This window comes from Nomascus leucogenys, chromosome 21, assembly GCF_006542625.1.
Source record: "Nomascus leucogenys isolate Asia chromosome 21, Asia_NLE_v1, whole genome shotgun sequence".
NCBI lineage: Eukaryota > Metazoa > Chordata > Mammalia > Primates > Hylobatidae > Nomascus > Nomascus leucogenys.
The window spans coordinates 8113214-8257392 of record NC_044401.1 but is presented as its reverse complement, the minus strand read 5'-3'; the positions used below and the strand labels follow the sequence as shown (position 1 = coordinate 8257392).

At 44.1% G+C, this 144179-nt stretch overlaps 1 protein-coding gene across 2 annotated transcripts; it reads left to right on the top strand.

Annotated features, from left to right (window-relative positions):
* The first annotated feature begins 68867 nt into the window (after positions 1-68867).
* On the top strand, positions 68868-143843 carry BOC (BOC cell adhesion associated, oncogene regulated). Of its 2 annotated transcripts, none has more exons than XM_003261820.4 (20): positions 68868-69098; positions 73300-73391; positions 106803-106980; positions 107641-107919; positions 125254-125400; positions 127760-127903; positions 129345-129638; positions 130017-130289; positions 131318-131625; positions 135066-135225; positions 135637-135747; positions 136220-136426; positions 136796-136977; positions 137522-137627; positions 137993-138115; positions 140366-140587; positions 141276-141511; positions 141726-141802; positions 142315-142508; positions 143604-143843. In XM_003261820.4, the coding sequence occupies exons 3-20, from the start codon at positions 106884-106886 to the stop codon at positions 143789-143791; spliced, it is 3348 nt and encodes a 1115-aa protein (XP_003261868.2). In that variant the 5' UTR covers positions 68868-69098; positions 73300-73391; positions 106803-106883; the 3' UTR covers positions 143792-143843. The 2 variants fall into 2 exon arrangements, with proteins under 2 accessions (XP_003261868.2, XP_030657596.1); XM_030801736.1 differs by lacking the exon at positions 68868-69098 and adding an exon at positions 69174-69592 and having other exon boundaries at positions 135063-135225.
* Positions 143844-144179: the final 336 nt, after the last annotated feature.

Sequence of the window (144179 nt, the reverse complement as noted above, 5' to 3'; positions counted from 1 at the left end):
ACTCTGTTCCAGGATCACCTGTGCTTTCCAGTAGTCTCTGTGCCAATTCCCAGTTGTTCCCACAAGGATGACTCTTTAGCTGGTTGCAAGAGGGAGGCACAAAGAAGTCTGGGAGAAAGGAAGCCATGTGCCAAGTCACAAAATCTGTTATCTGGTATTTTATCCAAAATGTAGCTTGTGGGGAGAGGAGAGCAGCTGATAGAGATAGACAAAGCCCTTAGCCCCCCAACATCTCCCTTACTAAATTACATCAGTTTAATGGAGCTTTTAGTCTAGAATACCTAGTAGAAAGATAAAGCCCATTTGATTACCTACGTCTTATTGGTTTTAAGAGATCAGTACCTGGTGGGAAGAGGAAAAGCTAACTTTATGATAGTCTTTATGAAGATCAAGCCCACTTAGACACCAAATAAGGAATGCCCAAAGTTGGCAGTGTGAGGGCTGGAGGTATCTGGGGTGCTGGGGAACTGAAGGAGTGGGAGGAACAGAGGTGAAGAGTTTTGCCTACTCTGCAGTTTAGCCTGAGGCCTTGGTGCATCTCTGAGAACTATCTCTGGGCTGAAGACATTGTTTGCCAACACCCAAACTGGGATGTCAGGACTTGTTTATAAACTGCAAACAGCTCACCACAGCTTAGCCCAGTCTTCCCAGTCTAGGCCAGTCTGGTCTCCTCAGGTTCAAGCCCAGGTCTCCTTATCCCTCTCTCTGGGAGAAAGAAGCTGAGAAGGAAAAGAAGGATGCTCTCTGTGCTAAATATCTTCCCATGAAGAAAGAGTGTATCAGCTGTCTATTCTCATGTGAGTCCAGTCACCGCCTCCACCCAACCCCAACAATTTATTCCTTCTGTGTTCAAGATGATTCCAATATGACCCTACAATTTCTTTTTCAGGGACTTGGAATCCATCTGCAAGGAAGGCCAGCTGGTGGCTCTTAAATACCTAGAAACCTAACAAAGAGTACTGGACAATGTGGAAACTTAAGAAGTGGGACAAGATAGGCACTACCAGCTATCGGGGTGTGAGAGAGGGGAGTTATGGGTGAATTGCATTCAGTGAAGGCTTCACATAGGAAGAGAAGGTGAACCTGAGTCTTAAGATTTAGTTATACAAAGAGAAAGCAAGGGAATTTCAGGTTGGAAGGACTATGCAGGGAAAAGGGAATATAAAAGAGTCTGTTGGGAGCCAATGTGTGAGAGTCTGACTGGATGAATTTATTGGAGAAATTGAATACTCTGTACAATAACCTCTCACCACCTGTAGCCTCCAAGTGCCATGCCAGCTCCATCCATGGTTGTTTATGAGTCTCTAGACAGCGATGACCATTCCATGGTTGAATCTGGTAGATTAGAGAATGCACACATAATGTTTACCTGCAAAGAATATGGCAGAACCTCTCATGAAGTTTTAAGATCAAATGGAGAAAAGTTGCCTGCAGAAAAGCATGATTAAATAAATTTAGGTTCAATCACTTGACCAAATTTGTACTCATCTCTTGCCCCCAGCTCTACCACTGTTCATGTTTTCCCCGTCTCTGTGATGGGTTATTCATCCAATGGAAATCAATGGTAGTGGGTTCTTAAAAATAAGTCATCATACACAGCTTAGATTGTCCCTAGAGATTCCCAGGATATGTATTGTCTCATGAGGTACTTAAAGGATTTTTTAGGTCCTTTCTCCAGGACCTAAATGTAGGTCATTTAAAAGCCATGGTTCTAAATATTTCACATAGTACTTGGGACCTTTATATTTTCCAGTTCTAGAGTAGTGACACATTCTATTCAGATTGACATAAGGGTATCCATCATTTAAATAATGAATGTTTCCATTTAAACCAACTCATGAGGTAAGAATAAGAAATTCAGGCTGGGCACAGTGGCTCACGCATGTAATCCCAACACTTCAGGAGGCTGAGCAGGGAGGACTGCTTAAGCCCAGAAATTTGAGACCAGCCTGGGCAACCATAGTGAGACTTTGTCTCTACAAATAAATTTTTAAAAATTATTCAGGTGTGGTCGTGCCCAACTGTAATCCCAGTTACCCTGGAGGACAAGGCAGGAGGATCACTCAAGCCCAGGAGTTTGAGGCTGCAGTGAGCAAAACTCCGTCTCAAGAAATAATAATAATAATAAGTTCAAATGCCAATGTCACACATAGTGTTTCTGCCATTGAAAAATATGACTTATGCTGTATTTTACCCACCAACACACTCTGACTCACACAATTAAAGTGGTTGACCTACATCTGCAAGTCCATGTAAAATATATGCAAGTGAGAAGACAACAGTGAAAAGAGAGAAAGGAGACAATTGATCATAGAACGGAAGGAAGGGTGAGAAGTGTCTTTTATAATTCATCAAGACACAAATAGAGATATCTCATTTGTTTTTTTTAAGGCACCGGATCTACTGAGAAATAAATAAAAATTAAAAATATATATATAATCTAAAGGACAGCCTGGATATGTGGAACATCACGACTCAAAAAGCACCAAACCAGCAGAGTCCAGCAAACAAATTGTAAAATGCCAAAGCATCCTTTCTTTGGCGTCACTTTGAAAGGTTGAGAATAGCTTTCCTCGCAGGTCCTGAAGAATAAGGACCCAGCAGCAGTCTGACCTGGAACTCACAGTAGGAAGATGTAAGAACTCTTGAAATCCCTTCTCTCCCCAGCATCATGAGAGTTCTGACTGAGTTTATGAGATCCATTTTTACAAATCACAGGAGCATATGAACTGTAGATGATCAAGGAGAGTCTTCATTTCTGAAAGACAGATGCTTCTGTGGGCAAGATGAGGCTGCCCCAGAGCTGCAACAGTTTGAGCAGAAATTTCTTCCAAAGGGGAAAACATTTCCACTTTTTGTTTCAAAGTTTCACTTTTTTTTCCTGAAGTTCTTAAAACAGTAGTAATTATTGTTTTTCTAAGGGAGTGTTGCTATTTTTGTCAGCATGGACTTTGAACCACTTTGACTTTTTCTCTAATCTTGCTGGCACAGAAAAGTTGTTGCTGAGTTAATGAAAAGGGCGAACATTTTGAATAAGATAGAAAAGCACAAAAGAAGACCTCCTTGAGAGGCTTGTCTTTGTTAGTCAGATGTTGACAGTGCTCAGGAGCCACTCTAGCACTTAGGGTGGTGTCATATGGTAGCAAGACAGGTACTTGTTTCCAGTCGAAAGATAGGAGTGAGAGCATGTGACCAGATAAGAGGAAGGGACTCAGTTGAAAGGAGAGGGCTTCCATCACACTGGTTATTGCTGCCCTCTCTTGGAGCTTTGCCTGAGTTCAGGGGGTCTGTGGACTTTCTCAATTTATTATGTACCAGTAGACTGGGTAATCAGGAGAAAGCTGTCCATTAATCCAACCATAAGTCCAAATGCAGTCAACATTTTCACACGTTCTCCAGCCTCAATGGACAATGAAGTCTACAGGCAGCACTTAACATTTAAAAAGGGATGTTAAAAAGCACTTAACATTTGATCAGATTAAATGATTAAAATGGCTTGAAAATCCCCTAAATTGTCCTTAAAGAACATTATTATAGCATTGTGTGAGACCAAAATATGCCACCCCAAAATATGAAGGATTGTTGAGCTGACGGTAATTAAGAAGAAATAGATGCAGAAAAGCTCTCTGGCCTTCCTCTATTTGCCTAAAAGCAGGACATAGATTTACAAAGACAATAGGTATCCTGCACCCCATCACCCCACTTCTACCAGAGAGAACAAAGGTTAACCACTAAAGACAGCTTGGAACTCTTATAAACCTGGAGATGGTTCCAGAGCAATCTACACAAACAAGCTTTACTAACCAGCCTTTAATTTGCCTTCCCCCAAGTTGCCATCCCTAGAGACTTAAAGTCTTTTTCCTTTGTCTTGCCACTTTAAAAATTGACTGTTCTTTGAGAACTACTCCCTGGGTATCTCCCATGTATATATAAAATAATGCCTATTAATAAACTTCTGTTTGTTTTTCTCTTGTTAATCTGTCTTATGTTACAGGGGTCTAGATAGGGTTCCCATCTAAGAACTTCTGAAAGTTGAAGAAAAAATTACTTTTCTTTCCCTACACCATTTTTCAACAAAAGCAACGTAACTTGTTGTGTGTTTTCCTTCAGTTGGGTAGGAGATAAAGTAGTGAACTTTTATTTACAGGACTTTTTATTTAAAAAAGTTCTTGTTTCCTTAAACATAAATTCACCGATATTATGAGATCTATCTGAGAACCAAGACCAAAGAAACCAAGGGAAGAGTAGATTCACATGTCTCAGTTCAGCTCACCTAACATTCTTGCTCATTCTGTTAAAAGATGGGCAAATCATCCCTACTCTTTAAATGGTGTTCTCTCACTCTCTCTTGCTCTCTCTTGCTTTATTTGGCCTAACATATCATTGAATTCCTATCAATTAAACACAGAACTTTACTTCACAATTCATGAACATATCCTCTCCAACTCACCAAGAGCCTAAGAGAAAGCTAGAAATACAAAGACCCAGAGCTTAAACCTCAGGACAAATTGGCCTCTGGAAAGTGCCTTTGCTTTTGGCTGCTGTCTTTCTAAATGTGTGTCCCAGATTCCAGCCCTAAATTATCACGCTTTTCCCATTTATGATACCTCCTCCACCTTTAAGTGTTCTTTACACAATTCTTGGATGAAGCTTTTGGTCCAAAGACCTTGAGAAAGAAGGAAATACAAATTTATGGGAAAGGGACCTGGAAAATCTCAAACAGACACATCTTTATTGCAACCGTCTGAGTCTGTGGGAGAGAGAACAGGGCCCAGAAGGATCAGCTCTGAATTTGCTCCAACTCTAGACTTCACTCCCTTCTTTCCAAGCTCCCCACTCGGGCAAACATTTTAATCTTTCAATCTCTCTACCTCCCTCATCATCCCCTGTTTATTCACCTTTTCCATTCCCTTGTCTCATTTTCCCATTCTTTCTGATTGCCCCACTCTCTCGCACTCATATCCCCTCGCGTATCATCTTTCTGTTGGAGCCTGCACTCATGGCCTCCTTCCAAGAGCAGCAGGTTTGAATCAGCTCCAGTTGAAAATGAAGGCAGGAGGTGGGGGTGGAGTGAAGCCAGGAGGGGAATAGCCACTTTCTGATGGCCAATGTACAGTAAGCACAGCCCTCCACCCTGCCTCCAGGCTGGTCCCTGCTGTCGCTCTCTCTCTGCCCGGACCCCCCTCCGCACACAGGTATGTACAAGAGAAGACCTAATAATCCCCTGCAGGGAAGAGGCCCCAATCCCCAATAAGGCAGCTGGTTTCCATTAGATGTTCCAAGCCCTATAAATATTCTCTTTTCTCACTTATCTCTTATTATTTTTCCTTTCCCTTTCTCATGTTCCCGCCTCTGGATTCCCTCCTGGGAGGAGGCCTAAATTAAGACAGGAAGGCTTGCCAAGCTTTGCATTAACCATCCCGTTATGCCCCAGGCCCCTGGCTGAGCACAGCCCAGAAAATAGCTTCTTGTTTGTCCAGTTTGCTGCTCCCCACACTAAAGGCTGACATGCTCCCAGGAGGGAGGAAGGGTTGAGCTGAGCCTGAGCTGGAGGGTGTGGCCAGGGCCATCTCACCTGCGTGCTCTGGGTTGTGTTCCTGGCTAAGCCTGTTGAGTCCTCTGTCAAGGTTGTCTTGTCCATAGCAGTGGATACTGTACAGTGTCTTGGGCACAGCTCTGGAGGGCAACATTCTGGGGTTCAGATCCCAGGTCCTTTGTTCACAGGGAATCTGACCTCAGGCAAGTTACACCACCTTTCTCATTTGTACAATTGTGCTGATAACACCGACCTCAAAGGATGGTTAAGAAGATGAAAATGAGGTAACTAATGGGAAAACATTTAGCTCAAGGACTGCAGGTAGCAGATGTTGGTGCTCTTCTCTTGCCCCTCCCTGTAGGATTTACTGTTGGAAAACCTGCCCTCCTCCTTCACCAGCCACCCACACCTTGCAAACAGTTAACTGAGCAATTACAGAATTTAATTAACTGAGCAATTACAGACTCCGAATACCCAAGGGCCTGACTTGGGGAGCATACAAATGTTTACTTTTTGTTTTCTGTCCTCCAGCCTATTTTAAGATGAAGAAAGAGGCAGAGAAAGAGTGAATATAAAATCCCTAAATTAGAACAATGTTTACAATTGTTAGTGCTTGTATAAACTAGGCAGCAAAAAGCTATGTCATTGTTGAGCCAGTGACCCCAGGGCAAAAGTTCCTCCAGGGGTGGCGGAGAGGGAGGAACTTAAGCACCTCATCCTAAACTGAAGTAATTAAGAATACAGCCACTGGGGTCAGACTCTCTCTGGACCTGGACTCAAGCTCTAACTCTTCCTAGCTGCTGGGCTCAAACAAGTTACTGACCTCACTGTGCTTCTTTTCCTCATCGTAAATGAGGCTAACAAGAGTACTGTCAGAGGCATTTGAACCAGAGAAACTCCATCTTGAAGAGGAGCTGGGTAAAATGAGGCTGAGACCTACTGGGCTGCATTCCCAGACAGTTAAGGCATTCCGTGTCGCAGGATGACATAGGAGGTCGGCACAAGATACAGGTCATAAAGATCTTGCTGATAAAACAGCTTGCAGTAAAGAAGCCTGCCGAAACCCACCAAAACCAAGATGGCGATGAGAGTGACCTCTGGTCATCCTCACTGCTACGCTCCCACCAGAGCCATGACAGTTTACAAATGCCAAGGCATCGTCAGGAAGTTATGGGGAGGTATGAATAATCCATCCCTTGTTTAGTATATAATCAAAAAATAACTGTAAAAATGGGCAACCAGCAGCCTTCAGGTCTGCTCTGTCTATGGAATAGCCATTCTTTTATTCCTTTACTTTCCTAATAAACTTGCTTTCACTTTACTGTATGTATTCGCCCCGAATTCTTTCTTGAGCGAGATCCAAGTACCCTCTTTTGGGGTCTGGATAGGGACCCCTTTCTGGTAACAGTACTACTGACTTTATAGGGTTGCCACAAAGACTGAATGAGCTAATATAGTTCACCAACCTTTGAATAGTGCCTGGCAGAGTAAGTATGCAGCACGTGTTAGTCATCCTTCCCATTCGGTCAATCTGTCCTAGTTTAGTATAGCCTTGCTCCTTCATCATGGCCATTCCCAAACTGACCCATATGCATGGACAATAATATAGCTGGGATTTGCTCCTCCCACCTCTCTCCTCGGAAGAATTCTAGCCACTTTGGTGGCTCTGCAGAAATTCCAATCCTCACCGTGGAAGAAACTCTGGAACCTCCTTAACTAACTAGCCTTCCCATGAGGGATGAACCTTTGGGAGGCCATGCACTGTGCATAGGAGGGATGTCTTTCTTGTGCCCCAGACACCCATAACCCATCATCCTCATGGCCTTCCTGAAACCAGAGCCTTCGTCTGGGAGTGCAGCCCATGACAAGCAACAGACATGACCAGCACAAACAGAGCCAAAAATCTTCAGACTGTTTCAGAGAAACCGCAGTGCTTGTCTGCCCTCTCTGCCTGTCTGTTGGGCTGAGGATGAATGGAGGGTACTGCCCTCCCAACACAGAGGCAGGTATAGCACAGAATCCCAAGACCTTAAGTCCACAGAATTGAATCCCCTGTCCTCTGCACATGAGCCAATCTAGACTAATGGCACTTCATAAAATGACTATTTTCTGTATTTCTTGTTAATTTCTTTGCCGTGTAAGTCAGCCTTGTCATACATTGTGGAGTCCAGCTAGACCTGGTTCTGTCACTTCCTCAGTGATTGACATTGGTCAAGTTTTTTTAACCTCCCTGAACCTCCATTCATTAACCTATAAAATGGGGCTAACAAGCTTACAGCTTTAAAGATATATCTCATCTTCCTCAATAGACTTTAGCCATGGATATTCACTTTTATGACTACTTATTCTGCCATTTTACTACAATTTGATTCCACTTCCTTTTATTCTATCCTTAGTGCAGTCAGAAAACAGCTGGTCACCATCATTCCTATATGTAACTACCTTCCAGAGACCTGGAAACAGTTAATAAATCATTCTTCAGCCTCTGAACTTTAGGCTAAATAATGTCAATTTCTTTAATCTTCCTCTCAAGATCCTATCTGAAAATCTTGAGTAATTTTGTTTTTGTCTTCTGGTCACTCTAAAAATTAACACATCAGATTTTAGTGCCTAAATATTAATGTATTATTGTAACAAGGGCCTGATAAAAATTTGGACTGTTTAATTCATCTGATTCATCCTCAGCTTCGGGTGCCCACTAGTATCCTCCCTATCTTTTATTTTTGCATATCAATGTTGGATCACTCAAACATGAAATAGAGAAGAAAGGCCAGTGTTTATTCCTTTAAGAAGGCAGCCTTGCAACTTGTTAAACTTTATCCCATTTGCTGGGGTAAGGGAAAAAAAAAAAGAGACAGCTACCAAAAGGGACTCTGAAGGAAATCGTTAGAGTAAGGAGAAAAGCTCTTAAGAGACGTTTTTTGCCCTCTGAACTTTTCTTGCTCAATTCTGTTCTCCCATGGTGACAGTGCAGCTAATATAAGTCTGCGCTGCACTGGGCCCCTGCTGAGCCAGGCTGGGGTAGGACAGGAAATCACCACTCAGAAAATAAATGACCTGTCCCAGAGTCTTTTGTTAATGAGTCCAGGGCATAATAAATCAAGGTGACCCAGTCTCAAGAAACACAAGCCTGTTTAAAAACAAAAAAACCAAACCCCGAAGCCCCAGAGGTGAAGAGGAGGAGAAGGGAGAGAGAGGACTGCAGGGAGTCCTTATAAATCACACCCAAACGAAACTAGTGCAGATGTTTTCCAGTTTCAGGTCCACTCAAGAGGCAGAGAATAGACGCATGTGGACGTGAATGGAAAGAGCTATCTGTTTTGAGGGAAGACAGAAGACGGCCAGCTCAGTGGACGGGGCCCCTCCTCTCACTCAGTGTCTTAGGCATTTAGTGGCACCGTCTGCAAGCTCCAGGCTGTCACGGTCCACTCTGCTTTTTCACCTCTCCGGGGTCTCCCTGTCATCAGCATGGAGGAGTGTCTGAAGAAGGGTGAATGCCTAAATCCTCTTGGTGGAGAGAACCAAGAACCTCTTGTCAAATGTGGGTCCCAGCTTTCTATAGTAGCAGGCCCCTGTAAAAAGAGAGGGGTGGGCAGGTAAATCATGGGAGGGTCTTCACTTATCAAGTAAATTGGAAGCTCTCTGAGGGTGATATCTAACAAGAGAATAGAAAACAAAAATGTCAGGCTGGAAAAAAATATTCCATTACATGGTAGAGAAATAAGGGGCTGTAGATCTAGGGTGAGGTATAATATGAGACTCGGTTACTTGCAGAGGGCTTCATGGGGAACCAAAATATCCTAGTGAAATGGGTGTCACTGGCTCTGTTTTACAAATGAAGAAACTGAGGCAAAAAGACGGAATAACAATATAGGCATTTCTAATGCACTTTACAGTTTGTAAAGGGTTTTCACAAACATTATTTCATTTGGACACTGCCCGGAGAGTAGGCTATTCTTCTTTTGCTATAGATGAGGAAATCTGGGATAAGAAAGGCTTTTAAAACTTACAGAACGAGACTCTGTCAAAAAACAAACAAACAAACAAAAAACTTCTCCAGGTTACACAGCCAACGTGTGCAGGAACTCGGGCCCACACCCAACTCTTAATTCTAAAACTGTTGTTTTTTGTGTTCAACCACAGCTATTTAATATTTGCCAAGGTTCTATGATGGGCTATAGGCTGATAGAAAACGACGCTGAAAAGGAGGATAAACTTTAGCAAAGGTCTATTATTGCCTAGTTTTTTGTTGTTGTGGTGGTGATGGTGATTTGTTTGTTTGTTTGTTTGTTTTTTAGTCCTCTTTACCATACTTTAATGTTTAATGTTCAGTAGCAGCTGGTAGGTAGATGAGTGGACAAGAGGAAACTGTAGCCAAAGATTTTTTTAGCATTGTTCCATGATGTAAAAACCTATCATTCAGTTATTTCCTTCCTTCCTTATAAGCACGGCCTCCTCTGCTCATTCTCTTTTATTAGCCATCATTTTTAAAGAAGTAGCAACACAACACAGCTTTTTAAAAAATTATTTCCTATGCTGAATTCAACCCCATCATATACCACCACAAGTTAATACAACATATTATATTTTTCAAAATTCTTTCATGTCTGTTACCTTCTCTGAACCTCTTAATCAGGATTGTAATTTACCTTGAAGAAACTGAGACCAGGGTGACTTGCCCATGATCTCTCCACAAGTTAGAAAGTAGATCCGTCCTCCTTGCCTGGAATGCTTCCAAAACAACACAAGGAGGGAGACACGGTTTTCCACGTTGGTTTTCTTCATATTACCCTAGTTCTGCAGTAAAACAGACATCACCTTCTCCCACCAGGACTCTCCATGAACTACTTATGTCAGCTCTTCTTCCTTTTGAAATAAAATAATGAGCATTAGTCTCGAATCCAAATAGGAGTCCAAGCATTTGCCCATCCACACAATGTCCTCAACCACAATAGGAAGATGCCACAGCAGGCTGCCTAAAATAAACCAGAGTAAACCCATAGCTTTTAATTGCCCAGAACCTAGATCTGTACAACGGCAGACACACCCATGAAAATTACGACTGTTCCAAGTATTTTAAGTCAAATAGTAGCCTTCTACCAAGCCAGACCGTGGCTTTAGGTTTCCCTTCCTTGTTTTTTGTTTGTTTTTTGGTTTTCGGTTTTGGTTTTTACTTTGTTTTCTGTTTTGGTTCTGCTCTGTGAGTCCAAATCTTTCACATTCAGTTGTTGACTCTCAGCTGCGTGCCCAGAAGCAAGACTCCCAGTATGTGAGCATTCCAGTGAGTTCTGCCATGTCAGTCTTCTATTATGAAAGTCAGTCATTCATTCCACAAATATTCTCAAATTCCTGCTATGTACCGGTGACTGTGTTAAATACTGAAGAAGATTGAAACTTATGTTTTATACTATCCTTGCCATTAACTAGCAGAGAGACCTTAGGCAAGACCTTCCCCCTTTATGGACATCAATTCCTGCCTCTGTAAAATGAAAGTATGGCTTGTTTGGTCTCCGGGTCCTTTCTAACCCTGCTGCTCTACAGCTCATGGGAATCTGTGTTGATGAAGTAGGCTTGGGTACAGCACCTAAAAAGAAGAATGTTCTTTTAATATACTAGTGCAAATAACTGGCAAAGGAGGAGGTAGAAATGGAGATTATATTTTCCAAGGAAGTCAGATTGCAGATTGCAAGGTGTGGCTACTGAGTTTTTAAATTCCATTTTATAGGTCACCAAAAAATTCTCAAATACAAGTATGTATGTCAGTTCATGCATAATATTTTTCATTCTTTTGTTTTAACTAACATTGTTTTGTATATACATTCTGTGTATCAAAAAGTGCAGTCTCCTCTTTTTTTTTTTCCTTCTATTTTTTTGAGACAGAGTCTCACAGTATCACCCAGACTGGAGTGCTGTGGTACAATCACTGCTCACTGCAGTGTCAACCTCCTGGGCTCAAGGGATCCTCCCATCTCACCCTCCTGTTTAGCTGAGACTACAGGTACATGCCACCACATTCGAGTAATTTTTTTTTTTTTTTTTTTTTTTTGGAGACACAGAGTCTCACTATGTGGCCCAGGCCAGACTTGAACTCCTGGGCTCAAGCCATCCTCCCACCTCAGCCTCCCAAAGTGCTGAGATTACAGGCATGAGCCACAGCACCCAGCCTTTTATTTATTTGTTTATTTTTGATAACTTAATAATAAAATAATTTTTTCACTAACTTCTGTAAGGTTGTTTATATTTTCATTTCTTTCATTATTATTCGGCTGATCTGTTTTCTATGTGTTGAGTAATTTTCTATATTTCCCCTGTTTGAAGAGTTTATTCGTGTCTTTTGACCTCTTGTTTAGTAATGTTTGAAAAACATGTTAAGGTTTATGTAGACCAAATTCTTAAGCATTGCTGATATTAGGGATCCCCAAATATGAATACATTCATCATGAGGGTGGTGGGGAGTTTTGTCTTTGTTCATTGAAGTATTCGAAGCACTTAAAAAATGGCAGGTACACAGTAAAGGAGGTGCTCAATACATAATTATTAATATGTTACTACATTATCATTAATATTTATGAGATATCCACAACATGTTGGGACAAATGTGAGCACTTCAAATTTGCATTGGATAATGAGAAGAAAATAAGGTCAAAACAGAAGTTGTTTCTCACTTTAGAATTTTAAAAAATCTACACAAGGTGAAGAAGGCAAGGTAAGAAGCTGCTAAGGAGTCCCTTGAAGTAATGGCTGGACACTGCCAAAACAAGACACAGGTATTGGACTGTGCTGTGCATATGAATATGTCAGACTAACTGCAATATTATCACAAGGCGAATTTAATTCAAGAAACAAACATTTTCTGCCAGGCGCAGTGCTCACACCTGTAATCCCAGCACTTTGGGAGGCCGAGACGGGCAGATCACGAGGTCAGAAGATCGAGACCATCCTGGCTAACATGGTGAAACCCCGTCTCTACTAAAAATACAAAAAAAATTAGCCGGGCGTGGTGGCGGGGGCCTGTAGTCCCAGCTACTCGAAGTTGAGGCAGAAGAATCGCGGGAACCTGGGAGGCGGAGCTTACTATTATATGCAGGGACTGAGCTAGTCACAATATACATATTAGTGTATACAACACACTCCCCACCCTGGGCAACATGGCAAAACCCCAACTCCACAAAAAAATACAAAAATAAGCCAGGAGTGGTGGGTGTCGCATGCCTGTGGTCCCAGCTACCTATGGTCTGAGGCCGAGGGATCGCTTGAGCCCGGAAGTCCAGGATGCAGTCAGCTAAGATCACACCACTGCACTCCAGCCTGGGTAACAAAGTGAGACGCTGTTTCAAAACAAAAAGCAAGCAAACAAACAAAAAACAGTCCCTATGTATCCGTACGATGGAAAAGCATTCATCAAGAAAAAAGACTGAACTACTGATACACACGACAACACGGATAAACCTCAAAAACCTCATGCTAAGTGAAAAGTGAGATAGCAAAAAAATACATAGTGTGTGATTCCACTTATATGAAATGTCCAGACAAATCTTTAGAGAAGAATCTACAGACTTATATGAGATGTTCAGACAAATTTATAGTAGATCAGTGGTTGCCCAGGGCTGGGAGTGGGAATGGGGTGACTGCAAATGAGTGTGAGGGATCTCTTTTGGCTGATGAATTATTTTAACACTAGATTGTGGTAATGGTTGCACAGCTCTGTAAATTTACTGCAACACCATTGAACTGTACACTTAAAATGAGTGGATTTTATGGTATATAAATTATACCTCAATAAAACTGTTTAATTAAAAGAAAAAAAGAGTGACAAACATGATCTGTGCACTCTCAAAGCAAAGCAAAACACAGTCCCCAGAGCAGATGGACAAATAGAATACTCTCTGTTAAGGGCTGCCGTTGGGATGAGCCCAGGGGCCAACAGGAGCACTGGGACACCTAACTCAATCTAGGGGCTTAGGGGAAGTTTCCCAAACAAGATGGTATTCCAGGCAGAATAAATGGGAAGTGAGAGAGCAGGAAAGGCACCACAGTAAGTCAGTGACAATAGTATTCACGTCCTGGGAGGTGATGCTGAAGCCAATGGCCACCTTGATTTGAGTTTACCAGGTTTCAGAAGAAGTTAAAGACTGGAAAATACTTTGTATATTAATTATAACTACCATTTATGAAGCACATTGCCATGAGTCAAGAACTTTACGTTCAGTAACAACAATCCTGCAAGACAGGATTACAAATGAAGAAATTAAGGCAAAGAGAGTCTAGGTATGAAATACATACTTAATATGAAATAACAGAGCTGGCATTCAGACACAGGCCTGAATCTGAAACTTATGCTTTTCCCATCCCATTGTCTGCTTTTACCACCACACAGACACATAACTATTATGGGATATGAAATTAATTAATTAATGGCCTCTGCTGAGAAGAATGTAGGCTTTGCTGATGTACTCTAAAGAATTTGTAGAATCCATCTGCAAAGAGTTTTGCAAATGCAGTTTGACAGGGTCTCAGAACTATGGCCTTTGTAATTTATCTCTGTCCCTAGCACACTGCTCTATATACAGCAAGCAGGCATTTGAAATGTGCCATCCTTAGCTTAGGATGTGAGAGTAAAATTCAGTATTCTTGATTTGAGATAAATTAAAGGACATTTAACTTCTAACTCTTCTTCCTGAAGAGTTAGCAAATTCTGGAAGGACACAGAAATCCAGTCTAGTGCAAAGGTCTAATAAAAAAATCCTTGTTAAATGCCTTTCAATAATCATTTTAAATGATCACACAAAGTGCTTAAGATGATATGACCAAAACAGAAACATTATTTCTTTAAAACTGTGTTGTTTCTCTTTGAGATTTTTTGAGAATTGCTCCTTCCCCTCATCCTTGGCCCAAGTGGCCCAAGTCTATCTACCCTTTATGGGAAAATTGTGAGTCTGCTTGGGTGAGGCAAAGACACACATTCCTCTCTTGAAAGAACAGACTTGCATTCCTGTGAGTAAAATAAATTAGGCCCAGTTTCTCTGTCCATTAATTATGTGGAATAAACAACCTTCTCCTGTTCAGAGAGAAGCACAGGAGACCAGCGCAAATTTCCTCCACAGGCTCAGGGGAAAGATCACTTGATCATTCAGGAGAATGCCTGTGGTCTGGGAGGACTCAGAGAATTGGAACAGGCCCGGCTCTGCTGCCAGATGTTTCTAAGTAATCCACTAATGAAGACAATTCCATGATATGATCCACAGAGGATTGCTGCTTTGCAGGGAGAGGGGGCTAGAATTGCAGAAGAGCAACAGAGTGAGAAGGAATTTGCATCCAACTCTGACCCTGGGGAATATCCCAATCTTCAACCCTGAAGACAGCATACGGAGTCTAGGAAGTGTATGGGACCAGGTACTTACATTACTTTAGAGTCTTTGAATATGCCAGGAACTTCAGGGGCTCAGGGGAGAGGATGCGGGGGCAGTAGGAATAAAGTAATCCATGGCCTCTGATGGTCTATAGCTAAATTAAATCTGCTGGGATTTGCAAGAGAATAGAATATAATCATCAAGAATCTAAAAGCCAACAGGAAAAATACGGCAAATGAGAGAGACAGTTGAAAATGTGTTTGTGGTTTTTGCCTTTACACACTTGCAACTGATACTGCTATTCATTATTTCATTATCCCCATCTCCTAAGACATCCTCAATTTTATTATGGGCTGCAGCAATACACCCAGTTAAAACATCCGCTTCCCAAATGCCTTTGCACAGTAGAGAGGTCACATGATCCACTTCTGGCCAATGAGAGGTAAGCAAAATTCGCTAGGACAGGATTTATTATAGAAAACCGACAGGGCTTTGGCCTTTGCTCTTTGCCCTTAATTTCTCTTTCTGATTGGAGTGTGGCCAGAATAGCCACCATCTTTGGAGCATGAGAAGGGACATCGAATGCTAGTCTGTCAAGCCAAAATATGAAAGCAGTCTAGATCCTTGATGGATCCCAGCAAACATTGCACACCTCTGAACTGGTATCTCTACTTTTTATTACATGGTACATATCTTGTTTAAGCTACTGTTGCTTGGTCTTTGTTGCATGTAGTTAAGCATAACCCTCTGATAGCAATCTGAATTCAGTTAAATTTAACAATAATTACCTATACTGTGCCAGGCACTGTGCTAGATTTGAGAATGCAAAGATGAAGAAAATATATCCCACTACCCTCAAAAAGTTTACAATCAACTGAATGCAAGAAGATAAGCAACCCATTATAGTGTGGTCTTTGTTTAAAGTGTTATGGAAACAAAATAATTATGAATATTAACAAGGAAGCAAAATACACTGGGGTAAATTCTATGGAATTTATCTCAGTACATCCTCACACCTTATGACACGTGCATATGTGGGCAAATCCCATTAACCCACTGAATATTCACAATTCATATTACCGATATAATCCGCCAAATCCTAGAGCCACAGTTATTTTACTCTCCTGTAAGTACCACTTTACGCTTGTTTATTTTCGCTGGTGGGGTCAGAGGACCTCCATGTTTCCTAAGTAAATTTCTCAAACCCTTGTCAATTCCTTATACACAGAGAAACCCCAAGAAATCCGTGGAAAAATAAACTCAATCTCCAAGGGCAGTAGTAACAAGGGACAGTCTGGTCTGAAGCACACCCTGAGTTGAATGCCAGAGTGCAGTAGCAGCATTTTAACCCAACAGTAGCATCTACTTCAGCAACTCTTATCTCTGCCTGTCTCCCTTGTTCTCTGTTACTCTCTCCCTCTGTGTCTGTCCCACTTGCCCTGTTTATCTTCTTCCCCATCATCCCTCTCTAGTATCCTGGATGGTATATAATGCTCTCATTTTCTCACACTCCGTCTCTCTCTCCCTTATTCAACCATGAATTGAGAATTCAAAATTTGTTAAAGCTTATTTGCTGCATTTGTTGAGATCTTTATCCAAGATTTTTGTTTTTGAGGTTGATGATTAGATTGATACTTCTCAAAGACAAAAATAAGTTGCCTGTTTTTTCTGAAGTAGTACATTGACCTATTTAAAACTTAGAAAGTTTGAAAGGAAATAGGTAAAAATACCTCCTTCACATCTGTCTTTCAGCCACTCTTTTGCTCAAGACAACCAACATTGCTAGTTTTTTGTGTATCCTTGCAGAGCTATTTTATATATACAAGTAAATGCATACCACTATTTCCCCACTTTGTCCTGCAAAAGATGGCATACTCTATGCACTATTTTGTACTTCGCTTTTTTTCACTTAATATATTTTTAAAATCTTTCTGTCAGTACATAAAAAGAATTCTCATTTTGTCTTAAGCTGAAAAATGTTTTCTTGTATAAACGTATCATAATTTAACTAATCACCTATTGATGGACACTTAAGTTGTTGCCAGTCTTTTATTATTTAAAATAACACTGCAGTGAATTTCATCATTCATGCATCATTTAATAGATGAGAGTGTATTTTAAGATAAATCCCTAAAAGAGCCAAATACTTCGTTCATCTGTAATTATAATAAATTTTGCTATATTTTCTTTCTCAACATATACTATTTTACAGTCTCACTTACAGTGTATGGGGGTGCCTATTTCCCTAAGCCTTCACCCACACAGTTTATCAAGCTTTTTTGACTTTGCCAATTTAATCGGTGAAAAACGGTTTGTCAGTATATTTTTAATTAATTAATTTTTTTGTGAATGAGGCTGTTCATCTTTCACACATTTCATAGCTATTAGTATATTCTTTTCTGTTAAATCTTTATTAATATTTATTCTTTCTTCTATTGGGTTGGTAGGGCTCTTTAAATTGATATTTTCCAGTTTTTTATTTATTAGGAAAATTCATCGTTTGTCTGTGATACAAGATGCCATGATGCACATTTTTTTCCCTAGTGTATCAGTGTATCATGTGGCTTTTACTCTGGATTTTTTTCTTTTTTTTTTTAGAAACAAGGTCTTCTGTCATCCAGGCTGGAGTGCAGTGGCATAATCATAGCTCACTGCAGCCTCAAACTCCTGGGCTCAAGCAATTCTCCTGCCTCAGCCTCCCAGTAACTGGGACTACAGGCACATGACACCACATCTAGCTATTCTTTTTTCTTCTTTTTTTCTTTCTTTCTTATTTATTTATTTTTTTTTAGAGATAGTATCTTCCTATGTTGCCCAGGCTAGTCTTGAACTTCTGGGCTCAAGCTATCCTCCTGCCTCAACCTCACAAACTGCTGAGATTACAGGCCACCAAAGATTTTTACCTTGCAGAGATGTTTCTTTTATATTTAGTCAAATTTATTCATCTTTTCATTTCTGATTTCTAGGTTTTGTTTTATACTTAGAAAGACCTTTTGATAGGAGAGATGTTCTTTGATATCTTCTAATTGTACATTATATTGAATGTCAATCAACATTTGTTTTTCTTATATGATTGCAAGTTAGCGAATGATCAGGTATCAATGCTGATGTTGTGGGGAGAGGGAGGTGTGTGGCAGTAAGAATCTGGATTCAAATCCTTTTCCCTCCCAGTTGTGTCACCAGACAAGAGCACTTGGCCTTACTCTGCTATACACCCCAGCTATTTGTCTGCAGTAGGCAAATGAACATGTCCAAAGTGCCACAGGTCAGGTATATGTGAAACGAGAATGCTAAAATGCTTTAATGACATGTGTGCATGAATATTTTAATTTTTTCACCTCTGAATATCATAGCATCGTGTCTTCTGCTAGACAGCTAGGTGCTGCCTGTCTCCATCATGTCATTGTTATTGTTTGCCCTCATAGGTACTAATTCTGACATGGGAGATATAGCAAAATTCATTATAGCTTTTAAAAAATCTCCAGTGTATTGCAGTGAGAAAGGGGAGGGAGAGTCACTTAGTCAACATGTATACTCCTTGACTGAGCAGCGCTTGAGTGGGCGCCAAGCTTAGACGTGTGTAGGGAGGCAATTATAACTAGTTACAGCCATCCTGCCCCTTCTGTCCCCCTCTCTTCCCCAGCCTTAGCCCCCCAGCCTCATGGGGCCCAGAGTCCTCCTTCAGATGAGGCCAGTGTCCCAGCCAACCACCTGACATGGGAAAAGCTGCTGTCCTAGAGATCAGAAAGAACCCACCAGTCAGGAAGAGCAATTCTGATGATGTCAGCTTCTAAGTTTTTGGAAGCGACAGCCTCCGGTGTTCTTACAACATCAGAAGAGCAGAAAAGCTGGCCACTTATGAACCCAAACATTGTTACAGAGCATCTCGGCTTTCTTCCAAGGAGCACTACTCAGACTTTAAAGATTTGTCCTTCGATTTTACTTTTTAGGGCATCTTGAGACAATGTTCTGCCTACACAAAATTCTAAACTGAGAAGAGTGGCCGAGAAGCTCTACTAACATGGAATCATATGTGATAGGCCACTCTAGGGATATTATCCTCAATCATTAGATCTCTCTGGGCTTAGGTTCTAGGCAGGTGGATGGTGGAGATATGGGAATATGTGGTAAGTCACTCTAAGGATATTATCCTCAATCATTAGATCTCTCAGGGCTTAGGATATAGGCAGGTGGATGGTGGAGATACAGGAGGTCCAGAAGAATAGACTGAGGGGTAGCCACAGAGATCAGAATAAATTTGAGTGCCAGGAGGACAGATCACCTCAAGTCATGGACTGTATCACGGACATAGAATCTTGATGTAGAGTTAGAAATGGGGGTTGAAGGATAGAGGAAGGTTTTTTAACTTGAGAGACTCAGGAAAGCTGAGCAGGAGGCTGTGCCTGAATGGATAACTTATATCTAGGGGAATTGTACAGATAGATCCCTGTGATGTCTCTGAGTTAAGATTCAGACGGTTTGAAGACAGTTTCTACCTGAAACCATGGTGGCAACTTGAGGCTTGAGCACAAGAAGAGACCAAGAGCCATACGAGAAATGGCTTATTTGCTCTCACTTCATCTGGCCACCTTTCTTTAGCAGGCCATCCCTACTCTAAGTTTTAGACTGAAAGGTAAAGTTAATCAGCCAGCAGGAAAGGAAAGAATGGTCATTCATTCATTTAGCCACTGTTCACTGAACCTTATGTGCCAGATACTGTTAAGGTGCCAGGGTTATAGCAGTGAACAAGACAAAGTCCTTGCTCTCAGAGTATCCATATTCTAGTGTGAGAGACAGACGATAAACAAGATGTATTACATTTATAATAAGATGATAAACAAGATATACATGTATAACGGTGGCAATCATTGCTAATCAAGCCAGGGAAGAGGCTAGGTAGATAATTAAATGATGGAGGGAGGATGCTATTTTAGATAGGGTGGTCTAAGAATGACTTGGTGGTAATGATGTGACATTTGAGCAGAACTGGAATGAAGTGAGGGAATGAGTTGTGCAAACATTGAGGGGAAGCGCTTCCAAGGCTAAGATAACAATAATGCCAGAGGCAGGAGTGTGCTGGGTGTGTGAGGTGCCACAAGGAGACCCCTGTGGCTGGAAATAGTGAGTGAGGTGGCATCATAGGAGATAAGGTCACAGAGGTTGGGGCAAGCAGATGCACGATGTAGGTCACACAGGGTCTTGCAGAACGTAGTAAGGATTTAGGAATTTATTCTGAAATGAGAGGCCACTGGAAGATCACATGCTCATCAGATTATTAGAGGGCCTGGAAACCACTATAATGCCTTGTGTGATTTTCCAGTGCTGGACTGACCTCCTACCTTGTGAACAGATTGTGCCTCCAGTGCTCCCAATTACAGGGAAAACAGTTGTGCCCTTTCAACCAGCAACTGCGCAGTTCTGGGCAAAAGACATAAACAAATGCTGCAAATCTCAGGCCACTTGAGCAAAGCCTTCCTCATCTCTATGCTGGCGGCCACAGTTATGACCTTGTAGGTAGGGGCTGTGTTGGCCCCTACTTGAGTTGTACCATGTGTACCAGTAAGTGGCTGCTGATCAAACATTCAGGAAACTGCTTCTATTTCCTCATCTCTGAATTCTTCCTCTCAACATCTCATAGACCAGGCCTCTGCTTAACAGAACTTGAAAAGAGACCCCCTAGGCCCATTTTCTTCCACCTGGGACAAACTACTGGCAGGTCTTCCCAAGTTTCTTCCTCACATAGGAAGTGAGACATCCCCCCAACTCGCCATATGGTTAAAGAACAAGATTTGTCTAAAGCATTCATAGGTTCAGTCTGGAAAACTTCTCATAAGATTCAAATGCACTAGCAGACATGCCCACACAAGGAATCCAGACCCCAGAAGCTGATTTATTTCACAGAAATCACCTTGAAGCCTTAAAAAATACAGGCAGTTTTGTTGTTTGCATGTTTTGTTTTTATCATAAATTTCTTAAACACACACACACCAAAGTCATAGTATTGTTAAAGACTATTTAATAACCAGAAAGTTGTTCAAATGAAACAGCCTGGGCGAGGCTGTGGAGAAACAAGAATACTTTTACACTGTTGGTGGAAGTGTAAATTACTTCAACCATTGTGGAAGACAGTTTGGTGATTCCTCAAGGTTCTAGAACCAGAAATACCATTTGACCCAGTAACCCCATTACTGGGTATATACCCAAAGGATTATAAATCGTTCTGCTATAAAGACACAAGCACACGTATGTTTACTGCAGCACTATTTACAATAGCAAAGACTTGGAGCCAACCCAAATGCCCATCAATGATAGACTGGATAAAGAAAATGTGGCACATATACACCATGGAATACTATGCGGCCATAAAAAAATGAGATCATGTCCTTCACAGGGACATGGATGAAGCTGGAAGCCATCATTCTCAGCAAACTAACACAGGGACAGAAAACCAAACACCACATGTTCTCACTCATAAGTGGGAGTTGAACAATGAGAACACATGGACACAAGGAGGGGAACATCACACAGCTGGGCCTGTTGAGGGGTGGGGGGCAAGGGGAGGAAGAGCATTAGGACAAATACCTAATGCATGCAGAGCTTAAAACCTAGATGATGGGTTGTTAGGTGCAGCAAACTACCAAGGCACATGTATACCTATGTAACAAACCTGCACATTCTGCTCATGTATCCCAGAACTTAAAGTAAAAAAAAAAAAAGAAACAGCATGTTCATATGATCATGTGTGTGTGCGTGTGTGTGCGTGCTTGTGCGTGTGTTCTAAGCATAGGCAAATATGCATAGACTCATGAAAGTGATAAGAATATGAGTGATTTTAATTTTCATCTTTTTAATGTATATTTTCAAATTTAAAACATTTTTTAAAATTCTTACATTCCAAACAACTGCATATAATGTCAGAAAGTTACAGTCTCAACCTCAGTCTTCCCATCACCACTCTACAGGGAAGGACTAGTATGTGATTTCAAAAAATCCCCTTTGAATTAGAGCACATATATGTAGTAAACATTCATGCATTGATCTCCTGAACCACTGACTGACACCCCGCTTTTTTCCGGCACCTGCACATGGCTTAGAATCATTTACACGCTGAAACACAGAATTGGAAAAGATTTCAGAAATGATCTTGCCCAACTGCCAGCTCAATGCACAGCTCTTTCCACTGCATCCCTGACTGGGGCTCTTCTGTCCTCTGCTTAATCACTTCCTAGGCTGGAGACAACAGGGCAGTGAGACCCGTTACTGGTGGAGAATAGCCCCCATCTTGCAGAGAGGAAATATCTTACTCCCACCCACAGATCCTAGCTCCAGATCTATGGCATTTCATAGCTTTAAGAACTCATCTCACAGGAAATAAAAGAAGAATTGGAGGGTTTTTTTGTTTTGTTTTGTTTGTCTTTTTTTGTCATTTTGTTTTGAAGATCTCTTTTAGTTTATCCTAGTTTCCTTTCCATGCTGTTTGGCCCACTCAGAGACTTGCCTTATTCTCTTTCTTTGTGTCTGAAGTTTCTTTCTCCCCTAGGCAAAGCACCATAAGCTAATTTGCTCCCACTTCATCTGGCCACCTTTCTTTAGCAGGCCATCCCTATTCTGATTTCCTACCCTATAGATAGCTGACTTTCTTTGTCTTTTCCCCTACTATTTCCATCGCTTTTTTTCCTTTCTTATGTAGAACTTCTTATTCTCCTTCCCCTTCAGGGTCATATTAAAAGAGTTGGAGACATTACAATATTATAACGACTCTCTGAATATGAATAAAAATAGAAGCAGTGTTTAATTATAAATCAAGTTTAGGACAGACCACATTTTCTTCAGATATTCACAATAATGATTATTTCAATCCTTTTTTAAAAATGTTTTTATTGTGGTAAAATACACAGAGCGTGAAATTTACCATGTTAAACTGTAAAACTCAGGGGCATTGAGTACATTCACAATGTGACACAACCATCACTATCTAGTTCCAGAACTTTTTCATTGCTCCAAAGGGAAACCCCATGCACATTAAGCAATCACTCGCCATTCCTCCCTCCCCCGACCCACTGGCAACAACTGAGCTGTGTACTGTCACTATGGGGATTTGCCATTTCTGAATACTTCATATGAATAGAATCATACAATATGTGGCATTTTGTGTTTGGCCTCTTTCACTTAGAATAATGTTCTCAAGATTCATCTCTATCATTGCCTGTATTAGTACTTCATTCCTTTTTATAGCCAAAGAATATTCTACTATATGTGTATGCCACATTTTGTTTATCCATTTATCAGTTGATGGTCATCTGAGTTTTTTCCATCTTTTGGCTATCATGAATAGTGCTACCATAAACATTTGTGTACAAGTTTTTGCTTGAACATTAATGTTATTTGTTGAGGTGTCAACTTTTCCTCCAAAACCAAAGCTTGCTTATTTGTTTCTTGCTGGGAGCCTGGGTAGGTAGTGCCACTGCTTTGCTATTGTCCTAGGCAATGCTTAGCCCATTCACTGGTAACCTCAGTCTGTTTCCCTATTTCTTTCTCTCTCTGCTTGCCTGCACAAATTTGCATGCATATATGGGTTCTCCCCTACTTAAACAATTTGGAATTCATATTGGCAAGTGGATTCCGCCCCCCTTATAGAGGAGATTTAAAAAAATAAGTACAGTGAATGTGTCCAATTCAGAAAGGCCTTGGGCCTCAGTTCTCAGCTTCCCCTAAGAAGGCCTCTTTCCAACTCGATTCCAGGAAGGCTGGCTCCAGGAGCTCAAGCCAGCAGAGGCCCTGCCTCGGGCCTCAGCTCATAAAGCCAAGGTGTGTCTGAGTCCCTTAACTCTGTCAGGCTTAGAACTTGAGCCTTCACTCACTGGCTGCTGTCAGAGTTCAGCGTTCCCTGCCAAGCCGTCGGAAAGCTGGAGGCCAGAGAGAAAAGGCGAGAGGCATCAGATTTCTGCCTGCAGATGGGAATGGGACTGACACTCCCTACACAGGATTTCTCTGTGAGCAACCACAGGCATTATCAGCGTTCAAGATCACATCACAAAACACAGGCTGATTATCTTGCCTTCTCTTTTTCCTCCTCTCAGAGATACAGATGCAATTGTTCCTTTTCCCTTTGCCTCCCAGCCTTTTCCTGTGTTTGCCCCTCTCCCCTTTCCTCCACAGCCCCAGCTTTCCCAGGTCTGTTTCTCTGTTGCTTTTTCCCCAAAGGCTCTCCTCTTCTCTCCTGTCCCTTTGATTCCTCCCCCTCCTTTCATCCTGCAAATCTTTCTCTGTCGACTCCCTGTCTCCTTGCCATTCTCGGTGTGCCTTTCGGATCTGTTTCCTTTGACACTGGTCCCAGGCCTGCTGCCAAGTTTCAGACCCATTAGTGAGGTGCCTTGCTGACTGAAACACAAATCAAGACTGATCCGGGTACAATTAGCAGCAGCTCACACCTCATCTGGAAAGCATTAGCCAGCACTGAGAGTGCAGGGAGTGAGGCACAGGGAAATATTGATGCCAAACAGAATAGATCTCCTACTTTTGGAGCATGAAAGGATCCTGACCCAGTAGACATATAACTGAAAATAAGATACAAATGGACAATGCAAAGTTGAGAGGCATGTTAACTTACCTTGGCCACTCTTCAGCATCTACGCAAGCAACACAGGCTCCTTAACACACAATTCAGGTGTATAAATAACATCCAGGAAAAGGGGTGTCTGATTCATTTAATCCAGATATTCTAACACTTGTGTGATCCAGGAGTCCTCTGCTCTCTTGCAAAATTCTATCTTGGTACTGTTTCTAAAAATTTAATGTACAAAAGAATCACCAGGCGTTAATATAAAAATGCTGATTCTGATTGACTAGGACTGGAGAGGGGCCTGAGATTCTGCCTTTATATCAAGCTGATTGGTGAAGCACACTTTAAGGGTCTAGGACAATTTAAGACATATAACTTTGGTCAAGTACCCTCCCAGTACCCTGTCCTTCTTCTTTGGAGCACTCACAATTATAAGGAAGGATGAATGATATAATTAGCTGTTTGATGCCTATCTTCCCAACTCAAAGGCAAGCTGCCCAAAGGCAAGGACCAGGCCTGTCTGGCTCTCCTTTGTATCCTCAGTACTAGCCCAGTATGTTGCAGATAGTAAGTGTTCAGTAAATATTTCACAAGTGAATTTTCACAAGTGAATGAACCAGCGCAATCCCTAAGGCCCATCAAAAGTTACTCCTATTTCAGAGAGCCTTCCTAGTCCAGCCTCCCTTATCCATACCTGCCTGGTGGCATTTCATCGTTTCCCCTGTGTCTTATCTTAGCCCCTCAAGTAGATCATTAGTTGCTTGAAACTGGGACTTTGTCTTCTGTGTTTCTGAACTTTTTTTAATGTCCTTTTTTCTCCCTTCCTCTCACTCCCCATCATAGTAAGGGCTTGCTCTAGTAGGCATTTAATGTTAGTTGATTGATTGAGAGACCCTAGGATGATGCCAAGTTCTATTTAGACTTCAATTATAATGCTCAAGGGATGGCTGGATTTTGGCTTGGACAAAAGCCAAGATTTTATATGCCCCAGTGGAAAACCTTTAATACCACTTAACACATTGTGGGGTGGGAAGGCTAAGACATTATGTGTGTACAAAATCAAGCGATATAATACCGTGAGGCTCCCAAGACAGTTGTAAATCAGGCCACTCCAGAGGGGTAACTGCAGGCTGTGGCCATTACTTCACTCCTGTTTTCTCGACTGAGAATGACGGCTCACGTTTGCCAAGCTTTACTTGCAGGGGTGGGGGCTGTTGTTCCCCAGGATTGGGCAGACTGTTTCTCTTGGAAAGACAGAAAACTGGCTCACAGAGTTCTGCCAAAGATAGGAGAACCTGGTCTTGTTTAGAGCTAATCAAATGCCCTAACTATTTTTCAAACATTCAGGGCTGTGTGAAATGCAAAGTGCTTTTGTCAAGCACTACCCCCATACCCCATAATATTAAAACATGCATATTTTAAGGGACATTTAACTCATATGCTTTTTATTTACTTACCCTTAAATCATCAAAAATATTATTATGAAAACCTGTTTGACATCTGAGAAACTTTATGAGCATAATTTGGAAGTTTAAAAATCTTGCTTTCAAGGAAAAAAACAGAAAGTTGTGCTTTTCCAAAAATACATGTCTTTTAAAACAAAGAGACTTGACGGCCTTTCCAGCATTCTAATTTCACAGGGCTTGAGGGGTTCAGCACCAGCACAGCACAAGCTCATATCCCTCATCTCTCCAGTGAATCGTAGATGGAAGTCTCAGGCATGGCAGGTTCAGGCTGCTGCACTTGATTTGAATCTGTGACCCTTCAATACCTGACAGTGACAAAGCTTAATCTGTCTGCAGACTCCCAAGCATATGTTACAAATACCCCAGATGCATGTTCAATGTGTATTTCTGCAAAGTGTGTGACTGTGGCCTGATTATCTTCTTAAGCAGATAAGACATAAATCCCAGGGTGTTAGAGACAACTTTTGAAGTTCAAAAGAAGTACCTGGCAATGAAAATCTACCACAATGCAGCTCAAATATTTCATTCTGTAAAATATACTTGTAATGATCTGATTGATCTCAGGGTGAGGCATGAGGCAGGAAATGTGGGATATCTCATACTGTCTGTTAAGGCCCTGTCTGAAATTGTCCCTGAAAACTGAGAGCCACCATTTTGGTCTCTGAGTTGATTCACACGTAGGTGAAATTGTGTAACGGGTGGAGTGGGTGAGTTTCAAAGCAATCCTGATATGCACACATACACACATACATAATGTTTGTATAGAAATATCCTATATGAACACAACGAGTCTAGAGCAAGTGAGCATTAGAGAAGGTAAGAGATTCTGATGGAAGAAGAATTGCAGTGTGCCTAAGCTCAATGCATGATTGTTGAATGGGAAGTGACTGCACGTTGCTGAGATAAGTAACAGGAAGTCTGGATCCATGACTTCCTAGTCCCAGACAATAGGCTCACCTCTTCCAAGGTTGGGACATGAGGTTTGAGGTAAGAGGAGAACAAGAGGCAGCTGCAGGGCAGGGAGCAGTGGCCTAAGCAAGTGGTGCGAAGTGGCGGTGCAAGGAGGCCCACGTTCCCCCGGTCTCTTCACTGTCCTCCCTCCTCTGTTACCTTGGAGCTCAGCCTGAAACGAGCAGAGCCCTGCCTGTTCAGTGAGTCCCCAGTCATGATACTCAGCATCCGAGTTAACCATTCAGTAGAACTTCACTGAGGGCCTGTCAAGCGTGACACAGTCATTGTCTCAGAGCTACAGTGGTGGAGAACATTTCAGTCCCCAGCCTCACAGTTCGCAGTCTGGCAAAGAACGACCAGCTTCCCTCCTGTCTGCCCTAGATTCAAGAGAGTGCCAAAGGAAACAACAGGACAGAAGGAGACATGAGGAAGAGTTGGGACAGACAGCACTCAACCCTAAACAGACGTGAGGGGCAAAAGAAAAAGCAACATTAAGGACCCATTCAAGTTTCAAGTCTCAACATCCCAGAGGATGGTGAGGATACAGCAAAAATGGGGAGAGCAAAAGGAGAAAAGCAGTTGAATGTGAAGATAACGGGGTCTTTGGAGCCTACCTACTAAGTCTGGTGGGATAACCCTGTTAAATGGGAAGACGGAGGCCTTTCTTGGTACATTTTAGGAGGGAAAAAATGGCTGCCTAGAAAGTTCATATACCAGCAGCAAAAAGAAGAGCAGAATGGGATGAGAGATTATGAAAGCCCTTCTCGAGGAGGTTAAGTTCTGGCAGGGTGTGCCCATCAGAGACCAGCAGAGATAACTGACTCTCTGGCCTGAGTTCGCCTACATCAGAACTAGCACATCTCTCTGTCTAATTTCTAATCACTGTAAATATTTTCAAAATGAAAGAAAAGAGTAATCTCACACCCCAATAAACTGGATCAGATGTGTGTGCTTCAGTGGGTAGTGGTAAATCTACATATGGAAAACTGTATTCAGAAACGCCTGACTACAGCACTTAAATTCCATGGCACACATGGAATGAATTGAGAAGATAGCCAAACTTACAAATATTCCACCCACACTGTGTAATATGGCATCCTGATGCATTCGGGAAACCGAAGAACAATGTGGTGGGACACACCCTCCACGGCTAAACGTGGACACCTTGAGCATGGACCAGATTCTCCCTTTTTTTTTTTTTTTTTTTTTTTTGAGACAGAATCTTGCTCTGTCACCCCGGCTAGAGTGCAGTGATGCAATCATGAATCACTACAGCCTCAAACTCCTGGGCTAAAATGATGCTCCCATCTGAGCCTCCCAACTACCTGGGACTACAGGCCTGTGCCACCATAATTGACTATTTTGTTTTTTTGTTTGTTTCTTTTATTTTATTTTATTTTATTTTATTTTAGAGATGGGGGCCTCATGACGTTATCCAGGCTGGTCTTGAATTTTTAGGCTCAAGCAGTCCTCCCACCTCAGCCTTCAGAGTTGCTAGGATTACAGGTGTGAGCCACTATGTCCAGTGGACTAGATTCCTTATGAGATTTTCATACCACTAAGCATTTGGCCAATCTCATCATTTTCTTTTTTTAACTTTTATTTTAGGTTTGGGGGTACATGGGAAGGTTTGTTGTTATAGGTAAACTCACGTTACAGGGGTTTGTTATACAGATTATTTCATTACCCAGGTATTAAGCCCAATATCCAATACTTATTTTTCTCTGGTCCTCTCCCTCCTCCCATCCTCTACCCTCAAGTAGACCTGAGTGTCTATTGTTCCCTTCTTTGTGTTTATGAGCTCTCGTAATTTAGCTCCCACTTGTAAGTTGGAACAGAACATACATCTGTTCCTGTGTTAGTTTGCTAAGGATAATAGCCTCCAGCTCCATCCACGTTCCTGCAAAAGACATGATCTTGTTCTTTTTTATGGCTGCCTAGTATTCTATGAAGTATACGTACCACATTTTCTTTACGTAATCTGTCATTGATGGGCATTTAGGTTGATTCCATGTCTTAGCTATTGTAAATAGTGCTGCAATGAACATTCCTGTGCATGTGTCTTTATTATAGAATGGTTTATGGTCCTCTGGATATATACCCAGTAATGGGATTGCTGAGTCAAATGGTGGTTCTGCTTTTAGCTCTTTGAGGAATCGCCTTACTGCTTTCCACAATGATTGAACTAATTTACACTCCCACCTAGAGTGTAAACCTGTTCCTTTTTCTCAGCAACCTCAACAGCATCTGTTTTTTTTTTTTTTTTTGACTTTTTAATAATAGCCATCCTGACTGGTATGAGATGGTATCTCATTGTGGTTTTGATTTGCATTTCTCTAATGATCAGTGATATTGAATTTTTTTTTCATATGCTTTTTGGCTGCATGTATGTCTTCTTTTGAAAAGTGTCTGTTCATGTCCTTGCCGACTTTTTTAATGGGGTTGTTTTTCTCTTGTAAATTTGTTTAAGTTTCTTATAGATGCTGTATATTAGACCTTTGTAGGATGTGTAGTTTGCAAATATTTTCTCCCATTCTGTAGGTTGTCTGTTTACTCTGTTCGTAGTTTCTTTTGCTGCACAGAAGCTCTTAAGTTTAATTATAACCCATTTGTTAATTTTTACTTTTGTCATGATTGCGTTTGGTGTCTTTGTCATGAAATCTTGCTAATTCTTATGTCCAAGATGTTATTGCCTAGGTTGTCTTCCAGGGTTTTAATATTTTGGGTTTTACCTTTAGACTTTAATCCATCTTGAGTTCAATCTCATCATTTTCTGAAAAGAAATCATACACTATCCCTTCTGGCATCTAGAATGCTTTGGAATATTCATTATTTTGAGGAGATAAATGTTCCAGATAACAAAGGGTTTATCTTGTTAAGTGACAAAACTTTTTTATTTCAATAATTTGGAATAAAATCTCTCCCAAAGCTATATATATTTTTCTTAACTTCTTAAAGGTGAATTTCACTTGAGGACTGCTCATTACAAACTCTGCTATAATAAGAGAAATACTAGACTATAAGTTCCGTGAGAAGTGAGTGCATGCAGAAACTGGTGATCCAAATAAGGGCTGTAGTCTAGTTAATAGCACTATACCAATGTTAATTTCCTCACTTTGATAATAAACTTTACTTATGTAAGATTGTATAATTAGGGAAAGCTGTAGAAGGGTATATGGGAATTATTTCTGCAGCCTCTCATGAATCTAAAATTATTCAAAATAAAAAATTGAAAAGAAATTTTCTGTTTCAGTTATCAAGTAGGTAAATAGGGGAAGGAAGGAAGGTAGGAAGGAAGGAAGGAAGGAAAGAAGGAAGGAAGGAAGGAAGGGAGGAGGGAGGGAGGGAGGGAAGGGAGGGGAGGGGAGGGGAGGGGAGGGGAGGGGAGGGCAAGGCAGGGCAGGCCAGAGCAGGCCAGGCCAGGGCAGGGCAGGGCAGGGCAGGGCAGGGAAGGGAAAGAAAGGGAAGGGAAAGGAAGGAAGGGAAGAGAAGAAGGAGGGGAGATCTATATAAAGCCATATAGGAGAGACTATGCAACAGAAATGTGGAGGCTTTAAATCCAGGCTGACTCTGAGGTCAAATCCCCTTCCCAGCTTTGGGACACATTTCTTAAACTCTGTGAAACATTTCTTAAACTCTGTGTCTACCTTTATAATATTAGGGATTAAAAATGCATACTGCAGAGGATTGCTGTGAGGATTAAATTAAACAATATGCCCAATACACTCAAACTGGGTATTCATCACTCGGTGGACATTCAATAAATTGTCCCATTCTAAACACCCTTATTTTTGTAGTGCTGGTTACCAATCATTAGAACTCAACTCTCACTCATTAATGCTCTCAGGGTGCTTCCCTATTTAATTTGCTGCCTCTTCATCTGCTGTGAGCTTGATATAGTTCTATATACCATATTAAATAGGCTCCAAATAAGGATCACATACTGTCAATAAAGTGTTTTGTGTTTGTTTGTTTGTTTGTTTGTTTGTTTGCTTGTTTGTTTGTTTGAGATGGAGTCTCACTCTGTTGCACAGGCTGGAATGCAGTGGTGCAATCTCAGCTCACTGTAACCTCCACCTCCCGGGTTCAAGCGATTCTCATGCCTCAGTCTCCTGAATAGCTGGGATTACAGGCATGCACTACCACGCATGGCTAATTTTTGTATTTTTTGTAGAGAGGGGGTTTCATCATGTTGGCCAGGCTGGTCTTGAACTCTGACTTAAAGTGATCCGCCCGCCTCGGCCCCTCAAAGTGCTGGGATTACAGGTGTGAGCCACTGCACCTGGCCAAAAAAAGTATCTTTGTCTTAACTCACAGGCACTAGTTTTAGCTGCTCAGACACTTTTGTTCTTTTGATTTCCTGTCTAGTTTTTGACTGAGCTCCAGATGGATAAGGTTTCTAGACAAGTTCTGGTTAGATTAGGCAATGGCATTAATAATAAATAGCCATCATTCATTGATCATTGTAATGCTAACTATGCTAAGCAGTTAATATTCAGTATCATTTAATCCTCACTCTATGAGGTAACTATTTTAATTTCTAGACTAGAGATAAAAAATTCTGATACCTTGCCCAAGGTCCCAGAGCTAATTAGCTGCAGAGCTGGCATCACTAGGCCTGGCTGACTCCAGAGCCCAAGCTTCTATCACAGAGGATGCTGGAACAGCTTCCTGTTCTTCGATGTAATCAAAGGTACATTTAAACGTCCCTAGTCTTTAGGGTTGGACCTCGATTGCTTTGAAGGAGATAAAGAGGATGAGAAGAAGGGGAAGGGAAAAGGAGGGAGTAGTAGTCAAGAATCCAGTTATTTAAAAACCTCGAGAAAACAACAGTTATAGAAATAGTGTTATTTTATATTGGTAGATCCTTTAAAAATGTTTGTTCAGTGATTCAGAAATAAGCAAGGTTTCCCCAACTGCTACAGAAAGAATACTTTTTTCTCCTTTCTATAACTGAAATCTCTCATCTACGCTGACTCTACCTACAAATGCATGGCAGAACCAGCCAGGAAGCATTTCTCACGGAAGTATGAAGCACTTGGATTTGAATTGTGTAATTTACCTTTAGAGGCCATCCTTAAGAATTGCGTGCTTTGCATGTTGAAGAATTTCTGTCTTTGGTTACCTGACATCTGAATAAATGCTAACGTTCTCACCAGTCAGTCCACAGAGTCCATTGTTTATGTGCTTCAGCCTGTAATGGGAGACATGCGGGAAAACACAAAAGAAGGAAAACAGAGTACTCCTGCTTGTAAGATGCTTTTTCCATCTCATCCAGCAGAGAACCTGGTCTAAGAGAGGTGTAAAGAATATGCCTATTCTATAAGGGAACAGAGGCCAGAAACCAGCAAGGCTGTGGACCTAACCAGCTGTAAAGGCAGAGAAGTTTTAAACAGAAAAGGCTGCTCGGCCTTGGCATGTATTTTGCAATGGTTTGTGGTGTGAGGGATGTTTGGAGCAACTGTAAACAGGAACTGCTATGTCCTTATTAGGAATAATAACTTCTCCAGGCAAAGAAGTGGCTGTTGAGGCTTTTAAACACGTTTTGTGCTTAAGGTTTCCTCTCTCCCTCCTAGCCCCAACCTATTCTCCCCATTCCTCCTGTAGGAACTCATTGAAGCTGTACTGTACGGTTACTCTTTGAGATTGCTGCTTGGCAGAACCCAAGAAAAGAAACATCCAGGGACTCCATCTGGCTGGATTCACCTTGATCCTAACTGCTCGCAAGAGCTGTTTCTTACCCCAACACTGAGCCTAGTATACCTCTCCTTTCTACAGAGTGCCCTTAAGAGCTATCCAGCAGGCCTGGCAAATGTTGCCAAAGACAGAACACTGGGCAGGACTTCAGGGGTTGGGGATGGGTGCTCAGCAGCCTGCATTTGGATAGGCAAGAGCTCAATAGAAAGTACATATGTTCTATGGAAAGAACATATTGGGGCCTCAGTTTCCCTGTGGGGAAGGGCAGATAAACCCTCAGGCCTCAATGCCCGAGGTCATCCCCCAGGGGCTGCTTTGATCCAGTATCACCTGTACAGAGGTGATTAAAACATAGGCTGTGGCAACAAACAATATGGGTCAAAATTCTGGCTCTGCTTCTTCCTAGATGCATCTGCTTGGGAAATAAAGTGAGATGTAGCAAAAAGCTGAATTTAGGGGGAAAATGAAGGGTCTTTTAGAAGTCTAGCTGTAGGCCAAACCACCTTGGAGGTGGTGGTTATTTATAAACATTTGGGATTAAGGAGACTGAGCAAATTTGAAGACAAAGGTAAAGTCAGTTTTTCTCATTTTGAGAGTCAAGAGCGAATGAAATATTTAAGTGGAGATGGCAGTAGGCAGTTAGGAAGACAAAGAGAGTTTAGAGAGAGATTAGAATGAGATTTTCTTCATTAATGATCCATGCGTGATCCTGTTTTATTTATTTCATCTTTAATAATATGAGGAACACTATGAACCAACCTATAGCACAAGAACTAACCATTACCAATAACTCATGTCTACACAGTCCTCATCTATATCACAGCCCTTCACCTCAGAGGAACCATGATTTGGAATTCTGTGTCTATCATTCCTTTGCTTTGTTTTCTACTTTATTACATATATATTCTTGTATAAAAAATAAATTGATTTTTCTTGTTTTTGAACTTTATAAAGAGGTTATACTATAATGTCCCCTGGAACTTGCTTTTGTCATTCTACATTATGTCACTAAGATTTATCCATGTTCAGTGTAGCTGAATATCATTAATTTTCACTACTGCATAATATTCCATTACATTAATATATACAATTTATTTATCTATTGCCATTGGTCATATGAGTTGTTTCCAATTTTTTGCAATTCTGAACAGTGAGCTATGGACATTTTTTCATATGTCTCCTGGGACATATATGTAAGAGTTTCCCTTGGGCATGTACCTAGGAGCAGAATTAATGAGGGAGGTGATTGTCAAAGTTTGTCCAGGGAAACCATGTAAAGCAAGAAAAGAAGAGGACTGGGGTCATATTCTTAGAAACATATACATTCAAGTATGTAGAAGAAGAACAAGAGCCAGAGAAGGAAATTGAAATGGGTGGCAGAAGAAAGGAAGTACACTCAGGAGAGAGGAGGGTTTCTTAAAGACAGGGTGACCCGCATCAAAGGATGCTGCAGAGACCATTTGAGGAGAATAAGGTTGAGAAAAGGTCAGTGATATTTGAGAAAGCTATTTGTGGCTTTGCGGACTGCTAAGGGTGGAAGCCAGATTTCAAGCAATTAAGGATGAGTTGTGAGGGGAGAATGTAGAATGTACATTCTACATATAGAAAGTTATAGAAAGTTAGAGGAGACAGTAGAGCTGATACATGATTTTTAATATGTTGGTTTTTTTAAGGATAGAGAAGACTTATGTTTATCGATTCAGAAGTAGAAGCCAATGAGAAGATAGAGATTGAAGAAGCAAAAGACGTTAGTTGTAGAGGAAGGTCTTTTAAGGATCTGGAGAGAATAGAATGTGAAGCACAAGTTTGTTCTTGGCAAGGAGGAAGAACTATGTCTCTGAGATAGGGAAGTTGAAAAAGAATGCATTAAAAAATTATTATCATCATCATAGCAAGTTACATTTATTGGGTGTACCATGTAAAAGATCCTAAACTTATCCATTAACAAATATTATCTCACGTAATCCACCGAACAGCCCTGTGGCATGAATACTTTTATCATCGCTATTGTAATTTTCAATTTACAGAAGAGGAAACTGAGGCTGAGACATGACTAGACCCAGCTAGCTGATTGACGGTATGTGCTGTCAATCACTACATGTAAGCTGAGAATTAGGAAGGCAGAACAAGCTTGAGCTAATGGCCAAAGCTCAGAGCTGAAGGAAATCAGAAATGTTAGAAGAATGGAAATGCTTGGATTAGGCACTCTTGGGAATGTGATAACAAATCAGAAAAGGGAAGTGAACATATTGGGCTTTTACTATGTTTCAGACTAAGCACTAGAACCTTTACAAACATTGACTTATTTCAATAGAGATAAATAAAAAGATGACTAAGAAGTAGCAAGCGCCCAGTAGTGACTGGAAAGTATCCAAATATAGTGGAATTAAACAGTCTGGGCTTCCTCCAGCATGCTCAAGTGCCAGGAACAGGAATCTGGAAAAGACAGTGTGGTTGAGACCAGGTTGGGGAGATACGTAGTGGAAGCCAAGAGGCAGGTGTGTTGGGGAGGCCAGAGAGAACCATTTACTGGTTGATCATGAGGACTCACATGGGAAGGAAGGAGAATAAAGTCATAGAAAAAGAGACTGAGTTGGGGCTGGGGGAAGATCAATGGACTAAAGCTCACAAAGTGGCACCAATCCAGCACTGGCATGAGTGGGAGGGAGGTGGAAAGAAAAGAGCTTAAGGCATAGAGGACTTTCATGATTTGAGATCCCAGAGATTGAGCAGCTGAGGGCTGAGAGGTTTGCAGTGTGGTCACCCAGGTGGGTGCTGAAGGAGAAGAGGGTGTAAATGAATGCCACTGCGACTGAGGAAACAGAAGGCTCAGCTACACATAGCACTTGTAGTTTTGTTGTTTTATAATCTTCATAGCTGCCCAATGGAGTAGGTGTTCCTAGAGACATTACATAGATGACCAAATTGAGGATCCCCCAATTTGGAAGAAAAAGAAGAAGGATGTGAACCAAGTTTGTCTCCTAGTTCCCCTCTTCCTCTTCTTGGCCGAATATTTTCACTCACCCTTCAAGAATCAGTTCAAATATTATCTCCAAGAAGGGTTCACCACTCCCAAGGCTGGGCCCGATGCCCTGCTTCTAGAATTTCATGATTCCTTTTTCACCTTTGTCCCAATTACTTATTTATTTGTCTCTTGCTAGTCTAGAAGAAAGTGACTGTGTCTTGATTTATTTCCAGGGCCTGGCACAATTATTGAGCCACGATTGGCTCAGTAAATGTTTATGGAATGAATTAATGTGTTTGAAAACAGTAGACTGGGCTTAGAGACATACCAAACCAGGAGTCTCCATTTCTGCTATTTGGATGTAGAGTCCCCATATGTTTGGTATGATGAAAATTGTTATTTATTTTAAAAAATAAGGTCAGTGTGGCAGGGGTAAATAGAAGAGCAGCCAAGAGAAGCATGGGAGGGAGCAGAGGAAGGGGTGGGCTCATCTGGATAGGAATGAGTTTAGAAAAGAGAGTAGGAAATACAATTAGACCAGTACAGAATACATATTTGTTGAATTACTTAAGTCATTAATTAATCAAAAGCCCCCAATTTCGTTGGAGGGCAACTAGGTTTTTATCTAGTGATCTCAGATAAAGGTCTAGATAAAACTAGACAGAACTAGATAAAACCTGTGTTACTCTCCAAAAAAAATCCACCTTCATCACTCATTCTTCCTCAACCCCAGAAGAATCTCCCTCCTCTCCTCAACTGCCCACCACAGCCTTGCTTCATTCCCCATTCTTCACACCAACCTTGCCTTCCAACCCCAACTCCCCCAAACCTCCCAATTCCTTCACACATGCCAGTGCCTCTACACACACACACACATTCGTGCACACACACGTACACACGCACATGCACACGCACACACCCTACATCATTCCATCCCCAGATGAGCATCTGCACTTGCTCTCTCCCTGGCTGCTTCTCCTCTCTCGTTCCCAGACTGGGAAAAGAGAAAGCCTGTTTTCAGTTAAGGCTTTGGTCACACACAGATGCCTTTTCCATTACTCTTGTTTTTCCTCTCGAGATGTAGCATTTCCAATTAATTCTACACAGGGGAGGTGGCCGTGCATTAACCACCCCACATGGGCTTGTGAAGAGGGGAAGGGAAGCAGGGCCCTTGGAGGCCTGACCTGGACTGCCTACAACTGACCCCTGCACAGGCTGCAACAGGAGCTTCCTTCCCTTTGGGTTAGAGAAGGTGACCCTGTGGACACAGTTTGAGGGCATGTCACACATTGCCTATCTCTGTGGCTAAGATCTGTGAAATAGACACTCTCCTAATCCCCTGTACTGATCCTCGAGCAGCCTAAAGACACTAAATAAACCTTGTCTGGTGAGATCCTGGAGTTCATCTTGCTTCATCTTAAAACTCTAGGGGAAGAGTTAGAATGCAAGGACTACAACAGACTCATGAAAATCAACAAGGATTTGTCCCTCATGGATCTCCTATTTTGTGCAGAACTCTAGAACATATAATTTCCCCCATAAATTACAGTGGGGTGTAAGTGAAAACATGAAGGAATCTCTTATGCCCCCTATGGAGAGCTTCTGCCCATGTCATATAAGGAAATATACAAGTTTTCTTTGGAACCTGGATGCTGAGCAATTGATTCAGCTCTGTCACTAGTCCTCACCCATTACCTGCACAAACAGGAAATTCAAATTTGGGTCTTCAGAAAATGAAAGGTTGACATTTCATGGGTTCTGAAGGTTGGTCAAGAATTGTCAAAACTGCAAGTACTTAACTTGTAAATGCCAAGCGTTGCTGTGATAACAGCCTTTGTGTGATATTTGTGAACTACAGTAAGTGAGTCATTGTGCTAGGAGCTTCACAATCACTATGATGTGTGCTGGGGGTTGACTGCTATGATTTTGTGATACACCAGGACTGTTATGGAGAAACCCTATCCTCACAGAGGGCCCGGACTCCATCGCTTTGCCCTTTGCAGCTCCACTTCAAGAATCCTTGATACTGGGTTTCATGGCTGGAGATTCACTTGATTGATTCTGGAGTTGGAGAAGGGATTGGGGCAGTCCTTTTCAGCAGCAGGAAGAACAAAGGCCATGGGAAATGAGTGGTAGGAAACAGCAGGGGGGATGAGAGGTATTTGAAGGGAGGAACTGAAGATCACTGTCAGATTTGAGGCCCAGAGAACTCTAACACTGAAGGACACATGCTGTTTATAATTGTAGGCAAAATAGGCTTGATTTCACCTTCAAAGCCCTGGGGCCCCCTCTCCTACACACCTGGGTCCAATTATCCAAGGTCTCATCTACCTAGAAGACAAGGTGCATCTTGCTCTGATTCCCAGCCTGACTTTTTCCTCTCCAGAGGCTCCTCCACTTTCTGAAGTGAATTTAAAGAACCAAGTGGAAGAGGGGATCCTGGTTAACCCACATACCTGGAAATACATCAGTATTTCATATTCCACATCTGCCTTAAGTTTTATCATCATCAGCAACTTAATCATTTGCATAGTTTGTCCTTGTAATAATGCTTACACACTGAGATGCTTATTTTAAGAACATATCATGTAGCGAAAAATTCTTAGGAAATGGAAATATGATTTGGGAAATATAGTCAGCAATATTCATTGCATATTCCTTACCTTCAGATTATAGGAATGGGCACTTTGGAGATAAAATACAAAAAGTATGATCCTAGACCTCTAGAATCAAACCTTCTGTTGTGGTTTCAAGGATTTTGTCCACTCCAAAACTCATATTGAAACTTAATCTCCAATGCAACGGTGTTGGGAGGTGGGGCCTAATGGAAGGTGTTTAGGTCATTAGGTCTCTGCCCTCATGAATGGATTAATGCCACTATAAAAAGGGCTTTCTGGAGTGGGCTCACTCTCAAGCTTTTCTGCCACATGAGGAAGAGCATTCCCTCCTCTGAAACATGCAGCATTCAAGGCGCCCATCCTGGAAGCAGACGGAGTAGCCCTCACCAAGCATCAAACCTGCCAGCACCTTGATCTGTGACCTTCCAGCCTTCAGAACTGTGAGAAATACGTTTCTGCTTTTTATAAATCACCCAGCCTCAAGTATTCTGTTATAGTAGCACTAACCAGACTAAGACACCTTCCAAATGGAGAGGCAGAATTCGCCCAAAGGATAATTAGGTGCTTCACTACTGAGACTAGTTGGGGAGGGGATCTGATCTACTTTTAATAGGATAGTTTTAGTAAAGCTTCTCTGGAATGACGCATTTAAGCCAAGACCCGAAGAATGAAAAAGAGCCACTCTTACAAAGAACAGGTGAAATTCTTTCTAGGGAGATGAACCAGAAAATGCAAACTCCCTGAAGCCGGAAAGAGCTTGTTCAAGGAAATTAAAAATATAATTGAGATAATATTACACATAAAAATTTTCATGCTGTATTTCTACTTAGTATGAAAATACATTTTCTATGTTATTAATTTTTTAAATTTCAATGATCTTATAGTAGTCTATAAATGTAATATAATTTGCATAACAATACCCTCTAAGAATAGTTTGCAACTTTTTGCTTTTATGGAAGATAGCAGTACAGCTTTATACATAAATACATACATATATGTATACATTTATACATAATACATAAATTTATACATAAATACATACATATATATAAATATTTTCTGATTTGCTTATTTTTCTTCAGGAAAAATTGCCAGAAGTGAAACTATTATTTGATGCATAAACATTTTCCAACCAAATTACTTTCCTGAAAGTTGCCTATATTATTCTTTTACCAGCAATATATGAAATCCATTCTAGAAGCGGTGATAATTTGAGCAGGATTTTAAATGTAAAATATTAAACAGAAATCCTTAGTGTGGAAAGTAACTTAAAATTATTGAGAAATATTAGGAATAGAAATTGTTTCAAAATATGTAGACTCAAATATATGTAAGAATCAGTTTAAGGTAAAAGTATTCTCAAATCATTAAATATCTTTGGAAAAAGTTTTTATTTGGAAAAAAATTTATAATTTAAATTATCTCTTTATCTCATACCATATACTGAATTATATGGTCTTCAATTAATGTTGTTGATAGGTTCTTGGAAACTGAGACTTTAATTGAAACAATGTATAACAAAATCAATTTTATCATAGGCTAATTAATATAAACAAGAATTAGTTTTCTACAACATATTTCTGGCTATAAAAACATCTAAATAAACTTCTAAATAAAGACCCAAAACACTTCTAATACTAAACATTGAAATAAATTTGAGCTATACATATGTTTAAGAAAGATTAATGAAAACAAGAATTATTTACCCAATTTTTGGTGAATCAATGAGTGATGGTGGTCATAGTGGTGGTGGCTTAAATCAAGAAGTATTTGCAAAACAAAAATTGTAAGGAGCACCTCTTACCACCACACAGTTCAAAAACAAACAATAATAAACACGGTGGGCTCGCAGAGCACTTTCATTCCACGTTGTTTATTGTCATGCATTTGTGTGATTATTATAGACCTTATGAATTTTTATTTTATAATAATTTATATTCATTCATCCATTCATTTTCCAACCTGCTTATTTCCATTCAGGGTTGCAGGAGGCTGGAGACTATCCCAGCAGCACAGGGCACAAAGCAAGAACCAGCCCCGGACAGGACACCATTCCATCACAGGTGCACTCACACACACCAGCAGTCACTCAGGCTGGGCCCATTTAGACACATCAATTCATCTAACATGCATATCTTTGGGGTGTGGAAGGAAACTGGATTACCTGGAGAAAACCCACACAGACACGAGGAGAATGTGCAAACTCCACGCAGACAGTGGCCTGGTGGGGAATCACTTTTTTTTCTTATCAGTGTTATAAATGAAACAGTGTTGAACTAAAGGACCTGCTCTACATTCCAGAAGAGTGAAAAAGTAAACGTAAAAAAGTATACTTACAGGGGAGGAGAAGCATAAAAGTCAAGGAAGAAAAGATGAATGGATCTAACTGCATACAGGTTCAAACTTTTGTATTTCAAAAGTCCTGTAGACATAAATTCATCCTCTAAGGTACCATAGAAGGTTTCTGAATAGTAAGAGCTAACATGTATTGAATGCTCACCAGGCACTCTGCTATGTACTTAATTTGCTTATTATTATTTAATTGTCACAAGAATCTTATGATTCTACTACAGATTACTTTTCTCTCCTATCATTAGATGATAATTATTTATTCTCATAGATGGACACTATAACTATCAACCTCTAGGGCACTGGATACTGTAACTATCAACCTCTAGCTCAGAGGTGCCCGGGATTTTGCAGCAGTTAGTCGTGAAGCTGAGCTGAAAGGGGTGGTCTCTGTCAAGCTCTCGTTGATTTACCCAGGATACTTACTCCTCATTCTCCCTTTGCAGTGCTTCCTCAGCCATAAGCCTGGCCTGCTTGGCAGTCATTGCCCACGCATTACCGTGGAATAGCTTATCTCAGTCCTATCTCACTCATCTCAAGGCCAAAGGCTACAGTTTCTTGAACACTGGTTCCCTCTGACTTTTCCTCTATTGTCTAAGCCAACCCAGGAAAAGGCACCATAGAAACAGAAAATATTATTAAAGCTCATATCACAAATCCAGGGATCATTTCCACTGAGCTGAGACAGAAAACTGATATGTTTATCAGAAAAGATAACACTTGTCAACAAAGAATGCTTTCCAGGCCATAGAATAAACAGGGGGAGCCGCCAGCTTGACCTCTAGGCAGAGCGTCTGCAGGAGGCTGGGGAGCCCGTGCTCTGTCCACCTCCAACAAAAACAGGCTGCTGACTTCATCCAGCTTCCAATCCTTTCCCAGACAGTTCCCAGCTCTCGGCCACAGTCATCTTCCTCTACACATTTTTATTATAAGAAGATATTCAAGAATAATTAACAAAGTAGAAATAAATGATTTCTCAGAGAAGATTTAAAAGGCTAAATATGTATAATGTAATTAAACAATGACTAACACTGGCCCCTTCAACAACTTGGCAATTCCCTTGGGCGAAGGCATTGTTTAGGCTGGCCTATGGGCCAAGGATCAGGAGATGACTCACCCCAACATGGCCCTCATCGGTCAGACGCCTCTTCTCCATTTACTTGCGGAAACAGCACAGACCTAGACCTGAGTTCAAATCCTGACTCTGCCACTTATTTGGCATGTAGTCTTTAGCAAAATCCTTAGCCTAAGACTTAATCCTAAGTCTTAGTTTCATTACCTGTGAAATGGCAATAATATTTCCTAACTCTTAGAAATGTTTTGGTGATTAGTGATCATACAGTATTCAATAAATGCTATTAGCTTATTTTCAGAATTGAGCTGATTATTTCCTCATTCCTACTATTTTTTCCTGACTTCCCTTTCTCTCTCTCTTTTTCTTAATAGAAAATTATCATAGTAATAAATTCACATGGATTAAGAAAAAAGTAATACCAAAGGGGCAATGATAAAAAGCAAGAGTCACATCTCTCACCCTTTTCAAACTGAGCCTTACTCTACAAAAGTAACTATTTTTAACATTTTCTTCTGATAATTATCTCCATATTTCAGATAATATGCTTATATAAGTTTTAAATAAAATTTTTACATGCTAAATAAAATTCCAAAAGTGCAAAACGGACCCTCTGTGCTTGCCATGAACATGTGCCTCTCAGGTCTTTGAGTGATTGACCAAGGGCCCCAGTACTATATTCTGAAATCCATCCCCACACACAGAGGCCATGATTCAAGGGTGTGAGGGATACTAAGGCAGGACCATTCTTGGGAGATGAGGGACTCCTTGGAAGAGCAACTTGGGCTTGAGCACTGTCCATCAGCTTTGCTGAAACCTCCTTAGACTGCACCACATCTAACATTCTTCCTACCCAACCTTCCTTCCTTCACAGACTTGCATCACGGTCTCCAGAGGAGACTCAGTCTCCCGGGCTCTTCCATCTCCCTCCCCATTTTCCTTCACAGATGTTCCCCAGTAAATCTCTTGCACTTATCCTGCCTTGACATCAGCTCCTTGGAAGACCTGAACTAACACAGTGGTGCCAAGAGTGGTCTGAGAATAGGGGCAATAAAATGAGGTTCCGAGACTGACTCCCAAATGACAAGTGAGCAAAAAGGACACTATCCTGAATGTTGTGTGTAGCACAGATGGTCTCCAACATGCAGTGGTGATCTAATCACTAAAGATTTTTCTAGTGGTGACCTGGGAAAATGTCTCCATGAAGGGAGATGTCATGGCAGATGCAATGAGTCAAGCATTTGAAAAACTTTGGGGGAAACAGTGTCTACAAAGACAGTGGGGTGTCCAGTTATAGCTAAAATGTATTGACTCCCTGTAGAGAGATTACAAGGAATGAGGGCCATTAATAAGTAGTTGAAGACTAAATGTGAGAGCCAGAAGGCCTCTTTGGTAGCTTACAAAGATGCAGCTAAGAATAGAATGAGGAAAAGACAAATCTGATAGATAAAGTTGCAGAGCTCCAGGACATTTGAGCATTAAGGCAAGGTAGGACTGCTATGCTAAAGTCAGGGCCCTGGTTGGAAAATACTGGGACCCTGAAACATGGGATGGGATCATCAGAAAAGATTTCTCTGAAGACGTTAATTCCACAGCTACCTCCCCCTTAAACCTTCAGAGTTTGCAGAAGTGGCTCAGCGCTTCCTAGTGAGGGTAACATTACCCCTGTGCTGGAAGATACTGCAGATATCCTTTTCCCAGAGGACCTACCCTCTCCAGAACTTTCCCCTATCCTCTCTCCAGACTGATATGCCAATAACTAGGTTAAATCCCAGCATACCCAGGCTAGGGAAGTGCTGGGCTTGGTAAAGGAGGGTCAAGATTATATATGAAAGGAGCTGCAAGAATTAGCCAGCATATCCCACCAGGAGCCAAGGGAATATTACTGCGATTGGATTTTTTTAAGGTGCTTGATTAAGGGAATTAGAATATAAAACTGGATTACCAAGATTTTATTGACTTTGGGACACTTTTTTGGGATATAGGATTTAACATCTTGGCAAGGACTCTAGGAAATGAATAAAACTTGCATCTGGAGTGACTGTTTGAGGCTGGAAGAAAGTGGTGGCCTGTGTGGAGTGGAGTACAAATGCCCACGCTCAGGAGGAAAGAAAGAGGCTAAGGAAAGTGGGCTTACAGGGATGGATACATTATGTGAGGCCACACATCCACCAGGGGATAGTCCTCAGGAAGGCTCAGAGGACCCAGCATTCAGCAAGGCTATCACAATGTGCTGGAGAGTGGATTCCAGCATCGCTGTGAAGGTCTCCTACAGACAGGGCTGATGGTAGCTGAGGCACACAGCTGGGCTTGTTAATGTCATTCCAAAGCTAATGGGGCCTGAAGTAATAGAACCAGATGGTGGCACTTATGCACCAGAAACCAGGGAGCTGTGGAAATGGTTCACAGACCATGGTGTCCCTGGGGCAAAGTAGATAGGCAGCCTACAAGGATGCTGCTTAAGATCATCAAAAACAGTCAAGAATGGAGGAGCAGGAGGCTGAGAGCAGTCAAGCCTATAAAAAGTCATGACCTGCTCAGTTCCCAGACTTGAGCTGATTTTCAGATCTAGAACCCACTGAGTCATGAGATGCCATACCACAGAAAATATATACTGTGACCATTCCCCTCATTCTTTCCCAAAGGGATGTGTAGTCGTTTACTCCAGTGACTATACAATGCAGAAAGAGACGTACTCGGATATTTTGAGTACTATTGGACATAGGGTCCAAGTAGAAATTGATACTTGAAGGCATAAAGCATCATCATTAGAATGGGGACTACAGGAACCAAGTAATAAATGGAGTCTTGGCTAAAGTATGGCTCACAGTGGGCACACTGAGTCTATGAATACACCCAGGAGTCATTTCCTCAATGCTTAAGCATATCATTGGAAATGATATGCTTGTAGTTGGAGTAACCCCCTGATGGGGTCCTTGGCCTGTTGAGTAGAGTTATCATAGTGGGGAAGGCCAAACGGGAACTTCTGAACCTTCTTCTAACCACTTCCAATGCTGGGCCAATATAGGAAATTAAACATAATATATCCTGGGAAAGGAGAGGAGCAGAGACTATTTCCCCTCATTAAAGTCCTGAAGGAGAGAGAAGTGATAGCCTCCATCATATCCACATTTATGTCACCATTCTGGCCTCTGCAGAAACTGAATTAAAGAATGACTGTAGACTCCTGCAAGGACTAGTAACCCCCACTGTAGCTGCTGTGACAGACATGAGATTTTTCCTAGAACAGATGAATACAGCTGCAAGTACATGGTATGTGGTCACTGATCTGGTGAATGTCTTCTTTTCAATCCCAATCAGAAAAAAGGATAAAAAATAGCTAGCATTCATGTGAAACGACCAAGATATTCATTTAGTTTGCTCAAGGCTATATTAACTCTCTTGCTTCTGTTGTAATATACAAGCATGCTTTGTTTCATTACACTCCTTCTTATTGTACTTTACAGATATTGCATTTTTTACAAATTGAAGTTTTATGGCAACCCTGCATCAAGCAATTCTATTGGTGCCACTTTTTCCAACAGCCTGTGCTCACCCTGTGTCTCTGTGCCATGTTTTGTAATTCTTGCATATTTCAGGCTTTTTCATTATTACTGTATCTGTTATGGTGATCTGTGATCAATGATCCTTCATGCTACTATTGTAATTGCTTTGGGGCACCTTGGGCTGCACCCATGTAAGATGGCTAACTCAGTCAACATTGTATGTGTTCTGAATGCTCACTGACCAGCTATTCCTCCGTGTCTTTCCCTCTCCTCAGGTCTCCCTATTCACTGAGACACTACAATATTGAAATTGGGCCAATTAATAACTCTACAATGGCCTCTAAGTATTCAACTGAAAGGAAGAGTAACACATCTCTTACTTTAAATCAAAACCTAGAAGTGATTAAGCTTAGTGAGAAGGACACATGGAAAGTCAAGACAGGCCGAAGGTTTGGCCTCTTGTGCCAAATAGTCAAATTGTAAATGCAAAGAAAAAATTGAAGGAAATTAAAAGTGAACATATGAATGATAAGAAAGTGAAGCAGCCTTACTGCTGACATGAAGTAAGTTTTAGTGGTCTGGATAGAAGACCAAACCAGCCACAACATCCCCTTAAAGCCAAAGCTTAATCCAGACACCTCAATAGAAAATTCCAAAAGCTTCTCAGGAACAAAAACTAAACACTTAAAATTGAGACTCAGAGTAGCATCAGATCTCTCAATGGAAGAGTTGAGTATAATGAACATTGGAGCAATCCTTTCAGGTTATGAGAAAAATGATTTTCAGCCTATTCTATACCCTGCCAAACTATCAATCAAGTATGAGGGCTGAATAAGGAGACTTTCAGATCCAGGAAAACAAAAAGTTTACTTTGTGTGCACTTTTTTGTAAGATGTCATTTGAGGATATACAATGAGAGAGAACGTTTTTATCTTACAACACAGTGAGCTCTCGGTGAGCACCTTTTTCATCCACCATTCTAGGTACTCAGTACCTTTAAATATGAGGACTTGTGTCCTTCAGCTTTGTGAAATTCTCTTCTTGTCTTTTCTCTCATCTTCTGTATATTTTTATCTTTCAAAATATACTTTCTGGGAGACTTCCTCTATTTTACTTTTCAATTCAGAAGATAAATTTACTTTTGTATTTTTTTCAGGCAGTCATAGTTTTAAGTGTTTTAAAAATAGAATGCTCTTCTTGTTTTGCTTAAACCATAACAAATTACATTCTCAGATGAGTTGAGAAATTAACAGAACAAAACAAGGCTTGTAGTTTATTTCTATAGTTCTATTTTGCTTCTCTGAATTCCCTTCTACTTCTAATCTTTTTATGTTAGCTTATCTTCATGTTTCTCTTCCATATTATAGACTTAAGATCTTTGATTCTTCACTCATTTTTCAATATAAGGCAACAGGTAGCCTCATTGTAAGCTCTTGTGCACTGGTGGAGCAGATCAACAGGGATTTTCCACTCCAGGGCTGAATGGATGGTAAACAGGCCATCATGTCCTGAGATCCCTAAATGCTAGAGGTGCCAACACTACAATAGTGGCTGGTTTTACCCAAATAGTTTGCTCTTGTAGGAAAGAAAAAATTATTTTCCTTCTCCCTGCCTAGGTTCAATGGCGGAAGTCTTTGAATCAAACTGATAATGGACAGATTAACATGAGAAAAAAAATGTTTGCTTATACGTGCAGACATGAGAGTTCAGAAGGAAAGTGTGGCTGAAATCAGCCAGGCGTGGTGGCATGTGCCTGTAGTCCCAGCTACTAGGGAGGCTGAGGTATGAGAAACGCTTGAACCCAGGAGGCAGAAGTTGCAGCGAGCCAAGATCATGCCACTCCACTCCAGCCTGGGCAACAGAGTGAGACTCTGTCTTAAAAAAAAGAAACAAGAAAATCTGACTCAAAGAGGCAGCCAGAAGATTGAGGCTTATACCATCGTAGACTAAGCAAAGGAAAAGGGGTATTGGGCTCTGGGCAGGGGAAGGCAACTTATGGGAAGATGAGGGGAGAAAATGTATGGTAAGTATTGGTTGTCTTGTTATCCAGATAAGAGTCTGTCATGTGATAAATGTTGTCTCCAGGAATAACTCTCTTCCTGGTATAGAGACACCTTTACAAATAGAGATTTCTTTACCAAAGGAAAAAATTATATACTCTATTCTTAGGCAGTTAAGGGGAGGTAAAGTGTTTTGATTTGTTTTGTTTTTGTCTACTGTCATCAAGTGTCTTTAGTTCAGAATAACCCATATGCCAAAGAGGCATATTTTGAGGTGGCATATTGTGGTATCCTTCAGTCTATATCTTTAGAGAAGATTTCCTTTCTGTCTATTATTAGGTATATAACTTGACTTCCTGGCATTTTGCACATGATCAGTGGGGATATATGGATGGTGACTGTTGTATCTATAGATATTTCCGTATTCTCCCTATATCTAGGCCCTGGTCTCTCCCCTGAGGTCTTGAGCTTCACCAGGAAGGACTTGGAAAGACAGACCAACTTCCTTCTTGGCTGTAGCCACCTCTCTGTGTATTCTTAGTTCTTTTCCACACTGCTACATCAGTCACTACTTCTTTGTCCACTTTTAGTCTTCCCTAAATATGTTGACTCTCTTGTGCACTGGCCCCCCTTTTCCATCTTGGTTAAAAAGGATTGATAACTTTTTATTATTTACTTAGAATCACTAATAAATTTTTAGGAGGGAAGGCATAGATGTGTGTGCTCAATCAACCATTTTAAACTAGAGGTTTAATCTTAACATCATTACTCTCTAAAGCCTCAAACGTTATTTTACCACTACCTACAGCACATATCAATTAGAGCTTAGTCTCTCTCACATTCACCTATTCTTTTCCTTCCCACTTCCACTAACTGATTCTGACTCCCACCACATCTCACCAAGGTTATTACAAATAACTTCCTAACAAGTCAACTCTAGCTTGATATTTCTACCATCCTCCATAAAACATAAATGAAATGATGTCACTTTCCTGCTCAAAAACCTGAATGCTTTCCAATGACTGCAAAAGAAAAGTTAAAATTTGCCTGGCGTTCAAAGTTCTCAATAATCTGTCTCTCAAAAGTCCTGTCTCTGTGTCATTTATCAGCTGCTTCTTCCTCCTAGAATGGCCCTGCCTCCCTTTTCCACAGCCTTAAAGCCATATTCTTTTTGAGTTGTAATGTTTTAATATGAGAGATATCTGCAAATTACATTCTAATATGTATATGTTCTCTTCACCAAACAAGACATTTGTAAATATATTTGTTGGTAAATTATGATTTTCTTTTGAAAAATTTTTAAAATTTTATGTTTTTAAATATTTATTTTTATTTCAATAGTTTTGGGGGAACAAGTGGTGTTTGGTTGCATGGAAAAATTCTTTAGTGGTGATTTCTGAGATTCTTGTGCACCCATCGCCCGAGCAGTGTATGTGTAGTCTTTTAACCCTCACTCCCCTCCCCCTTTTTCCATGAGTTCCCAAAGACCATTATATCATTCTTATACCTTTGTGCCTTCATAGCTTAGCTCCCGTTTATAAGTGAGAATATACAATGTTTGGTTTTTCATTCCAGAGTTACTTCACTTAGAATAGTGGTCTCCGACTCCATCCAGGTTGCTGTGAATACCATTATTTTGTTCCTTTTTATGACTGAGTAGTATTCTATGATATATGTATATGCCACATTTTCTTTATCCACTCTTTGGTTGATGGGCATTTAGGCTGGTTCCATATTTTTGCAATTGCAAATTGTGCTACTATAAATATGTGTGTCCAAGTGTCCATTTCATATAATGGCTTATTTTCCTTGGGGTAGATATCCAGTAGTGGGATTGCTGGATCAAACAGTAGTTCTACTTTTAGTTCTTTAGGGAATCTCCATACTGTTTTTCATAGTGGTTGTACTAGTTTACATTCCCACCAGCAGTGTAAAAGTGTTCCCTTTTCACCACATCCACACCAACATCTATTTTTTTATTTTTTAATTATAGTAAAGTCTTATTCTTTATTTACTTTATTCACAACACAGCTAAAGTGCTACTTCCTCCTGGAAGACTTATTTGATTTTTTGCATCCCTTCCTCATTCCTCTCCCAGAGTCCTTGAAATTCAGGCTCTCCCAAAACACTGGCTGAGCCTCTCTCAGAGCATCTGTTATAGAAAGTCATATGAGCTTCCTGAGGGTAGAGCCCTGCCGATTCACCACGTGTCTCCACAACTAAGCAGACTAGCTGGTACAACATAGGAATTCAGGAATTATTTGTTCAAGAAAAATAATTGAATTTGCTTTTCTGTCTTTTTAAGAAGTAACCCCCTTCTAAGTTTGCCATGTGGACCTCTGCTCACTGCATGTAGTGCTTGACACATGACAGCATTAGAAAATTATTTGGTGAATGAATGAATGTTATTGCTACCTTGATTTTTTCCAGGGAAACTTTAAGGTTGTACATATTATCACCTTAGAATCAACCAGCTAAATCTGATAAACTACTTTATGCTAAAGTACTAATGGGAAAGGGCTGAAATTCAGGCTCTCAGGAAGTGGTGAGCATTTGAACTAAGGCTGTTTAGAAACCTAACTTTTATTATCCCTGAAGACCCCAATAGACTAATGGGCCAGCCATTAGTCTGACTGGGGCCCCTGCCTACCTGGATAGTGGAGCTGGAGAACCAAAAATCATGGAGAGAAAGGGAAAGAAACAGAGACAGACAGCACCAGTGGGGGCTATGTTTAAATGACAAGACTGCAGCCCAATGACACAAGGACAATGATCGCTGTCCAAACAGAAGTAGTGACTACACTTGGAGACTTTCAGGATAGGAAATGGGCCTATGGAATAGAGTAAGTCTAAAGGGAACAAACAGTAAAGTAAACATGAATTAATATTGGGAATAATCCTGATCTTCATACCTCCTTTCCAAAGGGGTAGCAATTATTATTTGTTTGGTCAATAGGTCAACCTGGCTACAAATTTGTGGTGTTTAGTAGACCAAATTCACTAGGTAACAAGCCAAATATTATTTCTTGTCCTACATACCCACAGACTCCATGGGTATGTAGGACAAGAAATCTTTTTTAATTGAATGTACTTGGAGGGAAACTGAATCCAAATGCACATGTATGTTTCCATGTTTATGCACACATGTGTCACATATCTGCGTACATCCTTGGACATTGAGCCAGACACAGCACTAAAGGGATCTTTTTTTTTTTCCTTTTTGCTCATCTTTCTCTTTGCAAGGCAGAAGTAGGTTACTCAGTCTTCTCTCCTAAGATGGCTTACAGCATTCCTTCAACAATTTAGGGCATAAATCAAACTTTGTGGCCACTCACAGTTTTAACCCAGGGTCTTTCAGGCAAACAGCTAGAGAATTTTGGCTCTGAGGAAAAGTTTCTTGCATGGGGTGATGGGAGGCAAGGAGATTTTCTAGTTTCACTACTTTTCTCCCTTGGCTTTTCTAGGCATGATCCTGTTGTGGGGCCCGGGGGCCTGAAGCCAGGAGAGGGTTAGCAAATGTTTCCCGTCAGTGTTTCTGAGGATTCCTGACAGAGCCCATCAGAGTTGCCTTTTATCACCACTGCACGCTTTAGTGCGTCTGTCGTGGCTCACAGACATTGTGTTCCCTGCTGGATTAATCCTGCCTGTATTCATACTCAGGATGTGGGCCACAGGGAGGAAGGGGGGTGGGAGGAGAAAAAGAGGGGAGAGAGACAGAGGGGGTAGGGACAGTCAGAAAATAAGGTGAGAAGAGAAAAAGAAATTTTGAAAGTATCAAGTGGCAGACCTAGGCAGAAAAAAAAGGAACTAATTTGAAAAATTGGAGCAAAATAAGTTTGCACAAATTAAAGCTAAAAAAAAACTAAAATGGAAAGCAAACAAGGGACCCAAAAACGGGTAAATCCAAAGTCCCAGAATGTGAGAGGCATACAACACCACCACAGGCAGACTCAAGCTCCAGGCTGGCACTGCCAGAGGAGGTTCATTCTATTTTTAGAAGTTTATAAAGAAAATTGATCACTCACTGGCCGCATTATTGAAGCCCTTTTATGTGCAGACCCCATGCTATGATGCATTGGAGAAGTTCTCATGTGCTCAGTTCTGCCATAAGCTATTTTAAGGCCTAGAGAAGGATATTTAATACATCAGAATCTTGATTTTGCTGTCAATAAATCTGGTACCCAATTCAAACCTACTAGAAAAGTACATTGGCATTCTCTTGATGAAAGATATTTTGGCAAGAAAAGGGCGACTAGCTTAGCATACAATGAATTCTAGTTAGGAAGGTGCATTTGCATCTCAGTGGCAAAAAGAGCTTCCCGGTCTAGATTGGCTGATACATCAGGCTCTTCCAGTGCTGTGGTTCTGAAAGTCTAGCTTCTCATTAGAGAGAGTAGAGGCACAGATTCATAAGGTCTCTGTCACTCTGAGTGAGCATCTTGGGGACAAAGACAAAATCTAGTTCATGTCTATGTCCTCTCTGCATACCTGATACTTGGTAGGTGCTCAGTTAATTTTGTACTGAGAAGAATCAGGAAAGGTACCAGCAAAGCCATAAATAAGAGCTGGGCCTTGAAGCCTTAATGGACTGCTTGCATTTGGTATACAGAAGTTATTCGATAAAGGAAGCTTAGCCAGTTTGTGGAGAGGAAAAGAAAAGGAAGGCAGAAGTACAGAAGAATAAAATGCATGCTGAATTTAAGAACAGATAAGTGGTTAAGTGTGGCCAGGTCATTGTCTCCCAAGATTTGCTGGAGGAACTAGCTTTGACAAGCGGATTCCTGAGGTCTCTACACCCAGAAATTCTGATTCAGTAGCCCTGAAGTTCAGCAATGGCATCTACATTTTAAACAAGCACTGCCAGTTTATTTTGTTGCAAACTATACATTGGGAAACACAAGCACAGAGATTGGAAGGCAGAGAAAGGGGGGTGAGTGGCATGAGTGTGTGGAAAAATGAGCCCAGGGTTGGTTGAGAAGAGTTTGGAGTCTGTCCAGGAAGGGAGCCCTCCAAGGTTTCTAAGCAGGGTAGAGACAGAGCCAGATCTGTGATGGAAATCAACCGTTCTTTACTAAAGCTCAGGTCATTTTCTCTTTGCTTCTGCTCCATTAGATATCATTGCTTCAAGGGCCCTGAACAAATAACATTTCATGAAAGCCTCCAGGTTTTGTAGGATCCAGAGTTCCAGTTACCAGTGGAATGTGAAGTTCACAGGCCACGTTCAGGCTTGCAGGAAGAGGATTAATTAGGTAAAAAGGCAGTTGCACACATAAGTGGGTGCCCACACCCCAGTCTGGCCTGGTGTTTTGGTGCACTCATTCAGGCACACAATACTCTCTTCAGTTCTAAGCGCCACCTCTTGAAACAAGTTAAAAAGCAAGTTCCAAGTGAGATGCCCAAGTGCTATGTTTTACACAGACTAATGATCAACAGCTTTCTGTTTTTATGGGCCTGGCAACCAGACTGGGCTCACACTGCTAAGGACACTATAGAAAAGAATTTCTGCTTCAAACATCTGACTATGCAGCCAAGTGCTGGAAAATATGTTTCAGATTTTTTTAAAAGTGTTTTTTTTTTTTTTTTACTAAAATTATTTGTTTCTAAAAATTTATGCCTTGTGGGGTTCTTTTTACATTTAAAAATGCCATATGTTTCATTGTATTGGGGCAGTGAAATTAAAATTCATATTTATAATGTGTTTTAGTCTTTAATAAACACTTTCTTATGTAATAACACCTTTGATTCTCAAAATAATCTTGTGAGCTAGCTGTTATCATTATCCTTGTTTTACAGATGAGAAAACAAACTGTAAGCTTCGTGACATGTTTAAAGCCACACAGTGAGAAATTGTGGGGCAAAAGTCAGTCTCAGGTCTTCTGATCTCAAGATCCGTAATTGCTAAAGGAACTCTGGAAGTTAGTGGGAATGAGGATATGTCAGATATCACCCTCACATCTTCACAGTATGCTATAGCTGTGCTCCACTGCTAGTGTCATCAACATTTTGTTCATTTCAAATGCCCGTGACAGCGAATGAGGTGGGTGGAGTAACTGGCATCATGTATGCACTGATGGTTGACTGTACAGTTAATGATGGTGAGACTATCACTTGTTGGGGCTGCTTGTCCAAATGCTTTGTAATTAAAGTATCTCTCAAAACCCTGAAAACAAGATTGCTCATAAGTAAAATATAAAGTTAGCTCTAACAGACATTAAGAGATATTCCAAGTCACCTTAGAGGTAGAATGTCTCTCAACCTTGTAAGATGTGCATATCTTAATATGTCTAAGAAAATGTGGTAGAATTCATGTGAGCTCTGCATAGGGAAGAACATCCCAACAGACCCAGTGACGTGGATCCTTGCAGACTCAGTGACATGGACACCTTCGCCATAATAATAGATGCCATTCGATAGTCAGACCAAAAATACTAACCCCTCTGCGTTATTTCCAAGCTCATAGAGGCAACTCTGGAACTTGACTTCTCTATTTAGGATGTCTGTGAGGCCTCTGACATACAAGCCACCAGACTGTCCAGGCGACTCCCAACCTGGCCAAGCACTCACTTCTTTTGAAACATCCTGAGCAAATCCTGGATGTGATGTTCATAGCTGTGGGTTGGGCCTTAACACGTGTGCAGGCCAGCACTAGCCCATCGCTGCTTGAATGGTCCTCCAGTTTTTAAATGAGTGATTTCAAATGAGAAATGGTGACTTTTCTGCTTGGGTTTTCTGTACCTTTTTTTTTTTTACGTTTTCCACCTCTCTGTTATGTTAAGCCTTTCTGACCTCTGTTCTTACAGTGCATTTTGTCCTCTCTCAGAAAATTTCATACATGCCTTTGCCCTTCCTCTTTCTTCCCCTTTTTAATAGCATGGTCCCCATTCATTTTTTCAACTTTGTATTCTAAGTAATTTTAGACAGAAAAGTTGTAAATATAGTACAGTGAGTTCCCATATGCCCTTCACCCAGTTTCCCTATTGTTATTGTCTTTAACAACCAAATCCAATAATAAAAACTAAGAAATTGTTATCATTACGATACCATTAACTAAACTATGGACTTGCTTTGGATTTTACCAGCTTTTTTATTAACATACTTCTTCTGTTCTAGGATTCAACCCAGGATCCCAGTCATCATATCTCCCTGGTCTTTTCAATCTATGAGAAGTTTTCTTTCTTGACCTTGACACTTCTGAAGAGTATTGGTCAGTTATTTTGCAGAATGTCACTCAATTCTAGTATAGCTAATGTTCTCCACTTTGAGGCAAGAATACCACAGAAATGATAAGCCCTTCTCAGTGCATCTTACTAACAGTACCTAAAGTCAATATGTCTTTGGGTTTTCTTTTGTTGTTGTTGTTATTGTTTCTTTTTTTGTTTTCAGAGACAGGATCTCACTCTGTTGCCCAGGCTGGAGTGCAATGACATGACCATGGCTCCCTGTAACCTTGAACTCCTGAGCTCAAGCAGTCCTCCTGCTTCAGCCTCCCAAATAGCTGGGACTACAGGTGCATGCCACCAAGCCTGGCTAATATGTCTTATTACTAGTGATGTTAACATTGGTCATGTGGTTAAGGTGGTATCTGTTGGGTTTCTTCATCATAAAGGTAATTCTTTTTTCAGCTTTATAATTAATAAATATCTTAGGGGTGATATTTTGAGACCACTAATTTTAGCATTAATCAATGGATCTTGAAAAATTACTGCTGTAGTATTCTAATAAATATTTTCTATTTCCGTAACTCCTTCTACATTTATTATTTGAAAGTCTTCTTTAAGGAAGAGTTGCCATTCTATTTTATTTATTTATCCAATTATTTATTTACGTCAGTATGGATTCATGCATATTTATTGTGTTCTATGGGTTATAATCCAATACAGTTGTTACTTTATTTACTGTTGTTCTTTGGCTACAGATGGGCTCCTTTACCCTTTCAATAGCTGCCCCCATAGTTTTTTGAGTACTTCCTTAATTTTTTGGCATCACAAGATACTCCTGGCTCATTTTTCCTGCCCCAGCCCTGGAATCAAACACTTTTCCTAGTGTCCTTATTCCTTTTTTAATTGGAGAATAGTATGTAGAAACCAAGATTTGAGTGCTGGATGTGCTCACTGCTACTGGGGTGTCATTGTTTTTAACTCCTCTGAGTAGACAGAACTAGAAAATATATGTATGAGTACTAGGATTGTACTAGATGCATACATACATCTGTATTTTTTGTATATATATTTTTAAAACCATGAATTCACATCGATATCTCTGACTCTAACATGACAACAGAATTCATTCTAGCCTTTTCCCTTTCCTTATTTGTAACTTCTTTCTCAGATAGTTAGAAACTTGACTTTCATTATTGACGATGTATTTATTAGTTCAACTCTAGTATACACACAAAGTAGTTTCAGAATTGCTAATCAATACCCCTGTGAGAAATAAGTTTACTAACTAGAGTATAGTAGTTGTTTAGCCTCACAGTGTCCAGTCAAAATACTGTTTTCCGAAGTAACTTAGATTAGTTTTTTTCTTCTCCACTCCCTAAATTACAGTTATGTTAATAATCTGTAATACAGTTGGATTTAATTGTTACAGTTTGAATTCCATTTTGAGTCCCCTCCCCCTATTCTGATTGTTATTAAAAAATTACATACAGTAAAATTTTCTCTTGGTGGAGTATAGTTCTATGGGTTTTGACAAATGTATGTTATACAATTTTAAGTTGTTTTTCTATGTCCATAAAGCTGGAACTTTTTCTTGTAAATCTTTAGCCACTTCCACTTATTTTTCAAAGTGCCTGTGGTAATCTTTTGAACTGGTTATTCCTGAGGAAGCGAAGTTCTGCGTCTCTGTGTTTCACATGAAGAGGAGGAGCTGAGCTATGTCTGTATAAAGCCACCACTCAAATTTGGTCAAATCATTACGTTCTATCACCTAAGCAACTGTGTCTGCATAATCAATTACATTGGCTGTGCCGCCAATCTGTATCGACTCTTAAGACATCAACTAACTGATGAGGGAGGATGTGTGAGATCTCAAGAGCTAGGAAAAAAAGAAGTGTTACAGGTGGCAGCTGGTTGGTTCTTCCTCCCTTTCTCTCACTTTTCTGCAGCAAACATCTACCAATTGCCTACCATATTCCAGAATTGTTTCAAGGCATTAGAATTACAATGATTATTAAGACCCAGGCCCTCTCCATGGGTTTCACAACAGGTCAGGAAAATTGAAGATACACCACATGGAAATGGCATCTCCCCAGTTGAGAAATGTGATAGCCTGAAATAATTATAGATTAGTGCAGAGAGTGCTTTGATAAGGGTAAACACCAAGTAATAGGGGTCCTTGGGTAATAGTCATCCTTCATGTTGGGAAGGTCCAGTGGGCAAAGAAGTCAGAGGAACTAACTAGCTAAGTAAGAGCCCCACATACACAAAGGCCTAGAGACTAAATATCCTGGAACATTCCTAAGAAGTTCTGTATGGTGAGGAAAGGAATGGAGTCAGGTAGGGAAATGGTTGGAGACCACACTGGGGCAGTACTTACCAGACATCAGTATGAAAGGGTTAGTGTACTTTGCTAAGGAGTTTGATTTCATTCTAGAAGTGGTCAATGATATCAATGAATAATTTTAGGGGTAAGTATATGACATGATCAAAGTTGCCATTTCTAAAGATGTCTCCATTAGGAATGTGCAAATGGACCAGTGAGGGAGGCAGAGGGGAGGCAGGGAGATTAATCAAGAGGCTTTTGTAATATTCCATGTAAGAAGTGATGAAGGTCTGGACTAGGACAATTGCAGAAGAGACTGAGCTTAGGTAATGGATTCTGGAGAGATCTAGTACGTGGCACTATAGGAGGTAGTGATGACAATTACCTGTGAAGAATGAAGAGAAAGAAGGTGTCAAGGATGATTCCCAAGTTTCTCTCTCAGACAGCTAGATAATCCTGTTGCTACTAAGGCTGTTTGATTTAAGACTATTTTGTTTTTAAACATCAGACATGGTGAGATAAGCACATTGTTTTTCTTCTAAATAAGTAGGGCTTTGCTAATATTACACAAATTCATTGAGGAGGGGTCAAATATAAGAAAGTTTCACTGTTCATTCCCATCATTCCTAGGCCACACTGGAGAAGAAAGGAGAGGATCCCAGTCCCAAGGAGTGTAGAGGATTACAATTTCAGATAGGTTTGAGTTTGGTGTGTCCAGCAGGGTCATGAGTTGTGCAGCCAATGCAGTTGCACAGAGCCTTGCACTCAGAAGGGTCCTGCACTCAATTTTAATTTCTGGAGATACCATTGTGAAATTTTTAATGAACTTATCTTTGAATTTGTATTTTGAAAGTGAAATTCTATGAGATAATAGAGCATTCACTGGAGGTTTGGAGCCTCAGCTCATGTGTGGTCCTGCCTCCCCCTGCCTGCCCCTGCCTCTCTCCTCCCTGGGACAGGTTCTCAACCTTTCACTCCCTTGCCCCCTAGTGCCCTAGCCTCCTCTGATCTCTCCCTTCCCACCCCCACTCCATGACCTCAGCCACCCTCTGCCACTGGCAGGGTCCTGGGTGTAACCATGAGTAGGTTCAGGGTAAGGCATGTACCCCATTCTCCTCAAAGAAAGGGCAAGGCAGTGGCTATTCCCGCCCTAAGCTGTCAGCTCTCAGGCATGTTCAGCCAGTGACTTGGCAGGGACCTCTAGCCTACCCCTTAGCATGTCTCAGTCTGGAGGTTACAATCCCTTGGGGGTCATCTCTACTCTGCGGGTTATGAGAAATGGAGATTGACTTCTCTACTCCTTCTGGGACCCTGCATTTTTATTTTACACCCTGCAAATCATGTAAGCAACTCTTGGTGTTGGCTGATGACAAAAAAAAGGGTGGATGGAACTATTCTAACTCATATGTATCTTTCAGGAAACGAAATCCTTTCTTGTCCCATCAAAAGAAGAATAAGACATTCTACAGTGAGGTCAAAGAGGGTGTAAAGCAGAGACCAGGTCAGGGATGAATTCTATTGCTGTAAGCTTTCTGGGAGAGACTCAAGTCCTTCTTTTATGGGGTCAACTGAGCATGATCCAGATTCTTATTGATTGTGACCATTCTGGGGATGGTCTGCACCTATACAATAAGTTACAAATCATTTTTTTATTGCAGTAAAAAAACGTAACATTAAATTTCTCAACTTAACCATTTTTAAGTTTATGGTTCAGTGTGTTAAATATATTCACATTATTATGCAATAGATCTCTAGAACATTTTTATCTTGCAACACTGAAACCCTAACCCCCCTAAAAACTACTTCCCTCTATACCCTATCCCCAGTCCTTGGTAACCACCTTTCTACTTTCTGTCTCTATGATTCTGACTACTTTAGATACTTCATATGAGTGGGACCATATAGTATTTGTCCTTTTGTGACTGGTTCATTTTGTCAGCATAATGTCCTTCAGATTAACCCATGTTGTAGCACGTGAAAGGATTTCCTTCTTTTTCAAGGCTGCATAATATTCCATTTTTGCATGGTTATATCACATCTTCTTTATCCACTCATCTGTCTATGGACATCTGGGTTGCTTCTACCTCTTGGTTATTGTGAATAGTGCTGCAGTTAGTGCTACAGTGAACATGGGAGTACAGACATCTAGTCAAGATCCGATTTTAATTCTTTTTCAAGATTCTGATTTCAATTCTTTTGGATATATACCCAGAAATGGGATTGCTGAATCATATAGTAGTTCTATTTTTAATATTTTGAGGAACCTTCATACTGTTTTCCTTAATGGCTGCACCACTTTGAATTCCCACCAACAGTGTGCAAGGGTTCCAATTTCTCTACATCCTCATCAACACTTAATTTGGGTTCTTTTTTTTTTGTTTTTTTGAGAGTTGCCAACTTGTAGTATTGCACTGTGGCTTTGATTTGCATTTCCCTAATTATTAGTGATGTTGAGCATCTTTTCATATGCTTATTGACTATTTACATATCTTCTTTGGATAAATGCCTACTCAAATCTTTTGTCCACTTTTAAATCAGGTTATTTGGTTTTTGTTGTTGAGTTAAAGTTTCTTAGATATTCTGGATATTAATCCCTTATCAGATATATGACTTTCAATTTAGGCTGCTTTTCACTCTGTCGATTGTTTCCTTTGTTGTGCAGAAGTTTTTAAGTTTGGTGTAGTCCCCTTTGCCTATTTTTAAATTTTATTCCCTATCTTCTCAATGTCATAGTCAAGAAAATGTTGCTAAATCTAATCTCCTGTAGCTTTTCTTCTATGTTTTCTTCTAGGAGCTTAATAGTTTTAGGTCTTAGTTTCAGATCTTTAATAACTTTGAGTTAATTTTTTGTAATGGTGTAAGGTAAGTGTCCAACTTCATTCTTTTACATGTGGACATCCAATTTTCCCATCACCATTTGATGAAGAGACTGTCCTTTCCCCATAGTGTAGTCTTGGCACCCTTGTTGAAAATCATTCAGCCACATATACGATGGTTTGTTTCTAGGCTATCTATTCTACTGCATTGGTCTGTATATGTATCTTTATGATTGTGCAACATCCCCTTAACTGCTATTGCTTTGTAATGTGTTTTGAAGGCAGGGAATATGAGCCTTCTGACTTTGTTCTTTTTCAAGATTATTTTGGCTAGTCAGGGTTTCTCGAGATTCCATATGACTTTTAAGATGGTTCTATTTCTGTAAAAAAAAAAATGCCATTGGGATTTTGATAGGGGTTGTATTGAATCCATAGACTGCTTTAGGTCCACAAATTAGTTTGAAAACATAAAACCACTCACAAATAAGTGTGCATGTAAAACTGGCAAAATATGAATATGGCTGATGAGTTTATCAATGTCATTTGTTTAAGATATTGTACTATAGTTAGGTTAGCTATTGTGCTATAGTCGGGGGAACTGGATGAAAGGTATACAGGATCTCTCTGTATTGTTTCTTAGAACTCATGTGACTCTATAATTATCTCAAATAAAAACTAAAAAACAAAGTCAGTCATACGCTATCATTTCAAACGTACCATTAGCATCTAAATGCAAAACACTGTATACATACAGCTTTATAGCTAAGACAAACCAGGCTTCACCTGCTTTAGGCAAGGGCCTGGTATTTAGTTGTAAACCTGTGGTTCCACCTCAGGCCCAGTATCAGTTATTGGTATTTCTTCAACATTTCAGATCATGTAGATCCATTAGGCTATAATATATATCCCTGCTATAATAGGGATACTTGATTTTGTTAATTCTTCATCCACTTGATATATTTACATATTGGGCATCCACCATGTGCCAGGTATCATGCCAAACCACAGGATACAAAGAAGAAACAGATTGTCTTTGTACCTGAGGATATTCCAGCAAGAAGACAGATAGATCCACAATTATAATTACAATGCTCATGGTAGATGCCAGGCAAAGGCAAAAAAGGGTTTCATTGGAGGGCAATCAGAGTCAGGAAGGGAAGGTTTTAGTAAATCTTCCTAGAAGAGATGATGTTAGAGAAAATTCTTAACAGGCTGGAAAGCACGATAAATTGTGGTGCTTTGAGGAAGGGCAAAGAGATGCTGGAGCACAAGATACAGTTTGGTGGGGCCCTGAGGAGCCAGCCTGGGGAGCTGGGCTGGACCAGACCATGGAGCAGGGAGCATTTGTGCCTTATATCAAAGGAAGTGGGGAGCCATCAAAGAAAGGCAAAGACATGAATGATCCCATCTTCATCTCTCCTGGATAAACAAGGACAAGGCCTACAGATATTGCTTTTTAAATGATTAGGAATCAGTAAACTGTGAGATTAACTTTCTTAGTCGTTCCTTATCTCAGGCACAGTTTCATATGCAAGGCATTGGGACCACCAAGCCTCTAACAATTCCATTTTCTAGTTGATGAATTCAACAAATAAAAGGCAAAGAATATACAACTGGTTTCTGATTCTCAATGGGAGAGGTGGCAGGGAGGCTTCTACAACACCACGAGCCCCAGAATCTATATTCTTGTCAGTTCGTCTCCCTTCCTCATGGCTCTGCCTGCAGATCCACAGAGACCTTCCAACCACTGTCCAGCGAGGCTGGTCAACCTTCCCTCCATGTCCGGAACTGCAGAGCAGCTTGGGCCTCCCTGTTAAATTCTGCTTGTGAATGGAGGACTTGAAGAAGTGGGGTAGGGTGGAGTAGGGTCAGGTATAGTTAGGTTCCCTGATGCTGTGGCCAAAAGTCTCAGAGAATCACAGGTATCTTATGAAGGAGAAAGAAAATAACACATGTAGAACAAAACAAGACAGCATAATACCTGCCTCAAAGCTTGCAGTGGCAGCTTTGGCATTAGATTCTGCCCAGCTCAGTCCCCAGAACATGGATTCCCCTCCATGGAAGCATCTCATTGCTAAAAACCCTTACAAGATGTGTGAGAAACTTCTTCCCCCTTAAATGGCTGACCGAACAAATTTAACAGAAGCTGTTACCCACTGAGTTTGGTATCAAAGCTCTGAGGTCCAGTTCTCTTTGAGTTTTTGCTTTCATCTGGAATCTTGCGCCCCTGCCCTCTTTGCTGCCGTCACTGCACAATATCAAACAGCTGGAGTCTGGGCAGCTCCAGAATCCAGCTTTCTCAGCCTAACAAGTGAAGGGGTGGGCGAAGAACAGATGGCGGGAGATGAGGAAGGTGGGGGGTTCATGGAGGACGAAAGGGGGCTGTGCTAGCTTCAGAGGATCTGATATCTTGGAAAAGTGATCTCACGTGGAATTCAGTGTCAATATATTCTATTTATCTAGGGCTTCGCAAAATCAAGCACACAGAAGTGGCCTTGGACTATTCCATTTTTCATTTCTCTATCGCAGCTTCACCTCTCAAACTTTTACTAATTTTCCCTCCGTTATATTGAGTGCCTACCAAGGGTTTTTTATATATATATGTATATATATATATATATATATATATATATATATATGTATATATATGTATATATATGTGTATATATATATACATATATATGTATATATATAGAGAGAGAGAGAGAAATAGTACATATATATTATTTTCAATATTCACAGAAACTAGGGTTTAGAGATGTACTTAATTTGTCTAAGCTCATGTAGCTTATTTAAGACTGGATTCAAACTCAGGTTTGTCTTGATTCCACAATATTCTTTTTTTTTAAATCTCATCCTCGGCCAAGCACAGTGGCTCACGCCTGTAGTCCCAGCACTTTTGGAGGACGACACAGGTGGTCCAGTTGAGCCCAGGAGTTCGAGACCAGCCTGGCCAACTTGGAGAAACACTGTCTGTACTAAAAATACAAAAAATTAGCCGGCCTGGTGGCAGGCACCTGTAGTCCCAGCTACTCAGGAGGGTGAGGCAGGAGAATGGCGTGAACCCGGGAGGCGGAGCTTGCAGTGAGCCAAGATCACGCAACTGCACTCCAGTCTGGGCGACAGAGCGAGACACTGTCAAAAAAAAAAAAAAAAAGTCAGCTGAGCATGGTGGTGTGTGCCTGTAATCCCAGCTACTCAGGTGGCTGAGGCAGAGGTTGCAGTGAGCCAAGATCACACCGCTGCACTCCAGCCTGGAAGACAGAGTGAGACCCTGTCTCTAAATAAATAAATAAAATATCATTCTCCCCCTAGAGTACACTTGTCCATAGGGAGCCTTGTGGAGATCTGGTGATTAATTCCTAAAAGTCAACGGAACATATGGCCAGTAGGAATGCCTGAGTTGACAGCCTGGGGCTAGAGAAGTCAGTCCCAGCCAGTTCAACCTGTATAAGGAATAGATGGCATCATACCAGGCTCACCTGTAATTCTGCCTGAACCATGCAATTTAGGGTTTAATTATATGCTGTCTTGCATTGTTTCTACTAATTGTTGCATAGGTCAATCTTATACTTTCATTCATCATTCTTCCTTCAGTCAACAAATATTTTAGAGCAACTGGGCATATTTCTTCTCCAGCAGCCCTTGCAATACCCGGCATAGAAAGGTAAGCCAACTCAGATAACTAGTTAATGGCCCAGTCAAGAGCAAATGAGGGCTAATTTTCCTAATTATAAATTAATGGATTATGTTATGCATTTTGAAATTCTATTGAGATATTGCCTTAATAAATAGACACTTTATACACTCAAGAGCTTGAATTTTAAAGCAGAAAGTTAGGTTCATGAATATCTCATTTCCAGTATCGTTTATCAAGATAAAATGTCTTCATCCAAATATAAGCTTTTGAGAATAGTTATGTGTACAAAAGCCAATTTACTAATTATTGTTAAAACTGTGAATTTTGGTATCTCATTTTTTTGTTTTGTTTTGTTTTTGAGATGGAGTCTCGCTCTATCGCCCAGGCTGGAGTGCAGTGGCACAATCTCAACTCACTGCAACCTCCGCCTCCTCGGTTCAAGTGACTTTTCTGCCTCAGCTTCCCGAGTAGCTAGGATTATAGGCACGCACCACCATGCCTAGCTAATTTTTGTATTTTTAGTAGAGATGGGGTTTCACCATGTTGGTCAGGCTGGTCTCAAACTCCTGACCTTGTGATCCGCCCCCCTCAGCCTCCCAAAGTGCTGGGGTTACAGGCGTGAGTCACTGCGCCTGGCTGGTATCTCATTTTTAATCTTAACCCATACATCAGAACTCCATTCTCTTCCTGTATATAATATCCTTAGACTCTTAAATTAGTTACAATTAGTAAGTTACCTTAGTTCTTGGAATGCACTTGAATGTCTCTTTCAAAAAAAGAAAAACACTCCTTGGAAAGCCCATAAAATACTTCTTAATGGCTAGACAAAATTCGGGCATTTTCTAAACAGCTTTTTTTACTCCAAGAAGTAGCCTGCAATTCATGAAATAGTTGTGAAGTAGTGTGTTGTACTGGAAAAATCTTGGGTTTGGAATTCATACCACCATTTAGTTGTTGGGGATCTCAAGCATGTTACTTAATTTTCCTTATCTATAAAATGGAGATAATTACACCTATATAGCACAAGGTCCTTACGGGGATTCAAGATGGAAGGTACACATAGAATCCAAGAGAGAGACTGGGAGAAGACGGTGCTCGATAAACATTAGCTTATTTCTCAGAGGCTTGTTGAAAAGGTTAAATAAAATCATAAATATGATCCAGTTCATAGGGTAAGCAATTAGTGTCCAGCTCTTCCCATTAGAGTGTTGTTTCCACTAAAGTGAATATTTGGCAATTGTTTATTGTTCAGTGTAATCATTCAAACTAGCTAATTCAATCAAGTCTTCACTTGGGACCTTGTGTTTGATGATCTCATTGTTGTTTTTAATTAAAATAATCTGAGAGATGGAAATGTACATTGGAACCACTGGAGGACAATTTTGTAATACCAACTAAAAGCACTTAAAATGTTATATCCTATCCATCGATCCCAAACTCCTACTTACATGAATTTACCCTTAGGAAATAATCAGAACAATAAAGATTTATAGCTAGATGTTTAGTCAACAGCAATACAGGATGATAATAAAAATGGAAACAATCTAAATATATAACAATAGAAGAATGGTTGAATAAATAACAATCTCTCTCTTTGATGGAATAGTACATAGCAGTTAAGTCAAATTTTGAAGATTACATGATATGGGGAAAATAATCATTAAAATGTTAAATTTAAAAGCAAAATAACAACCTGTATATACAATGAACCCAAATTTGTAAAATATGAAAATACCAGATAAATCAATGAAGAAGCTGGCTCTTGCATGAATTACCAGATGCATTAAAAATTGTATAAAATATTGAATAAACACACCCCAATTATTTTCCCCTTTAAATGTCTTCCAATTCTGATTCAATTAGAATCATATACTCAGTGTCCATAACGTGTTTATTTGTATTGATGAGAAACAAAAACAAGAAAGAAAAATGACTAGAAAAAACAGTCCACTATGTTAATAACAATGTTATCCCTGGGTAGTAACTTTAAGTTGATTTTCTTCTTTTATGTGTTTTTCTGTATTTTCTAAATTTTCGTCAGTGTGCATATTTTATAATCAGGAAAGCAGATTTATATTAAAACAGAGGAGAAAATCATGAAGTCCTTCTTTCTTGTCTACATATTAATAATTTTCTTAGCACAATCCTCTCCAGATATCTTTCACAGTCAAGGAGATCCCTGTTTATATGACACAGGTAGAGTATCTACAGCACACTGAGAGGAAACCAAGACTTTTCATGTCACTCACTGAATTCCTTCCACTTTATTCTGCACAGCCTAGCAACATAGTGACTTATATAGAACTACAATCCCCACTCACCTCCCCACTCCTTCCCCCTACCAAGCATTATAAATTAATGTGATGATCACTTCCATACCAAATGCTTCCTTCTTGGCGGAGGCCCATAACATTTCCAAGAAAGCAAGTTGCTAGAGGTAAATCACCATCAACAGAATGGACAGTAGCAAAAAGCACCTTACAAAATCCAGACTCCACCTAACTGTTTTGAAATGGCTAGAGATGCTGGAATGGGTTGGGGTGGGTTAGGATAGAGAAACTAACTGAAAGGGGAGGAGGGAATTAGGCAAGAAATACCCTCCAGGCAAAATGGAGTGGGGAGAAAATTCAGAGATACCTTGTTCTTACAGGACTAGTAGTAATAAACACAATCACGTTAATACAAACAGCAATAAAAACAATAAACATATCTGAGGTACCAACAGCCAGCAGAATTAAGTCCTCTTTATTAAGCTGTGATCTGCATTCTGCCTAAATTCTAAGAAAGGTGAGCAGCAGGCCGGGAGCAGTGGCTCATGCCTGTAACCCCAGCACTTTGGGAGGCTGGGGCGGGCAGATCGCCTGAGGTCAGGAGTTCGAGACCAGCCTGTCCAACATGGTGAAACCCCGTCTCTACTTTAAAAAAAAAAAAAAAATTAGCCTGGCGTGGTGGTGGGCGCCTGTAATCCCAGCTACTCAGGAGGCTGAGGCAGGGAGAATTGCCTGAATCAGGGAGGTGGAGGTTGCAGTGAGCCAAGATCATGCCACTGCACTCCAGCCTGGGTGACAGAGCCAGACTCCGTCTTAAAAAAAAAAAAAAAGAAAGAAAGAAAGGTGAGCAGCCTGTATGTATGAAGGAACAAGGCAGTGTGTCATTCTCCTAAATGGTGCTGGTGGGGACTGTTACATTCTTTGTGTTCTGTTATGTTCTGATGCTTTAACTCAGAGCCTAAGGCTGTGTGGACCCAAAGACCAGAGTAACAGAATGGAGAGTCCTAGGAGAAAGATGACAGAAGGGGTAGAAGATATCTTTGAGATATCAAGCAACAAATAGTATATACAGGAATATAGAAGAATGAATCTGAGACCTTCATGCATCACGTTCTCATTGAGTGGTACTTGGAATCATCTTTGAAAAACAAAAGGCTGGATACGCTGCTTGGGGCCCTGGGGAGAAGGAGTGTTATCACTGCAGAAGAAGCTGGTTGACCCATTCCCTTGGGGCAATTAAAAGTTCTGTACCCAGGGTGGACCCCAGGCCTTGTAGTCCCGAATTGTGCCTCAGAAGGAGGACAAAAGAAAGTGGAAGCTAATATAGTCATTGGCTGGGAAGAAAAATAGGTCTTTGAGAATGTTGGGGGAGATTGTTAGAGATTAAAAGGGAAGGAAAATTAGGATGATTAAACAGGAAAAGAAAACGTAGGTGGATAATTCACAGAGGGAGTTCAGAGTCCTCTTCACCTTCTTGCTGAAAATGGATCATCCTCCAGATCCATTTTGCCAGAGGAACGTGCCTAAGAATCCAGGCACAGAGCTGAAAGTACTTGATAAATCAAAAAGGAAATTGGCTTCTGCCTGAATGACTGAATATAGGAGAAAAAAATACTGCAAAATATGGAATAAAATACATTTATGTTTCCTTTGTAAAGGTCTTTTGGTTCAGATTCAATTAGAGTCATATACTCAGTGTAAAATATGTATGTTTACTGACAAGAAACAAATCAATAAAAAACAAAACGGGGCCGGTGACGTGGCTCACGCCTGTAATTTTAGCACTTTGGGAGGCCAAGGTGGGCAGATCACCTGAGGCTAGGTGTTCAAGACCAGCCTGGACAACATGATGAAACCCCGTCTCTACTAAAAATACAAAAATTAGCTGGGCATGGTGGCAGGTGCTTGTAATCCCAGCTACTTGGGAGGCTGACGCTGGAGAATCTCTTGAATTCAGGAGGCAGACGTTTCAGTGAGCAGAGATTGCACCACTACACTCCAGCCTGGGCGACAGAGTGAGACTCTGTCAAAAAACAAACAAACAAACAAACAAAAAAACACACACAGAGATACACAAAACCCCCAGAGGCCCAGAAAGGTTAAGTGACTGTTTCAAAGTCACAGTGGCTTCCTGACTCCCAGTGCAGCTGTCCCGCCACACAGGGAAGGCAGCACCACCATTCACCCTACTACTAGCCTGCCTGTCTTATTTCCAGGACAGCTTCCTCACCACCTTGGCACAAACTCCCAGTTCACTTTAAACAAATGGCTTAGCCCTGCTGGGTCTTGGTTTTCTCAGCTGCAATGAAGATATAGAATGGATGACCGTTCACAACCTGTGTTTCATTCCTAAAGAATAAGAAGGGAATCCAATTTGCCACCAACTCAGCATTTGCCTTCTCACTGCCCTGGAAAAGTAGTTTTTAAAACGTGGCCCCTGACCAGCAGCATCAGCATCACCTGGGAACCTATTTGAAATGCAAATTCCCAGGTCCACCTACTGAATCAGAAACTCTGGAGGTGGGGCCCAGCAAAGGGATTTAGCAAGCCTTCCAGGGAGTCCTGCTACAGCTCAAGTTTGAGAGTCACTGCTCTGAATGTTTTCTGACCAACACACACGCGCGCGTGCGCGTACACATACACACGCGTAGGTAACTAACTTTTCCGTGGCCACTAGCACCCCCTACCCATGCCCCCAACCCCAGCCCCAGCTCTCCCTCCCCACTCCTCGCTGCTCCATCCTGGGATGATGAATGGAGGTCAGGGCGCTGTCAATGGAGGACGCGGCAAACCCTCCCCAACCGACCGAGGGGGTCGGGGGAGGCTGCGTTAAGACTTCCCTGAGACTGGTTTCCTTATCATTTTCTCCACCGCCGCTGTCCCATTTTCTGATGAGTTTGCTTTTAATGATTTATCCAACAGTTTGTCTTGCAGAAGAAGACCATTGAGAGGTGGGTGTCAGGAAAGTCTTGGAGAGACTGGGCGAAAGGAGGGAAGGATTGTACATGGAAAAGCAAGGGTGAGAGGTGAAGCTAAAGAGAATGTGGGGGCTTCAGGGGAGCCCCTGGGTTCGGGGAAAAGGAGAAGATGGTGCTTTTGGTATGGGAAAGAAAAAGAAGTCGGAGGAGAGCGCGGATCTGAGGCACAGCAAAAAGTGGGTGTTAACGGGAAAACTGCCCTAGAGTTTGGGAGACTTTTTTTTCCAGCTTCCTTTCCAAGACTTTTTCTTTGCTCCATTTTGCTCCTCCCCCTCCTCCCCGCCTCCTCCACTCCCCCCTCCTCCTCCTCGCGCGGTAATGGGAGGCTCCTAAGCAGGAGAAGCAAAAGAAGGAATTGTTTGCGAGTTCAGTCATCCAAAAAGCTTCTTCCATATGGAGGGACCGGGTGCGCTGGGCGCGGCGTCCCCTGCCTTGTCCTCCTGCTGCCGCCGCCGCGGCCGCCGCTTCCCGCCGCGGGGACCCTGAACCCCGGCCCGCTGGTGTCAGTCGCCGTGCGCGCACAGACACACACACAGACACACACACACGCACACACAAACACACATAGAAGAGACACACTCGCGCACACACGACGCGCACACCCTCACGCCCGCCACAGCCACACGCGCCCGCACGCGCCCTCCCTCTCCGGCCGGCAACTTCTCCGTCCGCGGCTCCTTTGTTGCTCCAGCCGCGGCCGCTCGCCCGTGTTGTGTGTCCCTGGTGTCACCGTGCGTGTTGTGCGTCCGTGCGGCGCGGCGCTGTGTGGCTCCCTCTGCGCCCACCACGCTGGCCCCCGGGCCCGGGCTCGCCCTCCCCAGGCGCCGGCTGCAGCAGAGGTGAGTCACGTCGCTGAAGTTTGTTTTCTTTTCATAAAAGTTGTGTTTATTGTTGGTTCGGGGAGAGGAGGGGGCGGGAGGCGGCCGCTGGCCGAGGCAGCGCCAGCGAGTGGCTACCGGGGGACGTGCCGGCGGCGGGAGCCGGGTCCCAGCGCTCCGCCGGGCGCCCGGGGCTGGGAGCGCCGGGCGCGCCAGGCGCCGGGTGGAGAAGTTGGGGCGAGGCGGGCGGCGGGGGTCCCGGGGGCTGCAGCCGCTGCCGGGCCCAGGGGCGCCGCATCTCGTTCCCTGCCGCAGCGGTCTGGACGGGCGATGGTGGTTTCGCCTTCGCGGTTCCCGGAAGCTTCTCGGGTGGAAGAAGGACCCGGCTAGCCTCCCAAACTTCCCCCGAAGATTGACACCAGCGTCCCGGCCCCTTGCGCCAGGCCGTGGGGGGAACCCGAGGCGTGGCGGCAAATGCGTGGAGTCACACAACACGCACTCGGCCTCTTCGGAGGGTGAGGGTTTTTCATAGTTGGCGTCTTCTAAAGGAAAAACACTAAAATGAGGGACTCAGCGGACAGGGAGCGATGCAGCTTGAGGGAAGCATCCCTAGCTGTTGGCGCAGAGGGGCCAGGCTGAAGCCGAGTGGCCCGAGGTGTCTGAGGGGCTGGGGCAACGGTGAGAGAGGTGTGTGTGTGTGAGAGAGGTGTGTGTGTGTGTGTGTGTGAGTTCGTGTGTGCGTGTACGTGTGTGCACGTGTGTGTGTGTGTGTGTGTGTTCGCGCCAGCAGCGTCCTCCTGGGGTTGTGCTCCTGGGGTTTTTGTTGATGTAACTGTGAGAAGGTGTGGGAAATGAATCTCTGGAACCAGTGGGGCTGGGCTGTGGGGAGGGCAGGGAACCCAGGGAGAATTTTCATCGGGGGTATGGAAGGGCCTGCTTGACTTTCAGGATGCTCAGTATTAATTTGGTTTTCCAGGTGATGGGAGAATGCTGAGGGATGAGAGGCAGGCAGACCTGAAGGAGTTAATGGAGCCTTGGGGATCTGTTTGGTTGAGTTTTGTTTTGGGGATGGGGATGGCAGTGCCAGAGTTGCTTGGAACAGAGTTGTGCTCCTCCAGAGATGTGGCAGTAGAGCTAAGAATACCGAAACCACACACCAGCAATCCCAAACAGGCACTTTTTGGGTGTGGTGGGGTGTTCTGCTGCTCCCCTCATCCCTTCTCTGCAAGTTCAAATGGGTTCGCATAAGTTTTTGACCCGGAGTTACCTCTTTGAGTGGACTGAGTGAAGATTATATTTTGGTTTCAGGCCCTTGTGCCACCTGCAGATGCACTGTGCCCAGCACACATTTGTCACCTAGTTCTTTGTTGTCCAGAACTCTGTACACATTGACCATTGGATGAATGTCATTTTAAAACTTCTTCAGTGTGCAAACATTTCTGATTTATTCCACGACTGAGTCTTAAACAGGCAGCCCAGCTCTGTGATGGTTTTTTTCATCCCTTTGGTTACAGCCAATAAATCAATCTTCGTTTTCTCAAGGGCAGCATGGAAAATATTAAACCACAGTCTTGTTGGGCTGCGTGTGGGGGCTAGGATGCCCATACATCTGGGTGACCTGTTTTCTGAACTTAAAGTAAATCTGAGGCAAGAGGTCAGCCATTTTGAGGTGTGTAACAGGTTTCCCAGAAACATTTCTGAGGTCTTATAATTGGTACTTTTTAATGGTCTCATAATTGAGACCCAGAAGCTTCTCATGGTAATCTGGAAGCACCTTGGGGTCAGTGGGACAGAGGCTGGGCAGAAACAGCAGTAGAGTTACTATTTTCCTGCTATATGAGTTTTTCCAGTAAGTTTATGCAAAGAGGTAAAATGAAAGAAAGAAGAGTTGCCTCATTGGGCCACTTTGCTGACACTGCCCTCCCCTGTATAGATTTATCACTCAGAATTTGGGCCTTGAGGAGGCTGGAGGGTGTCTACACACCTATGAAGCCTGAGGATTGAGACCTCAGACACTGTCTCTTTTATCCTCTTTCGAGGTACTTCAGAAGGGCAGCACTGCAAGCGACATTCGCTAGGAAGCAATTGTCCCCCACGCCATAGGCCACTGGCTTTACTTGGGAAAAGAGGTTGCTAGAAGCCAGAATGGGTGGTTCTTTGACTACAACTGGAGAGGGAGGATGTGGGGAAAAAATAGAGAGGACTCTGCTTAGCTGTTAATTGGTGAGCCAACTCTTGATAAGCAGTGTGATTTATGTTCCTTTCCACCCTCCAAATGGGTCCAGAGATTTTCCCTTCTTTGAAGTGCTTTTTCAAGTGTTTGGGATCCCGGCTCTCTTCAACAATATGGTTTCCATGCCCTAAGAATGAATAAGAGATTTTACCCATGAAATAATTCAGTTGACTTTCACATGGACCCCCCACGGTTTGAAAAAGGAGAGCAAGAAGTGAGCCTGATGTGTCATAGTGTTCCATGTGCCTTAGGGGGTCTGGGTTCAAATTTCGGCAAAGCCACTGATGTGGTTAATGAATTAGGGTTTATCTCTGTGTCTTTCAAACTACAACAGAAAACTCAGGTGCACCAAATAATTGCTGTCCAACACCTTGTGGCCTCTGAATAAGAAAATATTAACTTGGCACCAAAAGATATTATATATTTGGAAGTTGCTTTCTTTCCTCCAAACTCTAAGCCCTCTTGCTATCTGGGAAAATATGAGACAGGAGAAAAGAATCGAAATTTGAGAGGGAGAGGAAAGAAAATAATATGTTCCATTTAGAAAAATCTCTTTACTCTAACATATGTAACTTCTTATCATCTCCATACTTCAATTCAGCAAACATTTTTAGTGCATCAGGCACCAGGCTGAAAGCTTCCTTGTCCCAGGACAGTAACCTTTATTAGTCAAAGGATGGTTCTTCCTCAGTTTTTATTTATTGCACAAGCATCTACGTCTAGTTAAGAAAATGTTTTTAAAATTATCCACAATCCTATGGACTTGTATTGCTCATCATGTGCATGCATACTTTTTACATAGTTGTGATAAGAGTATAAACTTCTGTCATTAGACAGCCCTGAAGTGTCTCTACATTTTTGACTAAAGACTCTCAGAGAACAGATGTAGCCAACTACTTTGCTGTTGGTTGGAAAGACCCAAATCCTAAGTGTGCTCCCACATGGAGCCTTAACATGTAACATTTTCTTAATTTATGAGGTTGACTCAAATATTTGGGGTTAGGGGGTGGGATGGGAGAGGGTGTTTGTTTTTAATCTATAAACCCGTGTTTATGAAAAGCTTGCCTAAAGAAGGTTTTGCTTCATTGGAGCCCTCAGGGTTGGTAACGGATACAGAAGAGGAGGTGGAAGGCAGGAAGGAAGGTTTAGAGGATCCATCTCAAATGGCACTGCCTTTAGGAGGGTTAGGAAACTGGGGTTGGAATCTAAGCTCTGCCTGTGAACTCCATTCACACTGGCTCAAACCACTGAACTAATAATCTATTCCTACATCTCTACTGCCACCCAGTTAGACAACTTCCCCAAGTTTGCCTGCTCTTTCCTGCCCTTCCTTTCATTACTCCACCATCTTTTTCATTCCTGCCACCACCACACTTGTTGATGCCCTTGACAATTGTTGCTGGCACGTGGCTGGGCCCCCAGTGCCAACCTATGACCATCCCACCCATTCTCCATGAGTTCTATAATCAAGTCACCACCCAGCTTTAAAACAACCCAAGTTTAAAACCCTAATTTCTTAAAGCTCTGCTGTGTAGCTCTGTCCTACCTCATGATGGTATTACTTCAGTAATACTTTCCAATCTAGCAGCTGACCCTTGATTTTTGCTGAGTTCATTCCTTGCCCTCTGTCTTATCACCCCAAATCCCTTCCATGTAAGCCTGACTAATTTTATATGAGGCCTGTTGATAATGTGTTCTTAAGAAATATTTGGTGACTATTGATGAAAATTGACTGCCGAACATAAAGGTAATGGTTTTGTAAAGTGTAATCATTGTTCTTAATCCGTTGTTCATTTCAGCAGGGAGCTGGGAAACTGGACATTTCAGGAGGCCTATGGTCTTAGAAAAATCACTTTTCTACTGTTTTCTTATTTATAAAATGTATTGATAAGGACTTACTATGGTTTATAGCAATGCACCTTGTAAAAAGCAAATACTTCAGAACTGTTTATTTTGTTCAAAAGATTAGATAATTCTCTTTTTCCTCAGTTTCAGAACAAGCTTCCTGGAACCCATGACCCATGAAGTCTTGTCAACATTTATACCGTCTGAGGGTAGCAGCTCGAAAGTAGAAGAAATAGGTGAGGTTTTCTGTTCAGTCTGATAGCTCTGGCCTATTAGGTCAGCCATTTGTTCATGTTTTGTGTTACCACTTAGAGATAGTTTTTCTCATCCTCAAGTTTTGGGAGTCCAACTTTGAGTGGAATCTGGACTAAACTTCAAGTTAGTTCTAGTTCGGTTCATATGCTCTTTTAGTCAAAACCTGTGATGGCTATGTGAACCCCCTTGCTCTGTGGCAAGCTCTGTCAGACATGTTAGGTACAAACCGTTTACTATGGGATTTGGAGTCCAAGCTTGCTGTGAAAAAGTCCCTTGTAGGTTTGGGTGAGGAAAGCCATGTGTTTATGTCTCTGTCAGTGGTATCACAGCAAATGCCTTGTGGTCTGATGTACTGGGCAATGTTTATCTCACAAAAATCAGCGGGATTGTGCTTCTTCCCATCTTCTGAAATAAAGTTAGGAAATAATTTCTCTTTTCCTAATGGTGAATTTGGCCTTCTCTTCAAAGAAGGCCTTTGATGTTTGGGACAGGATTATTGGGCAGTAAGAGGAAATCAGAGCAGAAACACACAGTTAACCTAATTCAGTTGTCAGAGAAAATGTGAGGAAAGTCTCAACCCGTTCTCCTGGTTAGCAACAGGAAAGTGCATAATATGGGTAGGGTGGGTAGGGTTGAAGAAAAATTACCCGAAGCTAAGCAGTGGAAAGTAGAGCAAAGAATGTTTATTCTTCTCCAAAGTGAGTTTGGACAGTATTGGACAAGATGAAGGTGGTGAAGTATTTGGAGGTTGGCACCTTCATTCTTTCAACAAGCTTTTATTGAGTGCTTGCTGTGTGCCTGGCATCAGGCGTGGGCTGGCAGGAGTTAATACCAGAGCCCATGCGCCATCCAGAATCCTATTACTGACCTGAAGGGAAACACAGAGCACTGCAATGCAAACTCTAGGGTTGAAGTGCTTGGAATGGGTCCATTAAGAAAGACTTCTTGGCTTGGTGAGGTGGCTCATGCCTGTAATCCCAACACTTTGGGAGGCCAAGGTGGGAAGACTGCTTGAACCCAGGAGTTCCAGGCCAGCCTGGGCAACATGGCAAAACTCTGTCTCTACACACAAACAAACAGACAAACAAACAAAAATTAGCCGGGTGTGGTGGCATGTGCCTGTAATCCCAGCTCCTTGGGAGGCTGAGGCAGGAGGATCTCTTGAGCCCAGGAGGTCGAAGTTGTAGTGAGCTGAGATGGTGCCACTGCACTCCAGCCTGGGTGACAGAGTGAGACCCTATCTCAAAAAAAAAAAAAAAAAAAGAGAGATGGGAGATGGGAGAGTGAGAGGACTTCTTGAGAGAGAGAGAGGAGTTGCAATCTCAGGCAGAGTCTTAAAAGCAGAGATGGGACCAGTAGTACCAAAGTGTTCTTTTATCTCTCCTTGTATGTGCTGTTCATTATTTTCTTCCTTAAAACTCATTTTCCTCAGTGAATGGTAGGTCTAAGTATGCTGGAGACACAACATTTCACATTCAGAATAGTTTTTTTAAAATACTTTTTGGAAAGTTAAAACCTGGTATCTGCATTAATTGTGCAAAAGCGCAGAAATCGGGGTCTTAAGTTCCTAAAACCAATTATTGAGTAGCTTTTGGGGAGAAAAGGAGAAGTGTGTGATTTTTTAAAATTTTCATCTACATGAGATTTTAGCTGAGAATCCTAGAAATACATGCCTGAATTCAGCTTTTTGCCTTTCAATTCCATTTGCCATTTGTTTTACCGTCTGTGGCTCTGAAATCATTCCCAGAGTACCAAGTGAGGGGACATTTATTTTAAGGACGTGAAAGTTGCCGGGCTCTCAAGTTGCCCAGAAACTTCCTTGACTGCTGAGAGGAAAATAGCCCACAGGATGAGAGCTACAGGTGAGGAAAGCGGAGCCTGTGGAACTGGCTGGTCGTGGAGGCCTTGGAGCCCCCACCACCAAGTCTAGGTTGGAATTGGACTTTGGAAGAGAGCCCTCCCCCACCTTCCCTGGCTCTGCCAATATTTTTCCAGATTACTCCCAGCCAAGTGCCTTTACTAGTCTGAGCTTACCTAATATTACAATCCTAGCAGGTTTATTAGGTGTGGGTCACAGTTAATTGGAGGGGAAAACTGGGGAGTTCTGGGTTTATTAGTTTTTCTATGAAAGCAGAGGCTGCTCTTAAAGATTTCGGAAATCCATCTTTCCCACTTGACTGTCTTTCTGTTTTCGGTCTTAAGACTATCATTTCACAGTGGTGTGAGGGGAGCTCTTCCTTCTTACATAGCTGTGCCCAAGTGAGAGAGACTTAAAAATGCAATCAGTCAACACAGTGCCCTCTTTTGCAAGTGAGACCACATCAAATCATGGAAATTCACAGCTGTTTACCTCTGTCATTATGAATGGATGTTTTGTAGTGAACAAGTTATCTATGAATCTGCTGTATTATAGCCAAGAGTCTAATGGATCCTCCAATGTACAGACTTCTGAAATAATCACCTACAACCCTGCCTTCAGAGTTTTGGTGGTCTGCCATCTGCGAAGGCCCCACAGTCAGGTGCTTTTCATTCTATAGGCTTCTGTTGCAGAGCTGGAGGCTGGGAGGTTAGGCCTGGCTTTGCCTGTCTGGACGGTGGCAGCTTGCCAGCAAGTTTCACTGGGTGGTCTTCAACAATGGGAGAAGGGGGGTGGGGGAGCTCAGCTCTCCTCCCCAAAGAGGAACAACAAGGAGGCTTTCTATAGGTGGGTTTTGCATTGGCAACCAGTCCCTTTGTCACTGACACACCATATAGGTCTTGAGTGTGGGTGAAAAGAATTGAACAGGTTGCCCGAAGGTGGTATTGTGATGGGGTTAATTTGTGTTCCGGATTTTAAAAATGAAGCCTTGTGTTTATGTGGCGAGCCTCCCTCCCAAGAGAAGGAGCACACACAAGCAGCAGGTACCCTTCATTGTGTGAGGGAAGAATTATTATTCTCACTTGGCATGGGAGATGCAAACCTCCCGGTGCAGCCTTTCACCCCATTGCTTAGGGAATTAACGGTGGACCTGGAGCGCAAACTGAGGTCGGCTTGTCAGTGCCAAAGAGGCAGAACTACCTGCCTCTGCTGCTCTTCCAGCAATGGAGAGAATGTAACTGCCATTTAGTGAGCACCTACTGTGTGCCAGGCCTTGTGTTAAAGCACTCCAAGCATTTTCCCTGCAATCCCCCAGCAGTCCTGTGAAAACGGGCATTATTATTATCCTATTCCACAGATAAGGAAGCTGAAGCTTAAATAATTGTAGGGACTTGTTCTAGTCTCACAGCTGGTAAATGGCAGAGCCAAGATTTCATTGCAGGTCTGCCGAGTCCAAAACTCGAGTTTTTCATGAAAAAGAAACGAAGCAAGCTTTCCCGCAAAGCAGAGCTCTTCTAGCTTGGGAAAACTGTTTCTTTTATAGCTAACAAAGTGTAAGGGGTAGGCGAGGGTCTTTATAAGATTTGCCATTAAGAGACTCAAATTTAAAACTGGGACTACAGCTAGGAGATTCTGAATGGCTCAGCAGCAGCCCCACAAGAGAAACCAGGCTTTGTGGCTTGGCTAGTGTCAGACTTTGCAGCCAATGGCTTTGTGGCATAGCTGGTGTCAGACTTTGCAGCTAGTGGTGAAAGCAACCTCCATCTTAGGTTTCGTCTTAGAATATGTCTCTTGATTTTTCCCCCCTCCCCTGGGATGTTGTCTGAATTGGCTGTCCTGAGTCTGCTTCTTCTTCATCTGCCAGATGAATCCTTTTGCTCCTAGGATCTCTGCAAGTCTGATCAAGCAGGTCCTCCGTGCTCTTGGTGGGGTGAGGGGGAGAAGATATTTGGCCCAGTAGATACTTTTTACTGGTCAGGAGAAGTGGCAGCTTGTACAGAAAACACCCTGGGGAAGGAAGTAGCAGCTTTGACAGACAGGTAACTGACAGAAGATGGTACCTTCCAGGCAAATACTCGTAGAGCAGCCACCAGAAAGAATTCGACAGGCAGTTACCTGCAGAACAGCAATGCAGACCTCTCTACTGGCTTAGGAGAGTGATGGCAATTTGGCTGCAGAGGACATGTAGTTAGTTACCCTTGTTCCTTGTTTTTCTGTAACAAACATGGAAAACCTGAAGCCAAGGTGTTCTGGGTTTGGGGGCACACAGGACACCTGGGTTTAAGATATAATTATGTGACCAGCTACTTGGGTAATGGAAATGAGGTCATGGAAACTCAGTGTGACTTTATTTCCCTGTCTTTATACGCTGCCTACTCAGAACATTATGAGGAAGCAGTGAAATGGGAGAAGTGTTCCTCTAAATGTGAGAAGTGCCTTCTCACCTCAGAAGCCCAAGGCCGTTGGCCTCCGTGCTTACCCAAGTTGAGTTAGGAGATGAGAAATTCTAGGGAACTGGCCAGAGGTTAGAGTCTGGGGTCAAGGGATTCATCTGCTTCTGTAGTTCTGTTTTTGTTTCTCAGGGCAGGAGCCTGGATTCGAGGCATTTTGGTCATATTGTCAGAGACCCTCCTGGATCCCTCCAGACAAGCTGCCTTTCCCAGCCTCGTGGGACCGGGCAATGTAGGGTCTCAGGTCCAGGAGGAATTGAGAGAGGAAAAGGACTCATGGCCAAATAATTCTGGTTAACATTCTTTTTGAGAGAGGAAGGAACAGAAGGCATCTGTGGAGTTTCCGGAGTTCCCATCTGAGAGAACAGAAGTCAGGAATGAATCTTATTAGAAGAAGGGTGGAGTGCTGGGAAAGATGGCTGTGTTGCAGGAAGGAGCCATATTTCTGGAGCCACTTCCAGGTTTGAGATTGTGCAGCATCCTGGTTGGGGGGAGGCTTTGGAACCAGACAAGCCTGGGTTTCAACTCTGGCTTTGCCAGTCGATAGGTATGTGACCCTAGGCAAATTACGTAGACACTGAAAACCAGTTTCTTAGGGTTATTGCAAAGGAGAGGCAAGATAATTCACATAAAGCACATGAAATGCGTTGGGAGCAATCTGTAGAAGGTAGCTGTTATTATTAGGGAAGGAAAGAGGAACAGAGTGAAAGGAGGGTTGCCGGAGGATTGGGCAGCTAGAAGGATGAGCAGGTGGGAGAGCCCACTGATAGAGTCCTCACTGGCTCAAGGTTTACAGAGAGAAATAAATGTGAGGATGGAGAGGTAGAGGAACACATGGAGGGGCAAGGCCCTGCCTCAGGTGCACCATTCGATGCCAGTCCTTGGTCCTGGTCACTGGGTAGATAAACCCCCCAAGCCTTCCCCTCTGCTTCTTCCCCAACTCAGTGTATCCCATTCTACCAGGTGTGCCAAAAATCTTGGAGTCATCCTTGACTATGTTCTTTCTCTCATGCTCCACTTTAAATTGGCCAATAGTATTGGCCTTACCTTCAAAATGTTTCCTGAATTCTGTACCTTCTCACCGCCCTGTCTTCTATCAACGTTTCTGACTTGGATTATCAAAATAAGCTTCCTACGTGTTCTCTCTGCTTCCACCCATTCTTCATAGAAAAATCAGTGTCACACTTTTGAAACAAAAGCTAGACAAGGTCACTTCTGTGCTCAGAACTTCCATGGCTTCCTGTTTGATTAAGAGAAAATATCCAAACACCTCACTCCTTCCCTCTCAGGGGTCCTCACCTCACCCCTTCCCTCTGAGGCCTCCCTTCCCCCCTTGCCTACTCCCACAGCCATGTTAGCCTCCTCATTGCTCCTCACACTGGCTGGGCAGCCTCCTCCCAGGGGCTGTGTGCTTGCATTTGCCCACTGCCCGGAAGGCTTCTCCCCAGATGCCTGCACAGCACCCTCCCTCATTTCATTCAGGCCCCCTGCTTCATGGTCACCTAAACCTGACTGCACTTTATTAAACAGCACTCCCACCATCATTTTCTCTCCCTTCAACCTAATTTCTTTTCCTCCATGTTATCACCTCCTGGCTCGTGTTTATTTGTTCTTTTGGTTATTGCCTGCTTCCCCTCTAGACTGAAGATCAGCGGAATCAGGGACTTTGTTTTCTTCCTCACTGTCTTCCCAGTGCCTAGAATAGAACCTGGTTGGTAAGTGGTGCTCACATTTTTTTTTTTTCATTTTTGCTAGTTTGCAGGCCTTTTCTGCATATCAAAAGGGATGTAATAGGAGTTTCAAACAAAATGAAATAATTACATATAGATTTATGTAAGAAAATGCATTAAATGCATTCTGGAGTATATGTATATGGGGGGAAAATAGAAGAGATGTCCCGAGAATGCTACTGTTAGAGCATCTGTTTCAGAGACGCCAGGAGAAGTGTGCAAGGCTGTAACAGAAAGAGCCCAGTTTCTTCTCTCTTCCTCCATGAGGTAACTGCCCTCAGGAACGTCCGTGGGTGTACTGGTTGTTCCATGTTGGCGGATGTAAGCATGGATGCCCTGTCTGCCTTTCTCATCATTCACTTAAGAGGAATCTGTTGAACGTCTGCTTTCTGCACAGCACTGTGCTAGGCCTGGCTAGGAGACGCAGGGAGGCCCAGCTCACACTCTCATACCACCAGCAGTTTGCAGTCCTGTGTTTTATCTGGGATTTCCTGAGTGTGCCTGGGCCATCCACTTTGCCGCCCTCCTCCCTTAGCAAGCTGAGTTGATTGGACTTCTGTTGAATCTGATTTGGAACCACAAGCCAAGTACAGGGGGTGAATTTTAAAACAGTTTAGTTCCCCACACACCAGAGAGCCTGGTAGGGCCGGCCCTGTGCCAGGCACACAGGTGACAGAGACGGTCCCTGCCATTGGAGAGCCACAGGCCATGGAAGTAAGGAACCACACATTTGGATGTTCACCCAGAGGGGGACAGATCTGACTTAAATTGTGTCTCAGTCACTTCTGACTTGGTTCTAGATTTGGAAGCTGAGAAAAAATAAAAATAGGGATAAAGATCCCAGGAGGTCTTGTGCTGACACCAAAGGTGGACAGATGTGCCTGAGAAATTACACAGGCAAATCCCAAACCCCACATGTAAGCCTCACAGGGAGCTGGGAGAAGATCCCAAGCCTCCAGCTCCAGTTTTGTTTTGTTTTGTTTTGCTTTTAATTAGTAGCCCTTTTTAAAAACAATTTCAGGTTTATAGAAAAGGTTAAGCAAAAAAGTCCTATACAGACTTGTTGTTCCAATTTCCCCCAATCACTTAACCCCCACCAGGGTCCCCCATTATTAACATCTTATGTTGGTGCAGTAAATCTGTTACAATTGATGAGCCAATATTGACACATTATTATTAAGTAAAGTCCATAGTTTACATAAGGGTTCACTCTTTGTGTTGTACATTTTCTGGGTTTTGACAAAATGTGTGATGACATATATTCACCGTGAAAGAATCATACAGAATAATAGTTTCACTCCCTAAAAATCCCTTGTGCCCCCCCGTTCATCTCCCCCTCCCTCCCCCAGCCCCTGGCAACCACTGATCTACTATTGTCTCTCTAGTTTTGCCTTTTCCTGAATGTCATGCAGTTGGAATCACACAGCTTATGCCTTTTCAAGATCAGCTTCTTTCACTTGGCAATCCCCTTCAGTTTTAAGTATGGCTTTCTCTCCTTCCCTGCCCCATACACACTTCCAGCTGGGGAGCAGAGACTGAAAAAGGAGCCCAAAGCTGTGTGCTGAGACCCCTCGCCCCCAACCAGAGCCCTGCAGGTCTGCAGTGTGGTCCCTTTATCAGCTTCCACTGAGCATGCCGGCCCTGGCGCTACTGGAGTTTAGCCCAGGCTGGTAAACTGTCAGGAGCTGCCTGTGTTTGGGTTCCACATCTGGAAGTATCAGCTGTGCAGACCTTCCCATCCCATCCCTAAACAGAAAGACACGAGGAGCACATGGGCTGTTTGCCCTCCTCCTCGATAGTTTGTTTTACTTGCTTTGGAGCTGCGGATAGCGGTGGGGAAGTGAGTGTCCCCTGGGCAGGCAGCGCTCTTGCACGCCTACATCCACATCCGGTGGTGGTGGCAGGCCACAGATCCCTTAGCTTCTAGAGTTTCTGCTTTTGGTCCCGCCCAGGTTCCAGTGGTGTCTGTGTTGAGCCCTGAGAATGATTGAGCACTGGGACCTGTTTTGTGGTCATTAAGGAGGAAGACCAGTAAGGCATAATGAGTTTGAGGGCATTTTCCCTGCAAAGAAGTGCCTCTTTCTTGAGTCAGCCTAGAAGACTAGGATTCCCTGGGAGTTTGGTGACAGAATCCCCAGGACTCAGAACACTCACCAGCCACTCTCAACACAAGGCATTCTGAAGGACAGGTGATGATGGTGGATTTTATAAGGCATAGAATGAGGAAGCTCTTCCAAGCCCACTCCAACTTCGGACCACATTGAAGAGAAAGGAAAGTGTGTGTGAATTGGAGGGGGTGGGGATGGGGGGGTCACGTGGACCATCTGATCCAGGCTGAAAAGCTGTCAGGGCTGAGGAAAGGTAGACAGGGTTCCAACCCTGAGGAGCAGGGGACTTAAATTTAAACCTGCTGGGCACAGTGGCTCATGCCTGTAACCTCAGCACTTTAGAGGCCAAGGCAGGCAGATCTCTTGAGGCCAGGAGTTTGAGACCAGCCTGGCCAACGTGGTGAAACTCCATCTCTACTAAAAACACAAAAATAGGCCGGGCGTGGTGGCTCACGCCTGTAATCCCAGCACTTTGGGAGGCTGAGATCAGGAGATCGAGACCATCCTGGCTAACACTGTGAAACCCCATCTGTACTAAGAATACAAGAAATTAGCCAAGCATGGTGGCAGATGCCTGTAGTCCCAGTTACTCGGAAGGCTGAGGCAGGAGAATGACATGAACCCAGGAGGCGGAGCTTGCAGTGAGCTGCGATCGCACCACTGCACTTCCAGCCTAGGTGACAGAGTGAGACTCTGTCTCAAAAACAAAAACAAAAACAAAAACAAAAACAAAACAAAAACAAACAAACAGAAAGCCACAAAAATAAGTCGGGTGTGGTGTTGCACGCCTGTAATCCCAGCTACACAGGAGGCTGAGGCATAAGAATCACTTGAATCCAGGAGGTGGAGGTTGTAGTGAGCCGAGATTGCACCACTGCACTCCAGCCTGGGTGACAGAGCAAGACCTTGTCAAAAAAAAAAAAAAAAAATCAACCCCCAACTTCTATTTGGAATAAATAGAGAGCTGAGGCCAGCCAGTACCTTCTCATGCTGCAAGACACTGGCCAGGTGTTTCAGAGTTCTGTACAAAGGAGGAATGAGACTCAGCACATGTCACGTCAGAAAGTCAGCTTTTGGATATGGAAATTCCATGCTGAAGATCCAAATCCACACCACCTCCCTCTCTGGTTTTCTTTTCTTCACCTGGCCCATTCTCCAATCTATAGCCTGACCAGTGACTCAATAACAGTGCTGGGCTGCCGTTCAGTGGCTCTGCCTACCCCATATAAGTGCAGTATTGTATATTTGCCCGGCTAATATTACATGTCCCAGGTTTGTCCCTAAGGCTGTGAATGCTAATGCAGTGGAGTGTTTAAAGCCCTTTCCGCTCTTCAGAGAAAGAACTACACTGTACCAGCAAGCTAGCCTTGCTTTTGTTAATTATGGAATCAGGGTGCAGTCTTCTGGCCCCTGTCTTCTTAGGTCTAACCGTAGAGCCTGGAAGGCTGTAACAGTGGTTACTAACCATTACCTCATCTGGAAGTCTTGGCCCTTGCCTCAGTTTACCTGGAGAGGCAGATGATAAAGAACTACTGAACTGTGTAAGTGTGGGACCCATGTTCCCTACCAAATCCAGCCTTCACTTCTAAATCTCCCTTCCTACATTCTGCCCCACAAGTAGGTACAGCGATAGTCCCGAGAAAGAATCCCGGACTGGCTCCCGTGGATACACGCCAGGTATCCAGTGTGTGTCTATGAGCAGGGGCCATATTTTCTGAACCAAAAGACAAATGTATGATCTGAAAAAGCATTTTGTGTTTTTTTTTTTTCCTAATGTGGGGGGAATGGGGGAATCTCAGAAAGGCTAATTTATGAATATCTTGTAATACATGAAAAAAACTCACCTTTATCAAAAGGAGTGGCATTCTGTACAGTAGGCTTATCCAGAACCTCCCAATGGTGTGGTCTTCGGTCAGAGCAGGAGGTGCAGAGAGCACAGAATAGATGTTTCTCCACGTGGGATGCTTCAGCCAGTGCTGGTGGAAAGAAGCCTCTGGTGTGGTCTGGGTCTTCTCTAGTACTTTCTCTCCAGAGCAACCTGTAGACATGAGGGTGGGCTCCTGGTTTTACTGACCACCATTCCATGTCCCTCTCCAGAAAAAGCCAGCCTCCAAGGCATTGGAACGGGGAGGCCCTTTAATAACTTAAGTTCCAGATCCCTTGAAAGTCAGGAAGTAAAGAGGAACTGCGTGTCCAATTGAGATGGAATCTTAAGCAGGCAGAACTAACTTTCCCCACATGAGGAATTAACCAAAATGCTAGCGTTAATACCCTTAATCTGGGTGGGGGAAGGTAGTGAGACTTCATTTCTGTGCATCTCGGCCAAGATGAACCTGGCTAGGGGGTGCTGACCTGTCTCTCTTGTGGAAATAATGCTACCCACTAAAGCTTGTGATGCCTACTGCAGCCTGCCTCTCCTCAGTCACTTAAGGTTTAGCACGGAGCTGTTACTGCTTATCCGAATATCAACAATAAGCCTTGCCTGAGAGCAGCATATTCATGCCTCTTCAGTCAATTGCCATAGGGGCCTGAAGACATTTGTAGCCATCAGGGTGGCCTTTCAATTGACCAGTTAACAGATATTGAGCACTATGCCTACTGCCTTCAAGACAGCTATATTCTAGTTTCTGAATATTTCTCAGATCACAACAAGAGGTCATACTGCCTTTAACTGCATTATCCATATAATCTCCTTAGAAGAGTGCTTGGCTCAGGGTAGAGGCTTTGAAGGTCTCTATTATTATCATCATTATTACTAGTTTGGCTTGAGATGAGCTGCTGATTTATAATTCTCCCACAAGAACCCATATTCTTGGAGAATTTGTCTATTTGAAGAGTTTTGTAAATTATGGTAAGTTGTATAGGTAGAGAAGTGGAGGCACAAGGGAAAGTACTGTGTTCATAAGCCCAAGCTGGCTTCCTTTATGGGTCTGCACCTGGACCTCAAGGCCTCTGCGCATGGTTGGTTCTACAGTCAGGGAAAAGCCAGCCAGAGTTGGCAGCTTGTCATTGGTGAGATATGCACAGTCCTGGGAAAAGCCCTTCCTGGATAGGGAAGCCCCAGAAAGATGGAAGTGGGGGAAGAGCCAGATGGCTCCCAGTGTTGAGTCCAGAGAGTCAGGGAGATAGGCCCCTCAAGGTTTCCTCTGGCCGTGACCAGCAGTCCTCTTTTCAGGAGTAGGGCTCCCTCTTTGGCCCAACCTTGCAGAACCGTTTTCCACCAAAACCTGGGCAGTCACTGAAACCTGCCTGACAATGCAGCTTGCCTTAATTGAAAGGACATTGGGTGGTTGGGTGAGTGGGGGTTTCTGCACGTTGGCGCAGGATTGGGAAGATTTGAGAGGATCTTATTCTAGTTATCTGACTGAAAACAAGTGTTTTATTTTGTAATTTAAAAAAATCTTTACCCTTTAAAAACTCAAAGAGCTATAAAAGCACAAAGAATAGTATCATGAACCCCATGTACCCATCACCCAGATTCAGCAATTATCAAGACAAACAAGTGTTTGGGCTTTTTTTGTTTTTCTTTAGTATGATTTTGTTTGCATTACTGTGCTCTGTGTGCAGGATAGGTCAAAGATGGATGCCACAAGGTTACTCTTTCCAAAAGAAGTGTGTAATCCAGCTTTTCTACCACCTTCCAACAGTGAAGTGAAAGGAAAGAGCATTGGCCAGGTACTAGAGTTTGATTTGTGATTGTTCCCTGGTGCTCTGAGGTGTTTCTGTGCATCTCCTTTACCAGATGTTGAGCTTGAATTTTACCTTTGGATTCCCAGAGCCTACTATTTAATGGATGTTCAATAAGCATTACTGATTTGTGAGGCAAGTGATTTCATGAGACAGTGGCTTTCCATCTGGACAGGTGTGAGTAAGTTAGTGCTTAGCTCACCATCCTAGGGGGACGGAGCAGATGATGGTGTAGAGTTGAGGTGGGGGCCATTGTTCGAATCCTGGGGGACACTGAGAGGGAAGGACAGAGCCTCTCAGGTGAAGGATTAGTAGTACAGGGCTCCTGATTTTGCTGAGAAGGAGGAAGTCAGCAAGGAGGAACAGGAGAGACTGGGGCAGAACTGCTCTCTGTGCCTGGCCCCCAGATTCAGTCATTAATAGGCCCTGGGTGAGGTGGGTCAGGATTATGAGAATGAAGACTCCGTCTCCAGACCCTTTTTCTGGGTGGCCACAAGCAGCCTGCAAGCTGCCTGCACCACCAGGCCCCACGTGCCATTCCAGGGACTGTTTTATTCATTTTAAAGTTGGCAGGAGAAAGCAGGCAAAGAATGGGGCTGTTCCAAGTGTTGGGGGAGTGGGGTCCACTTCCTGTCTCAAGTGCACTGCAGTCCGGCTACTCTGAGCTCCTCTGGGGCAGGGCTGGGTGGGGTATGCAGTTAAAGGGTATGAAATGGGGTGTTGCAGGGACAGGAGGGAAGACACTTCAAACCCTTCCCCTCAGATCTGATCCCAGGGTGTAGCAGAGGCCTCAGGCAGGGTGCCTCCAAGGCCCTGACTTTCAGCAGGCAACCTGCCCCTCCCATCCCTGCCTGGTCTTTTTCAGTTTAAAGTTCCAGCCTGCCCCTCCCCTCCCATACATGCATGATGTATGTGTGTGTGTGTTTTAATTTTTATTCTTGGCAGAAGTTAAGAAACAAGATGGATTTGGAAGGAGATTAAACTAGTCTGGGTATATGTTGGGCAGCAGGCAGCTTCATTCCTGGACTGGGAGGGCCGGGAAGGAGTGGGGCTGCAGCTTTGAGGTGGGGGTGGAGGGTTGTCTCCTCCCCCAGTAGGGACCAAACTGAAAATCAACTCCTTCGGGAAGGCCAGGAGCTAGAAGCTCAGCTGTTAACCCTTTACAGCTGGTTTCATGGAGCCAAAGCCCTCTGGTCTGATCTGGTATTAAGAGGACGTTGGGACCCTTGGATGGCCAACAGCTGTTCTACTTCTCAGTGGTCTGTGAGCCCCTGGAAGCTGCTGGCCTTGTTAAAGCAGTCATTGGTGGCTTCTCAGGCTTTGATGTCCAAATGCTTAAATTTGCACATGCTTGGAAAACATCCCACCTCTGCTAGCATCTACCTTAGGGCCATCCTATCCCTGCCCCTAGAAGCAATTTTTCCTGGCCCCAGTCAGCAGCAGTCACTATGGCTCAGGGACCTGTTTGTCACCTTTGCTACGGTAGAGGCTGCCTTGGCCCCCAAAGTAGATGTTCTTTGCAATGGCGGCCTCCTCTTTCATCTTTATTTCTGTGCAAAGAAGAGAAAATGAAGAATCTGAAAATCCAGAAAATATCTGGGGAAATCTGAGAGAAGCTTTTCAGAAAAATGTTTTCTTCCTTAAAATGTATTAAGATATTTAATTTGTGAGAGAAAAAATATTTATTTTAGCTTTAAAAATTATAAGAATTTCTTTAAAATGATACAGTAAGGAACATCTTTATGCAAAGTGTTCAATTTCAGCACTGTATCCAGTGCAGAACATTTCTGGCAGATATTCCTTACCAAAATGACCCCAAAATCCACGGCAGAGACACCTGCACTGGGATTCTCAACCCTGGCTGCACATTACTATTTCCAGGAAGGAGTGGTGAAAATATTGATGTCACGCTCCCCTCTCCCCAGAGATTCAACTTCATTTGCTTGAGGTGCTGCCCAGGCATTGTTATATTTTTAAGTATCCCCAGATGATTCTCCTGTGCAGTCAGAATTGGGAGCTTCACATTTAATGTTATCAGAGAACAGAAGGAAAATGAGAGAGCCTATGTTAAGAAATGAGAAGCATCTTCTTGTCTCTCAGTATATAGTGGTGCATATAACCTGGATCCTAGATTCAAAGCACTGCTACCAATCTTTGGGCTGTATTTCGATACTCAGACACTCAGAACCGACTGTAGGTGTGGAGAACTTCCGGGACTGCAGGTGCAAATGCATCTTCGGGAGTACATATGCAGAGTACATTGTGAGAATCTGCCAAACCAATCCATCCTGAAACATGGTGGCTGGTGCATGATTCCAACTCAGACTTACTTTTTTTTTTCTGCCTTTCTTAATTCCTTTGTTGAAAACAGTTTTGTTGTATAACTGCTTTAAGCTGCCAAGGACCCCAGGACCAGCAAGCAGGGGAAGCAGACAGTCTAGGCTTTGAATTCTTTACTTAAGCAAGTTCCTTAATCTCTCTTGAGTCTCACTTGCTGCATCTGTGTAATGGGATGAGAATACTACCTACCTCATATAGTTGTTTAGTAGTTAGACAAGATCATTCATATGTATTAGCTCATTATCTTGCACATATTAATTCAACTAGTGGTCAAATAATTTTATTTAAGATTGATAGTTTCTTTTTGTTGTAAATATATCCCTCAATCCCATGTTGCAACAAAATCTAGTGTAGTACATTCAATAAATCACAATGATTTTTAACTTGAATTTACAAATCAGAAGGAAATTAGTAATTTAGCAGGAAAAAAGGCAATCTTTAAATGTTAACTTGCTCAACATGACTATTTCAGCAAACTAAGTATTAGATGGTATATTTTATATAACTTACTAAACAAAGCAATTTCAGATCTGTGAAGCTTGTTAACAAAATATTAAATGTATTTTCTTTTTTTTCCCCAAAAATACTTATCCACATTGTGTGAATGCAGCAGAATCCTGGAATTAGGGGAAGTGTTCTTTATAAGCTGGAGGAATTGATTGCTGGAGATTAGACACAGCAAATTCCTTAAATGTGATAATGGGGCAAGGAACAACATTTTATGGTTGAAGGGGTGGTTGGGAAATGAGGCCTATGGGAAGATGGGAAAATAAAATATCAGTGATGGCATGAGAATATTTGGAGATAGCTTTTTTCAAACTTGCCTTTTTAATTACAAAAGCGATGCTACATACCTTGTTTGAAAATTTCCAAGGCATTTAAGGCAAAAAGGGTAAATCCCCTGATCTTCAGAGATAACTGATACTAAACTTTAAGTGTCTCCTGACATTTTCCTATGACAACCCAGATAACTACACACCACATATTCATATGTAACTTTTTAAAATTATAAAATAGGATCATGGTGGTTTGCAAATTGCTTTAGGACATTCTCCAGGAACCTCTTAGGCCAGTATTTCTCAAAGAGTATCTGGTGAAGGTCTCATCACTAATGGTACTCTGAGAAAAAAGGATAGTTTTGTCAAATGAGTCCAGGTTTGTGGTCAAGTGAGTCCAAGCCTGTGGGTACAGACTTTAGTGCATGCTCTCTCCCCCTCTTGGTGATTCATGATGCATAATAGCATACTAAAGGCTCTGAAAAGGCCTGCAGTGAAGAAATCTGATTAGCTTTTCTTAACATAGCATTTTCCTAAATTATTCTCGGTAGCATATTTTAATATCCGGTAGGTTTTAGAATATTCCTCACTAATCACCTTTCCACCACTACACCCCCACGCCTCTGCCACTATAACCTTGTGAGATAGGCAGGAAAAGAGCTCATCTGTTCATTTAATCAGCAAATACTTACTGCACTCCTACTGTGTGCCAAGCATTGTGATTGATGCTGGGGATATGTGAATGAACAAGATAGAAGGCTCTCTGCCCTCATGGACTCTCACTGTTTGCCTGCAGCATAGTGATGGTATTAGTCACATCTATCATTAGTCATGATGGATGGCTGTGCTGTGTGCACCTGGGAATGGCAGAACCTCAGCAGGGGGATCCTCTTTGCAACTGGTGGAGCCTAAGAGCAGGAGGCTAGAATTATCCCCACCCCCTCTGCTCCTTCCCTTCTTCGTGCCTCTCCAATTCCCCACACTTTGCTCCTGCTGTAAACAGTGGTGCCTGATCCAGCTGGCAGGGCTCCATGTGTTTGTTTTCTCTGCATGTGCCAGCCTTGCACTGAGGCCACTGAGCTTCCCAAGTTGGGGAGAGCTGGCAGGGGTTGGGGCTGGGGGCTTCCAGCAGAAGGCAGGGACTGATTGACAGACCAACTGGAGCATGCTTCAGATTTCCAAATTGATATTTATTTAGGTTTTAGGTGATTTAAAAGAACTTTGTAATTGAGAAAGGAAGGACTGGGGATGAAGTTGGGGACTGAATGTGTATATTTGGGCGTCAGGGAGGTGGCAAAGAAAGTGGGTTTGTATGAGGTCAGATGGGAGAGAAAGTAAACTGTCATGACTCCAAAGCATACTTAGCAGCTAGAGCTGGAGCTGGAGCTGTTTGCTGTGCGAGTGTGTGTGCGTGTGCACACGTGCACATGCCTGCCTGTCTTAGAGGTGGAGAATGCACATGTCCAAGGCAGGATGCTGGGCCACCCTATGTGGAGGTATCCAGCCCCTGAGATAATTGCCTCTTCTTAAACGTTTTTTGTGAAATACTGGGGATGAATCTGCAGTAAGCATTAGACCAATGAAAATATTCCTAAAAGTAACCCTAAAAGGAGTTATTCAGATTTAGTAAGTTGCTGTCACTTATGGGATACCTACTTAGTGCCAGTCATTGTTATAGATGTTTACTAATGGGATCCGTTTTTCCTTCAGCATCCCTATGCGAGTTGATTTTGTTGTCCTGTGCCAAACTGCTTCCTTTTAAAGTTCGGGGTAAGGGTCTCTTGCTTGCATAAAAGTCTAGGAGGAATGTTGTCCATGTTGCAGTGCAGCCAGATGCGAACTGAAGAATGGTAGCTTCTCACCTCCCATCTTGGCATTGACTTCAGCAGTTCAGCTATTTTACCCCAAGGCCTAGCTTTTTATTTGAATGCATCAGATTTCCTGCAAGCGTGCATGAGCATGTTAAGGATTGGGGTGTGTGTGTGTGTGTGTGTGTGTGTGTGTGTGGGGTTGGAGCTGGCTTTTCCTGGCATCTGTTTGAATCAGCCCCAGAGAAAGACAGGCCAAGATGCAGCAGCCTGATCCTCATTCAGTCCGGGTCACAGCACCTGAGACCTATTTTGAGTCATGTGGAGGGTATAAATGTGGGCCTAGGGCCATTGGTTGCTTAATCATCATGAGGAAGGGGCATAGAGAATAACTACAAGTGACAGCTTAATTGGAATTGGTAGTAATTATGTTGCCTAACTAACAGAGGAAATCAAAATGAGTCTTTTTAACCCCCAGACCTCCCTAAATGCCCAGCTTCTCATACCAAGAAAACAGCTCCTCCCTAGTCTATGTGACTACAGTGCTCGCTCCTCTCCAACATGACCTATCACCTTGGCATCTCAGGTGAATTCATTGCTATTCTTGAGTCCTTGGTCTAACATTCAGTTGAACCCTAAACACTTAACAGTGTGCTGGTCTCTGGGGACATGAAGAGCTGGGGACCTCACCACTGCCTAGTAGGCTGCCTGACATAGAATGGGTACTTGAGACCTGCCCATTGAATGGAATTGAGCTTCATCAGGCACCTACTTCTCTTTACATTCTTCTTCTCCACATTCAGCCCACCCCCACCCACCCCATGCTTGAAGATCTTATGTCCTGCCTGCCTTCTCCACTAATTAAGAACCATGGTGGGCTCCCAAACCAAATCCCTAAGGGAGATAGGAACGGGAATATCAGACACTCAAGTATCACCTTCCCCTGCCCAAGCTCCACTTTGCAGCCAGAGTCCCACCTGGGATTCATCAGATCCAGACTCCATGGACCAGTTAGGCCTGGAAAAGACCTTAGAGGTAGGAGGTCTTTACAGCTTAGCAAACATTCTTTGAGTACCTGCTATGTGTTGAGGAGGGAGACTTATAAACAAGTAAGTTACACTGCAGTGTGAAAATGACAGTGTAGATGATAAAGCTGAAGCTTAAGCGATGCTGACACATAGACTTCTGTTAGCTCTAGGGCTTTTTCCTGCCTTAACTGACAGACTTTGACAAATCTTCTAGGACTATGTGAGGAATAAATATAGATGATCGAAAGGGGAATTCTTTTAAGACTTGTGAAAGAAGCTACATTGGAGAATTGGCCTTCCCGTGTACTGAGGAGGGCCTGTGTGTGTGTATGTGTGCACATGGGCATGTGCACACATGTGCGTAGGAACCTGTGTACATTTCTTTCATCATTCTCCTGATGCCTTTGTTAGTGTTTCTGGCTCCCTGCCTGTTCTTAGTAAAATCCACAGTTTATCTTGTAGCTTAACCTTTCTTGAGCCATGCTACATTTCAATTTTGGTATAATAGAAAGATGTTCTCAAAGCTGATGGGGGCTAGGTCCTAAGCTCATTGAAGACTGGAGGCTGTGCCTTGTTTTCCTCTACATCCCCTAAGCCTTTTGTACAGTGTGTGGCACCTAGAGGGTGCTTAGTGTCAGCACTGAATTGTGCCCAGTGCTCACCAGGGACCTGCACCTCTCATCAGGAATGACTTTGGGATTGCCAGTTGTTCTATCTGCTCCTCTCAGCATGAACACTAAGCAGAGTGCCTTGTTTTTACTCCACTTGGGAGCCATATCCTGTTGCCTTTTTGGATGATTTGGGGGAAATTCCTTGTCTGTGGTTCCGTATGTGTTGCAGGCTGAGGGTTGGCTTGCTCCCTGGAGCGCTTCCTGGGATAATACACTGTGTTCTTCTCAGGGCTGCATTGTTTCCCATAGGCACTTTCAGATGGAGTCGGTGTTCCAGTCTTCCGCTGAGCCTGATTATAATAGTAAGGTTTGTGTTCACACACTGGTCACTAGTCAAATGGGATCGGTTTTCCTTTGTGTAAGACATAGGACTTTAAGCTCTTAAGATCTGCTTTAAGTGCTGTTCAGGTCCTGGGACTGTTCGTTTACATGCCTTTTGGGTACTGTCCACCCAGGCTTTAAACAATTCCTTTTACATGGGTTGTTTTGTCAACTCTGAGCACCTAAAGGTTGGGAAGTAGATGCTCTTATTTCCTTTCCAGCCACTATATTAGCATTTTAGTTCATTTTACATGACTTGTGTGGGTATAGCCCTGGTCATATGTTGTAATTAGAAAGACGGATGAAGAAAAAGAACAGGTGGTTTTGTTGTGGCTTTGTGCATTCACTGAATGAGGTCAGAGGTGAGCTTCTCTCTGGGGCTGGGAGTGGGAGTCCAGGAGGGATTATAGGGTTATGTTTTCCTTTATATAAACACTTCTCCACAACGTCTTGTCTCAATTGACCTACTGTCTGATGAGGATATTTTCCTTTTTCCTTCTGAACAAGTAGAGACACTGTGAAGAAATTATGATGATTATTGTCATTATCATCAAGAGTGCAGAGGGCATAAGTGGGGGAAGGTGAAGAGGTTATTAGCTTAAGTGATATTAAATGCTGACTAGTGTTGGGTAGAGATGGAGACATTAGGAACTACATCTTGCCACAAACTTGGGAACACTAGAGCATTCTCCGTGGATCCCTATTCCCCAGACCTATTGCAAGAGTCTGCAAAGCATTATATAGAATGTGTTTTTAAAACAACAAAGAATATTTCTGGAACTTCTGATGCATGTGTGTAGGGTAGAAGAATCAGCCCATTGCCTAATTTTGTATAGGAAAGAGCAAAGAGATGAAATCATGTGTGTCTAGAGTTGTTAAAGTGTATTATGTCTGGCAAGGATGTGGAGAAAAGGGAGTGCTTATATACTGTTGTTGGAAATGTAACTTAGTACAACCCCTATGGAAAACAGTATGGAGATTTCTCAAAGAACTGAAAATAGAAGTATCATATGATCCAGCAAGCCGGCTATTTAGTATCTACCCAAAGGAAAGGAAATCATTACATACAAAAGATACCTGCACTTCTGTGTTTATAGCAGCACTATATCACAATAGCAAAGATACGGAATCAACATAAATGTCTATCAACATATGATTGGATAAAAAAATGAGATACACACACACACACACACACACACACCCATGGAATACTGCTCAGTCATAAAAAAGAATGGAATCATGTCTTTTGCAGCAACATAGATAGAACTGGAGGTCTTTCTCTTAAGCAAAGTAACTCAGAAACAAAAAGCCAAATACCACGTTCTCACTTGTAAATGGGAGCTAAATAATGTGTGCACTTAGACATAAAGTATGGAATGATAGACATTGGACACTTGGAAGGGTGGGAGGGTGGGAAGAGGGTGAGGGATGAGAAATTACCTAATGGGTACAATGTACACTATTGGGTGATGTTTACACTCACACAATATATCCATGTAACAACACTTCACTTTGTTATCTATGTAACAAAACTGCACTTATACCCCTAAATCTACAACAATTTTTAAAAATGTTTAAATAAAAGATGAGCAGTGAACTTTTTTTAAAAAAAATGGAGCATGTCTTTAGGTCTTAAAGGATGTTGATCTATAAGCCAAAAAGGTAGCATTGCCACTGCATTAAATCAGGCACCCAGTGAATGGCTTTTGGAAGAAAAGTTTCATGACCCCTGACTCCCGAATTACTGCATAATTGGTATATGCCAGGTTGCTTTTGTACATTATCTTATTAACTTGTTTAAATAGCTCATCAAAGTATTACCATTCTTATTTTCACAAAGTATAAACTGAGGCTCAAAGATACTAAGTAACTCACCCAAGGTGATCTTCTGTGAAGGGTAGAAGAGCTTCAGAAGCCAAGGCTTATGGTTCTTCAGTACCTGATCCTGCTGAGCTCCAATGCTGTCACTTAGTAGACAAGCTTTGTCTATAATAAAATTTGAGATGAGACCTAAAGCCCTTAAGTGATAGAACATCAGGAAGGGTTTTGATAACATATCAAAATGGAGCCAGTAACACTCTCTGGGTGGTAAAGATTAAAAGTGATGGTGGATATGAAGCAGCCAGCCGTGGGCTCAGCACATCATAGGAGCTGGGGTAAAACTAGGTGCCTTTCCCACATCTCTGCTCCCATCCCCCCTGCCCTTCTCATGCTCTTTTCTTGATCTTCTTAGGCCTGAACCTGTCCTCTTTCTCACTCCATACTTTCTTATTTCTCCCTTTCCCATCCCTCTTTGCCTGCCTCCTTCTACCCAGCCTCCAACTCAGGGCCATGGTGATGGTGGCACAGGCATGGTCTCATCCTAGATTAGATTCTCCTGCAGCCCAGTGGCTATAGGAAGCCTGAAGCCACAAGCTTAGTTGGGTGTTCATTTTGGAAGATGAGATAAAAAGGAAAACAAAAGAAGCTTCTGGAATGGAACCTCAAGGCACAGGAGCATCTGCAGGGGCACAGCCTTCTGTCCTTAAAACGCTTAGAACCTCATCAACATTCAACTCCCCTCCAGGATTGCCCACACTGACGTGGGGACCTTTTGGTTTTGAAAAATAAAGGTCACATTTATAGTCCTTTCCCCCCAGGAAAAAAAATTGGTTCCACCATTGATAACAGTGTGTCTCTCTCTGTGTGCCATACATGTCCTTGGTCAGGCTAACATTCTTTCTCAATCCTAGATTTCTAATTTGACCAAACCCTTCAATCCAGCAAACACTGAAAAAGCACCTACAATGTGCCAAGGCTTTTCTAGGTGCTAGGGTTACCAAGATAAATTTGACACATCCTTGCCTTCAATGAGTTTATGGTCTGGGGTCAGAAGAAAGAGATAAGAGGTATATGACAGACAGATGCATGATCAAAACCCAGAAATCCCTGTAGAAATGTTATATAAGATGTGTGAGATGCTATGGGAACCAGAATGAGGAGCAGCCACAGAAGGCTTCATAAGAGGTGACATTTGAGGTAAGATTTAAAGATAATTAGGAGTTCCATGCATGGAATGAAAGGAGAAGGGAAAGTGGTTCCAGCAGAAGGAACAGAGTATGAAAATGCAGCCTCCCCAGATTTTAGGGCTTACGGGAGGCAGACACAGGAAAGGTTGACTGGAACCCAGTTACAAAAAGCCTGGAAGGCTTTGCATTGGAATTTGAACTTTATTTAATCATACTCAGATGGGGAGCAATCAGAGATGTGTCTGTTCACTTATTCTCTTTTTTCTTTAACTGAACTCCAAATAGGAAAAAAAATCATAATTCCTCCACATTTTTAACTCAGCTGCTTTTTAGAATGTTTCAGGCCTCACCCAGATGCTCACTTGCTTTTTACAAAATGGGATCTATATTACTTTTCTCATCTTTTAAACATTTATTTTCATGTTGCTACTTGAGCTTTATAATTATCATTTTAATAGCTACATAATAGTCCATCAATTATTATGCCATAATTTACAGAAAGCAGCGTGGTAGAGTGAAAAGAACCAAGGGTTTTAGGATCAGGCAGACCTGGTTCAAATCCTCACCCTGAGATTTACCATCTGTGTGATCTTGGACAAGATTTTAATCACTCTGAACTTCAGTTTCCTAATCTATGAAATGGGTTGACCATACACACACCTTACAGGGCTACTGTGAGAATATAAAATTCGATGAATTATGACAATGGCCTATAGGAGGTGCTTGCTCAAGGAATAGTAGCTTCCCAGTTATCTTTTACTGTTTGGTTGAGCTTAATGTTTTAGAAAGAAGGTAAATGGCAATGCAGAGGCTGATATATGGAGAGAAGACAGTGCCTGAGAGCTAGTTTGAGGGCTCTAGACCAATGCTGTTCAATAAATTAGCCACTAGCCCATATGGCTGTTGAGCACCTGAAATGTGGCTAGTCTAAATTGAATGTGCAGTAAATACAAAAGATACACTAGATTTGGAAGACAGCATAAAACAAAGTGTAAAAACATCTCAACTTTTATCTTGATTACACGTCGAAATTATAAATTTTGGATATATCATGTTAAAAGACATTGCATTATCTTCATCTGTTTTTTTTTAAGTGGGTACTAGAAAATTTAAAATTGCATAGGGGGCTGGAATTATATTTCTGTTGGACAACACTGCTCATGGCAGAGGTAGAGTCCATGCAACTGATCAGATACTGGGGCGGAGAAGCAGGGAGAAGCAGAAGACAAGATGACTCCAAAGTTGGGCAGCCAAGTAGGTAGCAAATCTTTTCATGGCTTTAGGGAAGATGGGAGAGTAGACGAGTTTATGTTTGTATAAGCAGGTTATTAATGAGTGTCCTCTGAGCAGTGACAGAAAAGGCAAGGATTTGGTTTAGAGTAGAGTAACTGTCCCTGCCTTCCTTGTGAGTTGGCCATTCAGGCTCCTTCCATGTCACATACTGTACATGCTTTCATTCCTGCACAGGCTTGTTAGGGACACTTCTTCCCACCCCTATATGCTCACAGCCCACATGGCGGGCTTATCACCAGGTTCAAAGCATACTTGGTGCCCAGAGGCTTCTGGAGTGAAAGATTACTGACCAATGTGCTCTTTGCAGGGAAGATTGGGAAGAGCTTGGCTGTGCCATGGTGCCCTCAGAGTGCTCCAAGACTGGCTTGCCAGAGAGCTCCAGATACCTCTGCTTGCCCTTTTGTGGAGCTCTCCTCTGTAAACCATGAAATATGCTGGGTCACAGTAACCTAGAGTAGGACTGTACAGAAAAAAGAAATTGCAGGGAAGGCTTCCACAGGGAGGCTAACTGTTCACAAAGTCCCGTTAGACCCAACTCAGATGTGTGTCTCCACCTACTCTGGCTTTTCTAAGATTCCAGGAGTCATCAGGGAGTGCATACCGAGGACCAAGGAGCTGAGGCTGGCTTCTGGATAGCATTTCAGATAACCGCATGATACTTAGGTTTGAAAGCCAGGAATTGGAATTGTACCTGGCCTCTGAAATAGCCAGTGTACCATTCCCTGCAAAATTATTGGGATATATGGCCTTGGGTTGAGCTAGGAAACTAGAGATTGATGATGCATCTCAGCAGTGGGTAAGAACAGGGAATGTAGAATGTATCAAGCTTGGAAGGCAAAAAACAACAAGCACAGTGTCTGCCTTGGTTTTAGCAGTTTCAGCTGACTTAGCCTACCTGGCTTTGGTACTGGAGGAGGGGATAACAAAGGACACCTGTGACATACTCACACCGCTCTGGCAGGGTTATTGCCGCACATACAGTAGGAGCCTTTTGCTTCTCCTAAAGCCGTTTTCATCTGCCCCAACCCTGACTGTGGTTGTCAGGGAGCGTTCCAAGTTGTTTGTCACCAGTAGTAAAACTCTAGGAGCACGTATTCATTCAGGAACCATTTATTGAGCTCCTTCTATGTGTTAGAAATACCATAGGATTAAAGTTTCAACTATAGAGAAATACATGAAAGTTCTTTTAATTTTCCTTTTTTTCTATCCTGATTTAAATTTGTGATTTTTCACAATCACAGAACAAATAGCTTTAGGTTTTACAACTTGTGAAAACTATCCTTTGAGGACTTCTATCATATCTTGGTTATGAATTTTATTTTTGCTGCAAAGATGGGAGAAATTTACTGTGTTTCCTTCCTACATTCCCTGCTCCTCTTTCCTTTTTGAGCACTGCGGGGGAAGACGCCCTTAGACCTCAGGGATCCCCAAGCCTGACTTCCAGCAGATATACTTGTGACAAGGCCCACCCTACTGGACAGCCCACTCCTGTAATGCAGAGAGGCCCCTAATGCCCTTAGCTTGGCTGTGGCAGACCACACCTTCACCTGCTCCTCAGCCAGAGCCAGATGAACCAGAGGAGGAAATGGGCCAAACTTGGCAGGCTGGTGCGTCCTCTGCCCCTATAGGGGTTTATTCCTAAAGTGGTTTCATCCCAGCACCACATCTGTGACTTCTCAAGGCCACTAGAGAGCTGAGAATTGGCCACAGGCCTGATACCCCAGGAAGGTAGATGTCACTGGCCTTAATGACCTTGTATTGACTGGGATTGAGATAGGGCTGGGGTGAGGATTCAAGACACAGAGTCAGAAATACCTAGGCATAGGTGGCTAAATATAAAGGTTTCTGTCTCCAAAGGCCCTGATGGTTGGGTGCTCTTCCAGAGACCACACTCACCCACCCATACTCCCTTACACATGTGCACAGACTCAAACCTGCACACATCTGCACACACAACACCAAGTGTTCCTGGCCCTGTGTGGATGCTGCACCCCTCTCCCCCTCCACTCTCCCAGGAACTCCTACTTCTCACTTTTCCCCAGCCCCCAACACCACCATGGCAGTCCTCACACCTAACCCCGAAGTCCAGCCTTTCCACCAGCCCCAGCCTCTCTAGATTAGAGCTCTCTGGGGACCAGGACCTTTTGAAAGAAAGAAAGAAAGAAAAAAGGAGGAAAAACAGAAAGAAAGTGGGAAACAGAAGAATGAAACCGGGAAGGGGCAGTGGTGCCTTGAGCTATCTCACTGCATTACAATGAATATGGACTCTATTAAGCTCCGTTCTGCCTGTTAGTGTTTCCCGGGGCAACACAGCCCCCATATGGCAAGCATGCAGCAGATTAGGGTAGGCCCCAGGGCCGCATTGAAGGCCAGTGGCTTGACTGGCAGTTGAACCCCCTCCCCACCTCCCCCTACTCCTCACACTTGACACTGCCTGTGTTTATCTAAAGCAAGGAGGGGGGGCCATTTGAAAGGTTTTTGTCCTGACTCAGAGAAGGGAGAGGAGGAGGCTGGAGGCAGGGTGGAGAGAGGGAGGTTGAGGGAGGAAGGAGGGTGGAGGTGGGGTAGAAAGGGGAGAGGCGAGGAGGGAAGGCTTCATAAATATTCAAGAGGAGCTCTGAATGAAGAGAGAGAAATAAAGCAGATGGAATTCGTGTTAAAGAACAGCACAATCACCCTGTTTTGAGCCCTCCAAAAACAAAAAAAAAGAAAAGAGAACGGGCTTCTAGGAGTGTAGGAGCTGCGTTTATCCAATTAGCAGGGTTGTCAAATTGAATTTATATGGAACAGGGGTGGGGGAATTGAGCCGGGAGTGTAGAAGAAAGGAAGTGGTTTTCCTTTTCTTTCAGTCTTCCAGTTTAGCAATAAAACCCCCCACACCATGGGTAGATTTGTAGATTTTTAAAAAAAATCTCTTAAAAGAAACGAGGTCATTTTGGGGAAGAGGTATGAGTGACAAAACTCCCCAGTAACTTTTTCCTCTGGTGCTGGAGCGGGGAGAGGATTAGACGTGTTTTACCAGAAGCTCGGTGGGCAAATCAAGAGATAAGACCTCTTCTCCTTGACTCAGATGGCAGAGGTGGCTTCTCTCTATGGGAGGTTCCTCCCCGAGGAAAGATGCTCTATCCTGGCTCCTTCCCTTTCTGCTTGCCTTGATGATGAGTGGAAATAGGCTCTGTTTGTAGGCACCTTGTTATAAGTTCTGGGTTCAGTGAGAGGAACCCACGTTTTGCTAATCTCCCCAAAATGCCACTTTGATTATATATTCCCTTGCTCAAAAACCATCACTAACTCCTCTCCTTCTGTGGTATGAATTTTAAACTCTTTTCTCTGGTCTTCCACAGTAAGACCCAATCTCAGTGTCCCACCTTGTCTCTTTTCATTCTTTTGCGTAAGTCTCCAAAGTGGGGTGCAAGTGCCAAGGGGAAAAATATAAGCAATTCCGTTGGGGCACTGTAAGATAACAGTAGAGATTCCCTTAATGTTTTTTTCTACCTAAAAAAGGAATAGGAAAGAAATTCAGCTTTGCTAATATTTAATATAGGGGTTGGCAGTGGTGCCTTCGGTCTTGGTCTGTACATGAGGCTGTCATGTGTCACAGCAGTGTCCCAGGCATCTCCATGGGTAAACGGCTTGACAGTGTGGGGGCCTCACTCGTTCATTCACTCCCCAGTTTCCCTGTTCTCCCTTAAGTGGATTTACAGATTATATTATTTAGTTTAACTAAATTAACTCTCACAAGAGGACAAGTGGCTTAAAGAGATTGCTACAAAGAAACTGGGTTGAAGAGAAGGCTGATAATCCAAGCACATGCAAACAGGAAGAAAACAGCAGAGCTGACCCTTTTCAAGCCACAGGAGGGAGTAAAAACAATGATAATGGAATCACTTCTGATGAGAAGTCAACAAAATAATTAACAGTCAAGCAGACTATTTGAAAGAGATTACACCCATATCATTAGTGATGATACTAATCCTAAATAGGCGTTCTGCCTTAAGGTATTAGCTAATGATATTTTAAGACAATCATGGTTAAGGAGTTATTAAAATATGGTTTCATTTTTACCTACTCTTTTTAACATTTTAGTTCTGCAGTGCATGTATTTAATTTATAAGTAGAAAAGTATGCACATATTAGAGATGTTTGCCCAGAATATTTCACTCAGGTGGTCGTAGGATTAGAGAAGTTTGGAGACCACTGTTACAGATAAACCCAACTGTTTGGCACACCACCCTCACCACCCTGCAAACACAAGACTAGCATTCCCACCAAGTCAGTATCACCTTCCTGCTGTGCCCTCATCCCCCTTGCTTGTACATACCGCAAGAGGCCCAGTTTCAAATCCTATTTCCAGAACACCTTCCCTTAAGACCTGAACTGAAAACTCTCTTCTGCCTCTGCTCTCATTTGCCACTTCACATTGGTGACTGAACTGATCAGTGAATGTATTAAAGAATGCTAAAGTTGTTACAGGAGAATAATCACAAAATTTCAGTGGTTTTGTGCGACAGACCTCTTCTCATGTCACATCTTGAGCTAATTGCTTCGATCTTATAGCTGTGCCTTCTGAACCATGTGACACATGGTCACCAGACTGACGAGGCAAAGATGGAAGCAGCTATCAATCTCTTAACCGCCATGGCCCAGTAGTGACACGTGAAGTTCACTTACACATGTTCATTGGCCAGCACTAGTCACATGGCCCTAAGCTCACTGCAGAGGAGGCTAGGAAATGAAGAGCAGCTTGTGGATATTTGCTGGGTGCTAGTGAATTTATGTCCCAAATATTGCTTTAAGCTCCTAAGGACTGAATCAATTTTCTAATACTCATAGTACCTTACATATTGTGTTGTGTGTGGTAGAGTATAGCAATATTTTTTCTTCCCAGTAATATTAATAATTAAAAGTCAAGGCACATATCATTTGTTAATAGAAGACTCATTCACAAAATTTGGATGAGGAGTAAGGTAAAATATACTTAGAGGCTGGCTAGAGCATGACTTATACTTAAAAACATCAAACCGTTGTTTTTTTTCTCCCCTACTTGACATCAGAATGTTCTGGGTAGATGTTCCAGATATTAGTCTAGAACTGTGCTGTCTAATGTGGCAGCCACTAGCTCTATATGGTTATTTAAGTTAAATTTAAAGAAAATTAAAACTTCAGTGTCTTAGTCACTTTAGCCACATTTTGAGAATTTCATAGCCCTGGGTGGCTAGTAGCTATCTAGTGCTTTAGACAGCACAAATATAGAATATTTCCATCATTGCAGAAAATTCTACGGAAGGGGCTTATGCAATGAACACTAGGAGATTTTTATAGATTAGAATGTAGATGATGAAAGGATACAAATGATCACACAGAAAGTTACTGTTACAGATAATGATCCAGGTAACATTCTTATGTATAAGGAAGTAAATTCAAAAACATTCTAAAATTGGCTTTGAAACCATTTCTAGCCAGTTGGTTAATGTGGCTCCAGAAACAATTTGCTAGGAGGTAGTGTTAAGATAGTAAAAGGAGCACTGGACTAGGAGTGAGAAGACCTGACTTGTAGCCCAAAGTCTCCCTTCTGAATTAGCTGGGAGACCTTCTACAAATCACTTAGACTCATTCAGCCTTGACACATCATTCATGACACTCAAAACACATTAGGCGTTACTCTAGGATACTTTATTATTTTCTCTGAGGTCCCTCTGAATTAAAAAAAATTTCAATTAAAAAAATTTTTTAAATTAGGTCTGTGTGTCAAGTACAACTTTTTAAGTAAAAATGACCTCTGTTTTTTGTATATATTTAAAGGTATACAACCTGATGTTTTCATAAGCTTTCTTTCTTTTTTTTTTAGAGACAGAGTCTTGCTCTGTTGCCCAGGCTGGAATGCAGTGCAGTGCCTGTCGTAGCTCACTGCAACCTCAAACTCCTGGGCTGAAGTGATCCTCCTACCTCAGCCTCTTCAGTAAACCTTTCTTTCTTAATTCCTTCTCCTAAGTCTGTGTAAACTCACATATTCAGCCCTCTGAAAATTAAATTCATTTATTTCCCCAATATTTGCCTCAATGCCTCTCTTCTGTGCAGGAGTACTACCCTCTTTCTTGAGATAGGGGGCTGCCAACACTTGCACCCCAGGCACTTGGCATCACCTTCTAGGAGCAAAGCTTTCCCTGCCTTTAAGACAATTGGGAAAGGTGATTCTTACTCTACAAAATTGGGAGCATGCAAAATAAAAAGTAACTTGGAGCAGGATTTTTTCTTTTTCATGTAGCTAGTCCCTCTCCACCAATGGAACAAAAGACTTTGTCAGATCGTATTCTTGCCACTTGAAGAATGTTTTTAAGAAAGTCTCTTTGTGCTGTCTGCTACATCACACTCTCTCCTATTCAGCTCACCTTTGTTATTGGTCTTAGGACATCCAAAGGTCATGTTTTGTGTTTTAGATCATAGAAGCTTCCCTTTCTGAGACAGCTGCCATGGCATGGGCGTCCAGGGGATGAGCCGACAGCTTTTTTGTGGTGTTGTCTCACTCTTGGTCCAGTTAGTCAGCCAGCCTCTTGGGAGGAAGTGGAGCTGGCCTCCTCCTGATGATGATCGACTCTCAGTTGTTTGTAATTTTCTCAAAAAATAAATACTCTGAGGCTACAGTTTCTCAGGATTGGTCTTAACCCCAGAGTGTGTTTTGTTGTTGTTGTTTTTGGAAAGTTTCAAAAACATCTGTTTGGAAGAGATTATTTCAGTGGAGAACGTGTATGTCAGCAGTTAAATGTTTCAGACCCATTTTCTTTCTTTTTGTGTGTGTGTCCACATAACCCTTTAAACTGTCAGGTACCTAGGCCTCAATGAGGTATCAAATGATTTTGATATTTTTTCTTGATTTCTCTGCTTTTTCTCAGAAAATGACTAAGGAAAATAAGAAGGATCTTAGATATATTTTACATTGCCAAGAAAAATAATAGGCCTTACTGTTGCCTTCACCCAACTTTGAAATTGTACTTTGTTCATTTCACAACGGGACAACATTACACTGCAATTAGGTTCTCCAGCTTAAGCCTTACTTGCCTTTTTCCCCTAAACATTAAAATAAAGTTCTCAGATGACTGAAATCTCTAGAATTATCTTTCTAAACCAAACTCACTAGGTAACTTGGTTCAAAAAGTAACTCACTTTCCCCAGATACTAAATAAAATGCATCATTTTATTTATTTATAATTTTATTTATTTATTTATAATCATCATCCAGTGACCAAGCCCCCCAGCCTTCCCCAAACATAGCCATATTTTTTGGTCATAGTTCTGCTTTTACATGAATGAGACCCCACGCATCCTGTTTTGGGGTCCTTAAAATGGTACTTCTTACAACTCTGTTGTGGGGATTAATGGGTTAACTCCTTTCTCCCTCTCTGGATACCTGCACCTTCTCACTCCCTCTCACTCCCAGTTCTTTTCTCCTTGTTGTTTTTGAAAGCAGGATGGTGGCTGGCAGCAGCAACAGGATCTGTTTCCATTTTGAACCTTATAAATTACCGAGGTTGCAGAACTAACAGGAGTTGTTTGGCTGGTCCTCGTTAAGCAGGAGGGAGTCTGGGCTGAATTTCCTCAGTAAAATATTTGTTGCTGTTACAACCCAAACACCTCTGTAGCCACCGTGTATTCAGATAAGAAACAACCCTTCCATTCCTCTTTGTCTGCTTGTCCTCTTTTGCCCTTTATTACTTTATGTTCATTTTCTGTCTCCCTACCTCCCTTCTTCCCTTTCTTCCTCCCTCCCTTCCTTCCCTCCTTGGGGCATGGAGGGAACATTTGCTCTCAATTTCCTTAAGGGCCTGGGGAAATTGGGGCATGACTTGAACAAGCTAGTTCCCTAAAATCCCATAACTGGGAACTCATGCAATGATCTATATAAATACCTTATCTCATTGGGGAAAAGCAAATTAGAGAATTAAAGCAAGTATCTGGAAAATTGAGAGGAAACCAAAAGCTTACTTTTTGGTGTTAACTTTCCTTCTAGAAATCACTGTTAAAATGTCCCACTGTTCTACATCAACTCTGTTTGCTAAACACCCACTGGGTACAGAGCCCTGATAGGAAAAAAAAAAAAAAAAAAAAGGAAAAAGGCTACTATTGTGATTAAAAGCACAGTTTTGGAATCACCCCAAACTGGATTTCAGTCCAGGCCTACTGTTATGCGATCCTGGGAAACTTAACTTCTGGAACTCGATTTTCTCTCCTGTAAAATGGGGATATAGTCCTCACCTTGCAGGGCTGATGAGAAGGTTAAAGGAAACACATTGTATAAGAGCTTAGCGAGTTCCTGGAGTAGTGGCAGGCACCCACAGCTCTCCACCACCACAGCCCCTCCCAATTGTACTCACATCCTTTGCAGCTTTCATGAATTTTACTTTGCCAATAATATGACCCTTTGATTTACTGGATTGTTTGGGAAAGAGCAAAAGCTCTCTCTCTACACCAATGGGAAATTATCTTAACTTGCCAGGAAATAACTTTTGAAAAACTTCTTTAAAAATGTTCTTTCAAATCCCTTTTAGAAAACATCCCCTTGTCCTATCCCAGAGTAGTGCTGAAGTCTTGTGAGTCCTCTGATGTCGAAGTCATGAGGCAAAGGGAGGAAATACAAACCATCAGGAAAGAACTCTTGGAAAACATTCTGAGCATCCACAGAATGCTAGGGGTTGGGGTCCTCCATCTGGTTTGGAGGGGTGCTCATTAGGCAGTGTGGATATGGCCCTCCTCACTCCCTCTGCAGCCAGGCAGAAAGCCAAAGGACCACAGGTCTTGGGGAAGGGAAAGGTTTAGGTTAATCCTGAGCACTTCCCAACAGAGAGCAACAGTCCCCTGTGTCAGGCATGTCGAGTGTCTCTTGTTTCTTACAGCAGTTTCTGCAGGCAGCCTGAGCTCTAGGACTGGCCAGCACAACACATCTCTCAGTTGAGAAGCTTAACTACTTCTGAGTTTTAAATGGTGACTGTAAATCTTTGAGAGAGTCTCTGGTTAGGTAGATTGATCTAGAAGAGTTAACATTTTGAATGTATGTCACACTCCTAGAAATATACTATTAATATTGCCACAGGTGAATGATCCACCATGCGGATCACTGGAATGTTGCCTTCAACGTTATCCGAACTCGTTTCAATGCCTCCATGCCTCATAAGGCTGTTGATACCCCATCCTTATTTGTTAATGTTCTATAAACCCATCAGTGAAAAGCACAGAAGCAAAATCTTTGTTTTGGCTGTGACAGAAGTGTGTGTGTGTGTGTGTGTGTGTGTGTGTGTGTGTGTTAGAATATACACTTGCCCATGTGATTTTGATAAATCTTGTAAGGGCTGTAGTTTAAGAAAGGCATAAAAAAATTGTGCCTTCTGGAACAGGAGATACTACTATTCTAGGCAGAGAGGGTGGCTGATAGCTGAGGTGTGTTGTCAGATGGCTGGAGGTGCAGTGTGCTCTGAGCCTCAAAGCAGTGTTGTTCTGGGTGGAGATACAACTTGGGTAATCAAGAGTGCAGATTTTGTAGAGACAGAAAAGTTCAAAATTTCTAGCACCGGGAGCAGAGAGAAGTGGGAGCTAGTGAGTGAAGCGAAAACAAGGCTCTATACCCTGAGAAAGTGAGGGGTCTTGGCTGGCTTATGACTTTGGGCTGTGTTTGTACCTGTGAGAGTAGATGTTATGGACAAGCTGAGGAGAGGAATAAAAGGGAGTTTTCAGGGATATAGGCATAGAGCTGGGGTGAGGAAAATCAGAGCAGGAAATATTTCATGAGTCACTGAGACTCTAGGATTCATTCACTTAGTAGCATTCCCTGCAAGGGCGTTCTGTATACATCACACACACGGCACTGCTGTCCCGCAATAGTCTGCACTAACCACATGGCAGGGCACATGGCTGTGACCAGCTGACCTTTTGCAAGCAAACGGTAAGAATAATCTCATCTGTTCTAGCGTCTGTGCCAGATAGTCACTGTCCTGTACCATGGATATGGCTGCAGGCCTCAGCCTCTCTGTATCCTCTGCCCCTCCTCCTTGTTGTTGTCCATCCACTGGGCAAGACTCCAGCATTCTTACTACAAAAAAATCACCTTCTAGCTAGAGAAAGAGCTCTAGGGGGCAACTTACAAGAAGCTTCTTTTAGATGAGAAATGGCACGATAGTGTTCTTCGGTCTTCTAGCAGCATGACCAGGTCTCTAGTTTGAGTGCTGCCAACAGGGAACAAGGGACAAAGCCAGGCCCTGTGGCCACCACAAGTGCACCCCAGGCATCCTCATCATGGCATTGCTCTCCCTTTCTCTCTTACAACAGAGTGTTGCCGGGGACTGCAGTATCTCTTTGTGTGACCCTGGCGGCTTATGGGACGTTGGCTTCAGACCTTTGTGATACACCATGCTTCGTGGGACGATGATGGCGTGGAGAGGAACGAGGCCTGAGGTCACACTGGCTTGCCTCCTCTTAGCCACAGCAGGCTGCTTTGCTGACTTGAGTGAGTGCTTTCCTTCCCTTTCCCTGCCCTTACAGTCAAATGGAAACATTCCGCATTCTACAATAACTCTTTAAAAAGGCCTTCTTTACCTGGATTTCAAAGAACACTTTATTCCCATTGGCCTTCAGGGACACAAGAATACAAGATGAGACATGATCACAACAACATCATATTGGTTATAGTTTGGTGTTTGACGCATTTCAAAGCTATACCAGAGGAGGAGGAGGAGGAGAAGTAATAATGAAACTGCTTTTTATTGTGCGCTTACTGTACAGTGTCACGGCAGGCAATTTACACATATCGTTTGCAAGCCTCATGACAACCTTGTGAGACAAGCAATATTAGCTTCATTTTACAGATAAGAAACAGACACTTCACAAGGCTAGAGTCACATGGCTCAGGAGTAGTGGCACTGGGATGAGACGCAGGTCTGTCCAAATGCAAAGCCCAGGCTTTTGCCTTTACAATACATTCTCACTCGACATCTACTTTCTGGGAACAAAGGCAGGTTGGGAAATGGACAAGAGCAGTAGAGTCGGAGAAAGACCAGCTTCTCTGGTGGCCACTTCTGGAAGACTTCCTGGGTGCAATGCTTCTAAAAACGTGATGTTGTTTTCTTGGGGGCATCAGTTCATTGCTGCATCCCTGTTCTTCCTCCAGACGAGGTCCCTCAGGTCACTGTCCAGCCTGCGTCCACCGTCCAGAAGCCCGGAGGCACTGTGATCCTGGGCTGCGTGGTGGAACCCCCAAGAATGAATGTAACCTGGCGCCTGAATGGAAAGGAGCTGAATGGCTCGGATGATGCTCTGGGTGTCCTCATCACCCACGGGACCCTCGTCATCACTGCCCTTAACAACCACACTGTGGGACGGTACCAGTGTGTGGCCCGGATGCCTGCGGGGGCTGTGGCCAGCGTGCCAGCCACTGTGACACTAGCCAGTGAGTCTGCTCCTTTGCCTCCCTGCCATGGTGCGGTCCCTCCTCGTCTCTCCCACCCTGAAGCCCCCACCATTCATGCCGCCTCTTGTTAGTCTTAGCGTGAAATGGGCCTTAACTGCAGAAATGTCAAATCAGAACAGTAGCTGCCTAGTAATGCCCAGTGATTGGGGACCCTTGTGGCCTTGGAAAACCTCACTCCAAGTAGAGGCTGTATCTGGAGTGAGTGTCTACGGAGAGGGGAATTGGTCAGTGCTCTTGACATGGCAGAACTGTTCCGTGGGCCCCAGAGCAGGGCCATGCTGTGCCTTCCTACTTGGTCATCCTGTGGCTGTAGGTGCACTGTCCCAACTGCTCACAGACCTTCCAGTCCCCTCCCTCCATTCTCACCACAGTTACAGTCGGAGCAGGGAGAGACAGGACACCAAGAGACGTGGGCAGGGCGATGTGTAGTCTGGACAGAGCCCACCCAGCTCAGACTTGGCCTCCTGTCTCTCTGTGAGGGGCAAGCATAGTCCAAAGGCCTGGATTATAAATACTAGAACATAATGAAAAGGAAACTGTGTGGCAAAGGGATAAAGGGATACAGAGAAAAGAAACAAGGAAGAGATGAGGTGACAGTTTGGACCAAGGAAAATGCCAAGAGAAGACTTCACACTACCTTCTTTTTTTCTGGTTTTGCCATTCTTTTATTCATGTTGTTACACTCAGTATAGGATAGTTTATTAAAATCATTATGTCTGTAGACATTCTATTTGTGATATAGAAATTGTGTTATTTCTGACCTCTGTTTTTTCCTATTATATGACAAAGAACATTAGGTCCTCAGACCAACAGGTGGAAACCAAGGGCCAAATGGCTTCTAAGATCCCTCCCAAGTGAATAATTCCGGTAAATTCCATTTCCATGCACTCACTGACGCATCGTCCTAATAACCGCTCTTATTTCTTTTATGCTTGTGAAAGGCATAGTTTTTACAAAATTACTTGAGGGTGTATTATAAAGATTCAACAGAGCAAAGTGAAGGCCAAGTGACTTGACATAGTCATAGCTGGAAGAGGAGCCTTACCAAGACAGGCGTTTCTAGTTGCCATTATACTTATTCTACCTTACGAGGACCCATTGTATGAGGCTAGAGGGAAGTGAGTAAACAGACGTCCTACCTTTGCATATGACTGCCACTTGGTGTGCTGTGTCCCAGGCACAACACATACACTATCTGATTTTCTACTCATTGTATGTATGGGCACATGAGACTTGATGGATTCAATACACCACTGAAGGCTGGAGAGTACCCCTGACAGCCATTCTTATATGCTGAGCCTGTGGCCAGGAAGCTTAAAGAACTGCCTCCAATTTGGCCCCTTTCCTGGTGCCTGAGGTGTAGAAAATAGGGAAACTTGTGGAGACTTTAATGGTATTTGGATTTAAACTTTGAGAAGATTTCCAGGGCTTGTTCCCTCATGACTCAGCAGCACTCCCTTATCCCTGAAAGCCCTGCTTTGGGCATCCGTGTCACCACCATCATCATCATCATCATCACCCTTGTGGATGACGTGCTTCCAGGAGGCTGGCGGTGCTACAACATGGGGCTTACCTAAGGCAGCGAACTTTTGAAATGCCCCTCTATCCAAGACAGCTGGGGTCCTTCGGGTGAGTGAAGCTTGAGTCCTGGGAGGAGAGTAGGGAGGGATGGAGAAGCAGTAACAGAATGGAGGAAACCCCCTACATGCCCTCCAGTCCCCAGATCCCTGGAGGAGCTTCACTCTGTGAGTCAGTGGAATGGAGGCTGCCAGGATTCCTCTTTTCTTGGGAAAGTCAAGCAAGACCTGCCCTTTTCTCAGAGGGAAGGCAGAGTATGTCCTCAGGTGTCTCCTCAAGGAGCCAGGCTGGCACTAGGCTGCATCTCGGAGCCCCCCTCACAATGGAGCCACTCCTCTTTGTGGCAGAAGGATCACCCATGGAATCTGAGTGCCTGGCCTCTGGGGAGCAGCCTGTGAGTGCTCAAGGAGGGAGGCAGGCCGTGGGTGGCTAGGGGGCCAGCTGTGCTTGTTGGGCAGGGGCTGCTTATGAGGCTTGGGTGTTGAAGGTAGAGGGTGTAGAGGGATCATCTCATCACGTCAAGAAGGGCTGAGGTCAGAACTACATTTCCTATCATTGTACACTTCCCGCCTCTACTTTCATATTTTCACATTATAATTGCATTATAGAATGTTTAGGATATATATAAAATAATCTCTCATAAGCCTGCTATCTTCATATAACCACCACCATCATTTTGGAGTATACCCTTCCAGTCTTTATCCCTACTCATATTTTTATATTGTAATGATACAACAAATATACAAATTCTTTTCTCTCTCTTGATGTTGTATGATAAGCATTCTCCATTGGCCATATGACCATGTTTACTTTTTTATTGAGTATAAAATGCATACAAGGCCTGGCACATAGAGATCAGAGGTAATTATTACAATATGGCTTACACCTGTAATCCCAGCGCTTTGGGAGTCTGAAGCAGGAGGATCATTTGAGGTTGGGATTTTGAGACCAGCCTAGGAACAAAATTTTTTTTAAAAAAATAGCCAGGCGTGGTGGCGTGCACTTGTATTGCTAGCTGTCTCGGAGGTGGGAGGACTGCTTGAGTCCAGGAGGCAAGGCTGGGGTGAGCTAGCCTCTTAAAAATGAGATGTGGCTTTTTTGGAGACCTTGTCTCCAAAAAACAAATAAATAAAATGCATACAGTAAAGTACACAAAGTGTACTAATCTTAAGTGAACAACTGATACACTTTTCATGTACGTCCACCCATGTAACCATCCCCCACGTCCCCTCATGCCCCTTCCTAGTTAATCCACCCTCCCAGCCCCCACCAGTACTTATGATCGTAATTACTAGTGGTCCTAGGACATCTACCTTCTACCCTTTTCCTGTTGCTGGACAATTAGGGCCTTTCCAGTTGTTATTACAAACGATATGTGCCTTTTAGCAACGCGTGTGCCCTTAAAGAGCAGCACTGCTCATCCAACAGGGAGGTTTCATCTGCAAATGGGCAGCACAAGTCTGTAGAGACTCAAGACCATAACCATTCATTTGGCCTAATTAGGAGCCAGGCTGAACCTTTTGTTGTTTGGGAAAGGGAGAGTTGGAGAGTGGAAGATTTATCTTGGAGCCCTCCTTCTGCTTCAAGGTGTATCTGTGTGAGGAGAGACAATTTATTAGCCTTCATTTTAAAAATATTCCTGGCTGCTTCTTTCTCTGGTGCTTGAGGGGATCTGTGGTTGGCAGAAAGGACAAAGGGAAGTGTTTGGTTGCAACCCAAGAAGGCACAGTGAGAGAAGAAGGGGCTTGTGCAGAAGCCGAGCTGGGCTTATTTGAAAGCCAAGAGCTATTGGCTTGTCATTTAGGCATGAATCAGAAGGCGAAATGTTTGGGCCTGACTAGAAAGAAGAAGTGCTGAAAGTTGAGAGAGCAGGCATGGGGGGCTGTGTCATGGAAAAGAGGGAGTTGGTGGAGTGGAACTGCAAAGCTTGGAGGAGGCAGCAACGAGGTGGCGGGAAGGTGAGTGGGGGCAAGTGAAAGGGGTGCTGTCTTTGGGCTAATGCCATTAGGGGATCTGGCCCAGACGCAGCAGTAGATTAAGTTTCTGAAAGCACATTCCTGAGCAGAATAGGGGCTGTGTTTTGCTGGTTGGCTGATGTATGAGGGAGGCCAAGTGGTAGATGGGATTACCGAAGGCACGGTCTGCATTTAGAGGAAAGACTGGGCAGCGGCGTGCCGGTGCACACGCATGCACACCCACACACACTCAGCATGGTAGGCTTCCTTTTCCTCTGGCCTCTTCTCCACGCTTTCCCATGTTTATCCTCGCACAAAGCAGTTGCTGTCTGGCCTACCTGGCAAGATGCCGCCTCCTGCATCCACCCTCTAGAAGGGAGCTATAGGTCATGGGGCTTAGGACCAGGCTTGAGGATTCAGGGGTGGAGAGGAGGCCTCTAGCAGAATAATTTTCTTGTCCAGTGTTGGAAGCTGGAGGGTCCACTTGTACTTCACCCTGACCAGGTGACATCATCTTTTGATTTTCAGTAAAATGGAGCCAGAAGTCAAATCACCTGAAGAGTCTCACCTGCACTCTCTCCCTCCCTCCACCCCAGGTTGTCCTGCCCATGTGGGTAATGGCTGCTGCATGCTCTGTGGAGGTGCCCATCTCGCTGTCCTCTGTGAAGGGTTTTTTATTTCCTATTTAACCTAAACTTTAAAAGAAAAGAAATCTCTCTTGCTGCCAATGCCCCGCTTCAGATCATCTTGTCTAATTCTTGGTTTTTGAAATGCTTTTAACTTTGAACTCCTTCCTTTCACTTCCCTTTCCCTTTCCCTTTCCCTTTTCACAAGCCTCACACCAGGCAGCCAACCGCTCTACACAGCTCAGCTGTTCCAAGTCCGCTCCTGAACCAACAGCAGACCCTGCCAGGGAGCACTCCACTCCTTCTTACTGGACCCTGAGTTCCACCTCAGGCCTGTTCTCAACACAGCATGGCAAGGAGTCACAACCGACTCATCAGAGCTGGCGGTGGAAAAGCTGTTCTCAATCCCTTACCTCTAACAGTCAACCATTAATAATTGTTTATTTTTAACTTTTAAGATTTTTTGATAATTTTATTCTCCCAATTCTCCCATCATCCCTAGGTCCCACTGGTAGCTGGAAATAAAACAGGTGGTAACCAGGTAGCAACCTGTAATTCTAAACTTGGGAATTTTAGTCCTCAAGTTAATGTGAAGTCTTAAGCTACAGCCGGTATAATTGAGAACAGATCAGTCACCACTCCTTAAGGCCTCCTAGCGCCAAGGCCAGGCATATACTCCTGAATGGTCCTGTCTCTGGCATCAGAGATCAGCAGGCAAGGTGGCTGACAAGAAAGGAAGGAGTCCCCCTCGCCACTCATCGTCATGAATCTCTGACTTTGAGAAAATGTCCGAAGTGACCAGGGACCCTTTGTTACCATAATTTAATTTAACCCATGAATAAAATGAAGGGCCAAACTGGTATAATGGAAAAAACAAGAAGCTAAAAAAAAAGTTTTAAATTCTGGGTTTAAGCCTTAGCTCTGCCACTTAAGTGTTCCATGACTTTGAGCAAATCGCTTGGTCTTTAGACTGCCACAGCTGTGAAATGAACACAGTAATTACATCACCAGTCTCATGGGTTTTTTTGAGGATAAATGGGAGAATGTATGATATTAGTATTTGAAAGCATTTTAGAAATCCCAGGCTTTATTTGTTCGCCCATGTGGTTGTCAAATATTTCTGGAGTGTCTTCTTTCTGGAGGCTTTGAAGCCCGTGTCCAGCCCTGTGCTGCCCAGCTGCATTCTGGAAGTGACCCTTAGGAAGACAGTTCAGAGGGTGGCAGAGCTTCCAGTCATAACTAGAACCAATAGAGGGCTGGCTTCTTATAAAGAGACAACTAACGCATGTCCTGTAACTTTCTTAGTTCCTTATATACATGTGTTCTCTAACTCAGATTCCCACCCCCAGCTGCCCTCAGGAGCAGCCACAGTGTCATGGTGCATTGTCAGTGTAGCCCGCAGAGCTGCTCACTGATGCTCCTGTGGGTTCACTGCTGCCCATTCAACTGCTGCCCTATACAGACGGCTGTTGTTTTGCACTGATAGGCTGGGCTGACCCTGGCCTTCAGCATGGTGAATCCTACAAACAGAAGCTATGTCTCTTTGCTCAGCTCCCCTAACCTCTAATTCCCATCACACACTTCACTAAGGTCATCTAGGTTCTGACTGTGAACTAGAATAGTCCATAGTCCATTAAGGACCATTGTAGACATTTCTTTCTTAAGATATTTCTAGCTTCCTTCATCTCTGTATTAGGGTTCTCCAGAGAAGCAGAACCAATAATACATATATGTGTGTGTGTGTGTGTGTATGTATAATATATTTAATTTTGCATATGTATAATTATATATTATACAAAGATTTATTTTAAAGAGTTAGCTCATGCAGACTAGATTCAGGTAAGAATTGATATTACAGTCTTGAGGGTAAAAGCAGGAAACTCAGGCATCTTTTCTGCGTTGTGTTCTTCTCTGGAAAAGATATCTTTGCTATTAATACCCTCAATGATCAAATGAGGCCTATCCTCATTAGGGAGGGTAATTATTTTCTCAAAGTGAAAGATTGTCTAGCAAAGTTGACACATGAAATTAACCATCACAGTCCCCTACTGTCCACCTGAAATACACCACCTGCCTGGAGTTCTTTTGGAATATGTCTCTTTGGAGGCAATGTGAATAAATTAGATTCTCCCTAAGTCCAGCTCCCAGAATCATTAATGGCACCTTTAGACAGAGATGTTTCCATGCTGCCAGTACAATGGTTATTCCTTAACCTTTATGGAGCCATGAGCTCCATTCAAACCTCTGGATGCTTTGGATTTCAACCTTGGGTGGAGCTGACCATTGGAAGATGCAGACACAGCGACCCTGTTGCCCCAGCCCCTACCAGAGATGCATTCACTGGTTGCAGAAACAGCTTCATGAAGCCCTCTCACCTTGGCAGAGGCATATTGTTTGGATTCTCTTTGGCCACAGGTGTCTCAAAGCAAAACTGTGGTTTAATTTGGGCAATCTTATTAAGACTATTCTTTCCTAATTTTCCCCTAGTCTTGATTTTTAAATATATATATAAAACCTGTATGTTGATTTTTTTCAAGTTTTTTTTTCTCACCTCCTCTGTGAAGTGTAGGGGTGGAGAGGATGAGAGAAGAGACAAGCAAGCAAGAACTCAATAAATAGAAAGAATTTATCTCTCATTTCCAACAGTCACTATAGTTTCTTCCCAGAATATGTCTTCTTACTACAATTAACAATCTACCTCTTTAATTTAATTTTGTCCTCAGTACCCTACAACTTAATGCATTCTATTTCTAAAGGCTTCTATTAAATAAGACAAGACCAAAGTTCATGAGTCCCACTTGAAAAACAGCAAGGCACTCATTCTCCATTGCTGACTCCTATATTTGGATGTTTTGGAGGTTGGTGCCCTAAGAATTGGGAACATTTAGAATTTCTAACAGAGCACAGTAAGATCTGGTCCTGGCCATTGAACATCTCTCAGTCTAATGGAGAAGGTGGACTTTGTTAACACATTAGTCATAAAGCATGGCAGCCCCATGAGTTGCCCGACAGAGATGTGAACAGATTTTAATGGGAGCTCGGAGGCTAGCAAGGATTCATTTCCATTTCAGGGGATTGCGGAAGACTCAGCAGTTGAGCCTTGAAGAATGTGTACAAGACAACCTTGATTTTTAATTTCTGAGTCCTCACGTACCTTTCTCAGACCTTTAACAACCAAATTCAGCTCTTAACATTGTGTATTCAGACCTAGGCCCAGTTCAGTTTTGGGGATGGAACCAATACTGCCATAGAAAGTTTTATTTCTATAGTGAGATATTTCCATGGTGAGCTCAATCAAATTATTAATCTAGCCACCAGGTGATTGTCTCTCTCTCTCCATCCTGTTCCCCGCTCACCCCATTTCTTACTGTTTCTCATCTCTTTTCTCTTTGGGTATGAACATTTTCTGATTAAGAAGGAAACTTAGAGTGTTTTCTCCAGCACTTCCCACTTCCGCCCCCGTCTGGTTCAGTTAGCCAGTGACTCCCTGACAAAACAGGAGGAGCCATTCGCTCCAAATTGGAAAAACATTTGTGTGTTGGCTTGGGCGTCAAGGAATCCTGTACAAGCTTTTTGCCTTGGGATGAAGGGATGGCAGTGAGAAGGGCTGTAGGGAAAGAAAACACAGGTGGCTTCCTAAGCTGCCCCAGGAGGGGAAGGAGATTTGCAGCTGGGGCAGAGTGTGAGCCTGCCTTGGCTGGGAGAGACAGAGACAGCTCCACACAGGGGGATGGAGTTGGAAAAGGAGAGCCAGCTTGAAATTTAGTTGTTCCATACCATAAGTTATGTGTATTTTACTTTGCCAGTTGGGCAAGAAAATTATTGAAAGATGGCTGAGATCCAAAAGGTGCTGAGAAACTGGAGCATCTTAATAGGAAATGAATAAGGAATACCTTATAGCTTTAGGACAAAGCTACATCAATGCTTTCTGTTTTCTACTGGATGCAGACAGAAATTCATAGCTCACAAGAATTGTCCCTGATATTCTGGTGAAATCTTCAAATGGCGTTGGCCACACTAATCCTATTAGCCCTGGTGCAAGTACCCAGACAGATCCGTGGTGTAAGTTCTGCTCAGAGCATCTTGGCAGCAAATGTCTGCCCCAAACAGCCAGGGATCCCATTCTATATTTATCAGAGGTCACTATTTACCCAACAGACCTCAGGTTCATAGTGCATCTTCTACCAAGGACACCCTGAAGGACTCTTAACCCACTCCACCCTTGTCCTCAATTCATTCTTTACACTCACAGCCAAATGCTTAAATACAATACTGGGTTCATTTTCTAAGCTAAGAGAAAAGGGAAGGGCTGTGTAGTATGTTGATTCAGTGAGCCAAAACACAGTTTGAGGAGCCTTTTGCACCAGAAGCCAAGGGAAGGTTGATTTGCCGGCTTGAAATCACTGGACTCCTTTAAGGAGCATGGTGCAAGATGCTTCCTTTAAAACAAAAAAGAAAACCAAGAGAGCAAATGAGTCCTTGGTTCCGTCGTTTTTTCAAAACAGCTTCACACTTCAGCATCCCCTGTTTCTCATGTGTGTGTGGAAAAGTTGAGCAATTTCTACTTTGACTTTGTTTTTAGACTTTCAGCCATTTTTGGAGTCTGGTAATAATCTTGAGCTCTATAGAACAGTGAGTCTCTCCTGCAAATAGATGTAATGTTCACATCCAAATTAAAGGAGGATCACTTCATAATGAGAAAAAATGTAAACAAAAGGAAAAAAAACTTGCTGAAGTAGAAACAGCATTCATTTTCCTATAGGGAGAATTGTGATTAATAGTGAGGTGCTTACAGCCTTTCCCTCAGGCCCACTTTCCATTGCGCACTTTCTCCTAGCTTTCAGAGTGGTGGTCCCTCAGCGGGCAGCATCTTCCTCTCCATCCCGTCCTCAGAAAGTTCCCACCTCCCTTGGGTTACTAATTCCTTCTCAGTTTTCAAGACTCACGTACCTTCTCTAGGAATGTTTCTTGACCCTTTCAACTTCCAAGTCTAGAGTAAGTTCTCTTCCCGGCTTCCTTAGTACCTTGGGTTTGCTTCCACAGCCCTTTCTTGCCTTTCTATCTGGAGGGTAGGAACTGTTATTATGCATCTGTGTCCACAGTGCTGTCCACGGGGCCTGGCACACCATAGGCCTTCTGTGAATGTCGTGAAAGAGGAATACTCCCAGATAAAACATGTTTGAGGTCTAGAAGATGAAAAAGGGCATACAGAGGGTAAATTAACAATTTCTGAATTTCCTTTTCAAATTCTGATATTAAAAGTTTTCAAGAAGTATATAAGAAAGGATAAAGCAGGAACTCAGGATACAAAGAGGTTGAAGATACAAATGGATTCAAGAAAGACTTAGAAAAATTGATGAATGTCAGAAGCATAAAACAGCATTTGAAAGAAACTGAGATGTTCGGAGGAAATTCTGGAACCTCAGGGAGATGCCAGTGAATTTGGCTCCATGACCTAACGCAGGGGTCCCCAACCCCCAGGCAGCAGACCAGTACCATTCCATGGCGGTCCATGGCCTGTTAGGAACTGGGTCACACAGCAGGAGGTGAGCGGTGGACCAGCAAGCATTACCATGTGAACACCACCTCCTGTCAGATCAGCAGTGGCATTAGATTCTATTAGAATAGAATAGAATAGAAGAGAAAAGAAAAGAAAAGAATAGAATAGAGTAGAGTAGAGTAGAGTGTAGATTTTCACCATTCAGTAGAATAGGGTTCACCCTCTAATGGTGAACCCTATTCTATTGAATGGTGAAAACTATTCTATTCACCCTCTATTGGTGAACCCTACTGTGAACTGTGCACGGGAGGGATTTAGGAGGTTGTGCGCCCCTTATGAGAATCTAACTAATGTCTGATGATTTGAGGTGGAACAGTTTTATCCCAGAACCTTCCCCCCCAGTCTCCCCACCCATGGTCCATGGAAAAATTGTCTTCCATGAAACCCGTCCCTGATGCCAAAAAGGTTGGGGACCACTGTCCTCACATATACCTCAAGGGGCATTTTGGAGTGGGTGGATGGGATTGATGCCACCGAGGCTGATGGGAGTATGCAGTTTCCTGGTGTGTGGGAAGAAAAAGCAGGCCCCACTGCCCCATCTCTCCCACCTGGAGTTCTGTTCATCACAGCCATACCAAAGTGCTCATCCCCATTCTCTCTCTGAGCTCCTCAGCCTCCGCTTTCTCTCCTCCCTCTCTTCCTGCACAGGCTGCCAGCCCTTCCAAAGCCTGTGCCAGGATCCAGCTCTGGCTCTGATGAGTCCAGACCACCAGGACTCACATTAATTTTCCCACTGCTAAGTTTATAGTTTATATTTGGTTGATCAGAGAAATATGTGTGATGTGGGTTGCTGGCAAGTAAATCTTTTTTTCCTTCTTCTCTTTCTTCAGTATATATTTTTTCTAACTATTTCATTCCTTCATCTAGTCCAAAAGAAACTCCCCAGTTCTGCTAACCAGCCCTACCTCAGAGCAGCCCCGAAGTCGGGTAGATGAGATGGTCTACAGACCAGACATCTTCTGTGTTCATCTGGCTGCCAGACCCAGTGGAGACATGGCTCCATCCTTGACATGTCTTTGAGGATTAATGCATTTCTCGTTCTCTTATGTCTTTTTTCAAAATAAAATATTGTTAATTGGTTCAAGCCAAGAAATTCCTGAAGCCTTAGGCCAATTCATTGCAAATCATTTAATGACATTGCAAAATAGGTTCTTTTTAGTCTCTCTCCTTCTTCCTCTCCCACTCCTCCCTTCTGGCCTGCTTTCCCCTCCTGCCCACCTCCAGATTTCTCTCTCCTGTCTTGACTTTGATTTTCAGCCCTCATCCCCCAGTCTCTTTCATCTCTTCTCCAATCTCAGCTTTCTTCCACTGCTCAAATCTGGGTATAAATCCCACCTCAACTGAAAGGAAAAGAAAGAAACAAGATTTAACAACTAATGTGTTTGGCATCTACAAAGGCTTGTTTTTTCTTCTTCTTCTTCTTCTTCCTCCCCATGGAAACTGTTTTCTTTAAATAAAAAAGAGCATGCCTTGCTTTCATCAGAAAGTGTGTTTGACAAATTTCATGTCATGTTTCCATGGTTGTCAGGAGAGAGCTTGGGAGCCAAAATTATTTGTGCAATTGGACAGGCAGAAAAAAATCCCAAAGACCGCAAACATATTTATCCAGTCTCCCTGCCTGCAAAGGGAGGAGCAGTACTCACTCTGCCAACCATGTTTCTAAGTGTCTCTGTAGATGACAGTGTTGACTTAGGCTGGAGTGCTGGTGGACGTGATGAGGACGACGCTGGAGAACACCACGCTTGTGAATTATTGTGTCCTGCCTTGTCTATGTGATGGAAAGCTCCCTGTGGTTAGGAGCTATGTCTTTTCTTCTTTGTATTTTCTGCAGTGCTTGGCATAATAGACAATTCTGCAGCACCTGGCTTGCTAAATGAATGACTCGATGATGACCAGAGGGATGGTATTTTACCAAATGCTGGTTTTGTCCTGCTTTGTGGGCTGCAGGGGGTCTATATGCCAGGGCTAAAAGACTTAGTCACTACCCCAAATGCATGGCTTCTGAGATGCCTGCCCAGCCCACAGTAAACCCCAACCACTCACCAGGTGCCAGGCTTTCTGACCTCATGAGATCACAGTGAGGCTCCAGCCTTTCCTCTGCTTCTGTAGTTGTCCCACATCTTCAGCAGAAAACTGCCATGGCTTTTCACTTGCAGATCATTTTATTTCAGAGGAATAACCTTGAGGTCATGCCAAGCCATGGTTCCTCAAGTGACTTGGGGGTCGAGAATTGTGTTGGGACTCTTTGTCCATCAATAAGCAGTTTGGGACACAGGAGAGCCCCCATATTGTCCAGAGGCAACATAGTGAGGAGTGTCAAGGACACTTTGTCTTCTCAGACTCTACAGCCAAGTCTGTTTGATAGCCATGAGCCAGAGGCTCAGCCAGAGAAAACTCTTAGTAACTTTACTTCTTCTGCACCTCCGGTGTCTCTCAAAAAGGGACTGAGGTGCAGGGAAGCACCAAAGGATCAGCATGCCACTGAGTAGTGTTCCATTAGAGCAGAATCCTTTGTGCCTTGTAGCATTAGCCACAGGTGCAGCAAGCTGCCACAGGAACAAGTTGAGGCTTGGAGGTTGTGACAGTTGGGGAATAGAATTATCCATCAGCCCAGAAACCTGCCAGTGGCCCTGAGGCTGCTAAGTCATCCTGGCAGCATTGCCACATGAGCCCCATGCAGTGCCCCGTGACCTAGTGGATCCCATCCAGACCTCTGTAGAGGAGTGCAGGCTTGTCCTGTGATCCCCAGGAACAGGCAGGAGGGTAGGACAGGACTGTACATGAGAAGTACCTGCAGGGGTAGAAGGCCAAAGTTTCTTTAAGCATTCAGCAGAGCTCATGGATATGGGGATATTGGTAACTCCATGAAGCATCCAGCGGATGGTGGCGTCTTACTTCTCTTCTTACTTCAAACAGAATTGAACTTCAATTTGCAGCTTAAAGGAGGGTGCAGGAGAAGATTGAATGAAGAACTCCCTTGGAAGTGATTGTTAGGTTTATGGATTACACCTGGAGCATTTAACTGAGCCCCACACATCCTGTAGTTGGACATGTAAAGTCCATGAAAATTGGGGGATAAGCTTACAATTAATATTTGACAATTTGTGTTATGAGAATGCATGAACATACACCAAATACTGTAATTTAATTCATAGCTCTGCCGAGCCTTTTATTAATAAAGGAAAGATAGAGACTAGAAGGTGGTGAGAAAGAAATTCAAGAGATACTCAAGATAAAATGTGCCAATTTGCAGTTTCACATGTGATCCTGCTGATGGCAGCCACATCCATGTACCTTTGACAGTCTTTAATTTGCTTTCTGTTTTTCCCATAGCCAAAAAGGTCTGTGCCTGATGTGCCCTTTGAACGTGAAGAGAAAGCACAGAGTACATCACATGATGTGTGTCTGAACACATCCCTGTAACGTCTGTGTTCAGGCATCCTACAGAAGTGATGTATCAGAGTGTACATATTCCCTTTGGAAACTGAGCTCCCAGAAGGAAGGAACTGGGCCAGGTTCTATATGGAGCCCAAAATATCATAGGCTTTCTCAGAAATCGCAAAGCTGTGTGACAAGTAAATAAGGTCAGTAAACTCAGAGATGGCCCCAAAGACCTGGACTTCTGACCTGTTGGGAGCCGAGAAACAAAAGTGGGTCTACTAGCATTTGATTAATGTGGACAAGTTAATGAAGTAGCTGAAAAATGCACAAAGAGAGGATGCAAAAGAAGGGTGCGAGGGGAGGGAAGGTAAGAGGATTAAAGCTGCAAAAACATTCCTCTAATGGATTTCTCAAACACACCAGCCAACAGGCAAGGGCAGGTGTCCTGTCAAACCATTTCCCCATGAAACCTGATCCATCTTTCTGCAGCGGAGGCCTGCTAACCCCATTTGTAATTGAAGGGCCTGTCCCTTATTTCCAGTGAAGCACACCGAGCAGCCTAGGGACTCGGCCAGGAAACCGGCTTTGCAGACAAAGGGGCCTGGGAACAGGCTGGTTTCCTTCATATGCGCCAGCTAGAGCTCCTCTCTGCATCTGCCCCATCTGATGGCTGATTAGGCTCTTATTGATCATGAACTCCCCACCCCTCCCTGGCCCCCTTCCTGTCCAAAAACACTAGAAAAAGGGAGTCCTCTGATTTTCAGATCATTCATCACTTCATTATTCTGCCTTTGATCCCTTAGTGAAACTCAAGTTTTACTCAAGCAGCCAAATTGGAAGTGTTTTAAGCTAAGGCTAAGCTTAGGGGCACGGGGGGAGGGGGGATAGGGGGTAGGAGGGACAGGGCCAAGGACCGAACTGCTGCTTATTTGTTTTGAAGCCAGGAAGGCTCGCCTGCCAGTTGCCCCTTGTGGGGAGCTGGATGTCCAGCTGGGGTGCCCTCGGTCCTGCCTGCACAGGCTGTTGTGCACATGTTGGCGTCAGAACAGAGGGGCTGTCTGGCCGCATGGCTGACCAGTGCCCAGCTTCATGCTCCCCCACTGCACAGCCTTCTGTCTCCAACTGAGCAGCTGTCAGAGGGTGCAGCAGGAGCCAAGAGGGGATTAAAAGGGACAGTGTTTTCTACCACTAGGTTGCTGAGGTGGGTGCCTGGCAGAGTGCATGCTCCCTCCGTGCCTGGATAAGCCCTCAGTTACAATGGGCAGGAGCCTGGGGCCATGAAGATGGAGATGGCATCCTGGTGCCAAACTCCTTTCAGTTGCTTACATCTTTCTTGCAAAATGATCTGCTAGCTTTAAGTATATTCTTTGCTTAAGGCAAATTTCCTTGGAATGAGGTGAAGAAAAGGAGGAGGAAAAAAGAAAAAAAAAACCTCTTGGTGGAGTAGTTTGGGATTTATTCGACCATGGAGGAGAGTGCTTCACAGCGCCTGAGGAATTTTCCAGATGCCCCTAAGCTCACAATCACTCACAGCTCCCTTTGTGGGGAGCCTCCTGGCTTGGCAGGTACAGGGCGCACTGGCCTGAAGGGGGATTAAGGCCTTTGCATTTTTTAAGTGAATTGCTTTCAGAAAACAAAGTTACCAATATTTAGCTAGAACATGTTGAGCTCAAGCAATTCCTTTCCCATTGTCCAAACCTTCCTCCTCCCTGAGAGAAAACTCATTAGCTATCTTGGCTGGGAGGCTCAGCCAGGACTGGGCTAAATAATTTGTGGGACCAAATGCAAAGTGAAAATGTAGGGTCCCTCGATGAAGCATTATTAAGAATTTTCAGATGGTGAAAGCAGATCATTAAACCAAGTGTTACCCCGTCAAGTGCAGGGGCAGGTCATACGCCCATCAAGCTGGCCTTGGGCTCAGCCTTCCAAACTGTATTTATTTAGCAAGGATTCAGAAAGTATTTGCTGTATCCTCAGTACTATGCAATAGAGCTTGGGGTTGGGGTGAAGACTGAAAAATTAATAGGCTTCCCACCAGGAATTTATCATTTAGTTAGGGTCAGATATCACACACAAAACATTAAATAATTTTGAAATCATTATTTAAAAGCCCAGGAGGCCCTACACTTACCCATAGGAAGGAATCTATGAGAGATCTCACCTTGACCCGCAGGCATCACGTTTGTTCAGCCGAGAAAGTGAAATGGGGCAATAGAAAGGAATCAGACAGCCAATCCCCGATTTTTTTTAAGGTTTTTGTGTGTGTGTGTGTGTGTGTGTGGGTACATAGTATGTGTGTATATTTATCAGGTACACGAGATGTTTTGATACAGGCATGCAATGTGAAATAAGCACATCATGGAGAATGGACTATCCATCCTGTCACTGTTTTTACCACATCACTCCTTGAATAGCATGTATTTCTTACAGTACATTTATTAGACCTATTTCACTTCTTTCTTCAGATCCCGCATAACCTCTCAAAAAACATTCTATTTGCAAAATAGCTTCCATTGGCCACACTTAGATATAATGTTCATAGAACATTTGTTGTGCTAGGCTCTTGTCCGTTTGTTCAAAATGTAGACCAACTTCAACTACGAATTTGAGTTTCTAGGCAGCATAATGGGCGTCTTGTACCTAACTCGTGGGGCTCAGCTTCCAAGATATTCATTCTTTCATTCATTAACATTCATTCATTTATTCATTCAACACTTGCCAAGTGTGTACTTGGGCCAGGACCTGGGTTAGGTTCCGGGGACACAGACAGGAACAAAACTCGGTCCATGCCCCTAAAGAGTTCACAGTCTAATACTGTAATCAAAGGGACATCAATCCTTTCACAGAAACAATAGGGCTTTCCTCCCCGGTGTTGGCTTGAATTGACTAAGAGCTGCTGGGAAGTTCCATTACGTGGGAAGCCTCCTGACCTCACTGAGTACCTTAATCACCAGGCACTCCTAGGGTGACACCAGTTTGTTTTTGGTCATTATCTCTTGTCTTCTGTGAGAAACCTGATTCCAGCCCTCTCTGGGTCTCCACTGGAAACAACAGCAGAGGCAGGTGCAGTCTTGCAGTGAAATTGCATTGTCAGCCCCGATGCTGTCAGTCCCGGGGGCTGAGCAGAATTTGGTGTGGCCAGGATTCGGAGGAGGTGCCTCCAGGGCTTTCTGAGTACCTTTAGGAAGAGAGTGTCTGGGTAAAATATTTCCATCTGTCTTATACTCCATTAGTTTTATTTCTCCTCTTAAATTCAGCTATAATCCTGAAAACGAGATTTCCAACTTGGAATGCATGCAGTTTTATTGTGCAAGTGGTCTCTGTTTTATTCAGCAACATCAGTGATTTGGCTCATACAAAGAGAGATTTGTTGTTTGGACTCTTGCATTGTTTGGGAAACATTCTGCTTTTATTCTAGATGAATCTCCATGCTCTCCCACTTTAGATCCCATGGTGCCAAGCCAGGAGAGATGGCTATGGGGCTGCCAGAGACCACAGCCTCATGTCAGGACCCTGGCTCCTCCATAGTCCACTGCCATTAAGCCACCCTGGGGTGCTGCCTGTTGTCCTGGCAGATTCCCCTTTGTCTTAGAAAACCCTTAGGGTATCCAGAGTCCTGCCCCCAGCCCCAAGGAAGGATCCTCCGTGAAGTGGGGTGTCGCTCCTGAGCAGCAAGAATCAACCTTCTGGTTATAACCATGGCCAGCAATCAAGTGGAATCTCAGGCCTGTTACTTGTCATCGTGGATGCCCAAGGAGAACCTGGGAAGGCTGTTCTTAATCAACTTGGAGAAAAGACATCAGCATTCTCTTTTATTGTTCCCTTCCATCTCCATTAGCTGAGCCTTCTGACAGCTCTGCTAGGACATTTGTACCTTGACCCACCCCATTTCTGGGGTGGATAAGCAGAGCCAACTTGCCCCCACATCTCAGTATAAGAGATGGTCTGAGCCAGAGGCACCCCTTGATGGGATTCTCTCTGCACCTTCCCCCAGCTTGTATATACAAAGTGAACCCCATCAGTGATGAGGGCCCCACACTCTTACAAACTCTTGTAGACAACAAGGGGCTGAAGGAAGAACTCGGCGGATCCCCTGATATCCCCCTAGGTGTGAGCTTTGTCATGATGGACAACACCAAGGCACAAGCCCACCCTGAAATGTCACACTTTTGTTCTGCTCTCCTCCAACCAGCACCTTCCCTTCTCTTCACAGATCTCCAGGACTTCAAGTTAGATGTGCAGCACGTGATTGAAGTGGATGAGGGAAACACAGCAGTCATTGCCTGCCACCTGCCCGAGAGCCACCCCAAAGCCCAGGTCCGGTACAGCGTCAAACAAGAGTGGCTGGAGGCCTCCAGAGGTGAGTGGGCAGGAGCCCAGAGGCCGAGGCTGAGGCCAGAAGGGAAGCTGGCTTCCAACCGCTCGCTGCTTAACGAAGCTAGGGCAGCTGCAGCTGCCTCCCAAACCCCCCTCAACATGCCAGCAGCCCTGTCCTCATGCTGGCCAGCTGTCCTCCTCCCTTTTTTTTCCTTTTAAGAGACAGGATCTTACTCTGTCGCCCAAGCTAGAGTTCAGTGGCACAATCAGAGCTCACTGCAGCCTCCATCACCAGGGCTCAAGAGATCCTTCTTCCTCAACCATCTGAGTAGCTAGGACTACAGGCACATGCACCATGCTTGGCTAACTTTATTTTTATTTGTTATAGAGGCAGTCTTGCTATGTTGCCCAGGCTGGTCTAGAACTCCTGAGCTCAAGCAATCCTCCCGCTTTGGCTGAAATTACAGGCTTGAGCCATCATACTTGGTCATGTCTTCTTTCTTGATATTTAGTCCTGTAGGGTCCCAAAGCACGTGGCTTCCATTATGGGGAAGTCCTCTGTCTTAGCATGAGGCGTTTCTTTATCCTTTCAGGCTCCAGAAGATATTACCGAGATGCTGCTGTTCCATCCAGGCTCTCAGCACATGGTTCTGCATGCTGCCTGTGGAAGTTCTGTGCCTCCTGGCGCACACAGGAAGGCTGCCTAATAAGCCCATTCATGGAGCCCCAGGGTTCCCTGGCAGGGGGTGGAGCTCTTCCCCATGCAGCAGAGCAATCTTTGTAGTGGACTTCATTTTTCCCTCTCCCCGTTTGCATAGTAAATGCAGTTATCTCAGCTGTCACAGCTCCATGCTCAAGCCACAGTGGACAGACACGGCAGCAGGTCTAGGGAAGCCAAGACTTGGTCCACAGAATGCCAGAGGGGAAGGGGTTGTCCCTGAAGTCAAAGCCAGCTTCTTTTCACAACTGACCCCATACTCGAGGCCAAGTAGACCTTACTTGACCTGACTCCACAGCTCAAAATGTACACCTTTTAATTGCTTGAGTCCAGGAGGCTAAGGTTGTAGTGAGCCAAGATCCTGCCACTGCGCTCTAGCCTGAGTGACAGAGTGAGACCTTGTCTCAAGAAAAAAGAAAAAATAAGTATACCTTTAAAAATATTCTATAGATTTTAAGATATTTTTATCAACTCTTTCTGGTTATGAAAGGAACATATGTTCATTATAGAAAACGTAGAGAATACAGAAAACTGTTTTCAAAAGGGTAAAACACCTAATCCAACCACTCAGAACTAACTGGAGACTGGGGGAAGAAGAGCATTAATCCCTACTGTCCCCAGCAGAAGGTTGGCCGCAGCCTCTGGGAGAGGCCTGCCTGCCCCACCAGGGCCAAGAGTTTCTCCCACTCCATCTGGCACTTGCTAATAAGCAGCTCATACCTGGGTGGCCCAGCAGCAGGCAGGCACCAGGCTTGGCAACAGCACGGCTCTCAGGAGGGGCCACCAGGGCAAAGCTCAGCACTGATGGCCATAGCTTTACCTGCCGGGAAGCCAAATGCCACCCTAGTTGCTGGGGTGTCCAGGAGCTGTGAATCTGCCTCCTAGCTACAGAACCTGAACACCCATGAGGCACCATCCCAGGGCACCCGTGGACCAGGAGCAGACAGAGCCTAACAGGCCTCTTATGCGGAAGAAAGGATTTCAGTGGCATTCATGGGGAGGACAGTGGTTGAAAGTCAGAATATTCCTCTCCAAGTAGCAGAAATGCAATAATGAAGGCGATTCTGAGTGATGGCTATGACTGATGGGAAGATTTGCCCATCATTTGGGAAGGGAGAATGATAGGAAGCTCCAAAATCAATTTCGTCCTTCCTGGAGGCTTGCAGGAATGATGATCTCATCTCTCATGTGTGCAGCCTGGGCCTCTCAATCCTTACAATGGCCCTGAGGCAGCATACAGTAAGCCTTTTTACAAATGAGGAAACTGGATCAGAGAGATTAATTAACTTGCCCAAGATCACACAGTTAATACCCAGCAGACCCAGAGTGTGAGACCATGGCTGATTCCAAATCCTGCTTTCTTTCTAGCCTCCCTTAGCTCCCTTTAAAGTAGAAAGTGCTCTTCCATTGACCTATGCACTAAGCTGTGGCAGTTAGTCAGTCAGCCAGTCTGTTAGCTGGTTGGTTAGTTACCTTTTCTCTCTGGCACTCTGTCCCGCTTGTTGCAAGGTTTTATGGGGAGAACGGCATCTTAGGCTTGGTCTTGTGGGGACTCAGGTGGACATCAGCTCCTAGTGCCTGCCCAGCCTGTTCCTCTCCCTCCATGCACCTCTCCTTTGTGGAAGCTGCAGAGTGAAGCATTCTGAACCCATACCATCTTCCCCTGGCCCTGCCCTTTCCACAGGTAACTACCTGATCATGCCCTCGGGGAACCTGCAGATTGTGAATGCCAGCCAGGAGGACGAGGGCATGTACAAGTGTGCAGCCTACAACCCAGTGACCCAGGAAGTGAAAACCTCCGGCTCCAGCGACAGGCTACGTGTGCGCCGTAAGGCCCGGGCCCACCTGCCGGGGGACGGGGGATCACTGATGGAAGGGCTCACAGAGATGGAAAGGGAGGTAGATACCTGGAGGTGCCACATCCAAGCCCCAGTTCTGTGTGCACTGGCTTTGGCCAGGGGTTCTCAGCCAGGGGTTCTCTCCCCTCTGGCCAGCCTCAGGGCTAGCGTCTCACAGCACACAGCCCCAGGCAACTGCGCCTGCTGCCACACCTGCCTGATAGGAGGTTTCCTTCACGGTTACTTTGCGATTGGGATGGGTCAGAAGGTGTGTGCTGGGACAGGACGGTGGGTCTTGTCTCAAGCTCAGCAGCAGACACAGTGTGTGCCTAGACCAGACGGCCACGTGGGAGGCCTCCAGGCTGCTGTTCTGCCCTACATGAGGTCCCTGGGCCTGCACTCTCTGCACTGATGAGGTGTGCCCAGCACCACCCTCCGGTGAGCTTCCAGGAGGCCCACATGCTCTCAGTGCACAGGAAAACAGCAGCTACCTTTCCGTGCGCTTGCCTGGAGTCCCTGCCTATTCAAAGGAGTGACATCTTACACAGAGTTAGGCTTAGAGTTGGCACCAGAGATGCAATCACTGTGAAGCTAATGAAGTTAAACTTCCACGGTCCTTCACTCACTGACAGAGGCCTCACAAGGCCCTAACTTTGTATCATTTTCCATTCTTTTTGGGGCCTCCGAAACTGTATAAATTTCAGGTTTTAGAAAACCTGGGTCTGCCCCTGGTTGGCATATAAAGCAGAATCACACATGCTCCTCGAAGGTCACTGAGGAATGGCACACATTGGAGAGTAAACGTGCCTTTCAGTGAGTTCTCTACAGTTTGTCCACAGTGTTGAAAAAAGATTACAGCTTTCCCAGCTGTGCACCTGAGGAAGTACATAGGTGATTTGCATTTGGGGACCTTGCAATATGAGAAATGCATGTGTTTAAACAGTGGATTCTATTCAGCTCAGCCGGAGGCCGGCTCTGAGATGCTCACTGTGAGAGACAGTTGGGCCTGAGAACCATAGGGTGGGGTTGGGAGCATGGCAGATTCTTGTTTCCCCTCTCATCTTCAGCCTCACAGTGCACTTACTGAGTGCAAGCAGAAAGAAGTATCTGTACCATCTAAATTGCCTCTCCACTCCCTCACCTTTCTCTCTTTGCCAGCACACGTAGTTAACTGTGCATATGTTGTGTTGATGCTGCTGTTCTTCTGTGTTATCTCATTTCTTACTCATAACAGCTCCCCGCAGAAGCAGCCCTTGTTTCTGATGACACCAAGCCCCAAGGGATTCTGTAGCACGCCCCACTCTACATAGGTTGAAAGATCCAGAATGGCTGTTCGATCCCATCTCCATGCTCTTTGACTGCCTCCTGGGGATGCTCTACAGGACATCCTGGTCCACACGCCTTCTGTCCTTGCCCTCCTTGCCCCTCCAGGCTCCACTGCTGAGGCTGCCCGCATCATCTACCCCCCAGAGGCCCAAACCATCATCGTCACCAAAGGCCAGAGTCTCATTCTGGAGTGTGTGGCCAGTGGAATCCCACCCCCACGGGTCACCTGGGCCAAGGATGGGTCCAGTGTCGCCGGCTACAACAAGACGCGCTTCCTGCTGAGCAACCTCCTCATCGACACCACCAGTGAGGAGGACTCAGGCACCTACCGCTGCATGGCCGACAATGGGGTTGGGCAGCCCGGGGCAGCGGTCATCCTCTACAATGTCCAGGTGTTCGGTGAGTGTCTGCTGTGGACTGTCTTCTCCTTGGCCTTCTCTCTGGTCTGTGCAGCCTTTCTAGAAATGTAACCCAGGCTCACAAAGGGTTAGCATCTTGTCAAAGGCCACATGCTGAGTGAGGAACAGAGGCATGCTGAAGGGTCAGGGCTCTTCGGATCCCAGAGCAAGAGCACGCAGTCCTGGAGCCCTCCTGGAGCCCTCCTGTCACGATTCTGACGGTGGAGACATCAGACCTCTCCTTCCCTCTACTCTGCCCATTAGGAAAAAGCAACAGTCAAAGGGCAGGGGAGCTGCTCCTAACTGCATCCCTCCCAGCCCATCTGGCCCTGGGACAGAAAGACACAGCCCTTCTCACCCTGCTCTGGTTTCCTGGCAGAACCCCCTGAGGTCACCATGGAGCTGTCCCAGCTGGTCATCCCCTGGGGACAGAGTGCCAAGCTTACCTGTGAGGTGCGTGGGAACCCCCCGCCCTCCGTGCTGTGGCTGAGGAATGCCGTGCCGCTCATCTCCAGCCAGCGCCTCCGGCTCTCCCGCAGGGCCCTGCGCGTGCTCAGCATGGGGCCTGAGGACGAAGGCGTCTACCAGTGCATGGCCGAGAACGAGGTCGGGAGCGCCCACGCCGTAGTCCAGCTGCGGACCTCCAGGCCAAGTGAGTGTAGCCCAGGGGTCTGAGATTCCAGCTGATGATTCACTGAATCCTTTTCTCAAATGAAATCTAACTTGGAACCCCAGTATATAAGATAGAAAAAAGTAGCTTTTAGTTGTATGTTCAAATTTATATGAACTTAATAAATCAGAAGTGCAGATTTTCACTAATGAAAATAACCCATTTAATTATTGTATTTTAAAAAAATATTTCTGTGGAACCCAGTTTGACAACCACCGCTCTAGTGCTTTGGTAAAGAAAAGCCAGTCTGTCCTTCTCAACAAGCTTCATTCCAGTTGGGGCCTATGCCAACTGAGCAGTGACCATGCTCAACCCAGGGAGGGGTAATGGGGATGCGGAGCAATGCAGCAAAGACCCTGCCCTTGAGAACTCCCCTATGGAGACGAAACTTACCAGGGAAACAACTTGAGAAAAATACAGCAATGAATACAGTACAATGCTAAGTCAGCATTATTGGGTGCCCATGTCCTATGGTGGGGAAGGTCAGGTAGAGGAGAGACAGTGCTGGCAGATTCTGTGGAAACCTCCTGAAGGAAGCACTGCCTCCTGGCCTCACAGACTCTCAGAGGACATTCCCAGTTGCGTTCATGTCTCATATTCAGTAGGAAAAGGCCCACGTGGTGCCGTGGTGTTAAAATTCCACCATGAAGGGACATGTCCCCATCTCCAGCCTAGACGGAGAGGGAAGGCACAGGGTTCCTGGACCTCGGGAGAAAATTGAGTTAGTCACTGGAGATGTACCTAACATGGACTCGGGAGTTTGCTTGCTATGCCCAAGCCACCCCTGAGCCCGGGCCAGGCAGGCCAGGCTGCCTTTTCCTTCTGGCAGGACAGGGACACCAGCGCTGTCTTCCACGGAGCCTGGCTGGCAGCACAGAGTGGGTGGCAGTATAGCTGATGGTGGGCCCGGGTTGCCTCTCTGACTTCTTTCTGTTTTCTCGCCAGGAACAACAGCTCAGCAGGTAAACCAGGAGACTAACCTTTCCTTCTCCTTCCTGTTGGTCCTCCAGGCATAACCCCGAGGCTATGGCAGGATGCTGAGCTGGCTACTGGCACACCTCCTGTACCACCCTCCAAACCCGGCAACCCTGAGCAGATGCTGAGGGGGCAACCGGCACTCCCCAGACCCCCAACGTCGGGGCGGCCCGCTCCCCCGCAGTGTCCAGGAGAGAAGGGGCAGGGGGCTCCCGCCGAGGCTCCCATCATCCTCAGCTCGCCCCGCACCTCCAAGACAGACTCATATGAACTGGTGTGGCGGCCTCGGCATGAGGGCAGTGGCCGGGCACCAATCCTCTACTATGTGGTGAAACACCGCAAGGTATGGCCCTGGTGTGGGGCCGCTGCCTCCCCCGCACGGCCTTCCCAGCAAGGCTGAGCAGAGTCACTGCCTCTTGGCCATCTCCCCTTGAGCTCCCGAAGCCTGAGCCAGTAATCCCCACCACTAAACAGGCCCTTCTGTCTCCTCCGGTGTGCCTCCCTGCCACCTCCCAGGAAGCTGGTTGTGAGATGGGTGTGTGGGAGCCTGGAAGGCCCAGGAAAAAGCCTTGTGCGTGCATCCAGTACTAAGCTCTATGCACTCATTTCCCAGAAGCTCACACTAGCTTCTAGTCCCTGAGGAGACCGTGAACAGTCTCCCTGGTAGCCATCACCCTCCTTCTTGCTTTCCTCTGTCGTTAGTTGTTGATGTTACATTTTGTGTTTTTATGAAAGTAAGCCGTGCTGGGTACATACCTGCAGGAACCTGGCATGGTAAGCCAGCTGTAATGCCAGGAAAACAAATATTTGTGAACAAGTGTTTTCTCTGTAGGCTGTAAAATACCCCCTCAGTTCTCAGAATCTGTCATGGCTTGAGTTTGACAAGCAGGCATTTGAGCTCAAAGCACATCATGTTTTTCAGACCTCAGCTATTTCTCCTTGACAGAAGGAAGTCTGTCCAGGTGAATGTTTCAGGAGCTGTCAGGGAGGGAGTCTCGGGCTCTGACAGGATGCGGGGGCAGAGCCCAGCCAGGCCTATGCTCCTGGACACTGTGTCCTGTGAGGCAGGGCAGGGTCCCCAGGCCGCCACTCTCGCTCAAGGCTGTGCTCTTACCTGCTGTTACCCCACAGGGATGAGGATGTGAAATTCCCTGTAAGAAAATGTCCTTGAAAATGTTTTTGTTCACTCCAAGTATATGCCATTTTCTTTCTAAGGCCATTTGATAGTAGAAAACTATTATTCTTAAATGGATTTTTAGAAATTGTATTTGATAAAAGCATATACATGCTGATTTTTAATATGCATTTATATTACTTTTGCTTATAAAAATGCTATGTGCACTTGGTGGAAAGCATATGAATGTGGAATTAAAAGTCTTTCTCCACTCCTCTCCACCTCCACAAACAAGCAAGAAAACAGAACCAACCCTGCACAGTGGAGAGCGCTAGCTGTGCGGAAGCTGTTTCCCTGCCTTGGAGCCCTGGCCCCGACTCCTTCTATTCTGTTCTTTTCCCTTACGTGCTCTCCTAGAAGACCTTGGGTCAGGACAAGTCCACAGAGACCCTGGGGTTGTCAGAAAGACACCTAAGGCAGAGCACCCCCTATGCCCCCTCTGCTGCCTCCCCAGAGGCAGGGGGACGGGGCGAGCGGTTTCTCATTAGCCCTCCACCTGCTGGCCTCTTCATAGGCAGCCAGCAAAGCGGGTGAATGAGTTTTTAACAAAAAGCAGTATTGTTCACATGTTGTAGGGCAGGACTGGTCCTAATCCTATTTCCCCATGTAACTGGACACCTCCATCTCGGAGTTGTAGACAAAGATCAGGGCAGGCCAAATGCCCATGGTTCCCAGGAGACAAAACCCAGCATGAGAGCAAGAATAATATTTTTCAGGCCAATAGGTGGCCGTGAAGCAGCCTCGCACAAGAGGCAGACTGGCAAAGGCTGTGCCGTGGTGATCCGGAAATGCCAGGCTCAGGCCGCATTCACCCCCTCAGTGTGTGTGACAGTGACTAATTACCCTTCTTTTTCTTATTTTCATTTCTGGGCCCAGTGGAAGTGTGAGGCCGGCGCTGGGAGGGCAGGGGTACGTGGGGCGCAGGGGAAGTGAGAGTCCGGACAGGCCCCTGCTGCGTCTGGCTTCTCTCAGGCTCCAGCCTGGGGCCTCCTCAGCCTGGGGTTGCCAAGGCAGAAGTTCTGGCTTGAAAGCAGTTCCTCTCTTACGGAACTAACAAGTCTTAAAGATTACCCAAGAAAGAATTTGAAATCAAAAGTCAGCATTCGGGCTGTGTTTTTTCATCCCCCTTCTCTCGCTGGGGATTGGGAATCATTCAGCTAATTTTCACTGTTTCACATGCATGAGGCAAGTTTCATTTCCTGGTGCATCTGCAGACCCTAGGCTACTGTGTTTGGGTTTCCAGCACCACTGGGGAGTCTCAGTTTGTAAAAACGTCTCCCCTTGGAACAAATCCTGGAAGCCTGACAATGAGCCCAGACCATTCCTGTGCCTTGAATGGTAGGCTTTGTTCGACTTTGGAATATTCTGCTCAGAGAGAAGAGCTTTTCCTTACAGCTGTTTTCTTCCTTCAGCAAACCACAACTTGAGGCTCCAGCAGGTTCTCTGGGGTGTAGAGTTGGCAGTAAAGTCTGTTGTCCCGAAAGGTGGGGCGGCAAAGATGAGCAGCCTCTCAGCATCACCTGTTGGGGAGCCTGGAGCTCCCTTACTTTTTCCTTTAAAGAGCTAGGAATTTGAAGCTATTGAAGATTAATCCATCACAGTCACAATTCATGCATAGTTTTTAAGTTGTGAGCAAGGACTGAAGGCTGGAGCAGAAACAAAGAGGATTGAAATGACAGACACTGCACTGGGCTGAGGATGTGGAGAGGGGCCCAGAGGGGCCAGGCATTTGCTGGGAATCTACTGTGCACCAAGCTCACTGTGGGGCACTTTATACAACTTCTCTCATTTAATCTTCAGAATAACCTGAGAGAGTTTATTTGCCTCATTGGTGAAATGCAAAGCTGAAGGGTCAGAGAGTTAGGGGACTTGCTCTGAGTTACACAACCGGGATTTGAATCCAGGACTTTGGATCCCAGACTCTTCCCAGGATAGGGTTCAATGATGGGCATGCTCTTTGGAGTCAAGTCACGGTTTTGGTGCTCACTAGCCATGTGGCCTTGAGCAAATTGCTCATTTTCTCTAAACCTTAATCTCCCTATTTGTGAAGTGGGAACAATATTAACACCAATCTCTTGGGCTATTTTGAGGAAAAGGAAGTAGCACCTATAAACTGCTTAGTTCCATGCGTAGCACAGAGTAAGAGTAAGTGCTTAGCGAATGTTGCTATTTCGATGGGCACTGATACTTTCGTTACCTTTCTCATCATTGTGTCTCATTAGAATATAAACAGAGGGAACTGCATTTGGTTTACATACAGAAGGAGAAAGAAAGCAAAACATGGAGATTCTTTGAAATACAGGGAGAGAAGGTCTTTGGAGGAGTTCTCAGCAATATCAATCAGGCTATCTGACTTCCCCCACTGAGGTTTCTTTGATGAGAACATTAGACAAGGGATCAGGAAGCCTGACTTGAATGTCCCAGTAAGGTTGGTGTCCCATAGCCAGGGGGGTCAGTCTGAGTCTGTGCCACCCCAACCCCAACCTGGCTCATTGTCCTTCCCCTTCTCCTGCCCTCTTGGGCTCAGCGCTGCTTTCTTTGTAAACCACAGCCCACTCAGAGCCCGAGGCCGAGATGCCGGTCCTTATACCAGCTACCTTCTCCAGCAGGTCACAAACTCCTCTGATGATTGGACCATTTCTGGCATTCCTGCCAACCAGCACCGCCTGACCCTCACCAGACTTGACCCCGGGAGCCTGTATGAAGTGGAGATGGCAGCTTACAACTGTGCAGGCGAGGGCCAGACAGCCATGGTCACCTTCCGAACTGGTGAGAGTCAAACATTGCCCCTTGCTTAGGGCTTCCGTGGGTCTAAGCAAGTTCCACTGGCCCAGGTGAGAATTCCTGCTTACCTTGCCCCAGCTGTTCACTTTGAACTTCATCTTTCCTTCCAGCTACCGCCTCCTTGTGGTTTGTGTGCTAGGCTGAGGCCCCAGCTCTTACCAGCAGAGTTGCCAGCCGGCATCTCTGGCACCCCTTCGCCCTCTGTCACACAGGGGCCAGCAGTAGTACCACAACAGAGCCAGTCTAGGCCAAGGCTGAGCCCACACCCTCAGTGCCCCGGATGCTTATTTGCATCACTTTGTCATGCCCCTCAGCAAAGTCTCAGGCAAAAAGGACTCTGTGGAAGGGAGATATGCCTGCTTCCTCCCTTGCTGACTACAACCCATTTCCACCCAGGACGGCGGCCCAAACCCGAGATCATGGCCAGCAAGGAGCAGCAGATCCAGAGAGACGACCCTGGAGCCAGTCCCCAGAGCAGCAGCCAGCCAGACCACGGCCGCCTCTCCCGTAAGCCCCGAGCAGCAGGGACATGACGCGCAGTCAGGACTGGAACTGCCTCAGAGGGCCTGTTCCCGTGGCTAAATGGGGTCTTGCTTCTGTAGGTCCAGGGTTTTTGTGACATTTTCTTGGCATCTCCCAGTTAACCACAGTGAGAAAGTGTAGTTTGGAGCTTTTTAAATAAAAGGCTGGCATTGATGCTGGGATTGCTGACTGGGTGCATCCAGAGAGCAGCAGAGGCCAAAGCTGTGGTCCTTGGGCCGCCACACTCTGGCTTTGCAGAAGGATAGCATAAGGGGTCTTAGCTCAAAGCCTTCCCCCCAGGAGAGGCAGCCCGGGCAGCCGTGGGGAGGTCTCACGTGAACACCAGTGGGTGGAGGGCTGTGGGGAGGAGTGGGCCCGTCAGAAGCAAGCCAGGCCCAGTGGGCATACAGCGTCATCTCACCCTGCTTCCTTCCTCACTGGGTACGGTCTTTCCCAGCCCCAGAAGCTCCCGACAGGCCCACCATCTCCATGGCCTCCGAGACCTCAGTGTACGTGACCTGGATTCCCCGTGGGAATGGTGGGTTCCCGATCCAGTCCTTCCGTGTGGAGTACAAGAAGCTAAAGAAAGTGGGAGACTGGATTCTGGCCACCAGCGCCATTCCCCCATCGCGGCTGTCCGTGGAGATCACAGGCTTAGAGAAAGGTAGGGGCCCTTCCATGCTGTGGCCTCGGCCTGATCCCCCAGCTGCCCCTGACCGCCTGGAGGAGGATGATGAGCCTGGGATCCCCTTCTCTCGGCTCCGGCCCCCACCCACCAGCATGCCTCCGTGTTGCTGTCTGTGGTGTTTACCACAGTCCTACAAGCCTTCCGCCTCCCTCCAGAAGAGCATCCAGAGCCATCTCCCCCGCAGCTCGGCTCTGACAGTGGCGAGTGTTCTTGTGAGGCCTTTGAGAACTTGCTTTGGGGAAGGGCTTCCCAGAAGACCCCTCCAGGTCCTGGGCCTTGAAAGGCCATGGGAGAATCAGAAGGTGTTTCCCAGCTCCTGAGTTCAGTGAGTGTCCCTCTCACCAGGCACCTCCTACAAGTTTCGAGTCCGGGCTCTGAACATGCTGGGGGAGAGCGAGCCCAGCGCCCCCTCTCGGCCCTACGTGGTGTCGGGCTACAGCGGCCGCGTGTATGAGAGGCCCGTGGCAGGTCCTTATATCACCTTCACGGATGCGGTCAATGAGACCACCATCATGCTCAAGTGGATGGTAAGCGGGCCTGGCCGTGGACTGCAGCGGAAGACAGCCTCCCCTAAACGCCCTTCCCTGTGAGCCTGGGGATTAGACTCCCCCGAACAGGGCACCTGAAAGCTTCACCAGTGGAATCTGGGAGGCTCTTAGTGGCTGGAGCTGCTCTAGTGGTCTCCTGTTGATTCTGGTGCCTTGACCTGGTAGACCTCACCCTCCTTCCTGCCCTTCCCCTGACACCACAGGGGATCCCAACACAACTGTTCAGGGCCCCTTCTCAGCCACGGGGTTCCCTCACATGTCCAGGGAGATCAGAAGCAATTGAAGTCTTTGGCAATTTGTTTCTTCTCTTCAAAAGCTTAGGGACCTCTAGGCTAAATAAAATAATGAATAACCTTCACAACATTTTTCAGAGAACCTCAGGAATATCATTAGAAACCTTTGCCAGGGGCCCTAAGTGAAATTCAAACTCTGGACTGGGGTAGAACCTTCATACACCAGTGGTTTTGCTTTGATGATGTTTTCTCTGCCCATTGTCAACTTGTTTCTTCTCCATTCCCTATAGTACATCCCAGCAAGTAACAACAATACCCCAATCCATGGCTTTTATATCTATTATCGACCCACAGACAGTGACAATGATAGTGACTACAAGAAGGACATGGTGGAAGGTGAGACACGGTTCTGTGTTTATAGCTTCTGCGTGATATAGTTTCCTCCGCTGGCATGGGGGACAAGGTATTGGTGAAATCTGGTGAAGCATAAACCTGCGTCTGGTGTGACATGAAGCTCTAAGCTCCATGTCATTCACTCATTCATAATACCCTTGAAGCTGTCAACTTCATGAACCCACATGATGATGGGACAACATGGGTGGACACCTAGAACATTTCCTCCAGTGTTCCTCCACGTGCCACCCCTGTGCCAGTCAGTGGCATCCTCTGCCACACACTGCCCCAGCTGAGTCTGACTACGAGATTGGGATCAAGAAAACCATATACACATTGCCATGCACCATTCTCTGACTCTTTCCCAGGGGACAGGTACTGGCACTCCATCAGCCACCTGCAGCCAGAGACCTCGTATGACATTAAGATGCAGTGCTTCAATGAAGGAGGAGAGAGTGAGTTCAGCAACGTGATGATCTGTGAGACCAAAGGTGAAGCTCTTTGGGTTCTCTCTCCTGTCTTGGTGTTTCCAGCGAGGGAAGGCAAAGTCACCATTCCCTGTGCGGTGCTGGGTCTCTTTCCCAGGAAGACTCTTTGTTTTCCAAATACCCTCAGACTTGGTCATGTTTCACTCTCTACTTATTTGTCTGTGCCTAATACTAAATAGGCCATGATGACCTTCAAGGAACTTGATAATTAACTCATCCATGAAATCAGGGAATAGACCTCATTCTTGAGTTGAGAACTTCCTATAAATACTTTATTCCTGCAATGATATTTGGTGCTTACATGGGTTGGTTTATTTAACTGAACTACAATCCCATGAGATGGGAAAGGAAGTGGGCGTGAGGAAGCTGTATACTTCAGCCAACGCCATGCAGCCAGTTAGGGGTAGAGCATGCTTTGGGCCAGGATTGTCTTAACTACAAGACCAGCCCCTTTCTATTGCACTTAAAACATGTTAAACACAGTCACATAATAACTTGTTAATATTTGCACATTGGTCAGATGGGGAGATAGCATTATCTCCATTTTGCAGATAATGAAAGTGAGATAAAGCAGTTGTATTGCAAAGAACATAATCAGGAGAGGATCACAAAGGAATAGGAATAGAGACAGAACAACACATTTTCCATTCATCAAGGCAATAGCATTCTCTCTCCTGCTTCACTGGCTTTCAGTTGTTCAGCAGATCCTCCCTGAGTGCCTCTGTGTCTCTCCCTGCCCTCTTCCATCATGCACACCGGAGGGAGGGCAGATACATGCACAGCCCAGAATCCTGGACCACCTGGTGCAGGGAGTGCCCAGAGGGAGGAAGAGACTTCATAAAGCCTTCACACTGGTCTTCTGGAAGGACTGAATCTTAGGCCAGGATGAGGAGGGAGTGGCCTGGGGGACAAGGCTGGACATAGCTCCAGATGGTTGGAGTGTCAGGCACTGGGAAGGAGGTTATGGGAGTGAATGCCCAGGAAAGAGGCCACTGAGGGTGCTGTGAGATGAGCTGGTGCAGCCAGGGAGAGCGGGAGCCACTGGAGGCTGTGAGGTGGGGGAGGGCCGTCAGTGGATTTGTCTGTTGAAATGGGTCACTGGTGACTGTGCAGGGAATGGGCTGAGGGTTGAGAACTGGGGCTCTAAAGTAAAGGTAAAGAGAAGGGATGGGTTTGAGTCTCTTTTCTAAGGAGGTGTGGGCGGGACCAGGGCCTGCTTGCACGGTAGGGCTGGGAGAGAGTGAAAGAAGTTAAAAATAAACTTTAAGGTTTCCAGCTGAAAGTACTGCACAGGTGATGTTGCCACTTATTGAAATGGCAACGGCAAGAAGACAAACAGATTTCATGAGAGAGGAACAAGGTAAAACCACTTGGAGGCTTACTGAGTCTTTGACTCTTTGGAGACATTGAAATGAAGTGTCTGATAAGAAGCAGGGCTCCTGCCCCGTGCAGGGGGTCCAGGTGGGGAGATTGGTTTGGGGTCTTTAGGATATAGGTGGATGTCATGGGACTAGGTGAGAATATAAAAAGAGTACAGATGGGAGGAACCAGGAAGGCCTCCCAGTGTCTGTGGAGGCAGACGGCACAGAGAGGGAAGGAGAGGCATACAGAGCAGCAGAGAGGTGGAGGACATCAGGGTACAGAATCCGAAAGCTGGGGGAGAAGATGGCCACTAGGGCCAGCAGGGTCAGATACACCTCCTAACAGCCAAGCTGAAGTGAGGAGCTGATGGCCTTGGCTCCACCTCTGAATTGGCATCTCACATGTACTGTGTGTCCTCGTAAGTCCCAGAACACCTGTCCCCCTGCTGTGATCCACGTTAATACCTAGTACTTCATGTCTCAGTCCACCAGCAGGTAGCACGCTCTTGGGTGTGGGTAAATTCTTCCATTCCCAATTCTTTTTCTGGCTCCTGGATTTTAAATATTTTCTTCCAAAAGTTCACCAGTTCTTCCCAAAAGCACTATACCACTTCTGCTGGAAGGACCCAGTCCAACTCCAGTGCGTGGCTCACAGACATCTCACTCTGCTTTGAAATAAAAGGCTCAGGTCTCCGCCACAACACCAGATTTCACATTAGATGCCAATTTCATGCTGAGTGTGGACACCATTCAAATAAGAGATTTTGAGGCCAATCTAATGAGTTTGACCCCATTTCCCACACCCACGGAATGGGGGTATTTTTTTTTCTATTTGTTGTAAAGGAAATATCAGAGAAACATATGCTGAAGTGAGTTTTGTCCACAATTACAGCTCGGAAGTCTTCTGGCCAGCCTGGTCGAGTGCCACCCCCAACTCTGGCCCCACCACAGCCGCCCCCTCCTGAAACCATAGAGCGGCCGGTGGGCACTGGGACCATGGTGGCTCGCTCCAGTGACCTGCCCTATCTGATTGTTGGGGTCGTCCTGGGCTCCATCGTTCTCATCATCGTCACCTTCATCCCCTTCTGCTTGTGGAGGGCCTGGTCTAAGCAAAGTGAGTGAGTGACGCTTTCAGAGGGAGGATCCTGGGCGGGAAATGGGGGTTCCACTAAGGAGGCTTCTGCCTAGGTCTGCGTCCACAGAAAGCGCGAGCCCAAGTCCCCCGAAGGTCTCTGAGGTCAGAGAACACCCAGCGACTGGGCCCCTCCCCCAGCTCACAGACCTCAGCTTGGGGAGGAGGAAGGAGGGAAAGTTGGACTGTCTTCTCTGCACCTCTGGAGCTCGGGACCTATGTTGTGCCATCTTCTTAAGTGTCCGAAGCTGCTCCTCTGACCTCACATTCCCACTTACAGTCCGTCCTGCCTCTTCGCTGGGTGCGGAGCTGCCTTCAGCTTTCCCCTCTATCCTGGAATCTGACTTTTAGTCACTAATTTCTGCTTCAGATGGCAAAACATCTGGTCAGATTACCTCCTCTAAATATTGTTCCTTATTTTCACTCACCGCCTCCTGCCCCCAAGCCCTGGACCCTGTATCTCCCCACCCTTCTCGCTGCAGAAAAGTCTAGGTGTCAGGTAGAAATGGGCGACACAAAGGAGACTCTCCATCGCTTGGGCATTGTCAATTCCCTGCCTACATCCTTCAACCCTCTGTGGCCAGGAGCCTCCTGAGATCCTGGTGGGGCTTTTCCGACCCAGCCCAGGCTACCTTGGCCTAAGCATACCTTTATTTTTCTGTCCTTCCAGAACATACGACAGACCTGGGTTTTCCTCGAAGTGCCCTTCCACCCTCCTCCTGCCCATATACTATGGTGCCATTGGGAGGACTCCCAGGCCACCAGGCCAGCGGACAGCCCTACCTCAGTGGCATCAGTGGACGGGCCTGTGCTAATGGGGTCCACATGAATAGGGGCTGCCCCGCGGCTGCAGTGGGCTACCAGGGCATGAAGCCGCAGCAGCACTGCCCAGGCGAGCTTCAGCAGGTAGCGCATTCTTGGGTGTGGGCAGCAGGTATGGGACACCCAGGAGAGAGTGGCTGGGCTGCCTTGGGGGGCCTCCTCCCTCCTAGGGTCTCAGCCTGCGCTGTTGGGCCAGGCTTTCTTTAGTCAGGAGCAGATGCTCCTGTTGACGAGTGAACACTGGAAAGTTACCTGGCCTCCCCGGCATGGCCGTCTCATTACTGTTCCTTTTGAGCAGCAGAATGACACCAGCAGCCTGCTGAGGCAGACCCATCTTGGCAATGGATATGACCCCCAAAGTCACCAGATCACAAGGTAACCAGGCCTCTCCCCTTTCACTCCCAAGCCCCACAGCCTCACTTTCCCTTTAGCTCCTCAAATCCAAGGCCTGTCACCGAGAGCCAAGCAGTAGTGCTGTACTCAGGGGTCCCCGCGACTGACAATCATGCTCCTCTGAGCCGTTGCCCTAATGGGCAGTTGTTTCATTTGCAGTTGTGATGCCCTTTCTGCCTGGGGGCATGGGTTGGCATCTTGGAATCCTCCCTCACTAGGCAGATCAGAAGCACCCACCACAACTGACTTTGCCCATGGGCCCCTGGACACCTGACTTCACATCCTCCCACATGGAATAAAATGGAAATGGACTGGAATGATCAGTGGGAATGATGGTGTGGTACCTCTTGATGTTCAAAGGGGAGAGCAGTCCTTGCCCCATCTGAGCTCTCACCAGCTCTGATGCCCTCAGACAGGCAGACAGCAGCAGGGGGATGGGGCAACAAGCCCACCCTGCCCCGCCCCACCTCCCTATCTGGGCTTATGCACTGCAGGGGTCCCAAGTCTAGCCCGGACGAGGGCTCTTTCTTATACACACTGCCCGACGACTCCACTCACCAGCTGCTGCAGCCCCATCACGACTGCTGCCAACGCCAGGAGCAGCCTGCTGCTGTGGGCCAGTCAGGGGTGAGGAGAGCCCCTGACAGTCCTGTCCTGGAAGCAATGTGGGACCCTCCATTTCACTCAGGTTGGTGCCAGGAGCAGGGCAGGGAAATTAAACAGGCTGGGGGTGACATGAGGTAGGCATCCCCAGTAGTAACAGTCTTCAAAGGTGGGGCTTGGTAAGGAGCCAGCCACAGCATTTATGTGGGAGGGATGGGGCATTGAGGGTGGCTGGCCACTTTCCTTTACTGCTGAAGGCCCAGTAGGTCTGTGGGATGTCCAGGTGGGTTCTACTCCAACATGATAAGCTGCGGTCCACAGCCTCTGAGAAAAAGGCTATTTCTCCATTTCAGAGAAAAAAGCCCTTTTTGGTCTCCGCATTTCAAGGCCATTCACAGATTCCATTTGCTGCTCATCACACTAAGAGGCATTCTCTAATCATTCTGAAATGCCTTGCTTTGTTGAGGCTTGTCTCTTAATTAAGGAATAAGGTTGCCTCAATCATTAAGGAGCCAAATTCTTACAAACATCATCATCATAACTCTTTGTACTTCCACAGAACTTTTTCTCCAAGGAGTTTGGGGCCATTCACACTAAGCCCATCCCATTGTCTCCCTCCATGCTAGTCTCCTTAGAAATCAGTGGATACTTGCTGAGGGCACCAAATATCCACTAATGTTTCTTAGCTTCTCTGTGTGCATGCCCATTCATAGGCAGAGCCTGGACTCTGTCTCTAAGAGATTAAATTTAAAAGATGCTGGGTCCTAAAGCTCGACCCAGCATCATTTAAACTGGACCGTGTCAATCTGGGGGGACTGGATTGTGAGTGGGATGATTGTAACCAGAAGCCATAGCAAAGGGTGGACTAGCAGCCTAAACATAGAAAGAGCAGGGCTTCCTTGTGCGTTTCACTGAATTCATCTGCTCCTGTGGTGTGGGCTCAGTGCTGGAGTCTCTACGGTCCCAGCATGAGTGGGAAATGGGTGGCAAGTGGCCCTCCCTGTTCCGATGAGAGACCTTGGAGGGAACAGAAGTGCCCTTGTCTCGGTTGTAGGTTTCTGTCCCCTTTCCAGAGCCACTGTAACCACCTCCACCACAGATAGAGATTGGCCCAGTGTCACTGGGTGTTGGCTCCTCGGTCAGTCTGGATTTTAATGGTTCCTGCTCTTTCTCCCCTCAGGGCCCCCATGCTGCTTGGGCCTTGTACCAGTTGAAGAGGTGGACAGTTCTGACTCCTGCCAAGTGAGTGGAGGAGACTGGTGTCCCCAGCACCCCATAGGGGCCTACGTAGGACAGGAACCTGGAATGCAGCTCTCCCTGGGGCCACCGGTGCATGTGTCTTTTGAAACACCACCTCCCACAATTTAGGCAGAAGCCAATATCCCAGAAAGACTATATATTGTTTGTTTGTTTTTTTAAAGAAGAAAAAAGAGACAGAGAAAATTGGTATTTATTTTTCTATTATAGCCATATTTATATATTTATGCACTTGTAAATAAATGTATATGTTTTATAATTCTGGAGAGACATAAGGAATCCTACCCGTTGAGGTTGGAGAGGGAAAATAAAGAAGCTGCCACCTAACAGGAGTCACCCAGGAAAGCACCGCATAGGCTGGCGGGGGACAGACTCCTAACCTGGGGCCTCTGCAGCGGCAGGCGAGGCTGCAGGGGGCCCACAGATAAGCTGGCAAGAGGAAGGATCCCAGGCACATGGTTCATCACGACCATGAGGGAAAAGCAAGGGTCACGGTATC

What these genes read in the sequence shown, in the direction of transcription:
- BOC (XM_030801736.1), top strand. Translation starts at nt 106,884, where the DNA reads ATGCTTCGTGGGACGATGATGGCGTGGAGAGGAACGAGGCCTGAGGTC. An exon ending in AGGCTGCTTTGCTGACTTGA is followed by an intron (nt 106,981 to 107,640) that starts GTGAGTGCTTTC and finishes TTCTTCCTCCAG; the next exon opens with ACGAGGTCCCTCAGGTCACT. An exon ending in GATGATCTGTGAGACCAAAG is followed by an intron (nt 138,116 to 140,365) that starts GTGAAGCTCTTT and finishes CCACAATTACAG; the next exon opens with CTCGGAAGTCTTCTGGCCAG.